General features: G+C 40.6%; 12 protein-coding genes and 1 non-coding gene across 14 annotated transcripts; 7 read left to right on the top strand and 6 right to left on the bottom strand.

Moving 5' to 3' along the window:
• The first annotated feature begins 2329 nt into the window (after positions 1-2329).
• LOC115736881 (glycine-rich cell wall structural protein 1.0-like) lies at positions 2330-3322 on the top strand. Its single transcript, XM_030668748.2, has one exon. The coding sequence runs from the start codon at positions 2375-2377 to the stop codon at positions 3119-3121; it is 747 nt and encodes a 248-aa protein (XP_030524608.1). The 5' UTR covers positions 2330-2374; the 3' UTR covers positions 3122-3322.
• A 3013-nt stretch (positions 3323-6335) lies between these two features.
• On the top strand, positions 6336-7313 carry LOC115736883 (glycine-rich cell wall structural protein 1.8-like). The gene has a single exon (XM_030668753.2). The coding sequence runs from the start codon at positions 6359-6361 to the stop codon at positions 7115-7117; it is 759 nt and encodes a 252-aa protein (XP_030524613.1). The 5' UTR covers positions 6336-6358; the 3' UTR covers positions 7118-7313.
• A 405-nt stretch (positions 7314-7718) lies between these two features.
• LOC115736875 (ubiquitin carboxyl-terminal hydrolase 20) lies at positions 7719-11683 on the bottom strand. The gene is made up of 8 exons (XM_030668742.2): positions 11131-11683; positions 10870-10990; positions 10664-10774; positions 10111-10277; positions 9668-10006; positions 9239-9361; positions 8356-8953; positions 7719-8255 (listed from the first exon to the last, which is right to left on the bottom strand). Exons 1-8 carry the CDS (start codon positions 11494-11496, stop codon positions 7960-7962), a joined length of 2121 nt encoding a protein of 706 aa, XP_030524602.1. The 5' UTR covers positions 11497-11683; the 3' UTR covers positions 7719-7959.
• Positions 11684-13516: 1833 nt separating this feature from the next.
• Positions 13517-18343, top strand: LOC115736877 (probable ADP-ribosylation factor GTPase-activating protein AGD8). The gene is made up of 7 exons (XM_030668744.2): positions 13517-13734; positions 13968-14086; positions 15299-15728; positions 15854-16117; positions 16499-16624; positions 17549-17647; positions 18032-18343. The coding sequence occupies exons 1-7, from the start codon at positions 13666-13668 to the stop codon at positions 18137-18139; spliced, it is 1215 nt and encodes a 404-aa protein (XP_030524604.1). The 5' UTR covers positions 13517-13665; the 3' UTR covers positions 18140-18343.
• A 4766-nt stretch (positions 18344-23109) lies between these two features.
• On the top strand, positions 23110-23874 carry LOC115736885 (abscisic acid receptor PYR1-like). Its single transcript, XM_030668755.2, has one exon. The coding sequence runs from the start codon at positions 23167-23169 to the stop codon at positions 23788-23790; it is 624 nt and encodes a 207-aa protein (XP_030524615.1). The 5' UTR covers positions 23110-23166; the 3' UTR covers positions 23791-23874.
• A 6906-nt stretch (positions 23875-30780) lies between these two features.
• LOC115736878 (protein HAIKU1-like) lies at positions 30781-33028 on the bottom strand. The gene has a single exon (XM_030668746.2). The coding sequence runs from the start codon at positions 32209-32211 to the stop codon at positions 31246-31248; it is 966 nt and encodes a 321-aa protein (XP_030524606.1). The 5' UTR covers positions 32212-33028; the 3' UTR covers positions 30781-31245.
• Positions 33029-35531: 2503 nt separating this feature from the next.
• Positions 35532-35616, bottom strand: TRNAM-CAU. The gene is given in 2 exon segments: positions 35532-35567; positions 35579-35616. It is a non-coding gene; the product is annotated as a tRNA-Met (tRNA).
• Positions 35617-38389: 2773 nt separating this feature from the next.
• LOC115736876 (transcription factor MYC2-like) lies at positions 38390-40787 on the bottom strand. 2 transcript variants are annotated; one of them, XM_048285037.1, is made up of 2 exons: positions 39090-40787; positions 38390-39056 (listed from the first exon to the last, which is right to left on the bottom strand). In XM_048285037.1, the coding sequence occupies exons 1-2, from the start codon at positions 40650-40652 to the stop codon at positions 38820-38822; spliced, it is 1800 nt and encodes a 599-aa protein (XP_048140994.1). In that variant the 5' UTR covers positions 40653-40787; the 3' UTR covers positions 38390-38819. The 2 variants fall into 2 exon arrangements, with proteins under 2 accessions (XP_048140994.1, XP_030524603.1); XM_030668743.2 differs by having other exon boundaries at positions 38390-40787.
• Positions 40788-48672: 7885 nt separating this feature from the next.
• On the bottom strand, positions 48673-50765 carry LOC115737044. The gene is made up of 7 exons (XM_048285355.1): positions 50597-50765; positions 50387-50473; positions 50077-50274; positions 49698-49862; positions 49553-49606; positions 49291-49434; positions 48673-49125 (listed from the first exon to the last, which is right to left on the bottom strand). Exons 1-7 carry the CDS (start codon positions 50741-50743, stop codon positions 48739-48741), a joined length of 1182 nt encoding a protein of 393 aa, XP_048141312.1. The 5' UTR covers positions 50744-50765; the 3' UTR covers positions 48673-48738.
• A 3375-nt stretch (positions 50766-54140) lies between these two features.
• On the top strand, positions 54141-100218 carry LOC115737045. The gene is made up of 7 exons (XM_030668998.1): positions 54141-54317; positions 54578-54855; positions 98449-98539; positions 99148-99312; positions 99408-99461; positions 99581-99724; positions 99826-100218. Exons 1-7 carry the CDS (start codon positions 54141-54143, stop codon positions 100216-100218), a joined length of 1302 nt encoding a protein of 433 aa, XP_030524858.1.
• A 14614-nt stretch (positions 100219-114832) lies between these two features.
• LOC125316634 lies at positions 114833-116656 on the top strand. Its single transcript, XM_048285468.1, has 3 exons — positions 114833-114925; positions 116058-116264; positions 116366-116656. The coding sequence occupies exons 1-3, from the start codon at positions 114833-114835 to the stop codon at positions 116654-116656; spliced, it is 591 nt and encodes a 196-aa protein (XP_048141425.1).
• A 10317-nt stretch (positions 116657-126973) lies between these two features.
• LOC115736963 lies at positions 126974-130159 on the top strand. Its single transcript, XM_030668879.2, has 9 exons — positions 126974-127474; positions 127954-128105; positions 128326-128421; positions 128544-128606; positions 128892-128960; positions 129038-129140; positions 129228-129299; positions 129664-129752; positions 129845-130159. The coding sequence occupies exons 1-9, from the start codon at positions 127141-127143 to the stop codon at positions 129986-129988; spliced, it is 1122 nt and encodes a 373-aa protein (XP_030524739.1). The 5' UTR covers positions 126974-127140; the 3' UTR covers positions 129989-130159.
• Positions 130160-130281: 122 nt separating this feature from the next.
• LOC115736961 (acetylornithine deacetylase) lies at positions 130282-134187 on the bottom strand. The gene is made up of 10 exons (XM_030668878.2): positions 133747-134187; positions 132692-132936; positions 132344-132452; positions 131722-131860; positions 131587-131644; positions 131485-131502; positions 131232-131354; positions 130965-131118; positions 130818-130851; positions 130282-130638 (listed from the first exon to the last, which is right to left on the bottom strand). Exons 1-10 carry the CDS (start codon positions 134077-134079, stop codon positions 130535-130537), a joined length of 1317 nt encoding a protein of 438 aa, XP_030524738.1. The 5' UTR covers positions 134080-134187; the 3' UTR covers positions 130282-130534.
• Between the last annotated feature and the right edge of the window lie 8521 nt (positions 134188-142708).

Raw genomic sequence — 142708 nt, 5'->3', positions numbered from 1 at the left:
GAGTCGGGTGATTACAGAAAGAACCAAAGAAAGAGCGATGAAGTTAAATTGGAGCTGGTATAGAGATTCCATGCCGTTATTCAATCTTTCGTTCTATTGGGGTTATCCCACATCGGTTATGGAAGGACCTACTCAACACTTTCTCATCAAAGATTGAGAAACGGGTAATTTGCATGATTGCTTTTTAACTCTTCTCCTTCTTTATTGGATCTTGCTAAGGTTTCTGATTAATGGCGATGGAGTAGTAGGCATTGGTGCTTAGCAAGCTTATCTGTTCTCAAGTTGTAAGACAGAACTCGAACAAGAACTTGTTGTAATTGAACTTAGAATGGACATATCTACACTGGACATTACAGGATGTGAGCATGCATATTTGAGCAAGGAGATTTGATACATGAGTTAAAATAATGGCTATATAACCTCTCTTGGGCGGCTCATGAACCGTCGGCTCAAAACTTTTTTAGAGGAGCTAGATTTGACAAGATATGTTAACGAGCTCTACATTGAGGCTCTCTCCTGATAATCTTTCCTGAAGGCAATGGATTTCCACTGAGGGTCACATTCTGGTGTGACTTGCACTTTTCTTTTTCCGTAATGTAGCCGGCATAAGATATGTCTTGTCAACTTGTGGAATTATGCATGAGAACTGGTTGAAAGAGATCATGTTGTAATGGGTGTTTTCTTCTTTGCTTTGCCTAAGTTAGGTGAAAAGAAGCTGCTGCATGCGTGCACTGTTGCTGTGGAGAATCACATCATTTTGCAACTGCTTATGTATGCTATGCCCCTGTATCAGCTAAAGTTGTCAGATAAATGCTTGGTTGGATGGCACATTCGTACTTGAGAGAACACTAATCGATTGTACCACCTGGAAGGCTGACCTACTAGCCACATTGTAGGGTTTAAACTCATTGCCTTGATGAATCAAAGCTCACCTTTCCTGGTTCCTATCTTTCCATTGTTTTGATTAATTTTTCAGTATCATCGATTAGTTTGATTTTAGCAGATATTGTTCCCTCAATCACAATAGCGTTGCAGACACAGTGGATCAACATCAAACTGGATCATCAAGCCATGCAATTATTCATTGATAAACTGAAAAAATTTTCATTACACTGGTTTATTTTTCAGTATGGTCCATTATTCTGATGTAATCAAACAACATTTCCCCCAAACACAATAGGTTTCAACCGAATGGTGGATGCAATTTTTGCATCATTTCCTATGGATAGGTTAATGCCATTTGACTGCTATTGATCTCGTTGTATTTCTGGAAACAAGTTACTGGGAAGCAGCAAAAACTGCCGAATCTCAAATCATTGCACTGGTCTAATATGAAACTGGTAATCATTCATTTGATGGATGAGACTAAAAGAGACAGATCTTGTGCTACAATAACATGCAAAGGACTCTTCCATGAAAACCATGTTATCATTTCAGCGATCCTGATATCTGAGCAGGTTGAGAGCACATATTCACATATTTAAGCTCTCCAGTAGTTAGTGCTCCAAAATCAATGTGGTCCACTACAGAAACCACAAATCCTCTGCAGTAATAATCATTTAATCAATTTTTCTTTCATGCAAGTATCCATTGCGTGATTCGAAAAAAACATTAAGCAGACTACTTGATGGACTGCTGACATTACTAAAGAACCGGCCACAATAGCAAGTATATGTGGGATTCATGTCTTCTTCCACATGATCAGTTTAGTGTGATGATCGCAATTCATCTTAAGAGAACAAAGTTAACGAGCAAGGTTTAAAACTTCCTTCCAGAATCATTAACAAATGAACTTGTTAAGAGAGCACATGATGCATTATGGAACCTCAGACAGAAGATTCAATCATACTAGAAGTGCTCAGCAAGTCTTCAGCATTAGCTGATTGTGTCATTGCACTCCAACAACCTTTGAAAAGATAAGATACTCTAATACATGCATGCATTGTGTTCTGTTCTCAGCCACTGGTGTGAAAAGGGATTATTCCTTGTCAGATATCCATCCCATCTAAGGCTGGTTCATAAATCTTTATGAAGGATAAGGTAATTTAACACTTGCTCACCCCATAGATTTGGATGGACAGCACAATGCACGTACAACATGGTATGTATTATAACGATCCGATGTGGGAGACAGCTAAAACACACTAAGCATTAGTTCTTCTACTAGCAGAGTGTGCAAAGAGTGAAATGATGCTTGAGTCTTTGTCTCTGTATTGGGCCACCCGTTGCTCTGTGGGGCTTCTCTTTTCCATGTGCTTCAACCACTCCTTTACACAGGGAAAACGCGCTTTTGGACCCCATCGATATGCTTATATATACCTCCCTTGTTCTTGCATTTCGAACTCAAGGTTGTGGGATTTCAACACACATTCCCATGGCTTCCCACAAATTCTATTGCATTGCCTTGTTTGTGCTTGTGTCTGGTTTGGGCATATGTTCTGCTAGAAGAGCTCTTCTTACTCTTCCTGAGACCGTGGGACATGTTCCTGTTGCTGTTGGTTATGGTGGTGGAGGTGGAGCCGGGGGAGGCAGCGGTTCTGGAGCTGTAGGTGGTGTGACGGGATATGCGAGCGGTGGTGGAAGTGGAGAGGGTGGCGGTGCAGGCTATGGAGGAGCTGCTGGAGGACATGGCGGCGGTGGCGGTAGTGGCGGTGGAGCTGCTTACGGCGCAGGAGGTGCACATGCCGCGGGATATGGAAGTGGGGGTGGTGAAGGAGGTGGTGCCGGATATGGTGCAGGTGGTTATGCTGGAGGAGGCGGCGGAGGTAGTGGTGGTGGAGGAGGTGGTGGATCTGGAGCCGGAGGTGCTGGTTATGGAGGCGGAGAAGGAGGTGGTGCTGGTGGCGGCTATGGTGCTGGAGGAGCGGGCGCTGGTGGAGGAGGAGGGGGTGGAGGGAGTGGAGGAGGAGGGGGAGGAGGTTATGCTGGGGGAGCATCCGGTAGTGGATATGGCAGTGGAGGAGGAGCTGGTGGGGGGGCCGGTGCTGGTGGACATGCCGGGGGTGGCGGTAGCGGCTCTGGCGGAGGCGGTGGAGGGGCCTCTGGTGGCGGGGGAGCAGCCTATGGCGGTGGTGCTGGTAGCGGGGAAGGTGGTGGCCACGGCGGTGGCTACATTCCTTGAGGATGCTTTCCCAAGGTCATTGAAAGCTAAGACGGAAGCCTTTTCTTGCCATATAAGTAACAGCAAAAATAAGATTAATTCGGCTAAGAAGAGGCTGGTGAAGTTATTAATGTATTGTATCGAGGCAAGATGTATGTGCTAATCATGAATGTGTATTTCATTTCGTGTTTAAGTTGGATGAAGAACTTAAATTTCTTTTTACCAGCTCTCCACACTTTGTCTTTTTCTCTTACACAACAAGCTACTCCAAGAGGCTTCAATTCAAGAATGATCATGGCCTCTATGCAGCATTTGCATACCTGAGACCTTTGCGCGGCATAGTAAGTTGATAGAATGATATTCAAATTGTAATCTTGCCAGTTGGGGACGAACTTAGTCTTCTCTTCTGCCATCAATCCGAACCTCGATGAAGAATTGCGAATCACAAGCCTAAGTAACTGCGCGGCACTTGCTTTGAGGCGATGCCCGCAATTTAGCACCTGAAACTGCTTTCAGCAGGACAAACAAGGGCACGAGCTCTGCCGGCCAGCGGTACCACTGTAGGATCCACACGATAGATGCAGTCGATCAAATTCAGCATCTAATGCTTTTTTTATTCTGACCATCATGAACTAAGTAACTCTTCGCGCTATCCAACGGAAGAAAAGGGACATTCAAGTTCCTTTTCGCAGTTTGAAAATTGAACTACTTTGGTTTTCCAATGCAGCAGTTAGCATATACATGAGATGTCATATAGAGCAACCTACTGTCTCCATAACAAAACAGAACATAGAATCAAGTTGCCGAGAACAATGAGAGAAGATGGTCCGTGCCCACTTGGCATCCACCTAAAAGTCCAGCAGAGTGCTCTCAGACAAAATTCCTGAACCCAAGCCATTAACGAGTCCGAGCTGCAACGGAGTGCACATGACCAGACCTGGGGCGAGAGCTCGGAGGGCTAGACCTGTTACATGGATGCTCTGTTGCTGGGGGTTTTGCCACTGCTTATGTATGCTATGCCCGTACACCTGCTAAAGTTGTTTCAAGACACATGCCTGTGTCACGGGCCGACAGATCTCGACTGCGGAATTAGCCCGTGCGGCGCTTAGCAAGCCACGCCGAGCCAGCCTTCCCCCATATAGTTGTTCCATAGAATATTTAGGTGAATAACTTTCCCGTATTGGATCATACCACACCCAGCTTAGCTCGGGCATCCTTTATATGGAGCGATAGTAGACTACATTAGGCATTACAACTGGTTTCGGCCTGCCATGGCCTCATCAGGAGAGTGGCATTAGCTCCCAACCAGTTTGTACACGGGAGGTCAATCCCGCCTTCAGAGCTCCTAAGGGTATACTCTATCTAACCTAAAACTCCTAGTACAAACCCGTCCTGACACTGATCCTAGAGACCCGGTTGTCTCTTCCACTCTATAACGCTCGCTCCCATGATGATACCCCAAGCTCCACCTACAAAGGGGACCCGAGAACGGGAGAACTTGCCCCCCTGGGACACGGAACACCCGGCCCGTGTCACCTGGTTGGATGGCAGAATCATGTTTGAGAACACTAATTGATTGCTGCACATGGAAGGCTGACCTAATTGCCACATTGGAGGGTTGAAACTCATTGCCTTGATCAATCAAAGGTTGCTGTTCCATTTTTCTGATTTATTTCTCGGTATCATCCATAAGTTTTGACTTAATCAACCGTTTTTGCCCAAATCACAATAGCACTACAGGAATAGCGAATTGACTTCATATTGGATTCAATCCAGCCATGCAATTTGCATCCTTTTCATATAACATTGATATACATACTACGGTCGCCAACTTTTCAGTATGCTGGTTTATTTTTCAATCAAACAACTTTTTCCCTAAACAGAATGGAATTGAAGGAATGATGGATGCATTTCTGCATCTTTTCATATACATAGGTTTATGCCATTTGACTTCTGTTGATCTCATTGTATTTTGCGAAACATTTACTGAGAAGCAGCCAGAATGCCGAATCTCAAATCATTGCACTGATCTAATACGAAACAAGCGATTATTCATGTAATTAAATGAACTATAGAGACAGATCTTGTGCTCCAATAACAAGAAAAGGACTCTCAAGAGAAAACCATGTTCTGATTATCAGCTATCCTGATATCTGAGTCGGTTTGCGATCAGCACAGAATTCATATATTCATCCTCTACATTAGTAAGTTCACAAAATCAATGAGGACCACTTCAGAATCCACAAATTCTGTGCATAAATAATCATTAAAACCATAAGTATCCATCATGTGATGCATCAAACATTAAGCTGGCAACTTGCTGTACTGCCGACATTACGGAAGAGCCGATCACACGACATGCGAGATTTATGAGTTCTTCTATGTGATCAGTGTAGGTCTGATGATTGCAACTCAGCTTAAGAGAACAAAGTTAACAAGCAAGGTTTAAAACTTCCTTCCAGAGTCATTAACCAATGAAGCTTTTGAAACATAAACTTTCTCATGATTCATTCAAATTTGGTTTTAGTACAGAAGAAAGATGTATGAATAGACCTTACCAAAAAAAAAAAGAAAAAAGATGTATGAATAGTTTGAAAGACTATTGCTCAGGGCAGTGCGATAACCCTCGGTCATCATCTCCTCCTGAAGTTCATGTGTGAACTCGTTAAGAGAGCAGATAATGAATGCAATATGAAACCACATACAGTAGATTGAATCATGCAAGAAGTGCTCAGCATTCAACAAGTCCTCAGTATTAGTTGATTGTGTCATTGCACTCCACCAACCTCTGTACATATACAATCTCTGATACCCGCAAGCATTATTGTCGTGTGTTCTCAGCCACAGGTGTGAAAAGGGCTTATTCCGTGTCATATATCCATCCCTTCTAAGGCTGGTTCATAAATCTTTATGAAGGATAAAGTAATTGAACACTTGCTTGCACCATAGATTTGGATGGACAAAAAACAATGCATGTACATCATGGTATGTATTATGACAATCTGATGTGGGAGACAGCAAAAACACACCGAGCATTCGGTCTTCTACTAGCAGAGTGTGCAAAGAGTGAAATGATGCTTGAGTCTTTGTCTCTGTATTGGGCCACCCGTTGCTCTGTGGGGCTTCTCTTTTCCATGTGCTTCAACCACTCTCTTGCACAGGGAAAACGCACTTTTGGACCCCATCGACATGCTTATATATACCTCCCTTGTTCCTGCATTTCGAACTCAAGGCTGTGGGATTTCAACACACATTCCCATGGCTACCAAAAAATTCTTTTGCGTTGCCTTGTTTGTGCTGGTGTCTGGTTTGGGCATATGTTCTGCCAGAAGAGCTCTTCTTACTCTTCCTGAGACTGTGGGACATGTTCCTCTTGTTGTTGGTTATGGTGGCGGAGGTGGAGCCCGGAAAGGCGGGGGTTATGGAGCTGCAGGTGGTGTGACGGGATATGCGAGCGGTGGTGGTAGTGGGCAGGGTGGTGGCGCAGGCTATGGAGGGGCTGCTGGAGGACATGGTGGTGGTGGCGGCGGCGGCGGCGGTAGCGGCGGAGGAGCTGCTTACGGTGCAGGAGGCTCGCATGCCGCAGGATATGGAAGTGGGGGTGGCAAAGGAGGTGGTGCCGGATATGGTGCAGGTGGTTATGCTGGAGGAGGTGGCGGTGGAAGTGGCGGAGGAGGAGGTGGTGGATCTGGCGCCGGAGGAGCTGGTTATGGAGGAGGAGAAGGAGGTGGTGCCGGCGGCGGCTATGGTGCTGGAGGAGCGGGCGCTGGAGGATATGGAGGGGGTGGAGGGAGTGGAGGAGGAGGGGGAGCGGGTTATGCTGGGGGAGCATCCGGTAGTGGATATGGCAGCGGAGGAGGAGCTGGTGGGGGAGCTGCCGCTGGTGGACACGCCGGGGGCGGTGGCAGTGGCTCTGGTGGAGGCGGTGGAGGGGCCTACGGTGGCGGTGGAGCAGCTTATGGCGGTGGTGCTGGTAGTGGGGAAGGTGGCGGCCATGGCGGTGGCTACATTCCTTGAGGATGTTTTCATTAGGTACCGCATGCCAAGAGGGAAGGCCTTTTCTTGCCAAATAAATAACAAAAATAAGATCAATTTGGTGACGAAGATGAATGGTCAATTTATTAATCTGTTGCAGGCAAGATACATTTGCTAATCACGGATATGTAATCTCATTTCGTGTTTACGATGAATGAAGAACTTATATTTCGTTTTATTAGCTCCCCCGGCTTTCCCTTTTTCTTTTGCTTGTACAAGGAGCGACTCCAACAGTCATGCAGAATTCGCATACCTGGTACTTTTGCGCGGGAAACGAAACCAAGACTATCCAAAAAAACCAAAAGCCAAAGAATGATATTCGAATTGCAATTCTGTCTGGTGGGGACAAGCTTAAAACTCGTTTTTGGTCAACCTCAACAAAAAAAATCCCGAATAGCGGGACTACATAAGCGCCCAGCACTTGCATCGCGCGATGTCTATAATAAATTGCTTTCGGCATGACGAACAAGGGCACGAGTTTTGTCCGCCAGCAGTACCACTCTACTAGGATCCACACGATCAATGCGGTCTATCAAATTCAGCATCTAAAGATTTTGTCATTCTCAGAGTCACGCACTAAGAACTCTATGATATCCAACTAAAGAAAAGGAACAGGCAAGTTATTGGCAGTTTGAAACTTGAACTACTTTGATTTTCCAATGCAGCAGTTAGCATATACATAAGATGCCATATAGAGCAACCTACTGTCTCCATAACAAAACAGAACATAGAGCAAAAGAATAATAAGAAAAGTAGGTCCTTGCCCACTTGCCATCACCTTAAAAGTCAGAGATCTCTCACACAAAATTCCTCAACCGAAGCTATCAACGAGTTCGAGCTGCAACGGAGTGCACATGACTAGACCTGGGGCCAGCACTCGGAGGGCTAGTCCTTTTACATGGAGATGCTCTCATTCTACTTCTGTCAATCTTCTTTTTCGAAACACCAGGACTTCGCGGACCAAGCACAGCATGGTAAAATCTAAGACCCCTTGAAGAAGGCATGTTCCTTATGTACCGAATAGCTTCCCTTCGCTTTGGATCGTCCAAAGCTTTACTCAATTGTTGTTTACAAGCCGACCGATTTGGTTTCAGAAGATGCGAGTGTCCATCACTTGCTCCTGAAAACAACGAATCCATCAGATGATAGTGTGCTGCAGTTTATTGAAGCAAATTATTCTTTATCTGCTGTAGTTTGTTGAAATATCAGCCATCCCTTACCTGACGATTTCCTGGCATAAGTATCTGGAGATGCGGGGCTGGGAGATGGAGAATGCAAGGGCGTCAGAGGACAAAAACCATCATTGTTCACCAAACCCTGACTTTCAGGCTCACATACTTTCCCACCTGAGGGGGTTGTGGATTCTCCCCTACCACTAAATGAAGTTTCACTGTGACAATTACGCTCATCAGAACTCAAAGGAGCATCAAATATGACTACATCATCTCCGAAGTCATTAACCACCTCACTTTTTCCCGAGTTGTGATGGAACGACGGAAAAGTGGCTACTACAGCACCTGTAACTTCGCCAAGGCCATTATTCCCAGAACCATTTGCAGGATACGAGGGGGCATCTTCGTCAGAAACACGAGAAGGTTCACAAAATACAGGCTTGTCAGTATCAGCCGTGCCAGGGGATGAGGTGCAAGGTACATCCACATTATCCAACACCGATGTGGGTGATGCATCAGACAAGTCTGGATTTAAATGTGGTTTCTGTGCCTCCATCAAACTAGAAAACCAAGGCGTGCCCTGCTTTGTGTAGAATAGAAGGTAGGCGTCCTGAGCTAAAACAAGATCCTCCTGGACCTTCTGGACCTACAAAAGATTTTAACTATGCATGACCTTTTTGTATTTAATCGATTAAGGAAGCGTACAACTCTCTCCTATCAGTGAGAAACAAAAGTCAATTTTGACCAAAGTAAAGGTACACATGCTTTTTTGTCCCTTGCTGGTTTATAGTGAATGCGGCAGATGTTGGGGAGATTGATTTGCAAAGTTCACACTTCCACTACTTAAGCCAAAAAAAAAAAAAAAAAAAATTACGGATATAAGAAGCAAATGTTTGCTAAACTAAAATTAAGGAAGAGCATGATGAAGTACCTCGGCGTCATCAAACCTATGCCATGTCCCTGGAGAAGACCTAACAAAGCTAAAATAATGCCCAGAAGTGGGTGAAATTCCAATATGCACCACAATAGCATAGAGTTGATACTTGAAGTCCACCTATTGCAGAGAAAGATGGTAAGCAAGAGAATAGAAGGTTTATAAGTGGAAGTTGGAAAGCCTTATCATAGCATAACAAATGTTTATCAGAAAACGCCCAAAATAAAGTCGTGCACATGAATGTATCATCCATCAGCATATCTCGACGATCAGGTGAGAGCAACACAAAAGGCCACGAGCATAAGACGTCGCCTCAGATAAAGTCCAAAATACCAGAACTCGTTAGTGGAAAAGGACTAAGTAGAACTGACAACCAAAAGCCTAGCTAACAAAATTTGTCAGCATGAATAATCAACCAATACTCACATTATGATCCTGACTGCCACCAGTGTAAGGCTGCAAGTCAAGCTCTAAAGGAAAATCCACGTGCTTATCTATCTTCTCAACATTGAAACCATCACTCTTGAAGCGCTTCAGATGGAGGACAGCTACTGAAGGTTCCTCATCCAGCAGAAGCTGCTTCTCCATCGACACTTCTTGATTGCAGTTTGAGCATCTGAACTTTGTCTCGGGATCTTCAATCTTCTCTACATTAGTGAAAGATTCTAGAGCAGCTGAAAGGTTGTCCACATGTTCAATCTCCAGACTCAGGTCAATAAGGGGCTCGCAAGTGTAGGAGCAGTGTCCACAACTGCAACATTGTAGCTGTAGTAGACAGAGTATTGTACAGAGTCACCAACCAAACTATAACAAGACTGCATTCGGGAGAGAAGAAAAAGCGACAATAAAGAGAAAATTCTTGTCCATACTTTGCTTATGAGACGGCCGCCAAAAACCTGATCCACAATATTGCTTCTTGTAGACATTTCATCCCCTGTTTTTGAATCTAAACAACACCTTTCGAGTCTATCCAACAAGGCCTGTTGGAATTCATGAGCATCCTCCTGTTGATACCTCTGAAAATCAGAAGATATATCTAGTGTTCTCAAGTGAAGAATCACAGTAACAAGATTTATTAATGCTAAGCTTTCCACTGTGGAAAGCGGTAGCTGTCCTTGACTCAATTTCAGCTTCACAGTGACAAAATATGCTAAACACTAGGGATACAAAGAGTTTTTACAATCTTCTTTTATAGAAAAGAATCGACGAGATCAAATTTGAATGTTGAGATTACTGAGAGCCATGCAAAAAGCAGTCCACTCGTTTAAATATTCAATTGCTCTGGTCACATATCCTTCCAACTGAGATTTTTTACTCTTTGTACTCCTAACATTACTCAAAACCTCAATTCCATATTAGCAGCAATATCTAAAGTAGAAATATCACGAAAGCAGCATCCACACAGTGGGAGGGAAAGGATACTGTTCAGATTGTGGACTAATTGGAATGGAGAGATTATCCTGCCAGAAGTAGATATACAAAGTTCAATGTGGCCGCGCAGAACGCACAGAACGCAGAAGCCCTCTTTGCCTCCTGAAAATTCCAAAACTGCAATCACTCGATGGCTGCTCATACAAATTACAAATTCACTACACTGAACAGTAAACCAAGTAGACCATAAAACTTACGATCGCACGGATTGGCATGGTCAAAGCCGCGAATCGCTTGGACAAGAGGAACGGTATGAGTGAGACACTGCAGTACCGCATTCAAAAAGCATGTGAACCCCAAATTATTAAGTCCCGCACCCTGCAGCAACTCCGCCACAAAGAAACCAAATCGCAGCATTAAACTCACAAACTCCAGAACGAGCCCCATAAATCCTGATAAACTCTTACTAAAAAATCACAGGAAAAAAAAGTTTCTACGAATGAATTTGAACAACGTACAACTCCTGAAGGCGCGATCTCACGGACGGGGGGCGGCGGGAGAAGCAGGGCGTCGCAGATCAGGCGCCTCCGCGGACACCACGGCGACCACCGACTCAGCTCCCGCTCCCGCTCCCGTCGCCTATAGCAGTCGTGCCGGTCCTCCTCTGGCGAAACCTCCTCCTCCTCTTCGAAAGCGTACGGGCTCCAGCCGCGGTCGTCGGCCTCCATCTCGTCCGGCGATTCGCCGTCGCTGCTCAGCGCCGGAGGAGGAGGCTCGCGACCGAGCGGACACGGCGGCGAGACCCCGCCGAGGATCCGGCGGGGGAGGAGGGAACCGGAGGGAACGAGGCGGCCTAGGGTTTCGGGAGAGTGGAACTCCCTCATCGGACCGGCGGAGGGGGGCTAACAAAAACTTCTCAGCAGGCGAGAGCTCGAGGTCGATCGGCGATTTCGCCGGATGGAGATTTCTGGAGGATTCCGGGGGTTTCGAGGAAGAAGAGGAAGAAGAAGGAGAGGGAAGAGCAGAGTTTTTTGAGGGTTTCAAAAAGGGAGGGAAAACGAAGCCGCCATTATTTCCTTTTCACTGCTCCAAAAAAAAAAAAAAAAAAGAGGCAGATTAAAACTGAATGGCGTGTGAGGGAAGCAATCAATTTGGGGACTTTGCTGTCCGCGGTGCGCGTCTATTATTGTCTAATTTTTCATTTTTATTTTTTTTCGAATTGGGTAATTCGACGAGAACGGAAAGTCAAACAAACGATGTGAGTTCCCTCTTCTCAACCGTTCTTTCCCTTTTTTTCATCTATTTCCTTTCTCGATTTTGAGTAGCGTCCAAGCATCGATCGTCAAGTCATGGCACCGTCGACGGACCAAATATGATTAGCATTCGAGACATAATTGAAACGAGATTAACAAGGTTGGGAGCACGTCGTACGGCAGCGATCGAGTTAGGGCTAAATCCGAATTAGGAAGAAAATGGCTCGGTTCTCCTCCGAGTCATTAAACAGTGAGAAAGTAAAGTCGGTACGTACCAAAAATTCCGTAACCACCGCATACCGATTACAAGAACTATCCAATTCATACTATTGGTATTTCGTGCGAGAAACGACCCACGAATTTGACTCGGGGCTGGACCAAAGTTCCCGAATCGCGGCTAATAAAATACGTTTGTTTAACGAAAGATAAATTATCCGGAAGATATTTTCTTAAAAACGATCGTCATGCGTCACTTACAAAAATAAATGGACGAAAGTTATTTTCATCACCTTAAAAAAATGCATAGACATAAATTATCACGGACGATAGAAACAATGCTTTTCAAAAGATATTAGCGATTATTTTATTTTCAAATTATTCATTTTTTCCATAGCGGTCGGATTTTTTATTTTTTTATTTTTTGGTTGTCCACGAGACCAGAAGGTCTTAGGGGACACTGCAAAGACATTTGAGCCCCAAAGCCTTGGCCGGAGACAGCCCATCATCTGCCCACGCGGTCCGAGAAATCAAAGCCCAAGCGTCACGTGTGGGCTCGGGTTTGGACGTAGCGGGCTCGTGAAGACCGTCCAATGTTAGGTCCACGAGATTCACCCCGTCCCTTCTCCGGTTCCTCTTGTAATAAAAATTTCATGATATGGCAAGTTAATAATGGAATCAAAACATCTAATTCGTCCCCCAAAAATAAAAATAAATAAATAAATAAAAGGACATGGTAGCGCTATTGACAGTCCGGCACTCGGTGGATACCACATCGACCCTATGCCAAAGTTCGTCAACGTCTTTTCTTGCATTTTGATACGGTCCGAGGAAATGGATAATAAAACAACAATCTTTCATGAAACTTGTCGATATTTCCTTTTGTCGAGTCATGATAATTATAAAATGACACTTCTAACGAATTGGTCACTTTCGAAAGGCGTTTCGAAGGAGAGTTCGCACACGAGTCTCCGATGGAATTCTCGCTGATCCCGTTCATTGATCACGCCTGCCTTCCCCATTTTGCTCCTCAAGTTTTTTGCCATGTTCTTTCTGTCTTTCCGCACGTGCACGCGAGCCTGTCCTCGTGTTAGTGTGTTATTCCAAAACAAAGTGAGTCAGGGGAGTTGAAATAAGCAGTAAGAAAAAAACAAAAAGAGGTAGTAATTAGGATCGACGGTCGGAAAATGGCTTAATAATCTTGACCGCCCATCAGCATCAGTTAACGGCCGTGACCAACCGCGACGTCGCAACCAATCCTAGCTCCCATCAGACAACCCCAGAGCACCAAATTCCAAAATTCCCAAAACTACCCTTGAGCAGCGAGGGCATTCCCGTCACTTCCACCCCAGCTATAACTTTATTTATTTGTTTATTTTTGGGCCGCAACCCAGAAAAAAATAATTTAATCGTTTGGCGATTTCTCAAACATTCGTAAAATCGTCCTCTCTTCAAAATTCGGATTCCCTCGAGGAGGCGAGCGAGCCATCGATCGAACTCGGAAGCAGGAAATCTCTCCGTCGTCGAATCTTCCTCGGGGGAATTTGTTCGCACCTCCTTTCTCTCTGCTAGATTTCGCCGCTCATGGCGTCCGATGGTTTCACCGACAAGAACGCTGTTTTCCGGAAACTGAAAGCGAAATCGGAGAACAAGGTTTGCCTCCTTCCCCCTTCGTCCCTTTGCTTCCCGTTTCCTTCTTTTCACGCTTCCTTCCTTTCCTCTGCGTGTTCTGCTAGCTTGTTGCCTGTGATCTGGTTCAGATCTAGCGATCTTGTTCCGGGATCTCGAGGTTCAGATCGAACGATTTTTGCTCCCCTTTTTTTTTTTTTGGGCGGACCTCAAATTTTTCCCTTTTTTTGTTTTTCCTTCTTTTGGGTTTCTGTCAGATGTGTTTCGATTGTAATGCGAAGAATCCGACTTGGGCTTCGGTGACGTATGGGATCTTCCTCTGCATCGATTGCTCCGCGGTTCACCGTAGCCTCGGCGTGCACATCAGCTTCGTCAGGTGTATTTTCTGATGGCAAATCCGCATTTTCCGCGATTCTGCTCTTGATCAGCTGGTCATACTATCTGACTCTGTGGATGGGCGTGGTTTATTGGGCTTTGGACGGCCTTTTTATGTTGTACGTTGTTCGGATTGGCATTGGTATAATGTGAACATGATGGGTCAGTAGGAAAGTGCAGCTAATTTTCTGTTTGGTTTTCCATTTTTTGAACCATTAGGTGCTAATTTCGATTCGCGTAACGGTTGAGGTTAGAAAGAGTTAGCCTGCTGAGGTGAAGTCTAGTAATAATGCTGCTGAACTCTTAAGCACATTGCATTCCTTAATGAATGGCTACCTTGCGCTCAGCCAAGCTTCGTGTAGGTGATATTAGTGGATCATGTCACCTGTAAGAATAAGGATCGTTAGGTCAGTTCTAGGATGTGAAATTTTCAGCCCTAGTACTCTTTCGGCGCATGTTTATATCCTTGCACTGTTTACTAGAGCTAGCACTTGCCACTTGGTTTTATGTTCTTTGGAGGTCTATGCTGAACCTGTTGTCACATAATTTTATAAAACGTACCTGTTGCTCCGAAAACTTTCCGTCCTTTCCCTTGTGTATTCAGAAAATTGAAGCGCTTGCAATGTTTTCTTCCACTGTTGAAGCAATAAGATAGTATACACTTTACGACAGGGTAATATGTCCAACAAGCAATGGATTAGATATGTACACATGTAAAATAATTGAATGTCAACAACTGTGCAAGTTTGCCATGCAAATTACAGTCGCAATGTTAAAACTGAGGCAGGAATACGGGGAGATCGAGAAATGCACTAATTTCAAGGTTATGGAGTGAAAGTGTAGGACAGAGATGGAGACTACTATTATGCTGTATTTTATCAAATTTGCTTGTTCTATACATTTATCTAAATGGATACAAAGCTAATATTGAATAGAACAAACTAAAACCGGTGAATTTGATTAAGCGCTTTGTTTAGTGTCATGTCTCGATTTATTTGTGCTCTCCTCCTGCCTCCTAATTTTGTATGTAACCTTTAGTTGTACTTTTATATGTACCTTTAGTTAGTTCTTTAGTTTTTTTAGTCCTCTCTTTCCTTCTTACATAATTCTTCCTTTGCAATTAGACCCTACAAACTCGTGTTGTTCATTCTGTCGTGGTTATAGAAATTTCGACTAGGGACACTGAAAGCTTATGTTGTTTTCTCAATTGAAGGTCCACAAATTTAGACTCGTGGACTCCTGAGCAATTGAAAATGATGAGCTTTGGGGGGAATAACCGTGCTCATGTATTTTTCAAGCAACATGGATGGACTGATGGAGGCAAAATTGAGGCCAAATATACATCAAGAGCTGCTGATTTATACAGGCAACTCCTTTCAAAAGAAGTAGCCAAAAGTGTGGCAGAGGATGCAGGTTTGCCATCATCTCCCGTTGCTTCTCAGTCTACCCAAGCATCTAATGGACTTCCTGATGTTAAGATCAGTGAAGCCCCAAAAGAAAGCTCTTTGGGTAGGCAAGAAGTGCCTGAAGTCTCTGCTTCCCCTAGGACTTCTCATACCATTATAACTACTGTAAAGAAGCCGCTTGGTGCCAAAAAGCCAGGAAAGACTGGTGGCCTTGGTGCTCGAAAGCTTACAACAAAGGTACCCGCCTTCCTTGTTTGAAATCGAGATTAGGTGCTCATCTCAGAAGCAAGTTGAAAACAATGTCCATTGATGTTTTTGTATGCCTTTCCCTTGACTTTGGAGTTCTCACCTCACACATGCAGCCAAGTGAAAATTTATATGAGCAAAAGCCTGAAGAGCCAGTTGTCCCAGCAGTTTCTACTCCTGCTAGCAGCACTTCAGTGGCTAGTCCTTCTTTTGGATCCCGATTTGAGTATGTAGAAAATGTCCAATCATCCGATTTGACTTCTGGTGGCACGCATGTGATTGGTCATGTAGCTCCACCAAAGTCGTCAAACTTCTTTGCTGAATTTGGAATGGACAGTGGTTTTCCCAAGAAAGCGAGCTCTAACTCTTCAAAGTCTCAGGTAGTACAAGTAATTGGTGCTGTTTAAGTTAAGCTGCTTATATGTCATACCAGACATGAAAAGCTGATTGAATAGTCTGCCCAAGGTTCTTATGGGGAACAATAGTAGGTCAAATATGTACTAGCTTTTCCATGCTTGAAGATGAGTGTTGATGGACTTGCTCTTATTCATTTCCTTTTGTTTCCTTACTTTGTTTTTCCATTTAGCTTTTGACAAAGAAAAAAACAGCTGCGTTGATAAGTTCTCATGAATGCTGGTTTAGTTACTTATTAATGGCTGCTGGTGACGCTTTTATTTAGTTATACAATTATGCTATTTTCAGCTTCAACCAACTCTTGTTATCAAGATGTTGATGTTATTTCCGGTTACTGCTATTTTCAGGTCCAGGAATCTGATGAAGCAAGGAAGAAATTCTCAAATGCAAAGTCAATTTCGTCAGCCCAATTTTTTGGTGATCAGAATTCGGCTAGTGACCTCAATGCCCAAGTTTCCTTGCACAAGTTCTCCGTATGTGCCCTTTATTTAGAAATGACCAGCCTTAACTTTGCTTTATAATCTGAAGCATTTTTCCCCCTTTGAGTGAATGGGCCTATTTCCCTTTTTGGCTGTTTCCAGAATATTCCCTTGACATGTATCGTAGATAACGGAAACAGAAACAAGGATTTTGGTGATTGCTATTGCGATTAGAAACTAATACTCATGACTTTGCGACTATTGTGGACACTGTTCTTATGGCCAATGATACAGGGAAGGTTTCATCACTTCCTGTTTGAGGATTTTGGGGAGCCTTTTTGGTCTTTTTTGTGTGTGTTGACTGGAGTAATAGTTTACTAATGTGTTGTCTGATGCTGGAATATTTAGCTTGTCCTGACTTCTTCCCTAATCTGGTTGTGGCTTTTCTCCCATGAATTTCCCCTCCTTGGGGTTGTTTTACCTTTCTCCACTGTTGCCTTAGTTGTGATAGAGAGTTTAGGGAGGCATAATGGCTTACATTTGTGCGAACTAGTGTTGGCAGGATCATATGGGCTTTTGAAGTACCTTGAGAGTGCACTTTATCGTGCTCTTAAGGAATTTTTTATGGACTACATCTGACCTGTTCATGGCTGTTTCTGCAAAAAAAAAAAAAAAAATGATCTTGTGATGGTTTGCAAAGTTCATGTTAGTGTTGGGACAAATTAGAATGGCACGCTCTTCTTCTGATGACAGCCTTTAGTCTTAAGGATAATCTTGGGAGACATCACACCTTCATTGTTTATGTTCTCTTAGTGGTAACCATCTGAAGAAGCTAACTTTACTGAATGCCAAATTGATGACAGTGTTTTTCATCCCCTGCATTTTGGACTTATATAAACGTGACTTCTCTGGACCTTAGTGCTGGGTCTCCGTTGTTCAGTTATTGACGTGATATGTTCTTTTTGTTTGTTGTTGCAGAGTTCATCTGCCATCTCCAGTGCTGATCTTTTTGGCGACAGTTCAGATTCTGCTTTGGACGTTTCTGCAAGTGACCTTATCAACAGGCTCTCTTTTCAGGTAGTGTTCTACCATGCTGCAGAATTTATCGCTTAATTGTGGTTCTGATTTTGGGCAGATTTTTGAGGAATAAATACTATGATCCTAATTGCCAGGTATAGATTTGCAACTTGGATGTGGCTTCATATGGCCTGGCACTTGCTAGCTATTGGGCCAAGACCGTATAATATTCTAGATAAAGTCCCATACTTCAAATTATGAACAATATTATGTTTCCATTCCATCTCACTCTATTTTCTTTTGCTTCTCCTGTTCTATGACTATTTCCTTTTCTCTTGCTCGACTTTATCCGAGTTTCCATTCGTTACCAGTTTCTGGTTTCTCTTTATGGCTAAACCAGGTGGTCTGTACTGAGTTCCGTTTTTCGCCTTCTCATTTTCACAGGCTCAGCAGGATATCTCTTCCCTTAAGAACATCGCGGGAGAGACCGGAAAGAAGCTAAGTTCGTTCGCGTCCGCCTTCATAAACGATCTCCAAGACAGAGTCCTCTAATGTGCAGGTCCTCTTTACTTGCGGAAGAAGCGGAGTCCGTCTCGTTATCGTCCGACTATGTAATGGATGTGAAGGAGAGCTCTTAAGAAATTCTTTTCAGAAGACAAATAAAGAATTTACTTTTGATCTAAAGACAGTTTGAGAGAGTATTTTGTAGCACAGGTATTGCTTTAAAGAATGATATGCGTCACCTTTTTGTCAGTTGCCCAACTGAGCATTTCGTTGAGCCCTCTTATACTATTTGTGCATTGGCTCGATACCAAGTTTCTGATAAAGCATTTGCCGATAGGTAGCGATTTGCTCGTTGCTTTGTGTGTAGAGAAGTGATGGTTTTTGGTGGGCTTGTTTGTCTACAAGGTCAGAACTGACATATTTGGATTCCTATCTAATCTTATTAGACGGTCCGAATAGTGAGCGAATTGCTTCGGCCCTTGTCTCGTCCAAGCTAAATCATGAAGGAGAAGAGGAAAGAGACAAATGTCTTTGTGTGAATGTGGCAACGAGACCTCATTACTCTTTTCTTTGCACAATTTTAGAAGGGTGGTCTACGGACCTGGGCATTTCACATCATGGCTGTGTTTCATTCGGCTTTTGAAATGGGTTTTGGGGAAATGAAAAGGTCTTTAACCTAAAGGCTTTGTGGAAATGTAAATAGCGTTTATAAATTTTTTTATTATAAAAAATTCCTTTGACAAGTAACTTTGGGTTAAATAATGTTTGATAAAAAAAAATTGCAAAGAGCTTTGGTTGCTATATTTCGTTTTTTTTTTAAAATTAATCAAACCTTTCGCCGAAGCTGGCGAAGAGCTCTAGTTGTTGGCGAGCCAAATCTAGCATTGGCGGTCATTGGTTGAGGTCATACACCTAGGTCGCGTTGACCTCGTTGGTCCTTCGCCGGCCAGATCTGGCCTCATTGGTCGACGGGCTAACCGTCCTCGCTCAAGAATGAACAATAGTTCTAGGATTTTACTTTTTAAAAGGGGCAAAATTAGATTTTTAGTAAGGTTTTGAGGGAAAAACATGCAACTGATTATTTTTATTAATTGGGGCCTTCATCATTTCTAAATTATTGAAAGCTCAATATTGGTCCCCCACCAACATTGCCCTCAGCCTTCCCAAGGCTAGCTTTCACCTTAAAGTCTCCTGGGAATAGCTGCCAAATGCTCTAAATTTTTTCTAAAGGGCTTTCAAAATGCTGAACGAAATGCATTACCTTGCTAATGGCATGGGACGGGGCTCATGATACTCCTAGAGAACATTAGTTGAGTGTCCTAAATCAACCAGAAGAGAAGATTACCCGAGTCGGTGTTTATCACGTTTTCCATCCTTTATTTGAGCGAAATGATCGTTTAAGGAAAGCACCAAAAAAAATATTTCACTTTTGAGCAAATGATTAGTTTGTGTAGCTTTGTTATTGGAAACATTATTCGCACACCTCTAAGCAGAACCGGACATTGATAATACCATATCGTCCCTCCTTGTAAACTCATTTTAGCACATTGCTTAAGATTTATAAATAACTTTGCGTTTTCAATTAGTTCAGAGTGCTTCAGGCGAAGTATGACAACTTGGGGGGGCTCGTGGATTTTGTGGGAAGAAAATGACATTTTCTGTTAAAAAACAGAAGGATCAGAGGATAATTGTTGTGAAAAACGACATTTTCATAGGCATGCTAGTTGGGCTGTTTTGGAATTTCTGTACCAAACATCTTTTTCCCCGTCCATCCTTTCAATCGAAGCCCAAATCTTCATGACAGTGTCATCAGGTCCCTCGAATGCATAATTTTCTGCCACGTGGACTTCGGACGTTTTTGCTATTAAAAAGGAAAAAAAATGCACCTTAGATTGTCGAGCCCACTAAGAAGCACCATGCAGTTACGCACTACGGCACTTGAAATTTCAGCGATACAACATGTGTACCGTACTAGATTCCGTTGTCTTGTCGTAACATGGCGGCGCCACCTTTTAAGGGTTCGCGTTCATTTATTTTACGAAAAATAAATAATTTTAAAATTATTTTCTTGAAAATGATCTCTGACATTACTTGAAATAAAGAGTGCATAAAAAATGCTCTCGTTATCAACCATAATTTATAATTAAATATTTTCGTGGACGATAAAAATTCTTTTTGTCAATTAATTTTTGTAAGCGGTCCAAGTGGCCGTTTTCTGAAAATTTCATATCATTCACTTCTCGGGAAACAAACGGAGCCTCGGAATGCGTTCGTTTCGTTGGAAAACATTTTCCTAAAAGCCATCGTTTGTATTATTTACAAAAATAAATGAGCGAAAAGTAATTCCATCGCCCATGAAAATATTTAGTCGAGAATGAAAACTCTTTTTATTAGCTAATTATTTCAAGCGATACGAGCGATTGTTTATAGAAAAATGATTTGTAAATCATTCATTAAGAAGGTTTAGTCACGACACGGAAGGGCTCTTAAGGGCACATTACATTTGACATGTCCGTGAATTTACCTGAAGAAATAACATCAATGTTAGTCCTATTATCTTTGGCCTCATTTCGTCTTATTCCATTGACGCATAGGAGCACTTGTTAAACAAATTTTTTATTAAAAAAATCTCCACTTTATAAATGCACTTTGTGATTATGTGTGCTTCATTGAAATTTTGAAAATCGAACTGAACTGCTGAATATCTTCGTTATCGAATTAGATATTCATTAATCAAGAAAAACAAATTATCAAAAAATTCTAAACCTTTTAAACTTTTATCAATTCGATCATAAATTTTTTCATATTTTGCCAATTCAGTCCTATTGGCTGAAAATCGCTGTCGTGGACGCCAGCCATCCTATGTGACATTGCCGATACCGACGTTGACAAATTTTACTAATATTTAACAATATTTTAATATCTTTTGAATAGTTTATTTTTTTTTTCCTTTTTCCTTTTTTCCTTGCTTTTTTTCCCTCTAGAGTCGGGGGGAGGGCCACCCATGCCCTTCGCTAGTGCGGACGGTCCTCTCTCGATGTCGGAGGGAAGAAACCAAGGAAAAAAAAAAAGATAAATAAATAAATAAATAAATATTATTTAAAAATTATCTACGTTAGCACTGTCATCCACATCGGTTATTTTCAGCCAATAAGACTGAATTAGCAATACATGAACCAATAAACTTAAAAGGTTTAGGAATGAATTCGCAAAAATGTATGAGGTTTTGTGACTTTTTTTGACAATTTTTCCCATCAATCAAAGCTGGCGCTTGAAGAACGTCGGTAGAGATCGAATAATTTTAAGGGAAGCTAGACGCATTGGATCGCATTAGGTCGATGTGCCTTGAATTTAAGATGTCATCCAACATTAAAATGTTCAGCTCACCGGGACTTGAATTCTTCTGTTTTCAGCATCAAAGTTTTTAGCGAACTTCTATGTTGTCGTTCTTAGAATTTAGCCATGTTTGCCTTTTATAAAAAAAAGGAAGTTTGGAGTAGATTTATTCGATTTATTTATGTTGTCCAACGTCGACGTGGAAAACAGCGGGGGGGTTTTGCAGTATTAATATTTTGACCTTGTCTACGGTTTAAATTTATTCACAAGACGAAATGTATTTGGATTACACGCATGGCTAAATTCTAAGAACGACAACATAGAAGTCCGCCAAAAACTTTGATGCTGAAAACAGAAGAATTCAAGTCCCGAGTGAGCTGAACATTTTAATGTTGGATGACATCTTAAATTCAAGGCATATGGACCTAACGCGATCTAATACATCTAGCTTCCCTTAAAATTATTCGGTCTCTACCGACGTTCTTCAAGCGCCAGCTTTGATTGACGGGGAAAATTGTCATAAAAAGATCGATGTGAAAGGAGATCTGCCACAAGTCTGAAAATCCCCGCTAATTTCCTTAGAACTGTCAATATCAGGGCCAATGAGAGGTTCATTATGAGAACTCGCGTCTTAACCAACACCCTATGGAACAATAATCACCTTTCGATGTTGATAATCTCGAAAAAATCAGTAACGATTTTCGACCGGGTGGGGCAAATGTTACCAGGGATTTGTTTTAGATAAAAGGAAGTTAAAGGGCAGAATTCGGATCGAACATGAAGTTGGGGATTTTTTTTATAGAGAATTTTAGGCTTATTTGCCAGCTTAACAAGAAATTAAAATAACAGCTTTAGAATCCACTTCAGAATGATGTGTCAAGATGTGCCACGACACGACCCACCACATGTACACTTCACCATGTTGACATTTTTCAGCAACCCCCCAACACTCCCCCCAAACGAAAAATAAAATAAAATAAATTTCTTCTAATATTATTACAAACAAACACCTAAACAAACAAATAAATAAAAGAGTTAATACCATGAAAAATCGCAAACTAGTATACCTGTGATAAATTTACCTCAAATTATTTTTTTGACCATCAAATATCATAAATTAGTACACTTGTGACAAATTTATCCCAATATCTAATAGTTAAATTGTTAAGTTGGATATCATGTGGCAATTTGCGGGTGTACCATTTTGTGATTTTTACCCTCTGTTTGTCACATGTTTTATCAATTTGGGATTTTTTGTGATATTAATCCAATTTAACGGATGGTAAATTTGTCACGTATGTACTAGTCTGTGATTTTTCTTGATAAAAAAGATTAGTTTATGGTAAATTTATTACAAAAGTACCAGTTTATGATTTTTGGTAGTAAAAAAAAAAAAAGCTTGGGGCAAATTTGTCACACGCGTATTGGTTTGAAATTTTTCATGGTAAAAAAAAATTAATTTACAGTAAATTTGTCACAGATGTACCAGTTTGGATTTTCCATGATATAAATCATAATGAAAATTTCTTCTAATATTTTTACAAACCAGCATCTCAAATAAATCAATAAATTAAAGAACCAGCAATATGAAAAAAAATGATTTAATATATTAGCGAAAGCCAAAGCCAAATAAAAACAAAACCCTTCCTCTCTCATTCCCCAGTTCCACCCTCTGCTCTCTTCCCGTACAGAATACAAAAGTCTCTCTCTTCTCTCTCTCTCTCTCTACAGGCTCTTCAATGGAGGAGGAGAAAGGCGAAGGCGAGACATCTCAAGAAACGCAAGAACACACCACGACCCACCACCTGAAGGTCCCCGCCGGGTTGACCCAGGACGAGTTCGCCGAGCTAGCCCCGTTCGTCGACGAGTTCCACACCTACACGCTCCGCCCGGGCCAGTGCTCCTCCCTCCTGGGCCAGCGCATCCACGCCCCACGCGCCACCGTCTGGTCCATCGTCCGCCGCTTCGACAGGCCCCAGGTCTACAAGCACTTCATCAAGAGCTGCTCCGTCCCCGAGGGCTTCGCGCTCGCCGTCGGCTCGACGCGCGACGTCAGCGTCATATCGGGCCTGCCGGCGGAGACCAGCACGGAGAGGCTGGACGTGCTCGACGACGAGCGCCAGGTCGCGGGGTTCAGCATCATCGGCGGCGAGCACAGGCTGAGGAACTACCGCTCGGTGACGACGGTGCACGAGGCGGGGAGGACGGGGGAGATCTGGACGGCGGTGTTGGAGTCTTACGTGGTGGACGTGCCGGAAGGGAACACCGAGGAGGACACGCGCCTCTTCGCCGACACCGTCGTGAAGCTGAATCTGCAGAAGCTGGCGTCCGTCGCCGAAGGGATGGCTCGTGGCCGGCGGTGACGCGGCCGACGACTCAGGCATACTTTTTTAAAAAGATCCCCACGATAGTTCCTCCTCTTTTCTTCCCGTGATTTTTCTTCTTTTCTTGAAAAAAGGATTCACGAGATGCGAAACTCTTTTCTTTTGCTTTTTTGACCTCTCTCCCTACACGCACATGTGAGTGAGATTGAGACGGAGCTGATTTAGTGAGGGTCAGGTCGCATTTGGGGGCGTTGAGGCAAGAGAAATTTGTGAGAGAAATCAAGATCAAGTCAAAAGCGTAATGCAGATTTGGTTTAGATTAGTCAAAGTGATGCAATGTGTACAGAAATGTTATATTCTTGTTGCCTGTTTCTGTAAATTCTTTTCGCTGTGGAAACAAATTGAAGCTCTCAAGAATCAAGATCGTCTGGACTAAAGGTCCTATCTTTTTTGTTTTCTAAACCTTTTCTGCTATGGGGGTGGTAGTGGTTTCTTGTTCTTGTTGTTGCGGTTAGTGCGAGCAATTTCCAAACGGATGGTTTAACTGCTATAATGTGGGGTTATTCCATCATGGGTAGGTTCAGAGATTTGTAGTTAGACATGCATGTGAACGGTTCCATCTGGTTTCAATCTTTCCTCCCTCTCTTTTCACTTGTGAAGTGGGCTAGAAGTCTAGAACCAGTACCCAGAAGAGGGCACCATTAATGGCTTTCTCCCTTCTGTTGAGTAGAATTTGGTCGATCCTTGCGTTGGCATTGACATTGAAGGTGCGCTCAATTACCAGCTTATATCTCCATCCCCCCCCCCGAGAATGGTGGGGACACAGGTCGAACAGAGATGGAAAATGGGTGTGAAGGGCTGAAAGTTGGACAGCTGAATTCGTTCAAGTTGGAGCCAGAAGAATCTGTGGGTACAAACTGGACAGCGTACCATCAGTATTTGTTCTTTCTTTAACCTCTTGTGGGGTCTGTCTGTCACACAGAGAGAGAGAGAGAGAGAGAGAGAGAGAGAGGGGAAGCAGTGTTGGTAGTGAGGAATTTCTAGGGAAGGCTGAAAAGGCAAGAAAAATGCTCAGAAAAGGAGGCGCGCCTGCGTTTCTGGTAAGTCCCTTCCCCCTTCCCCCTTCCCGCGTCTTCTTCCATTCAGAGGAATCATCATAGGTTGATGGAAAAAAGGAGGCAAGAGGCTTTGATTTCTCTTGGAGAGAGATTAGAATCACTGAACTAACATGATCGTGCGTTCACGATGAGTACGGTCGGGGGGTCGATGCTATGATCTGATGCTTCGGTTGGTGGCTGGTGGGGTCTCTTTACGATTTGGATCCTTAACATCTCTGATCATCAGTTGATTCATGCATGGGTTTGAAAATTAATGAAGCAAATCCAAATTTCATCCTCAGTAGTTGTTGGCTTGATGCGGGGGGACATCGACTTGAGCTTTGCAGAGTTTAGCTTGGGGACACATCCAAAACAAGAACGAGCAAGAGCCGTTTTTTTTTCCCTTTTTCCTTGCTTGCTTGAATTGAGGCGGAAGCAAAGCTAAATGCTTTTTCGATGCCAGACAAATGTCAGATAGCTGGCGGTGATGGGGCACACATTAACTGCATATGGCAAGTTGGGGGGCGCGGGGGTGGAGAAGAGATCTGTGTCACGACTAGTAAGATCTGGGGTCCGCATGTGAATCAAGAAACGTTATCCAAAGTTTGCTGAAAAGACTTTTTAAAGATGTTATATCCCAGATTGTCAAACTTCCTTTCATGTCTTTTTGCTCCTGCCGATGCTGATGCTGACCCACAATCCCACATTACCCCTTCTTTTTGTCTACATGGAGACAAAACGCATGACCATCTTCTCGCATCTCAATTTCTGTGTTCTTGTTGAAGGTGTGATACATACTTTTCATGATCTCAATGAGAGTCGCGCAAGGAGCAGCAACTCTAGGCTGCCGGAGGATTTTCGTAATTTGGATCCGTACTTTATTGATAGTTTGAGTTTCAGCTTATGAATAGCTACCGAGTGATCTAAAATTTTCTCGACTATTGAAGTTTATGATATCTTTCTCTTGTTTTTTACTCTCTATTTAGCAAAAAATTATTGTGTCTAATCCTAACAGATCCTCCAAGTTTGCGCCGTGGTGCCTCTTTCCATTGACCTGGTTTGCCCCGGCTCGATAAGCAACTACACGTAAGGTTTTGTTCCATCGGAGCGCCTACTTCATGGAGCTTACCTTTTCTTATCAACAGTAGGAAATGGTCATCCACTTTTCACTGCCATGAATCTCTTCCCACGTACATGCGGGGCCTCAAGTTGCAGGATCGAAATGTCTGAACGTAGCTTCTTCAGCCGTTGATGCCAGCTCCCCATTTCTTGTGGTGGAAGAGATGCTTTGCTCTTGGACAAGAAAAGGTCAGTAGGCATTGTCTGGCAAGTTCAGAATCTTATTCATCACTTTGATTGGATGGTGAGAACTGGTGAGGTGGTTTGGGCGGGGGGGGGGCCATTCCAGGCACTCTCTCGTGGTCCAACTCCTTCCTCCTGTGGATTGCCACAGCAAGTCAAGTGCTTTTAGAAGATCCACTCGTCTGCACGCAAAGCAGCAATCACACTCAACAGAAGGGGAAAATGCACAAGTTAACCGCATCGTCCGCCCTTCGAGCAAAATCGAACTAATTCATTGGACGGGGATCGATCATGATGCGTGCGAAAAAGATGTATAGTTTTTCTATTGCTTTCCAAATATTCATCCATTTCAAAACTCGACTTTGTACATCGGAATGAGTTTGAATGCGTACGTCGCAGACAATCGGTCGTAGAGCTTTCGTGGCGATTCATTTTAGTTCTCGTGGCGATTCACTTCAGAGAGGAGCATTTGAATAGTGAAGGCCGCGTCAAAGACTATCGGAAGAGCACTTAACCCCATGATAAGGAAAGTCTCGAGCGAAAGCGACCTTCGTTTCTTTCCTTTTTTCTCCTCTATGGTAGGCCAAATGGCTTATTCAAAGCGAGTTTTTCCCCGCAAGTTGCCAACTTGTTGTTCATACAATAAAAGGGGTGGGGGGAAGCAAATGAAAAGGAAAGGAAGAAGCTACAAAAGCCAGCTTTTTTTATTGGTGGGTTTTTCAAGATTCCTTGTCCTTAATTGCAATTTTTTTTTCTCTCAGTTCTTTAGCCAGCGATTGGTCCTTTTTGGAGGGCAAAAGAGTTGGAGCCCACGAGAGAAAGAAAGGGTCTTGGATTAGCCAATGAGGTTGGGGAGTATTGCGGGGGAATTTAAGGTGGGGGCAGTTAATGAGAATTAGAGATTTGCTTGTTTTGATTGGGGCTGTTTTGTCTTTGTGGGTGCCACTCTCAAAAATCTCTCTTTCAAATTTGCGCGAAAGCACATTTGAGGTAGTGACGATCAATTTCTAGAATTGATGTTGAAGATTGATATTTGAGTTCATGGGAAAAATCCCCTTCCATAATAAGATCTTGCCATGGGAAAGGGTGAGCTGAGAAGAGATCAGTTAAGGATCTAAATAGGGTTCGGTGTCTTTTTTTTTTTTAGCATTCTTTTAGGTTTTGCTATTTATCCGATACTCGATACTCCCGACAATTCGCGCATTTGAAGTCATTTGAAACCTCGTCGGGTTTTGGCAAAAATTACGGTATTTCCAAAAACTTGATGGAAAAGTCGATGATGGTTTTTCGCTTAAACAAAACAAGGATAAAACCTTGAATCGAGAATCAAGTCATGACTGGAAAGAGTAGAGCTCAACGGTGTAAATCGGGAGAAACACCAAAAAAGCCTTAAACCTATTGCAACCGTGCCGATTCAGTCATAAACCTTTCTTTTTCTTGTCGAGTTAGTTCTATACCTTTTGCAATTGTACCAATTTAGTATATTTGAAAAATTTTGGCCGGTTGCCATTGACGTGTACCTACTATTTTAATATTTTTTTTGAATCTATTTATTTTCTTTTGATTTTTTTTTATTTTCTTGGTTTTTTCTTCCCTTTCCCCTTCCCCTTCGCCGTTCCACCTCCAAGTCGATCGTCGGACCTTGACGACCGGCCGCAGGTCGATCGGCAAGGCTCTCACCATAGCCAGGCGAGGCTAAGCCTCGCCAAGCCGTAGTTGACGAGGCGAGACTCGGCCTTGCCATCGCCGGATGTACCGAATTGGCACAATTGCAAAAGGTTTAGGATTGAATCGGCAAAAAAAAAAAAAAAAAAGCTTAGGACTAAATCGGCACAATTGCAATAGGTTTAGGACTTTTTGGTAATTTTCCCGTATAAATCTGAATTCCTTTTTGGGTAGAAGTGAGAATTTAAACCGGGTTGGATCTTAGCATATATGGGACGATATTAGTTTAGTTATCAAACATAACAAATGAATGCATTGTTGGGAAATGGATATCTCAATTGCATAAGAGATGACATGGTTTTGCTTAAGAAAAATTAAATCTCGCTTTCCCTCTTCAAGCATTTTTTAAAGTTAAAATGAACTTAAACTTAATAGTCTGCTCGTTATAAATGATATCATTGCAAAAAAAAAAAATAGCGGCAATTAGGACAAGCGTGCCTATTAATAACATGAAACAGACGAAAAACAAAAAAAATTATAACATGCCATGGTCATAACCATATCCAGGATTAATATACTACTTTTCTCAGCTTAACTATCGAGAAAATTCTTAAGAATAACGTAATATACTTCAATCCGAAAATTGTATCTGAAAAAGAATTTACGGTTTTTTGCGACGAGATGCTGGGATAATGTTAGTAATGTTGTAGTGAAAACCAACGCAAATCATGCATTTTGAACGATTGAAAAAGTATGTCATGTTTACAATTTAGGGTCCGTATGGTAACGTTTTTGTTCTTGGGAACATATTTGGAATAGAAATATTTTTTTGTGTTTCTGTTCCCGGCTACGATTTTCGGGAACGAAAACGCGTTTGGCAAGTACAAAAAAAAAACACTTTTTTCATCAAAAGGAAGGATCTACAACCGACGGCGGCGGCGGCCACTTCAACTCCTCACCGACGATGGTGAGCAATGATGGCTTGTACAAGCTCCTCCTCAAGTTGTTTCTAAAAAGTGTTCCAAAACCCAGAAACAAGATTTTGTTGTTTCTCATTTTTGTTCCAAAAGTATTTTTATTTCTCAAAAGTGTTCCCCGGAACACTTTTGGAACAATTTTTTACCATACGCGTTTCCGTTTCCAAAGTGTTACGGGAATACTTTGGGAGTAAAAACACTTTTTTTGGAATGTTACCATACGGACCCTTAATAAATTGCAGAAATGGTACTCAAAAAATCAAACAAAATATGGCAAGTTCAAAAAAAGAGAGAAAATATGGAAACAAGTCAAAATCAACAAGAAAAAAGTGTTCTTTTACCCATTTAAAGAGAACAAATGTTCACATGACAAGTTACTAAAAGCGGTATATTTTATAGACACGGTAAGACGCATAGAAGAGAGAAAATATTTATGGTTCCCTTACATTTCGAGGTGAGCAAACTTGAGAGTATAATCCCTCCGAAGCCCCCAATCTCAAAAAAAAAAAAAAAAAAAAAAAAAAAAGGATACAAAATCCTGGTGAAAAGTATCATTAGTAGAAGTATCCTCTTGTGCTAAGGTCAAACTGCGTTCTTCTTCCTGGAGCGAAATCTGACGCCACCCGGATTTCATATCTTTCGGTTCTGCGATGCCTGAAGATTTACAGGACTCAACGCATGCTTCGTCAGGTTTAAGAACCCGAATTAATAGGACGTGCCGATCTTTGCGAAAATGAGAACATTCTGAGCCACAGCATGTCGGCTTAGTTTAAGGAACATTAATCAACAGATAGTCCCTAGACACATCTTAACTTCCCCTGCCTTCCGTCCAAAGCCTGGAAGCCTAATCACATGAATGAATGATCAAAACCACCTGGCCGTAAGTGTCAATGACCAGCGCAAATGATGGCCCTCAGGCACTCAGCCTAGTCCACCAGTAAACACCGCAACGAACTCTTCACAAGACTCAGACCCAAAAGTTTATAGGACTACTTGGGCGACTCGTCAAAACATATGTGAATCCATATTATCTACGCTGGGAGTGCAAGCTAGTCGCATGCCCTACGCGATGTTTATCAGTATAAGCATACAGATACCAAAACTTAAACTGCATCTCAACATGTTAGAGCCAGCTAACTCGGTACATTTACATAAATGTCGACATGATGCACCGCCAAGGCCTCACACTCAGATAGCAGAGGCACTCATTTTGCCAAAGATCCAGGAGCAGAAGACACACTTTGTAGACAAGAAATTTGACATAATCACATCGATCCCAGATATTGAGTAATATCTTCATCTGCTTAAACATGTTGGCAGTACTACAACAGAAGCTTGGACATGGTTAGCCAATGTAGCATATACACATTAAACGCAAAACGGCGAAATGTAATGGCCAATGCATAGTGTCAAATGAGAATGAACTTTACATCCTCAACGTCAATCAAACACAAGGAAAGAAGTTCCACTTGACGGATACCCAGATTTCAGTTCAATTTGATCCAGTCAGGGCTCTAAGAAGCTCGAGTGACCAAAGCGGCGAATAACAGGTAAAACTAGAACTACTCCAATTGGAGACCGAAAATTGCTAGTTCCTCACCCTTGAGTCTATCCTTTCTTCAACAACACAATTTAGAGATACCTTTTTCAATGCTCGCGTAACTCATTTCTTCGCCGATAAGAACACAGAAGCAAGGCATTGGCCTAAGGGTGGTTATCCCTGATCAAGAACCGAGAGGTTTCAGATCCAACATCTACATTGCACCTCCCCCTACTTGCAGTTACCGCAAGATGAAAACTAAAGAATTGTTCCTCCACGTTCTCTTATTTCATTTTGTGAATATATGAAGATAGAACCATAGGAAGCTAGAAAATAGAAAGATGACATGAAATGGAACCCGGGAATCATAATTATCATGAAGGGGATTATAAGAACAACACGGCAATGAAAATTCAAGGTATGGACCAATCAAAAGAAGAGCAGATCCCATGGAAACAAAGACTATATCAGTATTATTACAATAAACTGGAATTCTTCTCAGTACAGGACCTAATTCCTACCTCCATTTCAATCGAAGTCAGACTCTTTCATGCTACACATTGCCAAATTGCCATTTGCATGATGTAATCTCCTATATCACCTAAAGCGAACTAGTCCACCAGCTAAATTAAACTTTTGCAGCTGTTAATATATCCAAGTCACCGGGAATAAAGAAAAAGCTACAAAATGGGTGTCGATACAGGCAAAAGTGAAGAAAATGAACATAAACAAAAAGGACTTCAAATTACACAGAACCTCTTACATGACAATCATACATAAAGTTTTCACAGTGGAAGCTTCCACAAGCAGATGAATCCACAGTATATGTGGCGAAAGCACCGGATCCATCACTGCAAAGACCTTCAGTGGAGAACTTGCAGCCCGCAATTTTGCTCAAAAACAAGAAAAACTATTACATCCTCCACCTTGGGCTTGGGATTGCAAAGAAACCTGAAGGAGACAGCGGAAATGCAAGCCCAGGTGAAGGTGGTGGCTGAGGAGCTGGGCCCAAAATCCCTGTCTGAGTGGCCGGTGAAAACGAAAAGTTGGGCGTCAAAGGGGGAGGAAACTGGAACCCAGGCGAAAGCAAAGGATAAGGCGATCTTGGAGACAACAAATTAAAGTAACTGGTTGGCGATGGTAGGAGGAATTGAGAAGTCGGAGAGGGCAAAAGTGCGGGACCATTCATCTGAGGAGAAGGAAAATTGGTCATAGGTGGCATTGGACCATTCATTCTTGGCGCAGGAAGATGAGGATTGTGAAGCAAACCAGATTGTGGTGGATGATTCTGAACTTGGCCTGGAGCTTGATGCGGAAAATGAGGTGGAGCTTGGGTTGGACTAGGATCCAACATTGAAGTCTGTAAGTATCGCATGTATGCAGAGATAGGAGAATCGGTTGTGTTCTGCATAAATGGGTCCCGAGGTTCCATAGGCGGCAAAGGTGTTGGCGACGGCTGACCATATTGAGGAGGCCGAACGAAGCTGCTGTTGTAGGGAACTGGAGGCGGAGCCACAGGAACTGCAGCAGGAGGGGGAATATGGGGCCTGTTCATAGGCCCCAAGGGGGGCGGGCGAATCTTCTGCAGCCGCATGCTCGGTGTTTTTGGGGGATTGTTGGGAGGTCTAGGCAAGGGATCTTGCGAAGGGGAACCCGTCAATTGCTGAACAATGCTGCGGAAATCATTCTTGCTGATGTTGTAAACTTGAGGCTGCGGCTGTTGCCTGGCGGCATTATTTGGGTTGTTATTCGTGGAGGTGGTGGTGTTACTGTTACTGTTGTTGGGGAAGTTTGGCTGGTGTAATGGGCTCTTCTTTATGTTCTTGCCCATCTTGTTCACACCCAAAGGATCATTCTGCCTGTTCCTAGAGCTGTCCATTTTCGAGATCCCAAAATTGTAATCACCAGAAGCCACACACGCTCGTCAATCGCTCATCAACCTCCCGTTCCCGGGATGTTTAACCATTCATAAGCCACAACAAACAGGGCTATAACTCCAAAGAGCTAGCATTTTCACTGGGTATTCAATGATCAGATTGATTCAGCTTCGCATCTTCAAATATCCCCAATATCGGAAGCACCCACGAAGAAACCAAAAAGCCTCCAAATACCTTTCCCCCAATCAACAAGCAAAGATTCGAACTTGAGCTCCAGACAGCACTAGTCTAACAACCCGAGCATAACATCCAAATCTCTACCCCACAAAAACAGAAAGCTAAGAGCAGCTGAATCGTAGGAACGCGACCAAGATTCTAACCTCGGCGGCAGCAAGAATCTGACCAACTCCAAAGACCCACTTGCTTCCGAACCTGGAAGTGAAGATCGAAAGCGGTCACTCGGGTCTTCGATTGGCAAAAAGAATATCTTCTCAGACCGCTCGGGTCTGTGTCTAGAGTAGTCAGAAGCAGGGAAGAGGAGAATACGGGAAACCCTAGAGACGGGAGAGAGGGGGAGGGGATGAGAGAGAGAGTCAACAACGAAATGAATGAATGATAATTTTAGGTGCGCGAAAGAGATAGGAACAACGGCGTGAGAGCGGGACGGTGACGTGGTGCGCCTGTGGGGTCGAAGACTCGAAGCTCCATTCGCAGCTTACGGCGAAGCTACGCATGAGCGAGAAACGAGAGGGTTCGTATTCTTCTCTTCACTCCCCTCCTCGGTCAAAACATACGGAATCATCGCCGCTGTTTCCATCTTTCTCCCATTTTCGGATTCTTGACCAAAAAATTTATCTTTCGGTCGGATTCTTACCCCAAAACTCACTGTCTGCTCTGCTCTGTAATAATGGAGTTCCCCGAGTCAACGCATGACGGGGCCTGTGGACCCGAGGAATGACAATTTGGAACCCCAAAACCCTAATTTTCGCTTCAGAGATTTTCCCACGTTCTCGCTCGGGATACATCGAAGCAATAATAGCATAAATGATCTATAAATGATCGATAAATTCTTCATATAATCATTTTTATAAAATTAAATTATGATATTGAATATCGGACCAAAATTTAGGAATCATATTGAGCAGATTGAAAAAGTTCAAGGACGACGTTACACATTAGACCAAAATTTATGAACCATTCATATCATTTTCCCCATCAATTACCGATGAATGTTTACTTTGATCTCGCTCTCTCTCTAAATAATGAAAGTCATTCTTGATGTAAATGCTCACAATTCCTCGTAAATGTTGTTTTAAGTGTTGGAATCACGCGACTTTGATCCATAAGTTCGATTAGTGCCAACATCTTTCGTGAACTCCATTCATCATGTTTGTAAGTCCACATGGAGGTTACGAATCCAAGAGGAAAACTATGGGGAGATACCTTTTGTTATCTCCCCCTGATCCCGCACCTGGTGTCTGCATTCGATAACAAAGGCGAAATGCACGGAGGTCGATATATCCTACACAAAGATTCAAATGGAAAAGGCATATCCATTTTGACTTGCTTTCGCATAACGTCGCTTTTTTAGGCACGATGCCGCGATCTCGCGAGTCCCACATCGCATGAGAGAGGCTTCGCCGAGCGCATCGCACCTCAACATTCAGCCTCGGATAGTTACCACCGCCTCGAAAAGATCCGGTCAAGAGTGAAAACGAGTTCGGAAAACTTTGGCAAAAAGTTCCAAGTGAAGCCAACAAAGATAAGTAGTCGACATTGTTTATGAGGCTCATTAAAAAGAAAACGTGGCTTTCCAAAGGGAATTTATCGCAAGATGGTCGGATTAGCCAAAAGAAAAAATTAACTTTTATAGACAGTTCAAAGTTAGGCACGCTGGCGTCATCATGACTCTGTGATTCTAAAGTTTTGAATTTCCTCATTATAAGATAAGATCTAGATCAAGGCCTTCCCCTACCTAAAAAACCCATTTGTTTATTTATTTATTTATTTTTAATTTCTCCCCCTAATTTCCCTTCACATGCTGGAGAGATAAACAAGCCAAAGCCAAACTGCTTCTAATCAATTTTGGACCCAAAGCATTCTACCATATTTTATTTTTGGATTAATATCATGAAAAACTCCGAACCCGCACGCCTGTGATAAATTTATCCCAAACTATTTTTTCGACTATCAAAAACCCCGAACCGGTGCACCGGGGACGGATTTACCCTAAACTAATCTTTTTTTATCACGAAAAATCGCAAACTTGTATGCTCGGGATAAATTTACCCTTCGATAAATTTGGTTAATACCACGAAAAATCTCAAATTGATATACCCGTGACGAACAGAGAGTAAAAATCATAAACCGGCACACCCGTAAACCGCCACGTGCCATTTAACTTTGCAATTTGATGGCTAAATTTAATAAAAACCAAAGGATGGTAAATTTGTAACGGATGTACTAGTTTGAGGTAAATTTGTCACAAGTGTATCGGTTTAGGATTTTTTATAGTAAAAAAAAAAAATAATTTGGGAAAAATTTATCACAACAAGCGTGTCAGTTTAGGGCTTTTCCGTGTGATATTAATCCTTTCTGTTTTTGGGGAGGTCAAATGTTGACATTTCTAAAGTCTCTCGGGGGAGGAAACACCATCTTGCCTTGCAAGACACTTCCATACTCGCACGACTTTGACCACTTCTTGCATCGTTGTCTTTCGCTGGGTATATTCAAGAAGAAAGGCAGGGGGGCAAGCTCTATCGTCCACAAGATCGATGCCCGAAAGCGACTGAATAAAAAAACCTCGTCAAGAGCGGAAAAGAAGTGCAGACTGCAGCGTTAATTGAACTAGTAATGCGGGGTTCATCCCGGCAGCTCTTTTGCTTCGAACACGCAACCTTGTACACAAGGCGGATCGGGTACGTAAAAACCCTAATCTGTTGTCGGTCAAAGGGGATGAAAATGGTCGCCGCCTCGCTCCGTTTTGGTAGCTCGACATCGTTGTCAGTTGGCTCTTAATGGGTTATGCGGTACAGTTGCTTAGACACCCTTTTGCAGTAAAGTCAACAAAGCTGGGTTTTTGAAGCCATTTGGTATGAATAACTAGGCTTAAAATAAAGAGCTTTCGTATAGGAGGGAATGTGAGGTGAAGATTCATTCAGACATACGTATATATGACTAGCACTTCGTAATAGTAAACAAGAACATACATGTTATGCTAGTTAGGTAAACAAACGTACAGACATCGTTAGCTGCATTTAGATTTTGTCATAGAGAAACCAAAATTTGAAACTCTCTTAAGTGAAGGAGAAAATGGATGTAGTGGGGTGAGAGAGGCTCGAACTCTCGACCTCAGGATAACTCAGAAGCTATGAGACCTACGCGCTAGCCAACTGCGCCACCACCCCACGTGGCAAGCAGTTCCTACACAAAAATATAACAATGAAAACATGTCCCCTACTGACCATTTCCTGCTTCCTCTGGACTACGTGACGTGAAACTCGGGGATGTTCCTTGTCAGCTAAGGATGAAAAATATTTATCTGGAAATTGAGGGGACACAGGGTATGTGGGCACTGGCATGTTAAAATAAGGAACGTATTTAGGCCGCTCACCGGATTACCGAAAAAGCGCTAGAGGCCCCCGTCGGGAGCTTCTGCTATCTACTTGGCTGCCCTGTGCTTCGAACATTGCTTGGTAACCGGCTTGCCGGCCAAGTACCCTATGATTACGTTCGCTCAGTCATTAAAGGCTTCTTTCTCGGACTTGTGTGGCGATCCTCGTATTTAGTAGTTTAGCATATGAAGCTAATGGAGGAGTTCATATAGGCGTGCAGAAAAATATCGAGTGACTCCTAGCCCGATGTGGCAAGCATTCTACGATTCGCATCTACTTAAATATTAACACCTATCTTCAAATTATATAAATAAAAAAAAAACACCGATGGAGAATTCTTTTGTCGAGAAGCCGAGACGGGGAAAGGTTTCGCCGGTCAGCGGCTGCCACCGGCCAGACATGGTCAGCTCCATCTTCCCTGACCTCAATCTGCAATTTTTTTCTTTTCCCACTTGATTCAACATCAGCGGACACGTGTCAAATTACGAGTGGCCATGAAGAAAAATGGTCGCCACATCAACAGCTGAAGTGGCGTTATGGAACCATACAACAATTTCTATAGAGGCGCGCGTGATTTGCAGCATCACGAATGGTGAGTTTGGCCTGCATCTTCAATGTTGATGACCGGTCAACTTTTCATCTTCAAATTCAACAGAACTAATCATGCCTAACACGGTAGCGCTCCTCTCTCTTCATGTTTGTCCAATTAAAATTCGAAATTGGCTTTTGTATTCATAGCGGATATTCTGATAGGTTCTTACAATTGACGTATATTCGAAAAAATCTTCCATATTTTTTTTTTCTACATTTTTTTAATGTGAGTAGCTCGATAAATCTCTTGTCATTTTTCTTTCGTTTTGTGCATATTACGCCCCTAAAAACTGTGAGTTTTTTCAATTGAGAAAATCTCTGTGAGATTGGCTGTCCAAACGATGGAACGTGTTTCAACTAGACACGTCAAAAACATCACTAAAAAGAGCAAGGATGCAACCAAAATGGAAAGAGGAAGAAGAAGAAGAAGAGCTAAAACATGAGATTTATGGATTTTATATAGTCAAATGAGCCACATATCAATTCAAATGCGCGGTCTCGTCTCGCCTCTTGCCGTCCCTCCTCTGCTCCAAGTCCTCGAAGCTCCAATCCCTCCTCATCCCCCAGCTCCGGACTAGCCTCGGCTCCCCCTCGGGCCCCACTCCTCGGCTCCCGCCGAAAGCCACAGGCCCGGAGCTGTGAATCCGACGGTGCCTTCCCTTCGCGCTAGTCTTGGCCCCGACGATCAGAGGCCCGCTCCTGAAGTGCTCATAAGGTGGCGGGGCCAAAGGGCCGGACCAGCTCCTCTCGACCGCCATGCAAGATAGCTTATCTTCTCCGGCACATCGGTAATCGAGGTCCGAGTTTGTCCGCTGCCCGCCACGGCAGGTAAGGCAATTGAGGCTCATGGGTCGTGACGGCGGCTTGGGAAAGTCTATGCTATGAAAGTGGGTGTTTTGATCGGAGAGAAACGAGACTTTCCTCACGCAAAAAAGAGTGAAGCCATTACCGGAGAGACAGAGAAATGGGGAGGGATCTTTAAGAATTACAAAGGGTTCGATGGAGAAAGATCAAGGGAGAAGGGGGCGGTTACTTTGTGGATGATGATTCTCCGTTGTTATTGTTGTTGTTGTTTTTGCTGTTTTGCATTGATTCTCATCCATTTCGATCCCTAGAAATGAGCTGAACCACTGAAGTTTAGGGTGGCAAACAACTCAACCCTCAATTTGGCAATTTCAGATTCGTGCCCAACTCCTCTTCTTTTTGGCCATCAACTCCTATTAAAGCAGCTCATAATGTTCCAAAATCACCATAGCTTTGCCAAGTATCATTAACATAATACAAAAAATCCACCCGTGCTCCTCCGATACTGTATGATTCCAATAATTGTTTTTTTTTCCGGCTTTGTAGGACACGGAGCAATAATGCCATGGAATCTGTACTCCATAGCGCAGGTCAAAAATCAACCTTTTCGTCTGGAGGTTTCGGACCAGAACACTGGATTTGGACACCTGTAGTGGCAATCTTTACTTCAATGCATCCACCAGAAAAGCACAGGTAGTTCTTTTGTTTTGATCACTCTCTTGTCCTGGCTAGGAAAAGGTGCAGAAAAAGGGAAATCGACAAGCGGGTATTACGTGGGCATTGGCCTTGACAAGGCTAGTGATTCAGCAGTGAAGAGAGTGACAGAAAGCCAAGTTAATAAGAATCCTATGCACCGTAATGTTTGATGATGCTCCCTAATACTAAGTGTATATGCTCGTGTAAGTCACCATGCCAGAGCCCAAAGAATTATGCAGATGCTCATGTTCTCTCGTTCCATGAAAGCCGATCCCAATTATCATCCACCAAATAGAATCTACAGGATCAATATGGTTAAGCTCCAAATGACCAAAAAATAAGTATATGCTCATTACTTGCACATCTCTGCAACCGAGATACAGACAACCCAACATCATGCGAGGAGACATGAAGAGCTCAACAGAATTATCACAATGCAGGAGGTTGCACTATGAGCGATCTTAAATCTCTGAACTTTGACAGGAAGACAATAATAAATATACGGTGCCACACTTGCCCATTGATTACAGGATGCTTGGTGTACAAGGGACATGATCTCGGTTGAACCCAACAAACAGCAGAACAAGCCAACAAAGGATTGAGGAAACAGCCCAGAAGTTTCAGTTTCGGAACATCTATTTACATCGAAGACCGGCAGGACATCCAATGTGAAAAAAAAAAAAAAAAATTGCTATATGCTAGAACTAGGCTATTTACTACAACTTGCAATCTAGGAGTTCAATCTACCAGAAGCAACAACACAACTAAACAAAGCCCATTGACCAAAGAGTTCGCACCACCCGGAACCTGACAATATTGCGCAGGTTCTCGCTTTCAATGGAGAAACTTCAATTCCATTGTCTAGTCGATGCCAACTCGCACGGAACGAAATCCTTCAAACTTTCTCAGATTTGGGCAAATAGAGCCACCTTGAGCTGCTCCTGAGTGTAGAACTGACTCCCCATCTTAACTGTGGCTTGCTGGATCATGATGAACTCGTTCACCACAGAAACACTAGCATGCTGCAACTCCAAGTCCAATTTTTGAAGAGCCACCATCAACCTTGCTGCAGGATGATCCTTCCGGCTGCTCTCCACTCGAATCACCGCATCCCAACCCATGATCTTCACATCAATTACCATCCCATTGGACCTACTTCCTGTAGGTTTTGCCACCTTACGATCTTGCTTCAAAGAGATACATTCTTTATTTGATGATTGCTTCTTTAGCTCATCCAGCTGCTTCTGCAAATCCTCCTTATCGGACTCTGCAGCTTGTAGGTTCGCATTAAGCTCCTTGATATAGGACACCGCATCTCCGAGCAACGAAGCCTTGTCCATCTTCGATACATTCGGAACCACAGCCCTTAGGGCGTAAAACCTCTGATTAAGCTTCTCCCTCCTCTGCCTCTCTGCCTCCACGTGGTTCAAAGGCTCCTCCCTCCCGTTTGCAGGTTTTCTACCCCGCTTCCTCGGCCTCTTTTCAGGTTCTACGACTTTGCTGCTCTCAGGTTCCTTAACCACTGAGGCTTCAACATCCGAATGGTCCGAATCCCCCGTTCCACTGACCGATTTCAACATTCCTGAAGAAGGCACAATCACTCCAGAAGTGAAGGACATCATTTCCTCGTCATTGCTACCGCTTGAAGCAGACGACCTCTTCTTCTTTTTCTTCATAGTCTCCTCTGCAACCTCGACCTGTGAATGACCCGAAAACAACCTTCCACTCCCACTGTCTCCGAAATTCAGTACTTCAATAGATTCCGGCTTCAAAGGATGAGAATCTGCATTGCTTCTGCTACTCGAATTAATCGCGCACTCCGTAAAGTTCAACTCTTTCGTGAAAAAACCCTCATTTTGCTGCTGGGTTTGGCCGCTCTGCTGATCATTTCTGGTGCAGATCGCACTGGGGCTTTCGGTAAGACTGCTTGAACTGGGGTTCTCTATCTGAAATGTCATAGAGCGATCGTTAATCTCCATCGGGACAGGTGGATCGCAGATCCAAAGAGACGTCGGGTCATTCTCGCTGTTCAAATCCCTACTACCACAACCCATTTCCTGATCAGGGAGATTAAATAGCCCTCTAATTCCGTTAATCAGATCGGAGCTCTGGAAGATCAGCTCGGTGGAACCCAGTTCGACCACACCGTTCAACACGGGGACACACGCCATGGTCTGCAACCCAAAGACCTGCGCCTGCCGAGCCCTCTCGCACCCGCAATTCACCAATCTCTCGGCCCCCGAGATCCACAGAGGATTTGAGCCAAAGAAGACCCGACCCGGCAACCCCGCGCCGTTGGCAAACGACTGGGTCATGGAGAGCAAGAAGAACCACTCGGTGTCGGTCACTTCCTCCTCAATCGCATCATCGGCGATCGCGGACCCGGAAATCAGCGAATTGAGGTCGCGGAGGACCCTCTTACGGTGCTCCTGCTCGGCCGGAAAGCAAGCGGTGGTCTTGCTTTTGGTTTTGGTATCGCCCTTGTAATACCCATCGCCCCAACCGAGAACAGGGTTGGAATAGTCGCCAGAGGTCTGCCAGAAGATGGTGTAGGTCCACGCCGCCGCCGCCCCCCACTCCCTCCCGCGAGCCCCCTCGATCAGGGCCTGGAGCCGCCGCTGCAGCGACTCCTGATTGAGCAACGCCGGCGGAGGAGGAGTGACCGGCGGCGGGGGAGTCGGCCAGAAGGCGGAGAGATCGGCCGCGGAGGCGTTGTCGTAGTCCGTCCACAGACTCATCGAACAAAACGAATCAAAAGGCTGCTCCTTTTCTTTCCAAGTGCTGGTGAGGCGGACAGATTTCGGGGGGTTCCAGATGTTTTGCTCCGGAGAGCTGAATTGTAGTTGAGGAGTGAACTAGTGGAGCTCCTGGAAATGGTTGTCGCGTTAAAAAGGCGAGCGAACGGGCGAGTCAGAAAGGGCGAGTGAGCGAGTGGGGAGTGGGACAGGGAGGGCGACTGGGGTCCATCGCCGGCGCTTCTTCGAAGGCTCGTCGAGCGAGTCAGTGACGGCTTGAGCGGCTAGAGCCGGCTCCAAATCCTTCGATGCTCAGCCCCAAGAGACTAGCAGCTGAATGGCTTGGCGGATGGGGCTCGGAGAATTAGGAACTCGGCTCGTCCCTAGTGGGACGCGCACGGCTCGGCCGAGTGGGGCCCCGGGGGGACGCGTGCCCAATCTCGGGTTTCGTTGACCGTTTTCTCTTGACCGGCTCCGGGTTTCCTTCCCTCTGCGAAGAAGCAGCCGCGAACGAGAACCCGAGAAACGAACAGGCCTGGACGGGCCGGGCCGGACCGGAACAAGAAAGCCCGTCGAATTTTTCCCCATCGCAATCTATCGGTAAAACACATTGTGCTCGGTACATTTGGTAGTCAATGGGTATGATTGCTTATTAAGTTGATCAAAGTCCAACTCGAAGCAGTAGCTCATGTTGGTTTCCGCCGAGGACGGCGGAAGTTTCGTAGAATGGATAAGAGGTGGTTACTTCCCTATCTATCTGAACAAAATCCGGACGTCGACACTGTGGTATCTAGCAATATCACATAGTGGGGGATGAATAGGTGATTCTAAACAATTTTAAAATTTAATGCGGAATTTAAACAAATTTAAACTCAGACTGAGTAAGTTTAACAACAAGACGTGCAGAAATCTAAACGCAATAAAGAGAGCTTAGAGAAAGAGAGAAATGCATGCAAAGTTTATAGTGGTTTGGCTTTAGCAAGCCTAAGTTCAGTCCACTCTCTCATGATAACAACCGATTGATTGGATTCTATTGTATGAATCATTGAAAGGTAACAAGAGATGTCACACTAAATCACTCTAACAAAACCTCTCAAGGATAGAACTTATAGCCTTCGAAAACAAGTATATGAATCCGAATAACTCAAACATTTTAAAATTATAAGTTGTGATCTCTTTTTCACTGGTCACCATGGATCTCCCTTTTATACTCCTTTACCCCCAAATTGGTCGTTGGATTTTTATACTCCTTTACCCCCAAACTAGTCGTTGGACAGGTCTTCAAAGTATCGTTCAATTGCTGATTTGACACCATCAATCTTCGGGATATCTCGTTCTTGGAAGGTAATATTCAACTCAAGATATTCTTCTAATTTGATTTGAGAATAATTTTGTTAATCAAATATTACAGACTTCCATAAATAACTCGGTCGAACTGGAAACCCGTCAAACGCGGGTCTTGAGAATCTAGCCAAAAGAAATTGCATAATCCGAATATAATTGAGAAGCGACCTTTAGAAAAAGAAACTCTTTGAATCCGAACAAACTAGAATAATGATTCTGAGCTTTAGTAAAGTCCTTGTCGACGTGTCATAAAAGCGTTCTCAAGATTAAGTTTTCGGATGCAACATCTTCCTCCATCTAAATAAAAGACTTTAACTATCTCAGAAGCAACTATGTGACGACTATACCTTGAGTCCGAATGCCAGGTTTGGAACAATATAAGCTATTATTCATGTGTTCATTCTTGCAATAAATAGTTTATTGGCACTAACCAGATTCTTTCCAATGAAAGATAGTTTTGTCATAATCAAAATATTCAGAGGAAGGTTTTCTCAACAATACGTTATGGCACCCGTTGCAATAACCGTGACCCTTTAAGAGCAATACTTTAGTCAATGGATAATCCGACTATGCTCCGATTTGCATGTTGGGTATACAACACTGTAGGAGTGGAGTTTTTAATGGGGATGAGCATGTTTAAACCGACCGTCCAATGTGAGAATAATCGGGAAATGGTATCGCCAAAAAGTCGTTGAGAGACCAAAAAATAAAAGACGTTAGACATTTGCCACATTTTTCATCAAAATTGACTTCTTATTACTTAAAATCCTCTTACCTACCCGCCAACCGACCACGACGATCATGCTAACATGCTCTAGAGGACTTGTCTCAATCCATATATGGTGTGACATGAACTAGTCAGGAGCAATAGTTAGATTGTAGACGGTCATTCTTTTATCGGCCCCATATTTAATGTTTTCTACCTCATTGTCGTTTAAACAAATTACCTGCACGTGATCGCGTATACTTCAAAGAAGATAAAGAGAGAAAAACCTTATATTGCCAACTTTCGTCACTCGTCGAATATTGTTATATAATAGTTCCACCATTCTAATGTCTTCGTGTATTTATGTATGTTTAGGTATAGGGGTAGATCGTCTCGTTAAAAAAGGAAAATTCATACTGTAAAAAAAATACATACTGTAAAAAAAAAAAAAAAAATCTACATGTCTGCAGGTAGGCATACAAAATATCTTATTTGGAAGAAATCTAAATTATGGATCTCATTAAACCCATCATTTTCAATTAGCTATTAAGGGTCCGTATGGTAACGGTCCGGAAAAAATTTCCAAAGTGTTCTTGGAACACTTTGGGAACAGCAATGCGTATTGTAAAAAAGTGTTCTCAAAATGTTTCGGGAACACTTTTGAGAAAAAGAAATGCTTTTGGAGCAAAAACAAGAAACAAGAAAAACTTGTTTTCGTGTTTCCAGAACACTTTTTAGAAACACATTTGGAACATTTTTTAGAAACAATTGGGAACAATTTTATTTTTGAACGCACTTTTTTCTCTTTTATTCTTGCATGATGTTGACACTTGATTTTTGATAATTTTATTTTAAAAAATTAATTAAAAATATGAAAAATTCATAAAATTACAAAATCAACCTCGAAAGCTTTGACCTAGCCTTAGCAACCAATTTTGAATTTTTTTTTTGTAATATTTGACATTTTGCAGATTTATTCTAATTATAAAAATAGCCGAAAATAAGGAAAAATAGTATTTGTGGTCAGAAAAATGTGAAAAAATAGTCCATATTCTTATTTTAATTCCCTTTTCATTTTGGTATGTTAAGTTTAAAAAAATTCAGTTTGGGACCACATGCCTCTTTATTGAGCATAATCCTAAATTGTCTAAAAAATTTCATTTTAAATCATTTTAGCCAAAATTTTTACTTTTAGAGTCATGACATGAGATTTTGATACCTTGCATCTCATTTCAGTCCTTATGTTTGGAAAAATTGCACAATTGGACTAAAAGGACCTAAATGCACAAATATTTTTCATTTTAGTCCCCGCTTTCACTCAAAATGCAATTAATATTTTTCTAGGGTCCCCGTTTAAAGGTAATCATATTTTTAACTACTTGGGAACATTTACGTGTAACTCATAATTGTAATTTTTCCTATCTATAGAAGATATATTTGATGTTCTTGTTGTCTAATTCCAATTTATCTTCTCGTTCAGTTTTTTTTTTTTTTTTTATAGTTGATCTTGTCCATATCATCATTTGATAAATCGTGCATAAATTACTTATACATATATTGGTCCAATTTGATTTAGTAAATTGAACAAATGCGATTTTAATTTGATTTAGTAAGTTAAAAAGATAAAGGCATTTACCCACCGGCTGGTGGCCGCGTTGGTTTGCGCTCGGTTCCTTTCACGAGAGGTCCTGGGTTCAAAATTTCGTGGTGCCAGTGTCACTAGTCGTGCTTCACCGCTGGTTTGAGCACAAGCTCGCCGGCCGCGCGGACAGCTCGGTTATAAAAAAAAAAAAGATAAAGGCATTTTAAATTTAATATATATAGTCCCCTTAATTAAATGAAAAAAAATTAAGAACAATTTTTTTTGCAGTTACCAAACACATTTCTTTTCTTCTTCTTTTTTGTTCCAGAATAGAAATTTTATGCAGTTACTAAACGTGTTTCTGTTCTTTTTTTATTACGGGAACATATTTTTTTTTGTAGTTACCAAATGTGTTTTTGTTCCCAAAAATCATTTCCGGGAACAGAAACAGAAAAAAATGTTTCTGTTCTAAAAGTTGTTCCGGGAACGGAAACGTTACCATATGCAGCCTAAGTCTCCGCCAAACTAATATAAAATGAACTCGATCACAATAGTACCACGATAAATTTATATATGTCTTGTCGATCACAAAAATATCAACTGAATGCATATAATTATTGACAAAGATCCCCAATGGAAGATCTATATTTTTAATTGATCATAAACTTGGAGACCGAACGCACCAGCAATTTATTTCAGAATGGCTAAACCTTAACCATGAAATCAGGAGTAGATGTCAACAACCTCGATATATGGTTTTGAAAAAGGGCTTCTTTTCTTTAGAACATGATAAAACAACATATCAACATGGCTATGTTGGCATGCCCACCGTTGCCGGCGGCCCCGGCGAGGAAGTTGCAGCCGCCAAGATTTGGCCTCGCCCAGCCACGGCGAGGGTTCGCAGGCCCTCCTTGCCCAAGGGCCGGTGACCTCCGTCGGTGGCCGGCTCAAACCCCAAAAAAAAAAAAAAAAGTAAAGAAAGGCTGAATTTTTTTCTAAAATATTAAAATATTATTTAAAATTTGCCACGTCGGCAATCGGCCGGCTAGCCAAATGGATTGAATTGGCACCAATGTAAAAAGTTTAGGACTGAATTGACACAAAAAAAGATTTAATACTGAATTGACACAATTGCAATATGTTTAGGACTTTTTTGGTAATTCTCCCTTGAATAAAGGCATGCTTGCCATTTGTCCATGATATTCCTTCATTCTATACTTGCCATTGACCCGTGGAATAGAAATAGGTAAACTCAATCTCTTATTATTATGTGTTAAATAATACGTTGGGATGGACAGAGTTAGTCACAATATAAATTTATTAAAATTTTGGGTGATGTTGAGAGCCCATCTCACTGTTTCGTAATTGTTTTTATTTTTATCAATCTAAAATTAAGGTTTCGTTTGTTTTGCGAAAATTGAATGATTGAAAACATATTTTCCTAAAAACAATCACCGGTATCTCTTAAAATAATTATACAATGAAAAATGCTGTCATTATCTACAACAATTCACGCGTAAGCTCATTTTAGTGAGCGAGATAAGCGATCATTTTTAGATTTTTTTTTTCGAATTGTTCTTTTTCCGTGAAACAAACGAAGCCTAAAACTCATTATATAGGAAAAGAATGACATTGGAATGGGTAGAACTCAGAGGAGAAGAGCGCCTAAAACTCACCATCTTCAATTCCATTAAGAAAAAAAGCTACAAAATTCATATAAGCAGTACCCCCGCAAATGTCTTGACGGGAGGCTTGTTCAGAATCTTCAACTGTGGCTCTATCTCCGATTCATTTTCCGAAATGCTTGTTGCTTCGCCCCCAAGAACCATGAACACCACACAAAACGAGATGCACCAGCAACAGTTTCATCAGAGCCATTGCTGGTTTTGACACACTTTTTTAAGATATGAAAGATAGGTATAAGGAAAAAAAAAATGAGAGATCAATGCCTATTTAATGAGGTTCAGCACTAATGTCCACCGTCCAATCTCATGGTTTTAATCTCGACCGTCAATTTCATTTTGCGTAATTTTTATGATCTTAACCAGCAGCCTTGCCAATAGGCATGTGGCTCTGCTGGTAAACATATTGGGGTGTGGAGACGCTAGTATCATAGGTGAGAGGTTCGACTCCCGCGCTATGCAAAGAGACAAACTAAAAGTCAGAGAGAGGAGAGTTAGAGACAAGAATAAAAAGAACCCGACGGCCTTTTGTTTGGGACAAAAAGGGGGTGTTTCATGTTGCATTGTGCGTTAAATTGTTTATTTTTCTTCCCTTCTAATAGTAGAGTTCGGAATCAGATTTACATCGACTACTACTAGTTCTTGCGCAATTGTTGCTATTTATTCAATCTATTGTCTCTAAAATCATATTTAGGTTGAGCTTTCATAGTGAATTTATAAATATAGCTGTATTGATGACAATCATGGAATTTTAAGCACATACTCAAAAGTAGAAAAATGGTTAGGAAAAAGTTTACGACCGTCAAAGGAGCAGCTTTGCTTATTAGCTCAGAGCAGGTTTTCCTTGTAAAGCCACTGAAGTCTACAATCACCTCCCGGGCCTCCATAACTGAGCGAGAACAAGGCGATCGTAAACCAGTTCATAAACGTGAGATCTGGCGACCCACTCGAACGCCTTGAACGAAAGAGGAAAGATGCAAACTTCTACCGGAAGGAATGTAGTACGGCCGCCTGAAGTATCCGCCATGGTTGAGACCATCGGTTTTGTTGGGAAATTTAGCGAATGGGATAAACAATGGAATTAGACTCTCAAACGTGATAGCACTCTCTTTAGGGAGTTATTTGTCCCATGACGTTGCTAATGATTACTGGCAAAGATCCTCTAGAATACAACAAAGTCTCAAATGAGAATATTACATAGCAATTCTAATGCTTTTCCAAGAACTCTTTTGAAACACAATCAGAAAAGAAGACCGCATCTCTTTATGAAAGAAATAAAAATATGAAATTGAAGAAGCGAAGTTATGAAGATGAACAGTATAGTTGAATATATAATGAGAAAAGAACACGACTTTTCGCGTCCGAAAAGTAGTTAATTCTCATACAACTCGTCGTGTCCGAAAACATTTTATTCAATCACACCTTTTCATTTCCCCAAAAACAGTTTATTATGAGAGATTGCAGCTTTTCGAAGTTTTAAAACCGCTAACTCGCACGGACGCAACTCTTTATGTCCGAAACTATCAAGCCCGAAGAGTTGCAACCATTGGGCGTAATTAATCGATTAAAATTCGAAATTAATATTAAAAATAACTGTAACTCCTAAGTGAACAGCCGCACGATTTTGCTAGGATATTACAGTTAATTTTATTAAATTTAATTGATTAATGCCGATAATTACCTGCGATCGCGCAAGGGTACTAATGGCACCTAATAATCGCGCACCTGCAAGTTAGTGTAGTGAGGTTTAGCCCACTTGCCCATTGCGTTATTTGAAAGATTATAACAGCATTCTAATTAATAAAGTGACTTGCGCTCTTTCTTCCATCCGATGTGGAATTGAAAGAAACGGCCCTTTTGTTTATTTTGCAAACAAACTTCAACGGGTTTCGTGTGGTGTTCGTGGTTCTTACTTCTTAGGCCGTCTGAAGATGCAAACTTATGTTGAAAGAAGCAGAGGCTAATGAACCTTTCTCCACGGCCATTGATTCATCGGTCCCAAAATCCTAAATTAATTGAAAGTACAAAGAATATTAGATATTCACATTCCTATTTCTTTTTTTGAGTTATTAATTTTATTTTAATTTAAAAACAATATTCCCAAATATTTTCTTTGGCTGGAGAATCATATACACTACTATCTTTTCTTTGGTGGAATAATATCCACTTACTTCGATTTGTGAGATTTCCCTTTCAAATTAGTGCTTCTTGGCCCTTTCTAAATACTTAAACATGGGAAGGTAACAAAAAAAATTTGAAATCGGTGAATCCCGTCTCCCTGTTTCCTCCATAAAAAAACTGTGACAGCACCATTCGGTCTGGTCTGATTTCCAGGCGATCCAATTATTAGACCGGGTGCTTTTTTTTTTGGCGATTTGTCGTTAATTTTTTTTTCGTTAACCACATATTCAACGGGCCATCTCTCGTTAATTACATTGCGTTGTCACTAAACCTGAAAGTCATACTAAGCATCCCAAGCATCTTAGATTTGAGTTTTGATTTACATTTCGGAATTTTTTCCAAAAAAAAAAATATGGGTTGGTCCGGTGGGATTCCCCTTTGGAACCGGAAACCGAATTGACTGTAACGGGGAACCGGACCGGAGCCCCCGAGAATCGGATCAAATTGGCCAGTTTAGTTCGGTTAAGGTGATTTCCGATTCAATAGGTTCGTTATGCTCGGCCCTAGAAAATAGTTCAAAAAGCAATTTGGAATTACAGAAGGTGCTCAAGCTTTGCTTTATTAAGCTGCTCAAAACTACTTCTTCCCTGGAAATCATTGGGCTCTACAGTAACCTCCCTGGCCTCCATAGCCAAGTGTGTACCCCATTTTCCGTACATTGCCATGGTTCGTCAAGCCATAAACGTTGGACTTATCGACGTATTCTCGGATTTTCTTGGAAGGTTGAAGGCGGGCGCTAAATCTGTAAAGCCAGTACATATTCCTGAAGTACGCCGCATGTGTGTAATCGGAGTCGCTGTCGGGAAATCGACCACTTCCCATCGGAGGACAGTATCCATCACTTCCCTCCATGCCGATTCCTCCCCAAGCCGCATGCAGCGAGCCATTGCGTAGATAGGCGAACAGTTCCTTCGGCCAATAACCCACTTTAACCGGAGGATCATCGTTCACGATCAACCACCAGTTCGCGGTATACAAGTCCTGGCCGGAAACAAAGTATCTCATTAACAAGCTTCATTGCGCATGTTAGAAAGGTCCGACATTTACCCGATTCGATCTTTCTGCCAGAAAATACGATGTGGACATCTTTATTTAAGGCTGAGAATGCTGATATGCCTTGGATGAGCTTTGATGAATCAAGCTTACCTGTTCAACTCGAAGCAGCAGCTCGTATTGCTTCCCGCCGATGACGGAAGTATCGTAGAATGGATAATTGGTTGTTACTTCCCTATCGATCTGAACAAAACCTGGGCATAGCACGTTATAGCACCCATTGTGATGACCATCACCCTACAGGAACAATGCTTTAGTCAACGGATGATCCGACTTTGCTCCGGTTTGCATACAAAAATTGGAGGAACGGAGTTTTCAATGGGGAAACCAATTAACAAAGCATGTCCAAACTAACCGTCCAGTATGTGAATAATCGGGAAATTCTATCGCCATTTAATTGTTGATTGACCTAGCAAATAAAACACGTTAGACAAATTCTCGCTTTCTCTTTTCATAATCGTAATTTGACTTCCTAAAACTTAAAAAAAGCTATCACTTGCTTGCCAACTGGCTGCGATCATGCTAATATGCTCTATAGGACCTGTCTCAAGCCATATATTGTGTGAGCTGAACTGGTCAGGAGCAACAGTTAGATTGTAGACGGTCATCCTCGCACCAGCTCCATATTTGATGTTTTCTACCTGATTGTCTCTTAAAGAAACCACCTGTGCGTGATCGTACATACTTTAAAGCAGATGGTGTGAGAAAAATCTTATAATTCTTACTTTCATCCCTAGTTGAATGTTGTCAATGGTTCCATGATTCAATAGGCATACATAATATCTTATTTGAATGAAATCCAATCGGATTTCAATATTTCTCATTATTGATTCTTGTACACACTAGAGACGGAGAGAGAGAGAGAGAGAGAGAGAGTACATGTTGATTGTAATTAGTCTGTCCCCTAGTAGATATAGATGGCATTTTAGGAATGGATCTTGCCCTTATCAAATCTTCCTTGGTCACTCGAGGGATGGGAACTGTTCCGACGGGGCAAGGTTCTCTCAAGCCGAAATTTACGGATTTTGCATTCGGGGGAGGTGTATCCTTTTCAAAAGGAGGCAAATTGGGTTCTAGCTGCACAAAAATCATGAAAATCAAGGAAAACATGAGAGACCCAAATTTCATGTTTAGACTATTCCCCTAGTTTGGTTGATTGCTGGGGGGAAAAATTGATAAACATCTTTACCTGAATTTTATGATCTTTGAGTAAAGGATGATCGAATGCCGGTTGCTTGTGAATGGGCACACAATCGATGGTTTCTCCGTCTTTAGTCTTCGTAGAAGTATCGAACATGGTCAAACCATTTGTCAAGCAAACATTAGTACTTGCTGAGAAAAATACTTGCAGAAATTGTTGTTAAAAATAGAAGAAGCTGTGAATTTGTAGAAGCAGTACCACAAATGTCTTGACGGCAGGCTTATTCAAAATCTTTAGTTGTGCCTCTATCTCCGAATCATCATTGGAAATGCTTGTTGCTTTGCCCCAATAACCATAAACGCTGCACAAAATGAGATGCGCCAGCAACAGTTTCACCAGAGCCATTGCTGTGTCCCGAAGCTCTCCTTCGAGATGCGAAGATAGGTATAAGAAAATATGAGAGAGAAGTGCCTATATAACGAGGTCTAGCGCCTCTTAAGCGGCCGATATCCCCCGTTGGATCCGGTGGTTTTCGATCTCGGTCGTTGATTCCATTTTTACATGAATGATTTTACCATTTTAAGAGGCGAAGATATTATCTGCTCTTAAAGGAATACAGAAGCAACAAGCTGCACAACCACCCTTTTTTTTGGTCCTTCCTCTTTTTGTGTTTGACTAAAGCGGCAAATGAGTAGTTATTTATTGCACATGTGAATGGCAGGTCATTGTGTAATTAATGAAAAATTTCAAATAAAAACTTAAAAGTACTCTCATTTTTTCGAACAAGGGCCGGAAGTGGCCATGTTAGTCTTAACTAAGGTCTTGAAGTGGCCATGACAATTTCAAATAAGGGCTTAATACCGGGGGGCTAAATATTTCGACTGATTAAGGACATTTCGTCCAAAGACAATTTCGATTCTAGTTTTTATTTATTTTTATTTTTTTATTCTTTGCCGCGAGCTCCTTGCGGCTGGGCGAGGGCCTACAAGCCCTCGTTAGATCAGGCGAGGCCAGCCTCGTCGAGGGCTCGCCTATGGTCGGCGAGGGTGGACCTCGAACAGATCGGGGTGAGGGCAACCCTCATCCAGCCCTCTTCGAGCATCCTCCGACCGACGTTTGCCATCTCACATGTTTTAAAACCAATTACAAGCAACTCTAAAATCTTTTTGGTAATCCTATAAAATGCTAAGAATGTTGGTTCAATATCCTTATCTTATGACATTTAGCTGTCATGTCACTTTGTTTACTAATTTCCATTTAAAGTTATCGAAGCTTTTAAACAACGGGGAACTTATTTCCCTTGCCTGTTTATCCAAGAAAAAATAGCTAATGATCATGCCCCATCAATTAGTTTAGACTGCATCTGTTTATCCAAGAAAAAACGCAAATAAGTAGTATTTTATATAGGTGTTATCTTTCTTGGCCAAATATATATATATATATATATATATATATATATATCTATATCTATATAGATAGGTGTTATCCAAGTTTCTCTTTTGCTTTGAAGCAATAACGGATCCACAATAAAGTTCAACTACCTTTATGAATAATCATATAATTTTCACTGAATAATATGCATGTTTGCCATCTGTAAAAAAAAAATACAAGCTTGTCATTATTTTGACTCTATTTGTCCATAATATTACTTCATTCTATAACTGTCATTGACCCGTGGAAAAGAAATTGATAAACTCAATCTCTTATTATTGTATATTAAAAAGTACGTTGAGATGGGATGGGCAGAGTCAGTTATAATCTAAAAATTATGCAATAATTTGTAATTTTGAGTAATGTGGAGAGTTAGATTTCACTATTTCATAAAGTATTTTAATTTAATTAACTTAGTTTATTAGGCTTAATCTACTCAATAGTTTCATTTTTAGGACCCAAAGAACCTCATAAAAGCGGTGAATACGGGTAGTGAAGCTAGACCGGAAAAATAATGGGAGAAGAACATTACAAGTGCCAATAAGTTGTGTACGACACTCATTTTAGTGCCAAAACTTTCAAAACCATCACTTAAGTGCAAAAAAAAAAAAAAAAGGATCACTAAAGTGCCAAAATCGAAAAAAAAAAATGATCACTTAAGTGCCAAACAAATTGGAGAAATTCCGATCAAATAAAATATGTGGCTTTTACATTTAAATTTATTACATGATGTAGCATATTCTGGCCAAGTGGACTTTCATGTTGACTTTTAAGATAAAAAATTAATAGAAAAATTAAATTAAATAAAAAATAAGCTGAAATCTTTGAAAAAAAAAAAGGGATGGGATGGTTTCATTCAAGCTGTGAGGGTGGGGGTTGGCCGGCGGGGGTCGCTGACCCCCGTTGCCTGAACGAAACCTTTCTTTATTTTAATTTTTAGCTTATTTTTATCTATTTAATTTTTTAAATATTTTAGATAATTTTTAAATTAAAGTCCACGTGTATTTCTTGCAAGCCATGTAAACTCATATATGAATTAAAAAAAAAGCCACGTAGGATTCCCGGCAAGTAAATCAGAGTTGACACTTAACTGATCGTTTTAAAAAAAACTGACACTTAATTGATCGTTTTGAAAGTTTTGATATTAAAGTGAGTGCGAGTGCCATATACAACTTATGACACTTGTAATATACTTCTCCCGAAAAATAATCACACCACAAAAAGGCGAAAATTTGATGGGCTAATCCTGCTAGCACGCACCAAATTAAAGAACAATCAATCGATCAATCCTTCAGTGTCGCGTTTAAAGATAGTCTCTTTTTCAACATATTAACACATTATTGAACTTGTTAGGTTAAAACTCATTATGGAGGAAAAGAATCGACATCGGCATGGGTAGAACTCAGAAGAGAAGCGCTTCAAACTCATTATTATGCGACGTGAAATCCCATTAAGAAAAAACGCTGCAAAAATTCATATAAGCAGTAGCAGAAATGTCTTGACGGGAGGCTTGTTCAAAATCTTCAATTGTGCCTCTATCTCCGAATCATCTTCGGAAATGCTTGTTGCTTCGCCCTGAGAACCATGAACACCATGTAAAAGGAAAAATTATCAAAAAAGTCCTAAATTTATTGCAATTATGTCAACCACAGTTTCATTAGTGCCATTGCTGATTTCTACACACTCAGAGATAAGAAAGATGAAGGTATTAGGAAAAACAATGAGAGATCAATGCCTAATTAATGAGGTTTCGCACCAGTATCCACAGTCCGATCTTATGGTTTTAATCTCCATCGTCAGTTTCATGGCGGTCTCAAAATATAGTCTTCAAGTCGCAACCGACTGTGGTGAACTTGTTCTACGTGCTGGATATGGGGAAAAATTCAGATTGGGAAAACCTCAGATAATTGCTCGAGGACTCATCGTACATGAAAGAGTCATAGCAGCCTCGACCGGTCGAAACGTTGATGTGCGACTTACTTTCATTGACATAAATTGATAGAATATTTAAATATTAAATCATGCATTCATCTAAAAGTTTAAACTTTTAGAATAAGTGACAGTGGTCTCACTAAATTTAATATGACATCAGAACAGGAGATCCCGAAGACCGGACTAATCTTGAGTTGTGACGTCAACCCACCCCTTCCAGGTTCCACTTATGGTGGAGTTCAACATGATCTTCCGATCCAAGTCGAACGGGTTAAGCATCATTTTTGAATTAAACTCCATATTGTGATCTTCCCGAAATCAATTTAAATCAATTCTACTTTTAATCAGGACCGGATAACGGGGAATTGGTGGCTGATACTTGGTGACCCTCCAACTCAGATAGGCTACTGGACAAAGGAGCTGTTTTTAAATCTGCGAGATGGTGCGCAAAATATTTCTTGGGGAGGAGTCGGCGCTGCCGGAAGTAATGGAATTTGTCCTCCGATGGGTGGTGGGTCAGAAGCCTGATGGGGATTTGGCACACGCAACATACGTCCGACAACTGGAATGGATTAGTGGACATGATGTACGCTTTCATCCTTCGGAAGAAGTGTCGGTAGGTGTGGATAAATCGTACGTCTATGATTTGAAAAACTATCGTGTTTCGTTGGGACAAGCCTTTGGCTATTGGTGTAGTTATGGTGGTCCTGGAGGTTATTGTAGTTTTCCATGACAAGTTGCATTGGACTATTCATTAAGTAAAACTCTAAGTTTATAATTCTATGTCGTTATCGCTAGTTATTTGTTTCCCCTTTTAGTTCCGTGGATCGAGGTTGCAAATAGGCATAGTCGAAGTCGACGGCTGGTGTGATGCAGGAAGATCGGAGTCTCGTCGAAAGAGAGCTGGCGCTCCCCGTGGCGGATTTGATCCCAAGGCATCGGGCTGCGGTAGCTGCAGCCGCCGTCGCTGATGCTATCGACGAACCTGGTCATGACGAGCTGGAACTTAACCGCAAGGAGCCGCCCGAACACCCCTCCTCTCCTCGCCCACTGCAGCACCAGGTGGGGCGCTTGGATGTGGACCTCCAAGGAAGCAAGGAAATGGAATCATTGCAATCGGGGCTGGGATTCGAGGGAACCATTCAAAGACAGAAGTGGAGAACCGAGGAGCGAGGACGCATCCGGAGGGAAAGGAGGAAGAGGGGGAAAAATAAAAATAAGCATAAAAATCGAAAATTGAATCTTACCAAAGTCGATTTTTTGGTTCTGTTCATATTCAGTTCTGGGCGAGTTTGGTTCAGTTCAAGCTTACATCTCAACGGTTCAGTGAAAAATCGAGCCGAACTAAACCATTGATACCCTTCGTTGCAAAATGCTTAAGGACCAAACCCAAACTGGTGTCTCTGTATCCGTATTAATCCTGGAGATTGAGGTTGCAATTATTGTAGGACCTGACTTGATCCATGAGGGCCAAGCTCCTAAAAGGAATACTTTGAGTAACAACACGATGGAGGCCACTTAAGGGTTAGTGATGACTTATTGATCACTCAACAAGTCCTTGCCCAATCAATGTGGGACTTGAGATGTGACAAACTCCCCATTTAAAGAACTCTCTTGACCGAGTCCCCTCGCTTCGACAATCACTCACTGTCCTAATTGGATTGGTTATGGCCCTCGAACAACACATTTGAAATATGGGTTCTTGCCCTCATGGGATTGGTTATTGGTCCATTCACTAACAAGAGATTTGCTAGAGGGATTCTTAGGGTTTTTTTCCAATTTAATTTTTTTAAATCAAATATTTACGAAAATATTTTTTAAAAATAAATATTTACCGATTTGGGTCTCGCTCGGCGGTTGGGGTGCCGAGCGAGACCCGCTCGGCAGCCGGGCCGCCGAGCAAGGGCTGCTCGGCAGGTGGGCTGCCGAGCTAGGGCGGTGGTGGGCCCCCCGCCGGGCCGCTCAGCGAGTTGAACTGCCGAGCGGACAGGTGGGGGGCCCCGGGCCGGCTCGCCAGGCCCAGCTGCCCGAGCGGGGTGCCCGCCCCCCCCCCCACGTGTCGCCCCCCCTTCCCCTCTCTTCCGTGCTGCCCCCTCCCCTCTCCTCTGTGTCGCTGTCCCCGTTTTCCGTGTGGCGGTCTCCTCGCGTGAGTTTGTGCCGCGAAAGAGTAGGGGCTCTCCTCTCCCCCGCATTTTGCGTCTTGCGGCGTCGGGCGCTACAATACGCAAAATACTCCAGATTTTCTGCTGCTCTTCTCTTCACTTCTTTAAATTCTCTCTTCCTCTCCTTCTCTCATTTCTTCTCTTTTTGGAAACGCTTTGTCGCTCTCCCTCTCTTTCAAACGTTTTTCGTCCGTCTCAAAACATTCTCTCATTTCTTCCCTCTTTCAAACTGTCTCTCTCTTAGACGCTCTTACTGTCCCGCAAACGCTCTTCCTTAGACACATTTCTTTATAGTTAAGTATGAATTTTTATTTATATGTTGTTAGTACTACATTTTTATATTAATATTTAAATTAATTCGGTACTTTTTCTTGACAGTTTGAGCTCCTCATTCGGTGCGTGCGCTCTCTCGATAATTTGAGGTAAATTTCTTTTTTATTATTTTTTACAGTTTCGTAAGTGTAGATTTATTTATGTGATTGTTATTTATATCTGAATCATGTATGTTACATATAGGTTATTAGTAAATTTTTTTAAATTGTTGTGAATGTAAATTTTGTTTTAAAAGTTTAAAATAAATTTTTAGGAAAATAACTTAAAAAAAGGGTTATCGGATAGCCAATACGAGAAGTGTGGACCGCATTTGACCCGATTAAAAAAAAATCAACGAGATTAGGGCGAATTTTTTTATTTACCCTATGTCGAAGTATGCTATCGTGTTCTCCTTCATGATTTTTTGTAGCGCTCTATTTAAAAAAAAAAATAATAGGTAGAGCCGTACTTGGAGACAGGGAAAATAAAAAAGTTTCGCCTAATGTGGTTAAATTTTTTTTGGACTCATTTTCACAATTATGTCCATATTCATTTTTAGGTTATCAGATGACCCGAGAATTGCATTCCGAATTTGACCCAGTGCAAAAAAATAATTTTTTAAAATAATTTGAAAATTCGGAAAAAGAAAATAAAAAAATTAAAAATTGACAAAAAAACATAGAAAAGAAAACAATAGGAAAAAATCATTGACAATTTGAAGAATTCAATGCTGCAATGGTCACAATGAAATGCCATGGAATATTATGGATATTTGGCCCCCGATTTTAAAAAAAATAAGAATTTTGCGGGTTTCTTTCCAATTTAATTTTTGTAAAAAAAGTATTTAGTAAATCAATTTATAAAAAAAATATTTACAAATTTGGGCCTCATTCGGCCGTGGAAGAGTAAATGGCCACAATCAATTTTTTTTAAAAATAATTTAGTATATACTTTTTTTAAAAAATAAATTAGGAAAAAACCCCAATTTTGCCATTCTGGGAAAATCTCTCCCAAAAAAATGAATAAAATTTAGAGAAATCCTGAAAAAGAGTAAATGGCCACAATCTACTGGTGATGGACTATTATTGATATTCGGCTCCCGATTTAAAAGAAAATAACAATTTTGGCATTTTGGGAAAATATGTCCCAAAAAAATAGGTAAAATTTCGAGAAATCCCGAAAAATAGTAAATGGCAAAATCAACTGGCCATGGAATATTATGGATATTTGGCCCCGATTTTAAAAAAAAATAAGAATTTTGCAGGTTTTTTTCCAAATTAATTTTTTTTAAAAAGTATTTACTAAATTAATTTATAAAAAAAATATTTACAAATTTGGGCCTCGCTCGGCCGTGGAAGAGTAAATGGCCACAATCAAATTTTTTTAAAAATAATTTAGTAAATACTTTTTTTAAAAAATAAATTAGGAAAAAATCTCAATTTTGCAATTCGGGAAAATCTCTCCCAAAAAAATGAATAAAATTTCGAGAAATCCTGAAAAAGAGTAAATGGCCACAATCTACTGGTCATGGACTATTATTGATATTCGGCCCCCGATTTAAAAGAAAATAACAATTTTGGCATTTTGGGAAAATATGTCTCAAAAAAATAGGTAAAATTTCGAGAAATCCCGAAAAATAGTAAATGGCAAAATCAATCGGCCATGGACTATTATTGATGTTGGGCTGCCGATTTTAATAAAATAACAATTTTTCTCTTATGGGAAAATTTCTCCAAAAAAAAAAAGGGTAAAATATCGAGAAATCCTGAAAAATAGTAAACGGCTACAATTAACTAGGCAAATCCTTATTTCGGTAATTTGACTGTTCGTGCTTTTGAAAATGAAGATTTTTCCCTTTTTGACAAATTGGCTCTGAATTTTTTTTATATTTCCCCATGCAAATCATTAGGAATATATGATACATTTATTTCATTTCATTTGATATATTAATTGTTATAATATTAATTTGTTAATGAGCTCGGGACAATGTTTACTGAATTGTATGTGCGAAATAATTTGTAATTTTTTTATTTAGCGGAATGTCATCTTCATTAGTTGCGATTGTATACTGGGGAGGTAGAATAGTGCAAACAGAATATGGACATGATTACGAAGGCGGACAATCTATTATGTTCGAGTTTGCAAACATATCAACATTTGATGAGTTACGTGCTACGATAGAGAGCGCGTTGAATATAACACCCAACCAGTATATTCATAAGCTGATATATAGATTCCCGATTTTAACATCGAATTGTGTCATATACGACATCACGGAGGTGCGTGATGATGGTACCGTTAGGATGATCAAGCAATTTGCACTTGAGACTGGTGCTACGGGGTTTTTACAGTTTTATGCAACTATAGCTGAAAACCAAGTGATAAATGATTCAGGTGAGGAAGGTTGTAATATCGATAAAGATGAAGTTGGCGTGCATAATCGGTACTTGGACCCTTATCATAATGATGATAATGATGGAGATGATAATGATGATAATGATGGAGATGATAACGATGAAGAAGATGATGAATGGATAGACAGTGATGACAATGATGAGGAAGATATCGAAGGTGACAATATGGAGGCTTACTACAACACCCATTGTAGTAATCCCATATTGCCGTTGGTACATCCGCCGCCATATTCGGAGATCGACTTTGATATGATGCAAGTCGATATAAGAGCCAAGCCGGGACGTATGTTATTTGATCCATCAAAAGAATTTGATGTTGGCATGTTATTTCCATCACGGGACGCGTTACGGTTGGCTGCGAAAGAGTACTCTCTGATAAGAAATCGAGCTTTCGCAGCGATGTCACAAATAAGTCCCAATATGTGATAAGGTGCGGTAATTTGAATGGACCATGTGATTGGAGGCTCCGCGCGTCTAATAAAGCGGGTACCCTATTTTGGAAAATAGTTAAGTACAATGGGCCACACACATGTAGTCATCCTCAAATGTCACGGGATCATCGACAACTTGATCGAGAGATACATATGCAGCCGGATAAAAGCAATGGTTACCGCCCAACCGGATATCGAATCAAGGCACTCATGGCGGAGATTCAAGACAAGCTGCATTTCGAACCTACTTATCGTAAAACCCGGGCAGCTAAACAAATGGCGATTGCCGAAGCTTTTGGAGGATGGGATGAGTCGTACGGTATGTTGAGAAAGTTCATGACCGAAATGATGGTAAGGAATCCAGGTTCTTATTTTGTGATCGATGATCACATGAACGTAGATCAAAGCTGTACCGTTTTCAACCGGATGTTTTGGACTTTCAAGCAAACGATTGAAGGCTTCGCAAGTTGTCGGCTCGTGATATTTGTTGATGGTACTCATTTGTACGGGAAATACCGAGGAACACTCCTTGTAGCGGCCTCACTTGATGGCGACAACCATATATTCTCGTTGGCATTTGCTGTAGTCGATCGGGAAGATATTGATAATTGGAGTTGGTTTATGACTTTGTTGCGGACATATGTTACTAGTAGGGATAATATTTGTGTAATATCAGACAGACATATGGGGATTAAAAGAGCAATGGAGACAGCAGAGTGGCGTCCTCCATATGGCTACCACAGATATTGCGTTCGTCATCTTGTAAGCAACTATAACAGACAATTCAAAAATGCCGAAGGCAAAGCCCTTATTGAAGCGGCAGGTGAATTTTGAAATTTTAAAATTTGATGAAAATACGTATTGACAATATTTGAGAAGGAAATACTAATTATTATTGTAATATACAGCTTACGCGAATCAACAACGAAAGTTCGTGAGTATCATGAACGAAATTAGGGGTATGGATGCACGCACACCTGCATGGTGTGACCCGATTCCAAGGGACAAATGGACGAAGGCTTATGATGAAGGGAGAAGATATGGAGCGATGACAACAAATTTAGTTGAATCGATCAATGGCATGCTTTGAAGGGTTATCATGGTCTCGCCAATAAAAGCTATGGTGGAGAAGATATTCTATCGGTTGGTCCACTATTTTGATACAAGAAGAACAAAGTACGGGATGCAGAAGGACCAACAACATGTATTTACACATTTTGCTGGTCAAACACTCGGGGAAAACAGTCAACGTGCAAATAGGCACGAAGTTACATGTTTCAACTCTGATGGAGGGATTTTCGAAGTTAAAACTGGACGTGACGGATCAAGAGGATCAGGGGGCCATAAACAGATAGTGCGCCTAGACCTGCGAACGTGCACATGTGGAAAATTTCAAGAGATTAAAATTCCATGTTCCCACGTAATTGCAGCATGTCAAGCATATGGAATTGATTACGAGCTATACGTAGATGAGTGCTACACGCTGGATAAAACTCTTCGATGCTATCGGTATATGTTTTATCCGTTGGGGCATGTTGAGTACTGGTCCGAACCCGACGCACCGCCATTAGTACCGGACCCGAGACGCATTAGGAATAAAGGAAGGCCCCGTGCATCACGTATACGTAATGAGATGGACTGGAGGACACCGAGTTGTAGCAATTCCCGCATCCATTGCTCGATATGTGGGAAATCGGGGCATAATAGGAGTACTTGTACACACAGGTCGTGTTAACACGCGGGCCCGCCCATCGAGTTGAGAATCTCCGTGACTATCCTAACATTTTATATTATGAACTTATGAAAGTGCGTATTTTAAGCCTGATGCATGGTTACGCGGGCTAGATGTTTGAGAGGATGTGTTATGAGCCTGAAGCGTTGATACGCGGGCCCGAAAATGGACTACTTGATGTTGATACCACGTGTGATCGAATTGCGGTAATGCCCGAAGTCCAAAGTACCATAGTATAGAAGTTTGATCTGCGGGATTAAGAGAGTGTGTGTCGTCGAGTTTTGAATTGATTTCATATTGATTTGGGTTGTTTGTGTGTGCTTTGGGTTATATATCTTGGTTTGATTAGCTCGGAGGTACTATACCCTAGGGTCGGCTTAGATCCACCTTACTGGGATTTTTATCTCACCCCTTCGTGGGACCCACTTTTCAGACCACCGACCCCGAAGATGCCGCCGCCGCTTTTTGGGATACCGAGACGGATCGATCGCATAGTGACAAAATATGTATTAGGTGATGGTAGGGTGTACTATAGGAACCTTAGCACCGTGTGGATAGACGTAGGAGGTGGAGCTTGGGAAGAGTCTACCTTTTTGGCCTGGACTAAGGGAGCAGAAGAAGGAATGGGTGGACCCCTTCAAATTTACGGCGTGCCCCTACGACGAGGACGAGCAAGGAGACCCCATGGAGTTGGACCCTCCGAGTGCTTGCCTTGGAATGGAGAAGTCGAGAACCCGGACACCGAATCGATGGAGGAGGAGGACGCCGAAGAACCAATGGAGTCGACCCGGGAGCCGATAGAGGAGGCCCAAGCGGTAGAGGTTGTAGATGGCGATGCGAGTCGGAGGAGCCCACCGAGTCCGAGCGAGGCATTGATGGACGAGTTCAACGAGCCACCGGATTCGAGTCGAGCCCGAGCCCGAGCCCGAGATGGAGCACGAGTCGACCCCGAAGAAGCTGAAGAGTGAGACGCATTTACGGATTACGACCCGCTAGGCGATGAGGACTTATCCGAGAATAGTGGCCCGACCTCGTTGTGTAGCTATATTATCTACCTTTTTATGCCCTCGTAGGATTGCGTTCGTATTTGGACACGTCTGTGGGATTTCTTTTGGTAGTTTTTTGTTGTAAGCTTCGAACCTCGTCTTCGTGTATCCCTTTTCGTTGAACTCGTTGTGTAATTTGGTTTTCAGTTATGTGATGTTTGTTTTTATGATATCCTGGATCATCTTGCTTCGTTGCATTTGAGTTTTGTTTAGGCGTCCGCATGTGCATTTCATTTCGCAATTTCGAATTTTTATATATTAATTTATTGTGATGTTATAATATCACGGTTGCACGATATTTATTCATTGCTTCTGTTCCATATGTACATTAGATATGTCAATTTAATGATGGAGATAATATGACAATTGTAGATATGGCACAAAGGACTCATATTCAGCCGGGACCTCGGGATGATTCACTACTTACACGACAGGCCCGACATAGATCAGAGACCGTATGGAACGCTCGGGTAATTGAGAAATTTAGTAGTTCATTTGCCATTCGTAACCCCAATATCAAAATTGATACTAACAGTTCATATCACATTTCACGAAGCAGATGAAAATGCACTCCTTAGATGTCGGCGATCCATGTTGCACGTAGATGAACTTGATGAACGCATACTCCCGTACCTTCAAGCTTCGGGATTTTATGGAGTTTATATGATGGGGTATTTTCAGTTATATTGGCATTTGATTACTGCGTTGGTCGAGCGGTGGAGACCCGAGACCCACACCTTCCATATGCCGGAAGGTGAATGTACGATTACGCTTGAGGATATAGCGGTGATCACGGGGCTGCCCATAGATGGACGTGCGATTCGGCCGTACCGATTTTAACCGGGGCACTCTCTGTGATGATCTACTTGGTGCTCGCCCGCCTAATTTGCGTGGGACGCAGATAAACTTAAGTTGGCTGAGTGAACACTTTGATGATCTCCCTCCGGATGCCGATGACGTTATGATAGTACAACATGCTAGGGCGTTCATTCTCCGTTTAATTGGAGGATGCATTTTTTCGGATAAATCGGGGGGCACGAGCTAGTTTACTATTTCTTCCACTTGTTGGCGGACCTCAACAACCCTACGCAAGTGCGGTTGGGGTTCAGCAGCGCTTGCATGGTTATATCGGGAGCTATGTAGTGCAACCAATCCATCAAAACATCAAATTGGAGGTGCCCTACATGTATTGCAGATTTGGGCATGCGAGCGCTTCGGATGTGTCGCCCCATCCTTGGCGGATCGTGATCCTTTAGAAGATGCACCTCTCGGTAGTCGGTAAGTGATCTATTATTTTTTTAGTTCATCAGTCATTAATTTTTTCCAAGGCGTATAATATATGAAAATCTCATATTTTTTTTTTTATGCAGCTGGAGTCAAGGCCTACCGACAACGGAGGTCTCTACACATACGTTGCCACATTTACGCTATCAACTTGATAGAATGGGATCAGAAGACGTAAGTAATGATAGCAACCAACAAGTTTAATATAATTTTAGCTTATAAATTGATTATTGATTTAATTTAATATGTTTTATTACCATACCAGATTATTTGGGAGCCATACCCCAATGACATTCGGGAGGCTCTACCATATTACTGCCGGCGGGGACAAGATAGTTGGAGGGCTCGTGTCCCACTCATCTCATTCTGGATAGTTGAGTGGTATTATCCAGATCGGGTACTTCGTCGATTCGGTATGCAGCAGCCAATACCGCCGTCGTCCGCGTGATCATACCGCGTTGCATGATATTGAATTAAGGCCGGTTGGCAAGGATTGGGTAGGTAAACATAGACGGTGCATTGATATGTGGGACCGTCGTGTCGATTACATTGTCAATGGTGATCCCGCAACGGAGGCACTTCACTATCATTCAGGATATATGGAGTGGTACCGTAGACATACCCGGAGGTGGATTTCTATTCCGGGGGCCGCAATGGGTGTAACGGTTCGTGCAAATGCTTTCAATTTGATTCGTTAATTATTTTTTAGTAACGTGATCTATTATCATTTCATAACTTTTGATATCATTATCGGGGTGATGGCGTTGAACAAATTTTGCATATCATACATAATGTCAACCCATCTCGTCAATCTGGGGCAGTGTGGGGAATATAGCTAGGGCAATGCTATACGTTCGTAATGAGGAAAGACGGCTAACAATGATGCCACCGCCCCAACCAGCAACTACAGAAGCACCCGTTGGACCGCGGGATGATGACCCTCCCGAGACTGTTCAGCCAATGCGGAGGGCTACTCGAGATCATCCAGGTGGTCATGTCGTCCCCTATCCCTTGGAGTATCATACGACGATTTCACTCCGGGGTTCACTCCGGGGTTTGGCCGATCGATTTCACTCCGGGGTTCACTCCAGGGATTTCGCCGATCGATTTCACTCCGGGGTTCTCACGGTTTGCGAGGCCCATCTCACGGGGATCCGATTTTCAATATCCCGACAATACACCGCTGCAGACTCCAGCTACTTCTGCCGAGCCTTATGGATCCGATTTCTCTCCTTTTTCTCAATACCCTCATACGGTAGGATATGTACCATCCGGACGGGGCATATTTGCAGAAGATATGCCTTCGTCATCCACACATCCTAGTCATCCGGATTCTCGTCCTCGACGTCCGTACAATACTAGACTTCCCGAACAACGGAGACGACCTACTTGCGGAACAGGAGGTCATAGAGGAGGACAACATCATTAGTATATGTAATTACGGTTGACGATTGTTATATATTATGAAAATCTCATTTTTTTCATATATCTTACCAATTTTATTTTATGAATACTTTCAATTAATTACATAATTACAATATTGTTTATTAATTATATATCTTAATAAATTTTAACATTAATTACAACATATTTTTTTTATATATCTTACCAACTTTTTTTCATTTCGTATTTTTTTAATTATTGATACTTATATTAAGTATTGAGATTTTCATAATTTCTAAAAATCCAAAATTACAAAGCTGCAATTAAAAAATCCCCAAAATACTAAAAAAATAGAAAAACCCATCTAGACAATCCCCAATCGCAAAAATCCATCGTTCATCACCGCCAACGGCAATGTATATTGATTAAGACGCCGTTTCCCTTGAGTCGACCGAATTTGAGCCCGATCTGATATCATCGACCCTATTCGCCGGTTGTTGACACATCACCATTTGACCTTCCGGTTGGATTTATGTCTGTCCAATATATGAATATATTATGAAAATCTCATTTTTTTTTTTCATATATCTTACCAATTTCATTTTATGAATATTTTAAATTAATTACATAATTACAAGAAAAACGGCGTTTTTTTAGGAAAAAGCCGGGCTTTTCTTTTTGTGTGGGAAAAAGGCTGTTTTCCTTGTCAATTTTGCATTTTTCTCCCATCGGTGCTACTTCTTGATATCAAATGAACCCTCTTTTCCCTCTTTCCTCTTCTTTCAATCTTTTTAGCTGATTGAATTGCATAATTACAATATTATTTATATGAATATTTTACCAATTTTATATTATGAATATTTTCAATTAATTTCATATATTGTTAAATATGTCTTGAATTTTATGTACCCGGTCCGGTTTATCACCCGACTCGACATATTTTTGTGCGGCCCATAAAGTGGAGGAAAAATTGAGATTTACTTCATCATGCGGAGAATTGGGCCGATAGGCTCAACTCGGAGCAAGCGAACAAATCTCCTTTGCGGTGCGAACATATTTGCGTGCGGGTTCGGGGCAACGCCCCCGAGAAATTCTTTTTTGTGCCCTATTTTTTATACTGCAGGTAGAGTTTCTTTTCGTTTGCTATTGAAGATTTTCCTTATGTGAGAGACGAGTGAGCCGTGTACTTTTGTTCGATCGAAAATCGACTTCTGTAATCTATACTCTCCTTGATCATAGTGCAATTTCGTTTTGCCTCATCCGTGGACGTAGATCACCTTAATCGAACGACATAAATCCTTGTGTTCCGTGTTCGTTTTCGCATTTATTTTTTCAACATATATCTTACCAATTTTTTTTATGAATATTTTCAATTAATTACATAATTACAACATTATTTATGAATTATAGATCTTAACAATTTTTTCTATTAATTATTACTAATATAACATGTTAAAAAAATACGATATAAACTAAATATTATAAATATAAATAATTAAAACACTTAAAAAAGGAAAAAAAAAAACAAAAAAAGCCAGCAGGGGCGGGGCCCGCCGCAGCCGCTCGGCAAACTGGCCGCTGAGCGGGCAGGCCGGGCCCACTCCCGGCCGCTCGGCAGCCCGGCTGCCGAAAGCAGATTTGCTCTCGGCGGCCCGGCTGCCGAGCGAGTCTCGCTCGGCAAACCCACCGCCGAGCGAGACCCAAATCGGTAAATATTTATTTTTAAAAAATATTTTCGTAAATATTTAATTTAAAAAAATTAAATTGAAAAAAAACCCGGATTCTTACTCTGATCCCATTTGAAACGAGTGGGTTTATCGATAAGAATACTTTGAATGACTACATAAGGTAATGTTCGATAAGCATAAATTCAACTATCTGTATGGGCAAGTTGGGAAAAACGATATTTTTTTTGATGTGATGATTGTGAATGGAATGAAAAAAGAAAAAAAATGGATATCTCTCACATTTTGGGTTGTTTAAATTCGAATTATTTCATTTCGACAAAAAAAAATTGAATTCTTTCATGATCCATTTTTCAAATTTATTTTAGTGTTAAATAACAAAAAATAACCCCGAACCTAACCACCGAGCATGAACGCAAATACCGGGGCAGCTGATGAGGGCCAAGCTCAGCTTTGGTCCACCACTTGGGGAGCAATTTGATCTTTCTTTCGAAACTTTAACATTTGTTAGATTGATTAGAGATCCATAATCCCCAATCGACAAAAGGTTGAGACTAAGTTTTGATTGTCCTTGGATCAAAGTGGTCTCCCAATGAAAATATGGATACTAATCTCATTTCCCAAAAACTTTGGAGCAGCATGACAACATCTTTTCCTTCACTTCATCCCATCACAAATTATGAACTTTTAGATCCGCAGCAAACATGATTGACATCAAATTTTGTGTTCAAATTCGTCTTGTCTGTCTTTTCTAAAAAATAAAATATAACCTTCCCATCCCCAAACTTGATAGTGTCGACATCTAAATTTCTGTCCAAAAATTGTTTTTACATTCTTAAAAAAGAACTTTGAAATTTGTTTCCTTCCAAAAATATTTCATGTATTAAATGTGGCGTTCTCACATTTTAGATTACTTGGGCATTTAATACAGTTTCAAAATTGGGATTAGATCCCTTGGAATCTATTTTCGTGAAAAAAAAAAAACTAATTGCACTTGCATTTGCAAAGTTTGACTTTAAGTGTCATTTACCTTTAAGGAAACCTTCTGTGAGCTCTATGAAAAGATTGACAGCTATTAACACCTAAATTTTAGCTCAAAATTTACTTATTCATTGCATGAAAGAAAAAAAGAAGGCATTAAACCTAACCCTAGAAATTTAGGCATTATTAACATTTTTTGTTTGATATGTCGCATTGAGTAAATTTCATCGACCCGATCATGGATTGTACTTGAGTTGGCCGGCATGCAAAACAATCTTGAATATAGGCCATATACTCAATTGAAATGTCAAGATTAGGCGCGCGTGTGATCCGGCTCTTTCCAATGATCTTGGCCACATCCCTTTGGTCGGCCTAGCAAGGAAAGGAAGGGAGTTTCCATCAATAAAAAATAGTAACAATTTTTGGAATCCTCAAGAATCATTGCACATATTAGGCGTCACCATTATTTGGGCTCCGTTTGTTTCTTGAAAAAGGAATGATTTGAAAAATATTTTCCTGAAAATGATTGCTTGTATCACTTGAAATAATTAGCCAATTTAATGTATTATTAGTATCGATAACAATTTATGTCTAAACATTTTCGTAGAAAACGAAAATATTTTCATTCATTCATTTTTTTAGATATAAACGATAATTTTTAAGAAAATATTTTCCATATCATTCATCTCTCGCGAAAAAAATTGAAAATTGTCCAAAAAGTCCTAAACCTATTGCGCTTTTGCTAATTGGGTCCATTTGATCAATTTGGCTGAATGAATGCTGTCATCTTATGTGGCATAGTTGATGCGGATTTGAATTTTTTTAATAATATCGTTTTTCAAACTATTAATTTATGTCTTTGTTCTTTATTCTTTTCTTCTCTTGTTTTTACTTTTTTTTTTCCCTTTTTCCCTCTGCCAAGCATCACGGTGGCTCGTCAACAACCGGCGGAGGTCACCGGCCTTAGGCCAGGGTAGCCTTCATCCGCCTCGGGTGAGGGACTTTGAGTTTATTTTAAGAAAGGAGCATTAAGAGACCAAAAGTCATCACACACAACCTGAGTAAACCTTGAAATCAGTGATAGGGTAGGTTTCATATTCTAGGATATGCATGGTAGGTTTCGGGTCCAAAAATAAGGAACCTATTTTGATAGGTAGGTTATAAGTTCCAGGTGAAACTTGTTCGAAACCTGAAACTGCTCACTCTTAGTTCTATTAACAACGAAAACTTAGAATGTTAATCGTGTAAGATATAACAAAAAGAAAGAAAGAAAGATAGACTTATTTAGAATCCTTCAAAGAGAGGGTCTTTAGAAGACACAATTAAGAAGAAAAAGAAGATATTCTAAAAGGTTCCATATAATAGAAGCAAGGCTAATGCCTATATTTATAGAATTATATATCAGTTTGAGAAAAAAAATTGATTTCCAACTTCTTCCGAACTTTGTACAAAATTTCAGTCAATTTAGGAAGGAAACTTCATGGCAGAAATTCGAAGACCAGTGGAAAACATGCATTTTCAAGTGGAAAAAATGGCAACCATGCCTCTTTTCACGGCAAACTTTTTAGTCTTGCTCTTGACTTTTGCCCAAAACGGTCATAACGCACGACTCTTAGTCTTTAGTGCCCTTTTTCTTCTTTCTTTTTTGCTGTGCATCCCTTTTATTTCTCGTGATCGAGACAAAAAAAACTATAACCTCATTATTAGGCCTGTGGCTTGGTCCAATTCTGTCCCTCCTGCTATCTAAGAAGCCCACTAGGAGTTACACCATGCTCAAACCTTCTCGTTTGGCAATCATTCGCCGCACTCATTGGATCGAGGCCTACTCCATCCACAAACCATGCATCTACTAAAGGAGTTCTTACTCTTATATCATCTGTGACGAGCCGATTCGTTCCACGTGAGTCAATCTCCCAATAAGAATTCACTTAATAACTGTACATGTAGTGATCATTCCAGATTGGGTGTCGACTTATGAATCACTTAACGGGGCCACTAGCAATTGATATAGGACTACGGGATGTCGCACTTACTGGGGGCAACGTTCACTAAGCATAAGTTCTACTACATGTAGGGGCAAGTGAGTGACACTGATTATTTTTGCTGATGGGAAGATTGCGAATGGAATGATAAGAAAGAAAATTGGATACCTCTCACAGTTTGTGTTGCGCGGAATCAAGCGATCGAATGATAAAATAGATAGAACAAGAAAAGTGTTGAATATGTCTCAAGTTTAAAATTGTTATTGGCACCACAAGACAAAATATGGGGACCACGTTTGATCATTACTCAAGATTTTGGTCTGATAGGAAAGAAAGAAGAGCACATGGCTTCTTGAGTAATGGAAGATCAAGATTTGAAAAAGGAAAGAGTGACCCACACATTATTCTTTCCTTTACTCCTCCTCCTCATTGTCGTTCATAAAAAGAAGAAAAAGGTAGGGTTTTGCTTTCCTCCCTTTTTCTTGAACCTACTGAAGCCATATAAAGAGAAAGAAAAGGGGGAGGACCTATAGTGAGAGTGAGCCGCACAAAGAAGAGAAGACCAAGTAGAGAAAAGCCGCGCGAGAAAGAAAGCAAGAGACGTTCTAGTTTCTTGGCCGTGCGCGAGCTGTTGCTTGGGCTTGAACACGCGGACGGATTTGTGCTTCGTGAGTTTTATTTTGTTATATCCAATTAAGTTGTTTATTTGTAAACACGAAGGGTTTGGGTATAATCTAGGTGCGGGAAACACGAGCGTATTGAGCGATTGTAATTCCGATTCTCCGATTATAGTGGATTGTTCTTGCTGGCTCTCCCGTGGATGTAGGTACCGATATTCGGACCGAACCACGTAATTCCTGGTGTCATTTATCGTTCCTCGTTATTTCTCGTGGCTTTTCGCATTGATTTATTTGCAAGATCTGGGTTAGCTTCCGCACGTTATATTACGACAATTGGTATCAGAGCACCAAGTTCGGATATTCTAGATTGTGATTTGGGGCTTTTGCTTGTCTGATTATTATCTGGATATCCTGTGATTGCAATTATGTCCGGAGTGAAAGCTGAAATTGAGAAGTTTAACGGGAGGAACAACTTTGGGTTATGGAGTCTCAAGATGGAGGCGATATTGACAACTCAAGGTTTAGCAGAAGCATTGGAGGGCAAGGCCGAGTTGCCCGAAACGATGACAGATGCTGAAAAGGATGTGGTAATGAGGAAAGCTAGAAGTTTAATCCCGTTGAATTTATCGGATGAAGTGTTAATAGAGGTTGGTGAGGAGAAGGATACCGCAACATTGTGGGCAAAACTTCAGGCACTCTATATAACGAAGGGTTTGAACAATCGCTTATACATGTTGAAGAGGATGTTCCGGTTCGGATATACCGAAGGTACGTCTATCAGAACCCATCTAGATGAATTTAATAAACTCATGATGGATTTGAAGAATGTCGGTAAGACACTTGATGATGAAGAGCGGGGCATGATGTTGTTAGCTTCCCTACCAGAGTCATGGGAGCACTTTACCGATTCATCATTGCAGGGGCGTACTACGATTACCTCGGAAGAGGTAAAGTCCGCCTTATTTTCTAAAGAGTGGCAGAGAAAGTTGCGAGATGACAGTCTAGCGCAGGATGTAGCGCGAGGACTAGTGATTCGGGGTAGAGAGCAACAACGAGGGTCCAAGAGAGCGAGAGGTAAAAGCAGATCTAAGTCACGCCATAGGAAGTCCAAGGGACGCGTGAAGTGCTTTGAGTGTCACGAAGAAGGGCACATCGGGAGAGATTGTCCTAAGTTGAGAAACAGAGGTGATAAGCAGAAAGCCACAACCAGTGTGGCGAATGTTGCTGAAGAGAGCACTAGTGATGCGAGGGCTGTTTTGTGTGTGATCGCAAGTTCATCGGGAGATGAATGGGTGCTAGATTCGGGGTGTTCTTATCATATGACGCCTCATAAGAACTGGTTTACTACTTACCGGACTGCAGATGGTGGTAGAGTTCTGTTGGGGAATAACGCAGCCTGCAAGGTTGTGGGCATAGGGACAGTTCGGATTCGGATGCATGATGGTGTGGTGCGCACATTGACGGACGTGAGGCATGTACCGGAGCTCAAGAAGAACCTCATTTCTCCGGGGACACTCGATGATATCGGGTGTAAGTACACCGCTGAAGGTGGAGTGCTGAAGATCTCTCGAGGTGCTATGACAATGATGAAAGGGAAGAAAGTGAGTTCTCTCTATGTTGACGCCTAAATTTTGATTAATCTATTTTTTGCATAAAAATTATAAAAAATCATCTCACATATTTATTTTTAGTGTACATTGCATTGGCATATAATCGGGCAAGCAAAACACTTAATTTAGCATGCGTCTAGACTAGGCACGGGATGGAAAAATACACCGAGAAGATTTGAAACTTCAAGGACTCGTATTGCAAATACTTAAAATTTCAGGGATCGTATTGCAAATACTTGGAACTTCGGGGACTGTATTGCAAATACCAAAAGAAGATGAAGAAGGGAAGATGATGAAGGGAAGATAATGAAAAGAAGATGAAGAAGGGAAGATGATGAAGGGAAGATAATGAAGGGAAGATGAAAATGGAAGGTGAAGAAATGAAGATGAAGAAGGGAAGATGAAAATGGAAGGTGAAGAAATGAAGATGAAGAAGAGAAGATGAAGATGGAAGGTGAAGAAATGAAGGTGAAGAATGAAGGATGAAGAACTTTGCCTATAAAAGAGAGAGCTCTTGAGAAGAGTTTTAGAAGGGGGAAGTGGAAGAGAATTGAGAGAGAGAGTAGAGGAGAATTTTTGTGATAGAGAGCTCTTGGTGGAAGAGAATTGAGAGAGTTTTGAGAGAGTTTTTTGAGAGGAATTTTTAGAGAGGAAAAAGAGAGTTCTTGAGAAAAATCAGAAGAGAAAATTCGAGAGTGAAGAAAAGAGTTTTAGTCGAGCATCATCTTCGACGAGTCCCGACACATATTTCGCCTCTCGCCACCCAACAACGCCATTGCTTGCCATTTTCGACGACAGCCGCGTTCTTCCAGCTCCGAGATCTTGAAGGGAACTATAACGTGTATGTGAGTAAGATTTTGTGTAATAAAAGGTAATCCTTTCCATCTCGATCTACAAAAATGTAATCGTTTGGTTTGAACATTTGTTTGTTTATTTTAGACATGCCACGTGTTCCAAATTTTAGCATTATTACATGTTAATTTATTTTTATAAATACTCGTGACTGGCTGCGTTTTCTTTCTTTCTAAATCACCCATGGTGTATATCGTACAAAGTTCAATGTTTTACATCCCCATAAAAAAGAAGAAAAAACCAAAAAAATTGCATCTTTGAATTTCAAGTAAAATCCATCAAAATTGCCAAATCAAATATTTTTCATGAAAATGGTACCGAAAGGGCGTTAGAGTAATCTAGCGTAACCAAATCCCCCGAATTCAAAATCTCGGGTTCGCGGAAATAAGATAGTTTTCTCCCGCTATTTTATTTAGGTTTCTAATCAACCTACCGAAAATGATTAGTGGCGACTCCAAATTCAAATCACATTGCATGTTAATTATTTGAACCTTAAGTTGCGATTTGGTATGGACTTGGGAGAGTCCGAGTTAGGTTAGTTAATTAATTAACCTGATAATCCATTAGCCCGAAAATTAACTTGTTTATTTTTCTAGGTCGCGACAACTTGGCGACTCAGCTGGGGACCCAAAGAGGACTTAGGCCAGATAATTTCATGAAAAAGAAATCACTTGATTTGGTAAACTTTGATTGAATTCTCATTCTTAGGTGTTAAATGTTTTTGCAGATTGGGAGTTATAAGGGGAGAAGTGATCGGCTAACCCTTTGTTTTGCAGGCTTGGTGAATTGGAATTGTGATTTAACTTTTGAATCATTGAAGCGGTGTTTGCCTTTAATTGTTGTGCATGATTTATCGTATTTGCACTACACCGCACATAACCCGTGACCGGACCCGGGTCACACTAATAGTTTTAAGATGGTATTTAGATGGTTCTTTAACCTTGGTGGTAAGGTTTCGCTAAAGGTTATCCCATCTCGGATCCCGAAATTTTTTTCAAAAAATGGCTCAAGGGTCGTTCTCATACACGTGAGGCTACGATGCATGAGAATTGCCCTTGTCGACCGAACCAAGCCGAAGTGATTGGACTCGACTAGTCATGACTATTGTACGCGAGGTTGCGACTAGTCATGATAACTGTGCGCGAGGCTGCGACATGTCGTTTCGTTCATCATTTCACTTTGCAAAAGCCTTTTGGATAGATAGAATAAGATTTAAACTCACGATTCATGCGCATGTCTTTGTGATTGACATTTTCTTCGTATGAGAGGTAATTTCTTGTCTCTTGTACCATGTTATCTCATTTTTATTTTGGGCCAGTCCATGATTTAGATTGATTGTTTAGAAGTTTCATTGTCTTATTTCCAATTTCGCACTTTGCTTCCGTAGCTTTTACAATTTCATCGGTTGTCCTCAATTCTGATTTGGCTTATTCCTGTTGTGCGATTTTTACTAAATTCTACGATCGAGCTTTGAGTAAGTGCCAAACACGAAAGTTGTAGACCTATGTTTCAACTAATATCTTGCAAAATTTCAGAATTAAATTCATAATTTAAGATGGCCCTTCGTTTTTTCAACAACATGCGGTTATAACAGTTTTCTGAACGTGATTTTTTTGGAAAGACACATTAAACTGATTTGATCCGTGCATTTCTAGTCTGATTGGCCAACATAAAAGTTGTTCATCACCTTCTCAACTATAAGCTCGTAAAATTTGGACATGTTTTGATCAACGTGCGAATTAATACGAATTTTTTCGTAAAAGCGGACAAACTGAAAATTACATGTTTCAGTCCTTTGGTCATAATCACTTTGTTCGTTTGAGTCTAGAGGGATGTCATGGGCCGGCTCGCTATTCTTGCTCCCCGTACTCATTTTGGGTTTGTTACTGCGTACAGGTAATTTATCACGGATCCTCTACACATTACTCGATCGGTCGCAAAGAGGATGGCCGACATCAACGCTATCGTCGGTGCTGCCCTAGACGAGAAACTTGGCTCCTTGATCGAGCGCTTTGAAGGGATGATGTCCCGAAAGATGGAAGAAATTATGGCCGCCTTCACCGCCAAACTTCAATCATCCGCCGCCATCCCGCCGCTTCCTGCTCTAGTTCCTCCTACGGACAACTTCGGTAAAGCCCCGGAAGCTACTCCCTATCCGACAATGCCGGTAGAGGATGTGATCATCACAGGCGTGAACTCGAGCCCGCCGCCCGTAGTCCCAATCCCTCAAGCCAACCCCGTGGCCCCCGGGTTGAATGGTGATACGGTCAAACTGTTGGCCCAAATGGAACAGAGGATCCGAGAGGTTGAGGGGACTCACAACATACCCCAGATTGACCTGTCTGTCTTTTCAAAGGTCACGGTGCCGGAGAAGTTCAAGATGCCCGGCTTCGAGAAGTATGATGGGACTTTCAACCCGGTTCAGCATGTCCGGAGTTGTCACAAATGTCAGATTCATGGTGACAAGATTAATGTCCCTCCGAACGAGTTGCATCGGTTATCCGAACCATGGCCGTTTTCTATGTGGGGCATTGATGTTATCGGCCCTATCAATCCTAAAGCATCCAATGGGCATCGATTCATCTTGGTAGCAATTGACTATTTCTCTAAATGGATCGAAGCCGCATCTTATTTAGCGGTCACAGCACGAAATATCGTGAATTTTATCCGCCGGGATATCATTGCTCGATACGGTTCACCTGAAGCTATAATCACCGACAATGGCTCGAACTTAAACAACAAGCTAATGGACGAATTGTTCAAGATCAAGCATCCGAACTCTTCCCTATATCGTCCTCAGATGAATGGAGCAATAGAAGCCGCCAATAAGAACATCAAGAAAATCTTAGCGAAGACGGCTGAAAATTATCGCGATTGGCATGAGAGGTTGCCATTTGCACTTATGGCGTATCGGACCTCGATCCGGACATCTACTGGGGCAACCCCGTATTCTCTTGTATATGGAATAGAGGCTGTTCTACCAGTTGAAGTGGAAATTCCTTCCTTACGTATACTGTCTCAAGCTATCTTGACGGAAGCTGAATGGATCCAGCAGAGGGCGAGCCAATTGAATCCGATCGTTGAAAAGAGACTTAAGGTTATATGTCATGGCCAGTGTTATCAACAGAGGGTTGCTAATTCATTCAACAAAAAAGTTCGGCCTCGATATTTTCAGATCAATAACCTGGTCTTGCGAAAATTGTTGCCAATGGTCCCACTCCCGGAAGGGAAGTTCGCTCCAAACTATGGTGGTCCATATATAGTAAAGAAGGTGCTCCCTGGTGGTGCTTTAATTCTAGCCGAGATGGATGGTCGTGTCTTTACCAATCCAGTCAATTCTGATGCTGTAAAAAAATATTATACTTGATTTACTCTCATGTTTTCATAATCGAGTTATAATATTAAGACAGATTCGCGAGTTGTTCACATTCGGGCATTCGTTTGTTGAGAGATTATTTCAAATGGGGGTTTCTCCGGCCCAATTGAATTGATCATCGGGAGCGTGAGATTTACATATCCACAAAGTAAAGGGGTTATCTTGCAAAAAAATATGACGACCAAGATAAAATCACAAAGATATGGAAGAAGGAATAATGCGAAAGCGAAATGCAAATCGGTAAAAACTTGCATTTATTCCATCCATCGGGAAACCTTACAAACAGATCATCGGGGTGGGAACGTAAAGCCAAACCGAGCCCTAATGAGCATCACAAAGGAGTTTAACTGACTCTCCATACAGTTGATGCTCCGCCTACACTGATCGCTTCGAGAATCGAGATCCGCCAGCTTAAAGAGGTGGAGCTCACATTTCTCTTTAAGCTTGGCCACCCCGTCCTCGTGATACTCGGCAGCAGATTCCAAGTCATGGATCGACATTCTCCCGCGGGCTATATCCAGGGTCAGATCGTCCAGCCTTTCTTCCAACCATGAGCATTGAAATTTCAAAACAATATCGAGCGGATCGCGCTCGAAGATGGTCCGGGACATGGCCAAGCGTTCCACCAAGTTCCCCCTCTCACGAATCAAGCGGTGAGACTTGATCATTACCGTAGTCAAGGGCCTTCTTATAATTGTCGGCTACAAGATCGGCCAACATCAAGTTATCCGACCGACCCCGATAGCGTGCCCTCACAAGATAGGCCAAAGTAACATCTTGATAAGCATGATTGTAAGCCTCCAGGAAGTTAGTAAAGAGGGTAGGGAAGATCCTATATTCCTCTTCTAACTTGGTACCTTGAATAGAAACGGTGTCCATATCCGTAAACATGAGACGGATTTCGGTTTCGACCTCCGGATGGTTGGCTATATAAGAGTAGCCCTGGCCTAAGAGATTATAAAGTTTATCCCATTTGGCCAAAACTTCAGCCGAGAAGATGCGTGCGGGGAGGGAGGCCATTGTTGCTGAAGTTGCTGAAAAAGAGTGGATGCGAAAGAGTGCTTAGAAGGTTGGAGATGAGGATATGGAAGCGATAATCGTCTCGGCGTTAAATCCTAATTTAAAGGGCAGAAAAAGTCATAGCAATAATTATTGTGGGGGCCGAGTTAATTATCCGGGTAAAACTACAGACGTTTCGTCCGTGAATCACGGATCTACCATCTCGAGGCTCACGAAATTCGAAAAGTTGCGAAATGACTTAAAGGTTCCGCCATATTAAAAGAGGGACAAGCATACTGCAGAAAAGATTTGAGGGTCCCACCATGTTAGAAGGAAATGAAGAAGACAGAGCGGGAAACACGAAATCTTGGGAGAAGCACTGGCTTAGTGGTTTTCATCCACGTTAAAAGGGAGGCTCTGGAACATGCATGTTTACTCAGAAGAATTTGGAGAGAGTAAGCATACAGCGGAGAGTAGAGTGAACAAAAGGCGAGAAGAAGTATTTCAATCCAACATGTTTGGAGGCTACCAAGCACTTACTGGAGGCAACCAACCTAGACATCCCCGAGAATGAACTCGCTGAATTTCGAGGCCGGATCCAGCCAGAAGCCGTAAAACCCAACTCCCTTGGCGGTGAAGTTCAAGATCTCGATAACAAGAATAACAACAATAGCGGCAGCAGCACCGTAGTCAACCCCGTAAAAGAAAACATCAAATCAAAGAGCTCGAAGCTGCCTTTAAGGAGTGCCCTTACGTGAACGGGAAACGAAAAAATGAGTTGAGCCGGAAGCTAGGAATGGAGCCCTTGAAGGTCGGGTTTTGGTTTCAAAACAAGCGGGCCCGAGTGAAGGTTCGAAGTGAAAGTCATGAACTTGCGTCTCTAAAGGAAGAAAATGAAGAGCTTCGAGCGAGAGATCAAGAGGTATAGGGATGCTCTTAACATCGCTATTTGCCATGTCTCGCAGCAACCCCATCACCTTTGGTGGCATGTTCCTTGATGAGCCACATCCGAGCATTGAAAATGCTCATTTATCGATTCATCCTCCCGAGCAAGTTCTCGCACAATCGGATTTCGTTGGGGATACATCCCGGAATGTCGGCCTTGCGGAGGCGGAACCGATGCCCTTCGAGGGAAGTGACATGCATCACTACAATTGGAGTTTCCCTGATGTCACAATCGGCCAATTCAATACTGATGAAACTCCGAATCAGTAGCCTACATGAAGCTTGAGTTTTTATTATGGACTTTCAAAATATCACTCTTTTGAGCATTACTAGCTAGCCCTTCCGAATTCTCAAGAGAAGTAGCGACATGCGTGAATGAATGTACTGTTTGTTACAAAGTCCCCATGTGAGACATTCTTCCTTTTACGCCTAGAGTTAATCAAGGGGCAAAGAACAATACTATCCGCAAATATCGTCATGCTTAAATGCGTGAATTCTTTGTCAGATTTGACTGAACGCCGAAAGAAAAAGCATTAAAAGCCTTCACATAGGTAGATGCAAAAAGATTTGAGGAGGGAAATAACCGCCTCGTTCGTAGGAGAAAGCGGAAAGATTTGAAGAGGGAAATAAGCGCCTCGCTCGTAGGAAGGAGCGAAAAGATTTGAGGAGGGAAGTAACTGCCTCGTTTGTAGAGAAAGTGAAAAGATTTGAGGGCTCCTCCATATCAGAAAAGGAAGAAGATGATAGATGGAGTGAGAGATGAGAGTTATTACGAAACGGATCCAAGGCACTAAGATCGAAAAGGAGAGAAAAAGCTGTCCTCTTTCGTAAAGAAAGCGAAAACCTGTCTGCAAGACTAATAAAAAAAAGAGAGAGGAAGTTTATAAAGAACTTGAAGTCTCCATACACCTAGCGACCTTCAGAATCCGTCACGAAAGGCCATCATCGCTTTTGTGATTTTCGGGCAATTTGTTTTGCAAGTCCGAGAACATCTAAAGCTCGGTCTCGGGTCGAAACAGCCATTTTTGATCTACATATGGAAGGTTTTAAAAGAAAAACACGTTCATTCCAGGCGGAAGTATGGGAACCTTCCTATCCTGAAGATCTGCGAGTCATGGTCATTGATGGCAACCCCGTTTCCCTCTCAATCCTCGTTGCTATGCTGAGAAGTTGCATGTACGGGGTTTTTGCTTATGCGAAGGCAACGGATGCCTTAGAAGTGCTGAGGCAGTACAAAGAAGAGTTTGACATCGTCGTCACAGCCGTGGTAGGGATTAATATGGACGGTTTCAGTCTCTTAAAGATCATTGATTCCGAGTTAGACATACGGGTCATCGTAGTATCGGCAAGTAATGATCGCCAGTTCATAACGAGGGCCACATTGCATGGTGCTCGAGACGTCCTACAGAAGCCGGTCTGCGTTCGAATGCTCCAAAACATTTGGCAGCATGCTGTAAGGAAGCAATTACTCGAACAAAAAAACTACGACCAAGCTGATGACGACGATTTTGTCCAAAAGAAAAGGCCCCTTTGGTCCGCCAAGCTTCATTCTATATTCATTGAGGCGGTTCGACAGCTAGGAATCAATTCAGCACTACCAATGGCTGTACACAGAATAATGAATATAGACGGACTCACCATGCAAAGTGTCACGAATCACCTTCAAAGGGTTAGAGATAAGCTGAGGAAGCACGATGCAGGTTGGGACCAACACGACAGGACCAAAGTTGATTGGAAGATCAATACCGGGAAAATCTACCGAGCAAAAGGTACTCGGCCACTTCCCAATCAAGAATACATGTCATACCAACCTTCCGCTGGTGGTTCTAGCAGCGGACCAGTTGATCATCCCTACAAGTTTCCGAGCAACGGCGGAAGCTCAAGCTCAAGGGGTCAGATCGCTCACGGTGAAAACAAAGTGGGAAACCCGTCGCTAGTGTTAGCAAGTAACACTACCCAATTCGAGTATCAATCAGAAGATTACTTTGATGATGAGCTCACCACATTGATCAGCCGGTTCGGAGTGGAAGGACCTCCCGAGTTGTGATCCGAAGCAAGTGATTATGGATCCTTGAACAACGATCGTTGGTGTATGATCCAAGACAAAATCGATCGATCATTGGAATGGCCAGCAAGAGAGGTGGAACCAATCTTGCATGAATACTCCTTTAATTCCATGTATAGTTCCCCTGCGTGGGATATTTTTTTTACTTTCTAGCAGTCTAGAATTTGCCTAGAGTTAAAGGGCGAATTTTCTCTTCTCTTGTCAAATGTGTAAGTTCCTTACTAAGCTAGGCCTGTAGCAAATCAATTTGTGGACGACGCCCCTGAACATCCGTAAAGAGAGATTCCGAATAGCCTTACTTAGGAGAATACGAGTAAAAGACCAAGCGGGCTCAAAGATGGGTAACTCCGTATCGTCCCAATTGGCTCTCGGTCATTCCAAACTCTAAATTATGCTTATTTCATTCTCGACAGGAGATTGCCAACTGTTTTGAGAACAATATAGCAAAAAGCGAACCAACCGTGGACGCCAACATCACCACAGCCTAGTGGTTGGGGGAATGACAATGGTCCGAGGCGTCCCAGGTTCGATCCCGGGATTTGGCATCAATGTACAAAGATTAATAAAAACCTTTTTGCTTCGCAGTTCAATGCCGATTGAAACTCAGCCCAGATGGTTACAAGACCGGAGAGATAACATCCCGGACATACAATCCAATCCAGATGAGTTGATCCTTTCAATTCAAAGTTCACAAGAAATTCGTACAAGGGTAAAGCGGTATCGTTTCAACTCGTTTAGAACATGAGAACGTACATTGATGCTTTCCCTTTTGATTTTTACAGGGGTCACCGCCTTTCCAAATAGAGAAGCATCCATTCTCCCCGAAAAATTAATGAAATAAGAAATTCCCGGAGCCTTTGACAATCTCATGTCTCGAACCAGATAATGAAGTTTTGCAACTCATTTGCATGAGCAGGGGCAACTCCCAATCCACGCCCCTAAGAAGTTTCTTATGTGCTTGCGAATTCTGTCCACCAAGATAAAAAGTTGCTGCATTTTATATGCTCAAAAACACTCATACATTGCAAAGTTTGCGCATGACTGTTCCTCATGTTTAATTTACCAACTCTGAATAAGGAATATGAACTACATAAGATACATCGAATGTATGGAATGGGGCGGGGCGGGATGATGAAAGGCAATCCTTTCCCAAACACGTCCAATTTTTTCAGGCGAGATGAACGGTGGCAAAATTCCGCATTCCCCGAGGTAAAGAGTTTTCTCGCGAAAGGTACGATAGCCGAAATGACAGAGGCATTCAGTTCTCTATCCCAAACACTACAGGTGATCCATTGATTACCCCTTTTGAGCGGTGGTTTCATTTCTTTACCCCTGTCAAGAACCACCCCACATCGGGGTCCAGACGATTTAATTCTAGCAAGAACACGAGGTAAATGGTTAGAAATTTTCTTGCTCGGACTAACATTAATCTTCGGGTGTTTCTTTGCATTTATACTCGAATTTTAATTCAAGTGCCTTAGGATGATGAAGAGCATTCACTTCTCTATCCTATACACTTCATTCTTTGCATAGCCCACTTGAGCCTGCAAATTCATTTCTTAAACCCCCGTTGGTGATCATTTGCTCATTCCAAAGGCGAAGATAGCATTTTCCCAAGGATTAGAATTGGAGATGGTCGAGTCAACAGAGAATTCCCGAATGATCATTATGCTTGTTGTAATTCCTGGTTCAAAGTCATGGGATTGTAAAAAAAGGAGAGGCAAACTCGGCTTAAAGGAGAAGGGCCCGCTCTCAAAAAAAAAAAAAAAAAAAAAAAAACAAAAAAAAAGCAAAATAAAGAGATGTCGAAGGGCTCTCAAAGAAAAAGGAAAAGAAATCTTTTCTCGAAAAAAAGAAGAAAAAAGAAAAATGAGAGTCGGGAGTAAGAAAAGCAAAGGTCGATCTCATATGAAAATTTCAAGCATAGGAAAAGCAAAGTGCCTACCAAAAGTAAGGCCAATGCACATTCATTTGTAAAGTACTTCTGAATTTTGAATGTACATTTTTGCATGTTAAGTTGTAAATTCCATGTACATGTTTGCATTGTGTCTCTTGCAAATCCTTGACGGACACTTGTTATGAAGAAGACTCCCCAAGAAATCGGTTTGTAAAGTGCAATTTTCAGTAGAAAACTACCATCCCTCATTCAATGATGGTATTCTTTCCGAAAACATTTCCAGAAGACCAAGATCGGTGACTAGTCGACGATGATCACCAACGTCAAGCCCCTTCTCATTTAATTTCTGAGCCAAAACGAGCCTTTTCGTTCCTCGGTCCCCAATCCTAGCCTACGTTATAACCCTCCAAAGTCTCTTCCGATTAGGGCACTTGAGTTAACGTAGAGTTAAATGATTTTAAGCATCACTCGAAGAGGTTCGAGCAAGATTATTTCTCTCTCATTTTTGCGGGGTTCTTGACTTGTAAACCCGGAGCAGATAACGAAGAAATTCATTTCAAGCAATTTTTAACTCAACTAGAGTCCCCTTTGTAAACCTTTGACCTAGCCCTCATTACGGTCCTAATCAAGACCTCCAGATCGGCTCGGTCGTATCAATTGCGAGATTACTTGGATCCTTATCGAATGCGATGATGGAAAGATTGAGTGATTTCTCTTGAATCCTACGAGACATGATAAATAGCTTTTCTCGAGAGTGAGAGAAAGCCCTTTCGGACCGAAGTCCCCCATTCAGCTCACATTCGAGGTATACGTAATGTGAGAACCTCCCTGGACAAAATTGGTAATGCAAACTTGACAGAATGGTTATGCATGAACCATAGTATGAGTGATTGCATTATACTCATTGTTGAATATGTTTGTGTGTGTTACCTCCGACATTCTATGATAGGTAATACATTCCCGATGTTCGAGTTCCCTCCCAAGGTCTCGAAATTCATCCAAGGATTATTGAATGAGCAAGTTTTGCTGGCAAATGCCTACCAAGTACGATACGAGCAATCTGCTTCGTTCCTTGATTAATCGTTTGGAGAACCCGGGTAAGTTTTCTGAACCCCTTTTCAAATTAACAACTCTTCTGATGATAGTTGTTATGATTCAATTAAGGCAATATGCCCCTTTTGTACTTATCGATTCCATTCGATGGTACTCCTATCAAATATTGTTCAATTCGGGCAATATGCCCCTTTTGTACTTATCGATTCCATTCGGTGGTACTCCTCTCAAATATTGTTCAAATCGGGCAATATGCCTCTCCTGTCAGGTCGTGTAGACATATGCACTGGCGATCTTGACATCTTATCAAATCATAATGACGTAACTCTTATGATTTTGTTTCCTCTTCTGTCAGGTCGTGAAGACATATGCACTGGCGATCTTGACATCTTATCAAATCATAATGACGTAGCTCTTATGATTTCGGTCTCGATATGCACCGGTGATCTTGACCTTTAGTCGGCTCATAATGACATAGCTCTTATGATTTTCGGCTCCTTTATCAAATCATGAAGACATAAGCACCCATGGTTTTGATCCAAACCAAATCATAACGACGTAGCTCTTATGATTTTGGTTCCCCTTTATCGAATCGTGAAGACATATGCACTGGCGATTTCGACATTTAATCAACTCACAACGACGTAGCTCTTGTGAACTTGATTTCGCTTCTTTCGACTCACAACGACGTAGCTCTTGTGATCTCAAACGACACACATATCTTGCGCTGTCTTGCATTAGGGAGAAGTCTCTGATAACGAATAGGCCAAATACCTTAAAATCCTTGCATCCGCAAAAAGAAGCTTGGAAATTAAGTGAACCATTAGCTTACGAGAAATTTGGTAAAACAGGTATTCTTGTATGCGATCCATGTGCAGGTTTCTTTAACAAAAAAAAGAGGAGGAGAAGTTTTAGCACATGTTATTTACAGTCTTGCATATCATGCATCACTTCATTACATAAAAAATAGGATTAAAACTCCCGCCAAAAAGTTCATCCATAATTTGCACTGTCAAAATTTAGGATTCAATTTTGTCTTTGAGCGGAACCTCTAGGAGCCTCCACTCAAAGAGGGGCAGCTGTTGACGCCTAAATTTTGATTAATCTATTTTTTGCATAAAAATTATAAAAAATCATCTCACATATTTATTTTTAGTGTACATTGCATTGGCATATAATCGGGCAAGCGAACACTTAATTTAGCATGCGTCTAGACTAGGCACGGGATGGAAAAATACACCGAGAAGATTTGAAACTTCAAGGACTGTATTGCAAATACTTAAAATTTCGGGGACTGTATTGCAAATACTTGGAACTTCGGGGACCGTATGTGCAAATACCAAAAGAAGATGAAGAAGGGAAGATGATGAAGGGAAGATAATGAAAAGAAGATGAAGAAGGGAAGATGATGAAGGGAAGATAATGAAGGGAAGATGAAAATGGAAGGTGAAGAAATGAAGATGAAGAAGGGAAGATGAAAATGGAAGGTGAAGAAATGAAGATGAAGAAGAGAAGATGAAGATGGAAGGTGAAGAAATGAAGGTGAAGAATGAAGGATGAAGAACTTTGCCTATAAAAGAGAGAGCTCTTGAGAAGAGTTTTAGAAGGGGGAAGTGGAAGAGAATTGAGAGAGAGAGTAGAGGAGAATTTTTGTGATAGAGAGCTCTTGGTGGAAGAGAATTGAGAGAGTTTTGAGAGAGTTTTTTGAGAGGAATTTTTAGAGAGGAAAAAGAGAGTTCTTGAGAAAAATCAGAAGAGAAAATTCGAGAGTGAAGAAAAGAGTTTTAGTCGAGCATCATCTTCGACGAGTCCCGACACATATTTCGCCTCTCGCCACCCAACAACGCCATTGCTTGCCATTTTCGACGACAGCCGCGTTCTTCCAGGCTCCGAGATCTTGAAGGGAACTATAACGTGTATGTGAGTAAGATTTTGTGTAATAAAAGGTAATCCTTTCCATCTCGATCTACAAAAATGTAATCGTTTGGTTTGAACATTTGTTTGTTTATTTTAGACATGCCACGTGTTCCAAATTTTAGCATTATTACATGTTAATTTATTTTTATAAATACTCGTGACTGGCTGCGTTTTCTTTCTTTCTAAATCACCCATGGTGTATATCGTACAAAGTTCAATGTTTTACATCCCCATAAAAAAGAAGAAAAAACCAAAAAAATTGCATCTTTGAATTTCAAGTAAAATCCATCAAAATTGCCAAATCAAATATTTTTCATGAAAATGGTACCGAAAGGGCGTTAGAGTAATCTAGCGTAACCAAATCCCCGAATTCAAAATCTCTGGTTCGCGGAAATAAGATAGTTTTCTCCCGCTATTTTATTTAGGTTTCTAATCAACCTACCGAAAATGATTAGTGGCGACTCCAAATTCAAATCACATTGCATGTTAATTATTTGAACCTTAAGTTGCGATTTGGTATGGACTTGGGAGAGTCCGAGTTAGGTTAGTTAATTAATTAACCTGATAATCCATTAGCCCGAAAATTAACTTGTTTATTTTTCTAGGTCGCGACACTCTATCATCTACTGGGAGAGACCGTGACGGGAGCTGCTGCAGTTTCATCGGGTGAGTCAGATTCTGATCTAACTCGTTTATGGCATATGCGTCTAGGGCACATGAGTGAGGCGGGTATGACGTTGCTGAGTGATAGAGGGTTGTTAAAGGGTCAGAAGACAAGTAAGTTAGACTTATGTGAGCACTGTATCTTTGGGAAGCAGCGCAGGATTAAGTTTGCTACGGGTATTCATTCGACCAAGCAACCGGTAGAATATATTCATTCGGATGTCCGGGGCCCGTCTCCTGTTCCTTCGAAAGGAGGTGCTCGTTATATGCTGACATTTATCGACGACTATTCCAGGAAAGTATGGGTATACTTTCCGAAGCACAAATCTGATGTGTTTGATCGGTTCAAGAAATTTAAGGCATTGATTGAGAAGCGATCGGATAAACAGATCAAGTGTTTGAGAACCGATAACGGCATGGAGTTCCGTGGTAAAGATTTTACTGAGTTCTGCGAGAGAGAAGGGATTGTGAGACACCGCACAAGACCTGGGACACCACAGCAGAATGGCGTGGCGAAACGGAAGAACAGAACTTTACTTGAGCGGGCTCGGAGCATGCTTTCGCATCTTTGGAATAGGCAAGGAATTTTGGGCCGAAGCGGTGAACATGGCATGTTACCCGATTAATCGATCTCCATCATCTGCTATCGAGTGGAAGACTCCGGAGGAAGTATGGTTGGGGAAACCTGTTGATTACTCCGGATTACGAATATTCGGATGTCCTGCGTATGCTCATGCGAGTGATGGTAAGCTTGAGCCGAGGTCGAAGAAGTGCATATTTCCGGGTTATGCACATGGGGTGAAAGGCTACCGGCTGTGGTGCACCGATCCCGGATCACCCGGTTTTCTAATCAGCAGAGATGTGATTTTCGACGAGACCGAAATGCTTCGACGGAGGAGTTACGAGACACAACCAGCGGAGCGGACAGATCATGGTGTTAGTAGTGAGGTGGAGCTTCAGGTGGAGACTCGGAGACCTCGGAGGTAACGAGATGTTCGGGGCTGCAGATGTAGCCGCAATTCCCGAAATCGGTGATAATGAACAACCAATACAGCTGCAGCGTAGTATAGCCGCAGACAGACAGAGAAGGCAAATTAAACCACCGGTACGTTATGCTTATACAGACTTTGCTTATGCTTTGACCGTAGGTGACGAGGTGGAGACAGATGAACCTTCGTCTTACTGCGAGGCGATGGCTAGTTCCGAGTCGTCGCAGTGGCTAGGGGCTATGAGCGAAGAGATGGAATCACTCCATCGAAATCAGACATGGGAGTTAGTTAAAGTATCCAAGAGCCAGAAGATTGTCGGAAGTAAATGGGTCTACAAACGGAAAGAGGGCATTCCTAGTGTCGAGGCAAAGAGATATAAGGCGAGACTTGTTGCGAAGGGGTATACCCAGCGAGAAGGCATTGACTACAGTGAGGTGTTTTCTCCTGTGGTAAGGCATACTTCTATTCGTGTTTTACTTGCCTTTGTTGCTGCACAGGATCTCGAGTTGGAGCGGCTTGATGTGAAAACGGCGTTTCTTCACGGTGAGTTGGAGGAGCAGATTTACATGAGGCAGCTAGAGGGATTTGCTATTCCGGGTAAGGAAGATCATGTTTGCTTATTAAAGAAATCTTTGTATGGGCTGAAACAATCTCCTAGACAGTGGTATAAGCGGTTTGACGCTTTCATGGCTAGTCGGGACTATTCAAAGAGTCGGATGGATAGTTGTGTTTATTTCGGGAGATTGGAGGACGGGTCTTTGATATATCTGCTATTATATGTTGATGATATGTTGATAGCAGCGAAAAATATGTCCGATATTGATGTGCTGAAGAGGCGATTGAGTACCGAGTTTGAGATGAAAGATTTAGGTGCTGCGAAGAAAATATTGGGTATGGAGATTTTGCGTGACAGGACTGCAGGATTATTACGTCTGTCTCAAAAGAAATATATTGAGAAAATTGTTGCACGTTTTAATATGCGATCGGCGAAGTCTGTGAGTACGCCATTAGCAAAGCACTTTAAACTTTCAGTTAAGTTATCGCCGCAACCTGAGGAGGAAGAGGAACATATGTCTCGTGTTCCTTATTCTAGTGCCGTGGGTAGTATTATGTATGCTATGGTATGCACTAGGCCCGATATTTCACAAGTGTCGGTGTGGTTAGTCGTTATATGAAGCGTCCGGGTAAAACTCATTGGGAAGGCATGAAATGGATCCTCAGATATTTGAAGGGGACATCAGACGTTGGTATAGTATACCGGAGGGACGATAATGGCAGTGAGACCACTGGTTTTGTGGATTCCGATCATGCAGGTGACTTGGATGAGTGCGGGTCTTTAGCCGGGTACGTGTTTACGCTTGCAGGTGGTGCGGTTAGTTGGAAGGCGTCCTTACGGGATCACGTGGCCTTGTCGTCAACCGAGGCAGAGTACATGGCACCGACCTTTGTAGCGAAAGAGGCGATATGGTTGCAAGGTTTGCTCATGGACTTTGGGTTAGAACAGAAAAGTGTTGATATACACTGTGATAACCAAGGTGCGATTTATCCGGCATATAATCCGGTTTATCACGAGCGAACGAAGCATATCAATATCAGGTACCACTTCATCCGAGATGTCTTAGCGAAGGGTAAGGTTGTTGTGAAAAAGATTGCTACAGCAGAGAACCCCGCGGACATGATGACTAAGCCTGTTCCTTTAGCGAAGCTCAAGCTCCGCTTGAGCACTATTGGCGTCTGTAGAGAGTGAGCGCCCGTGGGGGCGTTGGGAGAGCAGCATGGATGATGAGCATTATTAACTTGGTTTCAAACATCGAGCCAAGGTGGAGAATTGTTGAATATGTCTCGAGTTTAAAATTGTTATTGGCACCACAAGACAAAATATGGGGACCACGTTTGATCATTACTCAAGATTTTGGTCTGATAGGAAAGAAAGAAGAGCACATGGCTTCTTGAGTAATGGAAGATCAAGATTTGAAAAAGGAAAGAGTGACCCACACATTATTCTTTCCTTTACTCCTCCTCCTCATTGTCGTTCATAAAAAGAAGAAAAAGGTAGGGTTTTGCTTTCCTCCCTTTTTCTTGAACCTACGAAGCCATATAAAGAGAAAGAAAAGGGGGAGGACCTATAGTGAGAGTGAGCCGCACAAAGAAGAGAAGACCAAGTAGAGAAAAGCCGCGCGAGAAAGAAAGCAAGAGACGTTCTAGTTTCTTGGCCGTGCGCGAGCTGTTGCTTGGGCTTGAACACGCGGACGGATTTGTGCTTCGTGAGTTTTATTTTGTTATATCCAATTAAGTTGTTTATTTGTAAACACGAAGGGTTTGGGTATAATCTAGGTGCGGGAAACACGAGCGTATTGAGCGATTGTAATTCCGATTCTCCGATTATAGTGGATTGTTCTTGCTGGCTCTCCCGTGGATGTAGGTACCGATATTCGGACCGAACCACGTAATTCCTGGTGTCATTTATCGTTCCTCGTTATTTCTCGTGGCTTTTCGCATTGATTTATTTGCAAGATCCGGGTTAGCTTCCGCACTTACTCGGGGCAACGTTCACTAAGCATAAGTTCTACTACATGTAGGGGCAAGTGAGTGACACTGATTATTTTTGCTGATGGGAAGATTGCGAATGGAATGATAAGAAAGAAAATTGGATACCTCTCACGGTTTGTGTTGCGCGGAATCAAGCGATCGAATGATAAAATAGATAGAACAAGAAAAGAAATCGGACACCGGATGTACGTGGTTCGATCGTAGATACCTACGTCCACGGGGAGAGCGACAACGAATTTCACTATAGATCAAGCGATACACGGAGATTACGGACCAAACTCGAGTAATTCAAACACTCTTAGTGTTTCCCAAGCCCCAATTACATCTAAGAACACACATGGTGTTTAGCCTCAATTTCTTGCTAATTAATCTTTCAATATTGTAAAGGAATTACATATATATTCTTACCACAAGAATTTCTCAGCTAGAACACATAGACATGAAATTTCCGAAGAAAACAATTGTCTCGCATAGAGTTGATCTTGCGACAAAATTTCTTCAAGTTGGATGCAATGTCAACGAAACTCATGAGGACTCCTCTGTACTTCTTTGGATAACAAGCACTCGCACAAAAGCGGCGCTTCGGTCTTCTTTTTTTAAGAATCATCCCCTATATATATATAAGTCCCATTAAAAGTTAGCATCTCTTATTTCCTCTTTTATTTATTTTCTTTGACCAAGTCAAAGTCCACGTCCAAATTAGCTCAGAAATTTCAAACAAACTTTATCCAATCTTGATCACACCTTCAAAATAATATCCGTTATCTTCAAGATAACTTTCACAATCAAGATAAATTTTCGCTTCGGGCTTAAACTCAAGACAAATTTTAACAATTTCCACCTTGGTTCGACAATTGAGCCAATATCACAATCGCTTCGCTAAAATTTCCAAACTTCATTTGCTACTCTCCCAACAGCCCCAAAGGCTCAACCGCCACAGATATTTTTCAAGTTCAAGCTGCGCTTGAACTTCGCCATAACCGAAGACCTCATCAGAACACCAACTCCATATGCACATTTAACTCCTCTACAAGAACTTTCCGATACGAGCACCTTTACCACAAATAAAGCAAAATCGTCATTGTATCTATATCTATCGGGAGACCGAATACGTACCATGTCAATATCAGCGATTACAGCAACCATTGGCTCTACATGCTCCACCTCACTACAAGCACCATCCGTGTCGATTACTACGCTAGTACTCGCTACCTTAGAAGTTTCTGGTTGCAACTCCATCTTAAGCTGAACACCATTCGGATCTGTTTGAACACCGCCACAAACACTCCTAGCCCGAAGTATCGAAGACTCGTCAAAGGTAACTTTTCTACAAAGAACGTGTGAATTTATATTCAACCACCACAACCGATAACCTCACCACCTCGTGCATAGTCATGGAATATGCACATTGCCCTCACATCGAGCTTACCATCACTTACTCGATAATAACACAGGCAACCAAACATTCTAAAAGTAGAATAATCAGCAACGTTACCCGACCACACTTCTTCGGGAGTCCGATATCCGACGCAGTCGATCGAGATCTATTCATCGGGTAGCTCGTCATACCAAGCACATCTGCTAGAATTCTTCTAGCCATACCAGCACTAGAGATTATTTTACGGGTTGTCTCTAGTAATATTTTGCTCATCAATTCCGCAAACTGTTGTGGTCTACCGGCACTAGTGTGGTGTTTCACTATGCCTTTTGTCATGCATAATTTATTTACCAGCTTCAAGTAGGATTTCATGCTATTGTCGGTTCGCACATGCTTGATCAAGTTACCGATCTCCGTTTCCATCAAAGCTCTCGACCGCGTATTCCCGACAACAGCATCAAACTTGTGCACCGGCACGAACACCTATGTCTTCCTTGAGCAGTCATTAGACTCTCGAACGGATGCCGACGTCTCCGGAGCGAAACCTCTCAATGTCTTACCTTGAAATTCATATAGGCCACCATGCTTGATTCCTTTCATTATCACCAGAGCACCTCGAACAACCTTCAGAACTCCACCTTGTGAAGAATACATGCATCCAAATGAATCTAGGGCACCAAAGGAAATTAAGTTCTTTTTCAATTTTGGAATGTGTCTTACTCCGGTCAATGTCCTCACAATACCATCATGCATCCTGGTTTTAACATCACCAACACTCACAACATCGCATTCGGCGTTGTTCCCCAAGCGCACTTTACTACTATCCGTGCACCGATAAGTAGTAAACCAATACTTGTTTGGTGTAGTATGAAAAGAACAACTGGAATCCATAATCCATCCGCCAAATGACGAATTCTCGGTGACCGACAATACCCTATCAACACCATCAGAATTATCAGCTACAGCTGCAACATCATCGGTAGATTCAACTCTAATTCCCTTACCCGTTTTGTTTTTCAGCTTTAAGCAATTCCTTCTAAGATACCCCCTCTTGCCGCAATTCTAACAGACATCACCACTAGTCCTAAACCGATTGCGTCTATTCGAGTTCATACTATTTCTACTACCACGAGTATCGGTTCTTTCTCTATTTTCACCTACTAAAGTAGTAAATACATATTATCCAGATTCTCTTCTACGTATGTCCTCACTTAAAATCAAATCTTGAATACCATCAAACGTCAAACTTGTTGATATAGAGCAATTACTAACAGCAGTAACAATAGTATTCCAGCTATCAAACAATGAGGATAATAGAATTAAAGCACATACCTCATCTTCAAAGTCAATATCAACTGAACTCAATTGACTAATGATCACATTGAATTCATTAATATGATTAGCAAAATATGCACTTTCGCTCATCTTCAAATTAAACAGACGTCGTATCAAATAGACCTTGTTGATCGCAGAGGGCTTCTCGTACATATCCGACGGGGCTTTCATCAAACCCGCAGTGGTCTTCTCTTTGACAATATTAAATGCGACGTTACGAGCCAACGTCGGTCGAATAACACCCAGCGCTCGTCTATCCAGCAATTCCCAATCGGCTTGCTTCATCGTTTCCGGTTTCTCCCCAAACAAGGGTAAGTGCGGCTTCATCTGATATAGATAATACTTAATCTGCATCTTCCGGAAACCAAAGTCCTTCCCCTCAAATTTGTTGATTTTCACTTTTACTTCTTCCGTTGTCATCGATTCGCTTCAACTCGACAAGCCTGGCTCTGATACCAATTGTTGCACGGAACCAAGCGATCGAACGATAAAATAGACAGAACAAGAAAATAAATCAGACACCGGATGTATGTGGTTCGATCGTAGAGACCTACGTCCACGGGAAGAGCAGCAACGAATTTCACTATAGATCAAGCGATACACGGAGATTACAGACCAAACTCGAGTAACTCAAACACTCTCGGTGTTTCCCAAGCCCCAATTACATCCAAGAACATACACAATATTTAGCCTCAATTCCTCGCGAATTAATCTTTCAATATTGTAAAGGAATTACATATATATTCTTACCACAAGAATTTCTCGGGTAGAACACATAGTCATGAAATTTCCGAAGAAAACAATTGTCTCGCACAAAGTTGATCTTGCGGAAAAATTTCTTCAAGTTGGATGCAATGTCAACGAAACTCACGAGGACTCCTCTGTACTTCTTTGGATAGCAAGCGATCGCACGTAAGCGGCACTTCTGTCTTCTTTTTTAAGAATCATCCCTTGAATTTTATATATATAAGCGATTAAAAAAAAGTTTTTTTTCTCTTTTGCAGAGAGTCCCACTAAAAGTTGGCATCTCTTATTTCCTCTTTTATTTATTTTCTTTGACCAAGTCAAAGTCCACATCCGAATTAGCTCAGAAATTTCAAACAAACTTTATCCAATATTGATCGCACCTTCAAAATAATATCCGTTATCTTTAAGATAACTTTCACAATCAAGATAAATTTTTGCTTCGGGCTTAAACTCGAGACATATTCTAACAGTTTGGGTGTCCAATTCGAATCCTTTCATGAGCATTACTGTGAACTTGCTCGAGTGTTAGTTACAATAGGATAAACCCAGGCCCTAACCGCTTAGCATGCAAGCAAATAGCTAGACACTTGAAGAAGGCCAAAGGTCACCTTTGGTCCACCGCTTAGAGCGCTATTGGATCTTTCTTTTGAAACATTTAACATTCATCTTTTCGTTCACCTTATCCCTCCCGTCAACGCATAATCCACAATGAACATGATTGACATTGTCGATGTGTCGCTGCCCTCACCTAGATTGCCTTGATCTAGGCACGGTTTGCACTTATTGGTCCGTAAGGGTCGTAGTTCCCTCGAACGGACCGGGCTAGGGTCGCTAGTCGTCATTGGGCCCTTAACGACCCTATCCTCTTGGAAGGAAAATAAGAAAAAAAAAGTACAAGTGAAAGAAAGATAAAAAAGAAAATAAGAGAAATTTAGAATATTTTTAAATAAAAAAATCATCAATATCAGTGCCAATCATTGGCTAATGTTCATGTCGGTGATTTCAGGCTAAAATTGACTAGAAGGATTACATTGGTAAATCGTTAAAATGTTAAGGACTAAATTGACAAAATTTAAAAATTTAGGACTAAATTGACCATCGTACAATATGTTTTAGAACTTTTTGAACACTTGACGTAAGTGTCATACTACATTAGATTTGTTGTACTTGTAATAAACGCTTTTAAAGAAGCTATGAATTTCAAGTGAACATTTTGTAGAAGTCTTGTCACTCAAGTGATAAAAAAAAAGTTATGACACTCAAGTGAATATTTTGTAGGCTATGGCATTCAAGTGATTGAAAAAGAACTATGGTACTTAAGTGAGCATCGCATAGAGGTGTTAAACGGGTGGATCGAGTCGGGTTTGGGTCGGGTCGAATATGGTCCGACCCATATTGACCCATTTAACTCGTTTTGATCCATTTTCATGCAGAATAAATTTTATGACACATGCCCGACCTAATCCATACCCGACCCATATTATTTAAGTACTTATATATTTAACCAAATCATAAAATATTTATTTCGTAAAATTAAAAAATATAAAAACCATTTCGCCAACCATCCCTTCAGTGGCCCGCTACTACCTATCGCCTCCATTGCGGCCCACCAGCCAGCCGCCATCACCCGCCGCCGTGCTACCCCCCAAATCAATCGCAGCGGGGGAAATTCTTGGAATGGTGATTGCTAAGAATTCCAAGTTTGTTGTTCTTGTGTGGACGAATTCTACATGTATAATCCATCTTTCGACTTCCCTCCCATAGACACAAGAGATGTTGCTTACTTTTGATAGTGCGTGGTTCATGCGGGGTACATGCATCCTCCGATCTTTCAACTCTTTTGTTTGCTTATAATTATCGGTCAAGATGTGGGATGGGGTCGTGAATGACGAAGCGTGGAGCACATGTGGTGAAGAATAACATGATAGTGGCATCAAGGCATCAATGGCTTGAGCGATGAACCCCTTCCACTCCATGATGCTGTTCTCTTGTTTTAGTTGCGTGGATGACTTGTCCAAGCGGCGACGGTCGGGTAGGCTGCGGTGGTGGGAGGTAGTGGCGGCGGTGGGCGATGGCGAGGGTGGGTGGGCGGGCGGGCGGGTCACAATGGCGGTGGGTGAGTGGCAGCGGTAGGCGGGTGGGCGGGCGGTGGGGGGCAGCGGGCAATGACTGCGGGCGGGCGGTGGGCGGAGATTTACATGTGAATAAAAGTGGTCTTGCGAGGTTACAGGTCACAGCTTGAAAATGGATTGAGTTAAAACCCTTGTTTGAATGGGCTTTGTAAACCTCAACCCATATTTGACCCATTTTTTAAATTTGTTGAACCCATATTTGACCCAAATGAATAAAAATGGGTTAAAATGTGGGTCAAAGACCCATATTGACACCTCTAGTATTGCATAAAAGCTATGCCACTTGTAATAGATTTTTTTTTTCAAGGTAGTTCTGCTAGCCATAATAGAAAAAATGGATAAAGAAAAGTTTTATGATTCAATTGCACTTTTTAAAAGTTTTAGAACTTAATTGTACATTTTTAAAAGTTTTAGGACTCAATTGCCATTTTATGACAAGTTTTAGGATTTCTAATGCACTCATCCCTTCTAATTGCTCTTCGTACACGTTTTAACTCCAAAGATACGAGTGGCACTTACTGGTCTAGTCATTCTTTGATGCTTCAAATAATTTCCAGTACTCCCTAGAAACTGTAATCGTAGTCATTTTCTTGCACATTTAGCAAGTTGGTTAGCTGCATTCTCGGTGAAAAGCTGTTTTGCATACCGAACCTTGAGCATACGCGATCCAACTTATTTCACTTGGGAAGAACTGATGAATGTGGATCTGGCAGTTGCATGCCTTGTGTAGGTTAAAAGAATTTTTTTTACACAATAATTATATTGTGCTTTCATTCAATATTTTGCATTTGGTACGTGTTTCATTTTGTATAATGTAAGTGAAAGAGTGGGTGCAAATATCTTTTTCCTTTGAATCAGAACAAACCACAAAAAGATTGTGGTTTGTGGTTGCGCAAGGATTACTTGTAACGTTTGTTGTTCGAAGAAGTGATTTGATTTTATTTGTTGCTTTGAAATAGAAATGCAATAAAAGGTACATGAGAGAATATATAGATGACACGACATTTTAAATCGTGAGATGTGAAAAGCACGGATATGGTCCATACTTGATACATGAAATGACATCTCGATGGTTGCAACGTGCGGACGATGTGCGGGGGTGGTGCACGCGATGTGTGAGCAACAACGAGAAGGTGACCTATAGTGTCTCTTAAACTCTGTTTTGGAATAGCCCAAATTTGCCATTCAAAGATTATGAAGCAAGAGACCAAATACTTGCAAGGAGAATTACCAAAAAAGTCTTAAACTTGTTGCTATTCGGCCAATTCAATTTTAAAATTTTTTTTTGTCAATTCAGTCCTAAACCTTTGAAATTTGTGCCAATTCGGTCAATCTGGCCAATTTTAGCAGGAAATCGCTAACGTGATAATTTCTGATAACATTTTATAATTTTGTCAAATTTTTCTATTTTCTTTTTCATCCTAACTTCTTCTTCCTCTAGCTAGTCGTTGAAGTCTGTTGACTTGCCGGTCTCGAGCGAAGCTCACCCTCATTGGCCACTAGCAAGGGAGAGCCTCGCCCGGCGACGACGAGGTCGAGCCTCGCTAGGTTTGGCCAAGCTTCGTTTGAGGTCGTTGAGTTGCCGAACCTTGCCTTTGGCCATTGCCGGACCTCAGCGACCATAAGGAAGAAGAAGACAGGGAAGAGAAAAAAAAGAAATAAAAAATAAAAGAACCAATATTTTTGAATATTGTTAAAAATTGCCACGCTGGCATCGGTAGCGCCATGTCAAGAATTCCAGCCAAAATTGGCCATATGGGCTGAATTGATATAAATGCAAAAGGTTAGAACTAAATCGAGACAATTGTAATAGTTTTAGGACTAAATTGGCAAAAAAGAAAAAAAAAGAAAGAAAAAGAAGTAAAAAGAAGATGAGGGTCGTATACAAAGAAAAACCTTCGTACGGAAAAGACTCTGGAGATAAAACTAACACAAAAACGAAAACATGTTGGAGAGAGAGTGTGTATTGAGTGGTGGAGTATGAGAATAAAATTCAATGTAACAGTAGTTATTTATGGGCCCAAACCCAAACTATCAATAAAATATAGGCCCAGGCTTAACTGGATATATTGACGAGCTTGGACTTGGGCTCCTCTTGGTGATCTCCCAGGTGAAAGTCATCGAGCTTCTATTGTGCGCTCCCCATTAAATTGGTATCAGAGCTTTAGGGTTTTTCAATCTTTTGGTTATGGCTTCTAGGCCAACAATGAAATTTGATATTGAAAAGTATGATCGAAGTGGCGGTTTCAACCTATGACAGGTTCATATGTTATCTATTCTTACACAGCAGGGTTTGAAGAAAACTTTGTTTAGCAAACAGAAGAAACCGAAAATCACGTCAGATAAAACGTGGGAAGAATTGAATTAAAAAGCTCTGTTCACTATCCAGTTGTGCCTCATGAATGAAGTTTTGTAGGAGGTACTACATTAGAAAATAGCTGCAGGTTTATGGATGAAATTGGAGAGTATTTTTCTGACAAAATCTCTTACTAATCAATTGAGGCTCAAGTGACGACTCTTCACTTTTCATATGGCTGAAGGTGCTTCTCTTAAATCTCATATTTCTGAGTTCAAGGCTATTATATCTGAATTAAGAAGTACTGATGTTAAGATTTAAGATGAGGATCAAGTTCTTTTGCTGTTAGTTTCACTACTTCCCTTTTACAAGAATTTTAGAGATACCATGATTGTTAGTAGAGAAACTATTGATGTTGAAGATGTCAATATCAGTTTGCTAAATAAGTAAAAACTTGATACATGATTAACTTTTGAAGGTGGTAGTAATCATGGAGCTGGTTTAGTTGCTCGGGGAAGGTCTGTTGAGAGAAATAATAGCAGTGGGAATAGGTCAAAATTGAAGTGTAGGTATATGACTTGCAACTATTGTAAGTTTAAGGGGCATATTACGATAAATTGTCCGAAACTAAAAGCAAAGTAGCAAAGAGAAAATAATCTAAATCAACAAAATCAAGAGAATGCTAATCGTCCAAATAATCACAACTACTAGAATAGACAAAATCAGGGAAACGAAAATTTGGCTGAAGCCGGTGTTGCTAAAGAAGAAAACGAAGATTGGCTATTGGTTACGGAGGATACAGACAAATTCTATGATAGTTAGATTCTTGATTCAGTCTGTTCATACCATATTTGTCCTAATCATGATTGGTTCTCTAAGTACAAAGAATATAATTGTGGAGTTATTCTAATGGGCAATAAAGCTAAATGCAAAATAGTTGGGATTGTGACTATTAATATTAAGATGCATGACGACATGATTAGAACCTTAGATAATGTCACACATGTTTCTGATTTGAAGAAGAACCTTATCTCTTTGGGTACATGTGATGCTAACGGTTGTAGATTTACCGCTGAATATGGAATTATGAAAATTGTGAGAGGTTCACTTTTGTTGATGAAAGGGCCAAAAATTGGCACTATGTATCGGTTGCAAGGCACTACGATTCTTGGTTTAGCTGCAATCTCATGTGGTAAATAAATCGAAGTCGTAAATTTATAGTAACTCAAGCAAAAGTTTATCCATCCCTAAGGCCTTGTTGTTATACAAAAGAATGAATAATTTTAAAAATATTTTTTTAAAGATTATTTTTTGTATCACCTAAAAAAATTAGTGAACGAAAAATATTTTATCGTTCATGAAAATATTTAGACATAAATTATTGTCAATAGTGAAATACTTTTTATTGATTAATTATTTCAAGTGATGTAAGTAATTACTTTTTAGAAAATAATTTTTAAATTATTTATTTTCCGTGAAATAGACACACCCTAAATAACAACATTAAAATAGGCCGAAAATGGAAAAGTTACTCACTGAGTTTGAACTTGCTCCATCTGGGATGTAACCTGTGAATACTCACCAAAAGTTTCTATTTCCCTAAATGTCATGATTATAGCATGTCAAAATGGAAAAAAAAGGTACTTGCTAAGTTTGAACGTGCCCCATCTGGAATTTAAACTTGAAATTGAATCTCATAGGGATCCAGCAAAATCCTATCCTTCCCTAAATGTCATGATTACAGCTGGCCCAAAATGAAAAATAATACTAGCTGAGTTTGGACCTGCTCCATCCGGGATCTAAGCTCTGTCTATAAGACTCTAGTCCTCCTTACAAGTTGCAGCAACTTTCTGGAATCGCCATGGCTTTGAAACAGGTAGCGTTGGGGTTGGTTTTGTTTTCGATTTACAGGTGTAGAGGTATAAATACATTCGAAGATGATGACCTCAAATTGGAAGAGCAACTCAAGCTTCTAAACAAGCCGCCGGTTGCGACATTCCTGGTAATGTGATAGAGACCCGGGGCAACGTTTCATCTTTCTAAACCATATCCCGGTAACAATGCTTAACTTGCTTTTTTGTTGTTGTTGTTGTTGTTGTTGTTGTCTTGCATGGAGACTGAGGAAGGAGACACTATTGATTGTGTCGATATCAACAAACAACCGGCGCTGGATAATCCTTTACTTAAGAATCATAAAGTTCAAGTACACATTTTTCGACATTTCGTTCGTAATTTACTTGCAGGATTGATTGTTGAATGATGTGCATAATGAAACTTTTGTTATGTGCTAACTAGGGACTCTCCTAATATGTATTTTGGTTTAATAGAGAAAACCCAATTTGCCTCTTGGGTCCTCCAAAACTTCCTCTAGGACGAAGTATGTGCAATTTCGATCAAGAAAACCTTGTCCGATTGGAACAGTTCCCATCCAACGAATCAACAAAGAAGATTTGATAAGGACAAGGTCCCTTCCTAAGATGCCTTATGCTAATACGGTCGGAAATGAAGATGTTCCTTCGGGACCTTCCCGGATACATGTACTCTCTCTCTCTCTCTCTCTCTCTCTCTCTCTCAAAGACATATGATTGATCTAATATGTGTATTTTTCAGCGAGCAACCATACGACACGATCGTCCTGAAATAAGAAAGTATGGTACTAGCGCATATATCTCCGTCTACAATTTAACTGTAGCTCGAGATCAGTATAGTGCTCATAATATATGGATTTCGACTGGACCTCTTGATCGATTCAGCATGATTGCAGCCGGTTGGCAGGTGAATATGTTTTCTTGTATGTGAATCAAACATGAAGGAGGATTTCAACTTTTTATTTTAGTATTTTTAATTAAATTTATATGTTGTTGTATTAGGTCCATCCGGTTGTGGGTGGCGATTATCTTCCTCGACTGTTTACATATTGGACGGTATTCCTTAATACTTTTTTACAAACTTCAATAAATTCGTAGACCAAATTTCTGTTTTTTCACTTATATAGGTAGCATTATCTTGATTTACCTTAAAACAAGAGCATCGTTGGTAACAGGGAAATAGTTGGCGCGATGGTTGCTACAACACATTCTGCCAAGGTTTTGTACAAGTGGATAGAATAATAACTCCCAATTATCCAATTAAACCAGTTTCTACCCATGGTGGACCCATATATGAACTCAAAGTTGAAGTCTCCCAGGTGACTTATCACTTGTGATCAAGAGACTCGACTTATCTGAATAAATGAGAACTGGACGTGTGTGCTTATGGTTGCTTCCGTTCTTGTCGATGTCGTCGCAGGACTTATACACCGGGAGCTGGTGGCTCCGCATTTGTGATCGGAATGTGGGCTATTGGCCGAAGGAGCTGTTTGTGAACTTGCAGGACGGCACGCTCACCACGGCGTGGGGAGGAGTCGCGCAAGAAAGCGCGGAAGGGTATTGCCCGCCCATGGGCAATGGGGTGTTGCCGGATGTGGATTACCGGAAAGCAGCTTATTTCAGAGATGTCCGGTGGATGAATGCACGTGGAGAGAGTTTTCCTCCTCGTGAAGCGATGCCAGTGGAGGTGGACGCGGCACCCAGTTGTTATGGTCTGCTAGATCTGAAACTTAGGCCGGATCCATGGGGTTATTACTTCTCCTACGGAGGTCCAGGAGGATACTGTAGAGGGTATTCTTTTTTGCGCGTGTAAATAGACCTTCCCAGGGGTGAAATACCCAAAGACAAAATAAGCAGTCAAAGCCATTGAATCGATCAGTTAACTTTTTCTACGAAACTAGATGCAATGCACGTAATGTAAACTTAGATCTAAATGCAACTAATTCAACACGACGTGAGGAATTCTATCTATGTGACCTAATTCTAGTGACAATTAACGTGAGCTATCATAACATGGCATGCGATTTAACTATATGGACCTAACATGTGATCGCTAAATGACATGGCAAATATGACATTGAATCGAATGACATAGCATGGATAATGACATGGCAAAGACAATGCAATGAAGATGGCGGTAAAGCGAAATTGGATCTCGTTGGACTGGTGTAACAGCTGGAAGGACCAAAGTTGCTGGACATCGCCGCTGGGGATAGCAAGGAAGCAGCGTTGGCTGAGGCAACAACAGCAACACAGGAAATAGAAAGAAGAAAGAATAATCCATTGGCGTTTTCTGTGTGGAAGACGTGAGCGAAAGCTGAAAAAGAAAGAAGAAAACAACAATAATGGTAATGGTGGCAAGCAAATATTTGATATTGATGAAGAATTGGCCTTGCCTTCCTGGTTCTCTCAAGATCGTGTAATGCCTCTTCCCTATCATGTCTCTCTCTCTCTCTCTCTCTCTCTCTCTCTCTCTCGGCCTATTGAAGCAGAAATCGTTACATATTTCCATTAAGCTTAAAGGGTTATTCATATAGCCAATACTACATTTTACAAGATTTACTGGCATGAAAAGAAATACATAAAATAGAAAACTTTCCCACTTCCAAAGATCTAATTCCAAATCTTCCAAAATCAGTAGCGCAATATTCAGTTGTTAATATCCAAAGATATGATTTCAAATCTTCCAAAATTGATAGCACAATATTCTGTTGATATTCCAAAAGGTTCCATATAATAGAAGCAAGGCTAATGCCCATATTTATAGAATTATATATCAGGTTGAGAAAAAAAAAAAGTGATTTCCAACTTCTTCCAAACTCTGTACAAATTTCAGTCGATTTAGGAAGGAAACTTCATGCCAGAAATTCGAAGACAAGTAGAAAACATGCATTTTCAAGTGGAAAAAATGGCAACCATGCCTCTTTTATCGGCAAGCTTTAGTCTTGCTCTAGACTTTTACCCAAAACGGTCATAACGCACGACTCTTAGTCTTTGGGGCCTTTTTTCTTCTTCCTTTTTTTGCTGTGCATCCCTTTTAATTCTCCGGATCGAGACTAAAAATACTATAACTATTTGACTACATTCATGGGGTCAAGGCCCAAAAGGAGAATTGATGTTCTTGTCAATGTCGGCTTGTACCACCCAGCAACATTCCACCCTTATTAGGCCTGTGGTTCGGTCCAATTCTTTCCCCTTTGCTATCTAAGAAGCCCACTAGGAGTCACACCATGCTCAAACCTTCTAGCCTGGCAATTACTCTCCGCACCAATTGGATCGAGGCCTAATCCATCCACAAATCATGCATCTACTAAGGAGTTCTTACTCTTATATCATCTGTGATAGGCCGATTCGTTTCACGTGAGCCTAATCCCCCAATAAGAGTACGCTTAATAGTTGTACATGTAGTGATCATTTGAGGTTGGGTGTCGACTTGTGAATCACTTAATGGGGCCACTATCAATTGATATAGGACTATGGGATGTCACACTTACTAGGGGCAACGTCTTTTTTTTTTTTTTTTTTGGTCGGACTAGGGGCAACGTTCACTAAGCATAAGTTCTACTACATGTAGGGGCAAGTGAGTAACACTGATTATTTTTGCTGATGGGAAGATTGAGAACAGAATGATAAGAAAGAAAATTGGATATCTCTCACGGTTTGGGTGTCCAATTCGAATCCTTTCATGAGCATTACTGCGAACTTTCTCGAGTGTTAATTGCAAAAGAGTAACCCTGACCCCTAACCACTAAGCATGAAAGCAAATGGCTAGACAGCTGAAGAGGGCCAAAGGTCACCTTTGGTCCACCACTTGGAGTGCTGTTTGATCTTTCTTTTGAAACATTTGACAATTATCTTTTCGTTCTCCTTATCCCTCCTGTCAACACATAATTCACAACGAACATGATTGACATTTTCGATGTGTCACGGTCCCCGCTTGGATTGCCCTGATCTAGGCAAGGGTTGTGCTTATTGGTCGGCAAGCGTCGCAATGCCCTCAACTAGACCGGACAAGGGTCGCCGATCATCACCAGGGCCTCAGAAAATAAGAAAAAAAAAAAAAAAAAAACAAGTGAAAGAAAGGTAAAAAAGAAAATAAGCGAAATTCAGAAGATTTTTAAATAAAAAAAATCATCAATGTCGGTGCCGATCATTGGCTAACGTTCATGTTAGCAATTTTCAGGCTAAAATTGACTGGAAGGACTACATTCATAAATCATCAAAATAGTAAGGACTAAATTGATAAAATTAAAAAATTTAGAACTGAATTGGCTGTCGTACAACATGTTTTAGAACTTTTTGAGCACTTAACATAAGTGTCATATTGCGTTAGATTTGTAGTACTTGTGATAAACGCTTTTAAAGGAGCTATGAATTTCAAGTGAACGTTTTGTAGAAGTCTTGTCACTCAAGTGATAAAAAAAGTTATGACACTCAAATGAATATTTTGTGGGCCATTGCATTCAAGTGATTGAAAAATAATTATGACACTTAAGTGAGTGTTGCATAAAAGTTATGCCACTTGTAATAGTATTTTTTCGAGATTAGTTCTGCTAACCATAACAGCAAAAATGGCTAAAGAAAATTTTTAGGACTCAATTGTATTTTTAAAAAAATTTATAACTTAATTGTACTTTTTAAAAGTTTTAGAACTCAATTGCCCTTTTGTGACAAGTTTTAGGACTTCAAATGCAATTGTCCCTTCTAATTGCTCTTTGTACATGTTTTAACTCCAAAGATAGAAATAGGGGCGAGCATGGTTCCAGGATAGAATCGGGACCGGGAGAACCGGACCACCGATTCCTAGTCCGTTTCCAGGTTCCAATGAGTCAAGGTCCGGTTCCCAGTTCTATTTTTCTACGAGCTGCGGTTTTGATTTCGGTTCCCGGTTCCCTATGGAACCGAACCAGAATCGGAGAAAGTTCAGTGCTAGAAGCTTTATTTTCAGGTAGGGATTTTGAAAGGAAATGAACATGAAGCAGTTTTTATGATATGCTTGAAGATGAATTGCAGAGGAATTTCTAGACCAGGGTGATCAGCTCAAGCAGAAAATGGGAGCTAACAGGTCCAAATGACAATTGACCATCTGAGCACCATGGAAAGACTTTAAAGGAACCATACATTAATTGATAACCAACTTAGAAATTTGGGTCATTCAAAATTAGGTTTCGGTTCATGCGTTGTTAAGTCATACTTTGTATGAAATTTGCATACGGAGTCAGCCTCCTCATTTGCAGACGAGCCACACTTCTGTTTAAAGAATTACTCGGTCATTCATTTTCTCTCTCACTAGGAGACATCCTTATCTACCTAACATAACAAACCCTAACAATGGCCATGCTATGGAGGATTGATCAATAGACACAAGTCCCTATGACACTCATAAGAAACAACAATATTTGGGATCGAAGGGAGAGGAAGAGCGGCGCTCGTTATCGCAACCTTAGGGAAAATACATCTCAACCCAATATTTTTCCGCTCTTACGAAACAGAACACTGATAGAAAGTCTTGAAGTCTTCATAGTGAGAGACAAAAATGGGAGAAGTTGGAACGTATGGCTTCACAAACCAAGTAAATGAATAACTAGAAAACCAGATTTAATCTCATTTTTGTTGTGGCGCTCACTCTCATTTTATTTAGTTAAATATGAAAAAAAAATAATAGAGAACAAATTGAAATTGACGGGTTCTCGGGTACCCTGAAACCATACCCTGGATCCTGTGACAGAGTAGGTTCTAGGTTCCATAGTATACATAGTGTTGGAACTTTGATCTCCAAATCCCATAAGAAGGTGAATGGAAAGTGAGGGATGAAGTAAATCCCATATTGGAAAGAAGAGGAGTTGAGAGGTGGTTTTAAATATATGAATCTCATATATGGGTTTGGGCTCCAAGGGGCACTCCACTTTTGTGGAAGGGAGAAAACCTAGGCTTTGCTAGGTTGATCCACACGCGCGCACCGCCGCCCGTCGGCTTGGCTTGGCTCGGGCCCGGGCTGCCTGGTTCCTATTCTTTTAGGAGCCCATCGGTTTTATTTTATTTTTCATCCAAACAGACATGTTTGTCTGGAAATTTTTTTGGAAATTATTTCTTTGAACAAACATGTTCGTTTGGAAGATATCTGTTTGGGTTCGTAACTCTTCATTCTTAACCGCTTCACTGCCTATAAATACAAACATTGATTGCCACGAATTAATTCAATTTTTTTCGCTTTTGGGATTTCTGTCATTTTGTCATTCTTTCTCATCGTTATCATTTTGTGTGGTTATTCCGCAAAGTTGAGTTTGAAGGTTTCCTATTGGAGTGGTACCGCTTCATAGGAAAGGCAATCTGTTCTATCCCGAGAGGCAATTGTCCAATGACTTTGGATACCAATGGAGGGGACAAATTGTCTTAAGGACACAATATGAATTCGTTGGGCAAGATTATCTATCCGCATTCGGATTACTTACTTGCATTCAATTTCTGATTTGTCTATCAACTCTTTTGTGTGCATACATACACATAGGTTCAAAAAATCTGAAGACATTTTTGGTTCGTATTGTTGCTTTTCGTTGTAAATTTTCTGTTTTCGTAACATAAATGACTACAACATCGGTGACACCTATTGCTTCAGTATCGACTCATGGAGAGAAGCCAGAAAGGTTCAACGGGGCTGATTTCAAAAGATGGCAATAGAAAATGTTGTTCTATCTTACAACATTGAATCTAGCAAGGTTCCTCATAGAGGATGCTCCTAAGTAGGATGAAGGAGAGGCATACAAGGAAAAGTTTGCTGCAGTAGATGCGTGGAAGTATCCCGACTTCTTGTGTCGCAACTACATCCTTAATGGTAGGGATAATTCCCTCTACAACGTTTATAGTTCACTAAAAATGGCTAAGGAATTATGGGAAAGTCTGGACAAGAAGTACAAAACAGAAGATGCTGGGATGAAGAAATTTATCGTCGACAAATTTCTGGACTTCAAGTGATCATGCATGACATTCATGCTGAAGGTATAATTGTAAGTGCATCATTTCAAGTGGCTGCTTTCATTGAAAAGTTACCACCGCCTTGGAAAGATTTCAAAAATTATCTCAAACATAAGAGAAATGAGTTATCACTTGAAGAATTAATTGTGCGGTTGATGATAGAGGAAGATAATAAGCTTTCTGAGAAGAAAGTTGACAGCAAACCGGAGGACTTAAGGGCCAAAATTGTTGAAGAAGGATCAAAATCCAACAAGAAGAGGAAAAGGAATGGAGAGGGATCTATCCAAGGCCAGAAAAAGTTCAAAGGCATTTGCTATAATTGTGAAAAGTCCGGACATCGTGCCAAAGACTGCAGAGCCAAGAAAAGGAAGAAGACTCAGGCAAATATGGTGGAAGAGATTTTCTAGTGGTGTTGATGATATCAAACTTACTGCTATGATATCCGAGTGCAATATAGTGGGAAACCCCAAAGAATGGTGGGTTGACACTAGAGCAACTCGTCACATTTGCGCCAACAAATTGTTGTTCTCATCTTACACACCTGTAGGGGGTAATGAAAAACTCTACGTGGATAATTCATCAACCTCTAAGGTTGAAGGTGTTGGAAAGGTTGCTCTGAAGATGATTTTTGGGAAAATAGTGGCACTAACCAATATGCTACATGTGCCGGACATACGCAAGAACTTAGTATCCGGATCTCTCCTAAGTAAGAATGTCTTCAAGTTGGTATTTGTATCTGATAAGTTTGTACTCTCCAAAAATGATATGTATGTAGGAAAGGGCTATCTCGGCGATGGTTTTTTCAAATTACATGTAATGATTGTTGCAAACAAGGATGATATTAATAATAATAAAGTTGAGTCTCCCGATTTATGGCATGCTAGATTATGACACGTTAATTATAAGTCAATAAATAAATTAATGAACATGGAGTTATTGCCAAAATTTGACTATCCAAATGAAAAATGCCAAATGTGTGTTGAGTCTAAATTTTTTAAGCCTCCATTTCATTCCGTAGATAATAGAAATACAAAGCCTTTAGATCTAATACACACGGTATATGTGATATGAAAAGGATACCATCTAGGGGTGATACGAAGTATTTTATTACATTTATAGATGACTGTACAAGATATTATTATGTTTACTTGCTTAGTAATAAATATGAGGTTGTGATTGCATTTAAAATTTCTAAGTCTGAAGTTGAAACTCAATTAAATACGAAAATAAAAATGATAAGAAGTAATAGAGGAGGTGAAAATGAATTTCCTTTTGAGGAAATTTGTTCTGAATTCAGTATCATTCACTAAATCATCCCTCTTTATGCGCCACGATCTAATGGAGTGGCGAAAAGGAAAAATCAATCTTTAAAGGAAATAATTAATGCATTGTTGAATAGTTCCGATTTACGACAAAATATGTGCGAGGAAGTTGTTTTGACGGCCAATAATATCTTAAACAGAGTATCCTATAAAAAGACACAACAAATTCCCTACGAAAAGTGGAAAGGAAGAAAGGTTAATTTGAAATACCTTAAAGTGTGGAAGTGTTTAGCTAAGGTTGCAGTTCCTAAACCTAAAAAGGTTAAGATAGGACCAAAAATCATTGATTGTGTTTTTATTGGTTATGCTTTTAATAGTAATGCATATCGATTTCTTGTTCATAAGTCCGAGGTCCCATATATACATGTTAATACGATCATTGAATCAAGGGATGCTTCGTTCTTTGAAATTTTATTTCCGTATAACATGAGATATGAGCCAAATGATAATAATAAGAAGAAGCCTCGGAATACTACATCTAGAAGCGATCCTATAGAGGATGAACGTAGATGTAGTAAAAGACATATGACTTCTACATCATTTGGACCCGATTTCTAACATATTTGTTAGAAAATGAGCCTCCGACCTATAGGGAGGCCGTAATATTCCTAGAAGCCCTGTTATGAAAAGAAGCTATCAATAGTGAAATTGAATCCATCTTATCAAACCATACTTGAGAATTGGTTGACCTCCCTCATGATAATAAACCACTACAATGTAAGTGGATTTTCAAGACTAAAATGAAAGCAGATAGTACTATTAATAAATATAAGGCTAGGCTTGTAGTAAAAGGCTACAAGCAATGATAAGGTCTTGATTATTTTGATACCTATTCACCTATTCACCTATTACAAGAATTACATCTATAAAGATGCTAATTATCATAGCAGCGTTGTATAGGCTTGAAATTCATCAAATGGATGTAAAAACGACATTCTTAAATAAGGATTTAGAAGAAGAAATATATTTGGAACAACACGCATGGTTCATTGCTCCAGGACAAGAGAAGAAAGTATGTCAACTTATCAAGTCTCTCTATGGCTTGAACAAGCACCAAAACAATGGCATGCCAAATTCGATCAAGTTGTGTTATCGAATTTTTTTAAAATTAATGAGTGTGATAAATGTGTATATGTTAAGAACACTCATAATGGCTTTGTCATTTTGTGCTTGTAAGTAGATGATATGCTCATAATGAGTAGCAATAGTGAGATTGTCAAGGCAACTAATCGCATGCTCACAAGTAAATTTGATATGAAAGACATGGGGGTCGCAGATGTTATTTTGAGAATTAAAATCCATAAAACATCTGAAGGATTAACACTATCACAATCTCACTACATTGCAAAGATTCTTGGAAAGTGCAAAAATCTAGACATTGTACTAGTAAAAACCCCAATATATGTTAATTTACATCTTTCAAAGAATACTAGTGAAAGTTAGGCTCACGGTTTAATGTATGTCATGACCGCACAAGGTCTAACATAGCTTATGCTGTAAGCAAGTTAAGTCGATTTACAATTAGTCCAAATGAAAATCATTAGAGAGCTCTGAAACATGTATTGGGCTATTTGAAGCATACTCAAAATTATGCTTTACATTACATAGAGTATCCAGCGGTGCTTGAAGGATACAGTGATGCAAATTGGATAACTAGCACAAGAGACACAAAATCCACAAGTGGATATGTGTTTACACTTGGTGGGGGAGTAGTCTTTGGGAAATCATCCAAACAAACCTGCGTTGCGAGGTCTACTATGGAAGCTGAATTTATTGCTTTGGATAAGGTTGGTGAAGAAGTAGAGTGGCTTCGAAATTTCTTAGAGGACATTCCTAATTGGCCTAAACCAGTGCCAACCGTGTGTATTCATTGTGATAGTCTTGCAGCAATAGGCGGGGTAAGGAACGTCATGTATAATGGTAAGTCTCGACATATATGTCGAAGACACAATTCTGTAAGACAACTACTCTCTAGTGGAATTATCACGATTGACTTTGTGAAGTTAAAAGATAATGTTGTGGATCCACTAATAAAAAGCCTAACTAGAGAGATGGTTGTAAAAACATCAAGGGGAACGAGTTTAAGGCATATAAACTAAGTCATCATAGCAAAAACCCTACCTAGTTGACTGGAAATCCCAAGGTCTACGTTCAAAAGTACAACGAAGTTAAGCTAGCGATATAAAGTACTGTCAATTCTCATCCATTCCTATATTAATACAATACTAACATGTAGAGGTTAAGCATAAGCTTTTAATAATTCTAAATCGGGTATTTGGTATACCATACATTCAGAATATCACCTATGTGAGTGTGAAGTGAGGGCCACTTCTATGAGAATTTGAAAGGCCGAATTCTCTAAAGCACTCATGAAACCAGGTGGTGTTCATGGCCAAAACGAACACAACAATGAGAACCAACTCTGTTCGAGAGATAGTTGTGTGATTTCTGTTGTCTAGGTTTACACCAAAGGTCGATAGTTCAAGGACATCAAGTCTACTGATTGATCGAGTAAGTCCGATAGGTCTCATTAGGGAAAGTTCAAAGTCTCAAACTACTTATCCGGATGCAATAGTCTCTCATTGAATAATTGCACACTGCATCCCATGCATTCATGAAGAGTCATGATAACTAAACTTCTCATTCATGTGGGGAATTGTTGGGACTTTGGTTTCCAAATCCCATAAGAAGGTGAATGAGAAGTGAGGGATGGCGCAAATCCCTCATTGGAAAGTAGAGGAGTTGAGATGTTGGTTTAAATATAGGAATCTCACATATGGATTTGGGCCTCAATGGGCACCCTACTTTTGTGGAAAGGAGAAGACCTAGGCTTTGCTAGGTTGACCCACAAGCCCGGCCGCTGCCGCCACCGCCCACCGGCCGGCCGGCCGGGCTCGGGCTCGGGCCTGGGCGGGTTGCCTGGTTCCTATTTTTTTTGGAGTCCATCGGTTTTATTTATTTATTTCCATCCGAATAGACATGTTTGTCTAGAAATTCTTTTGGAATTTTTTTCTTTGAACAAATATGTTCATTTGGAAGATATATGTTCGGGTTCGTGACTCTTCATTCTTAACTGCTTCATTGCCTATAAATACAAACATTGATCGTCCCGAATTACTACAATTTTTTTCGCTTTCGGCATTTCTATCATTTTGTCATTTTTTCTCATCGTCATCATTTTGTGCGATTATTTTGCAAAGTTGAGTTTGAAGGTTTCCTATTGGAGTAGTACTGCTTCAAAAGAAAGGCAATCCGTTCTATCCTGGGAGGCAATTGTCCAAGGACTTTGGGTACCAGTGGAGGGGACAAATTGTCTTAAGGACACAACGTGAATTTGTTGGGCTCGGATTATCTATCTGCATATGAATTACTCACCTACATTCAATTTTTGGTTTGTCTATCAACTCTCTTATGCATATACATACACATAGGTTCAAACACGGGGTGGAATTCATGTTCCAAAAAATGAGGAACCTACCCGAAACCTTGAACTGCTCACCCCTAGATACAAATGGCACTTACTAGTCTAGTCATTCTTTCATGCTTCAAATAATTTCCGGTACTCCCTAGAATCTGTAATCGTAGTCATTTTCTTGTACATTTAGCAAGTTGGTAAGCTGCATTCTCGGTTATCAAGCTCTCATTTAAATTACTTACCGAGTTTTGTTTTAATCACCAACTTTTCTTGTATGTGAACTTTTATTGACAATCTTACGTTCGTAAAAGATAAGATGACAAATTTTTTTTTTGTCAAAGATAACAAAAGTTGGTAATTTTACCAAAAATTACGTAGACATAGGTAACTAATTCTGGTGAGAGTTAATAACCCAAGTAACACAATTCAACAAAATTGATGATCTCTCTAATTAAGTCTTTTAATTTTTTAAAAGTAATTGGTAAATTGAACCGGACAGGAAGCAAGTACTACAAAAAAGCATGGATTTAGCCACGAAAAATTTGCGATGGAAAAAATTAGTCGCTAATTTCCGACGAAAATAGCGACAAAATGAGGATTTGTTGCTATTTGCGACGAAATTAGCGAGGAAAAAAGTCGTCACTAATTAGCGACTAATATAGCAATGAAAAAAATTCGTTGCTAATTTGCGACGAAAATGCCCACGAAAAATATTTCATCGTTAATTTGCGACGAAAATAGCCACGAAAAATATTTCATCACTAATTTCCGACGAAAAAAGGCCACAAAAAAATTAGTCGCAAATTAGCGACGAAAATGGCATGAAAAGATTATTCATGGCTATAGCCTTTGCGACGAAAATAGGCTTTGTCGCCAATTAGCGACGAAAAGGCCACGTTTCGTCGCTAATTAGCGACAAACTTTTATTTTCGTCGTAAAATTAGAACTATGAATAAAAATAACAAAGAAAATATTAAAATTAGCGACAAATTATTATTTTCGTCGCTACGAAATGTATTATTCGTTGCTAATATGACAGAAATAAAAATAAAAAAAAAGAAAATATTCAATTTAGCGACGAATTACCTTTTTCGTCGCTAATACGATAAAAATAAAAATAAAAATAAAAATAAAAAAATAATTAGCCACGAGCAATGTTTTTTGTTGCTAATTAGCGATGAAAACCATATTTCCTTGCAACTTTGTTGCTATCATTTCGCGACGAAAACCTATTTCGTCACCAATTAGCAACGAACCACGTTTTTCGTCGCAAATTCTCTTCTTAAAACTTAGCGACAAAAATTGTCGTTCGTCGCTAATTAGCGACGAACATTGATTTTGTCGCAAAATTAGCACTATGAATAAAAATAAGAGAGAAAATATTAAAATTAGCGACGAATCACATTTTTGGTCGCTAATTTTATAGAAATATAAATAAAAAAGAAAATATTCAATTTAGTGATGAATTATCTTTGTCGTCGCTAATTTAGTGACGAAATTCGTTTTTCGTCGCTAATATGATATAAATAAAAATAAAAGTAAAAAATAAAATATTAAAATTAGCGACGAATTAGATTTTTCATTGCTAATTTAGCGACAAACAATTTTGTTCGTCGCAAAATTAGCACAATCAATAAAAATAAAAAAGAAAATATTTCAATTTAGCGACGGACTAATTTTTTCGTTGCTAATTTAGCAACGAATCACGTTTTTTGTCGTTAATATGACATAAATAAAAATAAAAAAGAAAATATTAATATTAGCGACGAATTAGTTTTTTCGTCACTACATTAGTGACGAATTGTTTTTTTTGCCGCTAATTTAGCGCTTCGTTCATCAACACCCCCAACCCCAAAAAGAAAGCCCCGCACGGATTGCCAGCGTGTCACCACCATTGGAACGTCACCATCTTATCTACCGCTCTTATAAATGCTCCTGTCATCGTCGCTTTCGCACATCTCCACTCAACGAGAAACCCAGAAAGCTTCGTTGTGGTTGTCTTCAGATTGTGCCATCTTCGGAACCAGGAATGGAGGCCAGGGGCACTGGAGGAAGGAGGAGAGAGAGAGAGGAAGAAGGCGGTTTCCAAGTCCATCAAAACCGACCTCCAGTTCCCCGTCGGCCGCATCGCCCATTTCCTCAAGAAGGGCCGCTACGCCCAGTGCACCAGCACCGGAGCTCCGATATACCTCATCGCCATCCTCGAGTACTTGGCCACCATTTGAAGCTCTGAAGAAACCATGGGGCCGAAGGATTCGAGTGAAATTTGAAAACAAGATTGGTTTATTTTCAATTCAAACCCAACTCACTCTTGGCAATCTACAGGAGGTGATCCTATGTGCGAAAGTCGGTGGCAACATTATAGAGAGGCCATAAGATTATCACGTGCGATGCACGAGATTCGTTTGTAGTTATGCAAATGGTATTTTGTTTATGGGTCGGTTCAATCCGTAATTTTTTTTCTACTGTATATGACTAGATGAACTAACCAAAACCAAGTGTCAAAATATTTGACCAATGATCATTAGTTTATCTGTTGTGTTATACTTAAACATTTATCTTTTATTAAGTTTAGAATTTTTTTTAAAAAAAATGAATAGAATGGAAGTATCTTAACAAGCGAAGGTTGAAACTATGATGAACTTTTTTATTTCTTCTCATGTGTTTGCTATGTCGATGCTAAACTTTCAAATTCGTAATTGGCAATGACTTTTGCAACGAATTCGGGCAAATTAGCAACGAATTTTGCCATTGTTCGTGGCAAATTAACGACGACTAATATTTTCGTGGCTAAATTTGATTCATCTCTAATTAACGACGGAAAAAATTCGTCGGAAAGTTCATCTAAAAGTAAATCAAATTTAGCAACGAAATCAAAATTTCGTCGCTAATTTTACCATGAAAAATTTGGCAAAATTAGTCGCTAATTGGGTTTTACGACGAATTTTGCCACGAAAAAAAATTCGTGGCTAATCCGGCGTAGCAAAATTTAGCTACAAAACATTGTGTTTTGGTCACTAAATTTACCGACGAACAGAAAGTTCGTCACTAAATTCGTCGCTAAATTTAACGACGAAATTTATTTTCGTGGTAAAACTTGTGGCAATTAGCGACGAGTAAGTTTTGTCGCTACTTTGCCACGGAGGGTAATTCGCCGCAAAATTCTTGGCTAATTAGCGATGAAACTTATTCGTCGCTAATTAGCCACGGATAAGTATTCGTCGCAAAATTCGTCGCTAATTAGCAACGAACTTTAGTTTTTCGTCGCTAAATTTTGCGACGCCGAGTTAGCGACAAATATTTTTCCGTCGCTAAGTGTCGTCGCAAATCAGTTTAGCTATGAATTTTGGTCAAATTTTCGTGGCAAAATCCGTGGTTAAATCCTTGTTTTTTTTGTAGTAAAGGCCAATAAAATTTGGTAATTCAATAGAAAATTAAAAAAACAAAAAAATTTGAAGTTGTTAAGCAACTCAAATGAGAGTGATGAATCAAAAGTAGTTGTAACCTAATAGGAGAAAAGTTGATAAGTCACATAAACAAAGCTTGGTAAATTCATAGAAGAAACACTTGTAAGTGATGATAAACAATCATTCGTAAATGATAGCAAAAATTGAAAAATAACTCGAATGAGAGCTAGTAATCCAAAATTAGTTGATAGTTTAATTTGTAAAAAATTGGTAACTCACTCCAATGAGGGTTTATAAAATCATATAAACTTCAATAAGCTTTAGGTGTTTGCAAGAACGGCAAATCAAATTTGGTAAAAGACAAGAAAAGTTAGTCATTTCTAAAATGATTAGTAAGTTATCAACAAGTTTCTGTGCAATTAGGTGACTGGCATTTTTTTATCATCTATTTTTTTTTACTATTATGAGCGCTTTTAGGAATCAGAAAAAACCTTTTTTTTCCTTAAGGGAATTGAAGAGTATCTAGATGGAAATTAGAGCTAATTGAAATTAATTATGGACGTGTCTTTGATGATTTTTCATGGTTCTATAAATCCCAATCGGTCAGCTGAGTTGGCCAAGACAACTCTTGCATTAGTGTTGGAATCATAGTTCTGTTTTTCTTTTCTTTTACTTTGTTTAAACTTTGAAAGAAAATTAGGCCGAAGAGGAAAAGTAGATAATGGTTTTGGGAGGAGTCTAATGTGGTAAATAAATCAGAGTTGTAAATTGTAATCTTACAGTAACTCAAGCAAAAGTTTATCCTTCCTAACGCTCCGTTTGTTATTCAGAAGAACGAATAATATAGGATATGTTTTTAAAATTTTTTTTTGTATCACCTACAAAAATTAATGAAAGAAAAATATTTTTATCGTTTACAAAAATATTTAAAAAATACTGCGATTACTTTGTACAACATAGATTTTAAATTATTCATTTTCTGTGAAATACACGCACCCTAAGTAACACCATTAAAATAGGTCGAAAATGGAAAAGTTACATGCTGAGTTTGAACGTGCTCCATCTGGGATGTAAGCTGTGAATGGAATCTTATAATAACTTACCAAAACCTTTTATTTCCCTAAATGTAATGGTTACAGCATGCCCAAAATGAAAAAAAAAAAGGCACTTCCTAAGTTTAAACCTGCTCCATCTGGAATCTAAACTTGACATTCCTGGTAACGTGATAGAGACCCGGTGCAACGTTTCGTCTTTCTAAGCCATATCCCAGTAATAATGTTTAGTCTACTTTTTTTGTTTTTGTTTTCTGGCATGGAGACTGAGGAAGGAGACACTATTGATTGTGTCGATATCGACAAACAACCGGCGCTGGATCATCATTTATTTAAGAATCATAAAGTTCAAGTAAACATTTTTCGACATTTCGTTCATAATTGACTTGCAGGATTGATTGTTGAATGATGTGCATAAATGAAACTTTTTGTTATGTGCTAACTACAGACTCTCCTAATATGTATATTGGTTTAATAGAGAAAACCCAATTTGCCTCTTGGGTCCTCCAAAACTTCCTCTAGGATGAAGTATGTGCAGAAAACCCAATTTGCCTCTTGGCTCCTCCAAAACTTCCTCTAGGACAAAGTACGTGCAATTTTGATCAAGAGAACCTTGTCCGATTGGAACAGTTCCCATCCAACGAATCAAAAAGGAAGATTTGATAAGGACAAGGACCCTTCCTAAGATGCCTTATGCTAATATGGGCGGAAATGAAGATGTTCCTTCGGAACCTTCCGGGCTACATGTACTCTCTCTCTCTCTCAAAGACATATATCATTGATATAATATGTGTATTTTTCAGCGAGCAACCATACGACACGATCGTCATGATATCAGAAAGTATGGTGCTAGCCCATATATCTCCGTCTACAATTTAACCGTAGCTCGAGATTAGTATAGTGCACATAATATATGGATTTCGACTGGACCTCTTGATCGACTCAGCATGGTTGTAGCCGGTTGGCAGGTAATTGTATTTTATTGTACGCAGATCAAGTTTGAAGGAGGATTTCAACCCTTTTTTTTTTTTTTAAAGTTCCATGGAAACCCTTATGTGCTCTTTAAATTATGATGTACAATCGAAAAAGATCAAAATTACCTGTTGATACTCGCTATGTAGTTCCATAAATCTTTCATATTCTGAATGTAACTTTCGATCTTTTTTTTTCCAATTCTACAACAACAATTTAATGTTCACTTGTGTGAATGATCTGAGTTTGAAAACACTATCCTTTTCCTTTTAACACAATTAAATTTAAATGTAGCGACTTATGGTTAGTAATTTTACTTGAAATTATATGTTGTTGTATTAGGTCAGTCCGGATGTGGGTGGCGATCATCTTACTCGACTATTTACGTATTGGACGGTATTTCTTCGTACTTTTTACAAACTTCAATAAATTTGTAGATCAAGTTTCTTTTTTCACTTGTTTAGGTAGCATTATCCTGATTTATCTTAGAACTAGAGCATTATTGGTAACAGGGAAATAGTTGGCGCGATGGTTGCTGCTACACATTCTGCCAAGGTTTTGTACAAGTGGATAGAATAATAACTCCCAATTATCCAATTAAACCAGTTTCTACCCATGGTGGACCCATATATGAACTCAAAGTCGAAGTCTCCCAGGTGATTTCAGTTCTCCTACATGATCAACAGACTCGACTTATCTCAATAAACGAGAACCTGGAGGTGTGTGCTTATGATTGCTACAGCGGGAGCTGGTGGTCCGCTTTCATGACCCGCCGATCAACGGGGGCTATTAGCCGAAGGAGCTGTTCGTGAACTTGCAGGACAGCACGTTCACCGCGGCATGGGGAGGGATCGCTCAAGAAAGCGCGGACGGGTATTGCCCGCCCATGGGCAGCGGGGTGTTGCCGGATGCGGATTACCGGAAAGCAGCTTATTTCAGAGATGTCCGGTGGATGAATGCACGTGGAGAGATTTTTCCTCCTCGTGAAGTGATGCCCGTGGTGGTGGACGTGACACCCAGTTGTTATGGTCCGCTGGATCTGCATCTTAGGCCGGATCCATGGGGTTATTATTTCTCCTATGGAGGCCCAGGAGGATACTGCAGAGCATGAGGGCATTCTCTGTTTCGGGTGTAAATAGACTGTCAAAGTTGTTGCGACCTTCGCAGGGATGAAATACCCGAGGGAAAAATAACAACTCGAACGCATTCGATCGATCAGTTAACTTTTTCGGTTTTCTGCCAGTTATCTTAAAATGAAGAGGAAACTATATGCAATGCACATAATATAAACTTAGGTTTAAATGCAACTAATTCAACATGACGGGAAGAATTCTATCTATGTGACCTAATTCTAATGACAATTAACATGAACTATCATAAAATGGCGTGCAACTTAACTATGTGGTCCTTACATGTGATCACTAAATGGCACGGCAAATACGACATGGAATTGAATGACGTAGCATGAATAATAACATGGCAAAGAGAATGCAATGATGTGGCAGGTGACATGAATGATGCAATCAAATATACCTCATTATTTTTTGGATCCTAAACCATTAGATATTAGCTAAACACGAGATCTTATCTAGAAACTATCCTAATCAATCATGCAATGCAATCTTTTTTTCCCTTTTTTTTTTTTTGGTCTTCATAAAACAAGAGAATTAAGCAATAAGATAAACACGAAATTAGGAGTAAGCGGTTCCGGGTTCCGTACAAGTTTCACCTAGAACCCGAAACCTACTTATCGAAACAGTTTCCTAATTTTTTGAAACCTGAAACCTAGAACCTACCCTACATATCTATCTCATCACAAGCTCTAGGGTCGGTTTCGATGTACCGAGAACCTGTCAATTTCTCTTTGTTTTTTTTTTTTCCCATTTTTAGTTGAGCAAAATGAGAGTGAACGAACGACAAAAAGGAAAGTTTCTCATCTGTTAATAGCAACAATCCATAAAAGATGAACACGTAAAATAAATTAAACAATAACAAGTTCAAAACACGTGACATAAAGCCTAAATTATAGAACTGCAGTCAATCATCAATCTTCCATGAAAAATTGCTCCAAATTCTAACCATCCGAAATCAAAGGAAACAATCCAACATAGTTAATCACTAATAATAATTTTGAATTAAAATTGCAATTAACTAAATTAAATAATTATTAAAAAGTCTCACCACATATATTCATTTCACTTCAACTCGATGACAATCTCCTCATCAAGTGGGTTCATATCTAAAAAAAGAACAGATTAAATAAAACAAGGAAAAAAAATATATACAAAGGAATTTACTCTATTTTTTCGGGGGAAAATCACTAAGGAAACCTCTTGATTTAGTTAAATGATTACAACGGCGTGGCTTACATTTCTTTGCTTAGAGTTGTCCCACCTAGAAAATAGGGACAAAGGCTATTTTTTATTTTGGCTCAATGAAAAGAATCTTGTAATGGCATTGCGGTGTTATGTCGAATTTAAATGGGATTTTTTTTTCTTTTCCTAAAATGAAAAGGTTAACTCGTTTTCTATAAGAATCAAAAGAAAGGCATGGAACCCATCGATTTCTCCTGTGCACACGATGCACCTGTGCTGACTCAAAAACATTGAATTATGTTTGTTGTGTCACATTAAGTGAGGTACTAAGTTGCTTTGATTCTTATGTTGATGAGAGATACGTAGCCCGCCCTAACTTCATTCATCCTCCAGGTTATCAACACGGGCATCTTGTTTCAGGAATCAATGATTTCTATGTTCCGGTTCCGGTTCGGTTCCACTGGGAACCAAGAACCGGTGGTTCCTAGCCGGACCATAGCTCATTACAACCTAGATTCTATCCTAAAAAATCATGCTCACCCTTATATCAAATCACCGAATATATCCATTCAACTCAAAATTGGAAACGAATAAAGCGGCCACTCAATCTTAATGCTTAAAGATCAAATTGCCGATTTTCGTGCAATCCATAACCCTGTCTTAATCCAAATTGAATTATTGATCTTGTGCTGATGCGGGAGCATTGGGCCTTGTCAACAAGTTCATGTTGAAGATGTCGAAGTTTAAGAGAATGACTTATGCATACAGAGATTTCGTCTTGACAACGAGTAGAAGTTTCAGTTCTGCGCTAGCTCAAGAGAATGGTCATAACACTCTCCATATAGATTTGATTTGCCTGATTCTAGTGTCAAAAGTTCAAGAACTCTTGGCTCTATGACTTTCATGGTTTGATTTTTTTGAGATAAGCACTGAAAGGCGTGTTGATCATCAAAGAAGACAACGAATGAATTGAGAGTCAAAGTTCTAGTCTCTAGGTGTTTGATGTACTTTCTAGTTCCTAGGTCTTTATTGTATTTTCTAATTCCTATGTCTTTAATATTTTGGTAGTTCTCATACGTCTTTAGTGTTCGGTGAGTCTCCATGGTCATTTAGTCCCTAGGTCCTTTATTGTTGTCTATTTCCTATGTCCGAGTCCCTCCAAAAATAGAGGCAAATTCTCAAATGTAAAAAAGATGATTTTGATGTGTGAAAACATATGAGATTTGCCTCTATGTAAGCAAATTTCTTTGAAGAATGGCTAACTCCAGCATCTGTATCTTTGGAGGTTGGATTACTCCTTAGTGGTTGGCCAAAAAAGCATTTGTATCATCGGTTGGTGATATTCTGTAGGCCTTGGTGGTGAGCTTCTTCTATTCCGAAGTCTTGTATCCATGGCTAGTGATATTCAGGCCTTGATGGTAAACTTTATTAGTCCCGATCATGATCCTTGGTTATTGAAATTCTGTACGCCTTGGTTCCGATCGTAATTTATCTTGTATTTTTCGTTTACCCATTGACATCACGCAAAACGACATTCGTCCATCATGCACACGCATCATGCACACATTTTGGATTAGGAGATTTTCATAATTTGGATATGCCTAAAATATTAAGATAATCAAGTTAGATAGCAATAACATCAAATTAGGCAATAATATCTTGAATTGAAATTTGGACCATATACTTACCTAATTCAAAGATTTTGCTTCCAAATCATGGACAGTGGATCACGGGTGATAAGTTGAAGCTCATGGGACCGATGTTCGGCGACCGATGTTTCGTGATAAACGGCAGAGGAATGAGGAGGTTTGGCCAAGTGGAGTGGCAAGGGGATGGTGTGACGGCCTAAATTTTTGCGCAATTAGATTAACAAGCGGAATAATAATTATTAGACTTGGATTATGGCAATAGTGGAAGTGGGGATTATTAGTATTTTGAGCGGTTGGATATTTGAGATGATGATATAGTCGGGGCGCGTTATTTTTAGGCAGACCGTTGGTATTTGATTAAGTGATAGTTTTGGGTAAAACCAGTCCCGATGCAAAGTTGGTTCACAATTAAATCACAAAGCCTTAAGCAGTCCCTAAACCAACTGCCTCAAGCCCTCAATTTTCCTCTCCCCTCACCGTGGACAGCTCCCTCATCCTCTCTTCTACTTCATCTTCTTCTTTTCTTCTTCGGTGAATTCGCCCGAGCAACTCCTCTCACTCCCATGCTAATGTTGGCGACTCCCTAACTCGGCGACGGCTGTCTATGAGCTCCCCTAGCCGTGCTCAACCCCTCAAAGTTGATCATTCATCCCCTCTACCAGTTCTTCTTCGCACGCGACCCCCCAAGAAGAAAGTAATGGTTTGAGCCCATGATCCTACGGCAAGTAGATTACTAACCATGACTAGTAGATTGTCTATAGTCTTTGATTTGAGTGAAATGACTCGATATGAGCTGAGGTGGTACTGAATAAAGGTTGGTCTTGCTGGGCCGAGCAAACGGTCTTCCATGTCGAATTCTCTTAATAGATTGGCGCCTTACGGAGATGGGTAGTGAGCTTTCAAGGGCTGATCGTCGTGGTGGTCAACGAGGCAAGTGGAATTGTAGTTGTGGGTAATTGGGCGAAGTGGTCGGCCAAGAATCCCTATGGGTTATTTGGACAAATTTGTGTTACGTGTTGGTTTAATCGTCGAACCGTATACTTATGGTCATGAGAAGTCAAGAGTAAATGGCTAATCGCTTGGATCGTCGTTGGTACGACGCAAATTTATTGGTGGAGTCAAGGCTGGGTGGATAGTCGCAAAGCATGGGGGTTTAATGGAAGGTTTGCAAGGTTTTTCGGCTGAGTTAGCTTCTTGGGTTGGTGGTTATAAGACGTGGGCAATGAGATGTTGTATATTAATAGTGCTAAGTGCAATGGATGCTGAAACCGATTGTGATTAAGACTATGTAGGCGTTCGTCTAAAAGGTTTTGAAGTTCATGTGGAGCCCATTTAGTTTCCTTTTGTGGTTATTGAGTTACATTATGATTAAGTATTGCTATAACCTGAATCATATGTATTCCGATGTTGGTGCTTGTGATTTGTTGTTCGATTACGTGATTGAATAGATGATTTAGTCATTCAGGTTAGTATTTCCACTTGCTAAGCTTCGACTCATTCTTTAGTTGTTATCCTCTTTTCGGATGCCAGGTTTATGTGACTTCAGCTAATAGTAGTGGCGTTGGAGCACGAGGATGATGCTAGAGGATACTCGGGAGTACAGGTTATGCTTGTAATCTTCCCAGTTGCGGTCTTTTGACAAGCAACGATGTAACTAACTGGACACACACACACACACACACACACACACACACACACACACACACACACACACATATATATATATATATATGTAAATGAAATTAGTTGATTAGGGGTTCTTGTTATGTATGTGTGTATCTATATAGGTAGCGAACCCTACAAAAAGCTATATCCCTTTAGGGGTTGTGCTTGCCTCTATTTTCATGCATTTATATGGTTTTATATAGCCGCCTGATTGTTTTTAGTTTATTTAACTGGACATTTCTATTATGTACAATATCAAATTAAAATAAAGCGCGATTAACAAGTAGTGGTGGGACTACGAGGTCGCCACAGAGGGAGCTAGTGCTATGGCAATCATCGGATGTAGCAGGAAATTGGGGCTGGCACGGCAACAATAGCTTTGAGAATTTTCGTCAAGCTTGCTGGATTGCCGGGCTGTTTCGCTAGAGAAAGAAACCCGCAAGAAGTGACTGATAAACTTGCAAGAACTCTACGTAATCACTTGCCAGGAAACCTGCAAGAACAACACCGAGGATTCAAAGAATTCGTTGAGAGCTCGCCGGGGTCACCAAGTGTATTCGGTGAACTGGTGGTGAAGCTTGGATCTTGTTAACACTAAACTGGTGTAATCACCGGAAGGACCGAAGTTGATGGAAATCGCTACTGGGGACAACAAGGAGGCGGCTGGCTGAGGAAACAACAGCAGAACGGGAAATACAAAGAAGAAAGAAGAATCAATTGGCGTGTTTTATGTGCATGAATGAGTGAAACCTGAAAAAAGAAAGAAGAAAACAATAATGGTGGGATGCAAATATTTGATATATGATGAAGAATCGGCCTCCCCTTCTTAGTCCTCTCCTCAAGATCGTATGCTGCCCTCTTCCATATCAGCTCCCCTCTCTCTCTCGTGGTTGAACCTCATGTTCGTGTCTCCAGTCCTCCCTTACATAATGTTAAGTTTAGGGTTTTCTTTTTTTTAATTCTAAATTTTAAGTAGTGGTGTCAAACGGGTGGGTCGGGTCGGGTTTAGATCGGGTTGAATATGGTCCGACTTATATTGATTCATTTAACACATTTTAATCCATTTTCGTATAGTACAAAGCTAATGATGCATACCGGACTCATATCTGACCTGACCCATAGCACTAAAACACTTTCATATTTAATCTAATTTAGAAAAAATTATGAATTATTAAAAAAATCATTATTAAAGCATTGTGAACAATTTTTATAATTACACAAATAAAAAAAAATTATGACACACTTAAGATAGCTGGCTAACCCATTTTTAATCCATTTATAACTAATTAAAGACCCATTAAATTATTAAGCGACCAATTTATGACCCACTTAAGTTTGTTAAGGAACCCATTTATGTCCCCGTACTATTAAATATGGGTTAGAATATGAGTTCTTGACCCATTTTGCCACATCTAATTTTAAGAGATATACAATATCTTCACAAAAAAGAATGTTTTTTTTCCTGTCAAATTGATAATATCATAACCATATTGCTCAATTATCTTCTAAATCCAAGATTTTTCAACTTGGGCATTTTCCAGTGAAAACTTCGGCTCTCATAAAGTTCGTGGCCTTGGCCGAAGTTTCTCTCACCGCAGGCTTTGTCAAACTAGATAAATTAAGCTCAGAACCACACATCCGCCCACCGGGAAAATTTAAATGCAATTATATGGCGTTAAAACTTTTAATGAAAATGCTCCTAGTATCCTTGTGCCAGCTAAATAATACTTTTGTTTATGGATCTGATCGATCCCTCATTTTATTATACACTAAAAGTCTAATCGAGGTCATCGACATTTGCGTGTCAACAAAAATGGACCGTATATCCATTTATGACCCATTTTTTATTTGCCGAGTTGCTATATTGGATTAGTAAATATTCAATAGATGGGTGGGTTTAGAACGGTTAAGTTAAAAAATATAGATGTCAAATGGGTTCACAACTTACTTAAACTCAACTCGTTTCTATGACTCTCATGTCGCTCTCTCCCTCTCTCTCCCCCACTTGATTTCGCGCTCACTCAATCCGTGCTCTCTCCTTAATCTGAATATGAATTTTTCCTAAATCGGATTAATAAATATGAAAGTGTTTTAACCACATAAGTCGGGTCGGATACGAGTTAATATATCAATTTTGTATGGAGCTGGGTCAATTTGAATAGGACCATTCTCGACTCGACCCACCTATTTGACAAGTCAACGAGTAAAAAGTAAATGGTGAAAAGTAAACGAAAGTAGCACATTGATAAGCGGACTGCATTTTGAAAGTGCATTGCCCATATTGTCTCATTTTGAAGACGTTTCAGAATGAGAACCTAGAAGTTGTATTGGTTCTTGTCTGGGGTTTTAAAGTATGATCGACCAAGATGGGGGATTCATTCGTAATCCTCTAAAAAGCATATTTTGGAAAACTACATTGACTCGAATAACCGCTCTTAAGCTCGATTTTACTTTACAAAGTTGGTCACTGCTCATCGATAATCAGCTTACTTGAGTTTGCCTAAACACGCCCTTGTGCGTGCGCTCGTGCACGAAATCAAACTTGGCAAGACATTATCATATCTGCATGGCCAATCTGATTTCACTAGTAACCATGAGTATCTAATATTAGAGCAAAATAATGGCTTCTTCTATTCTTTCCTTTTTCGAGATATCATACGATGTTATTTGAATTAGCAGCTTCAGTGGGAAGTAAATTTTCAACACATGATAAATAAAAAAAATACCTACGTAGATCCGTCAAATTGGTGAATCGGGTTGGATTTGATCAGTGGTCCAGCCCAAATTCATGCTTTTAATCCGTTTTGATCCATTTGCATCCATTGCAAATTTAGCGACTCGTACCCAACTCGAAATCCATTTTCAACAAATTTTCTCCTTAAATTGTGGCCTTTGAAGAGTGGGCGGCTCTACGGAACGGCTTGTCAAATTAGTGAGAGGGCTCGGGGGGTCGGGTTATAAACGGTGGCATGAAGGTGGTGGTATAAGTCCGGCCCAGCCCACACATAAATCATAAAATGGGTTCAGGCTTTGGTTTTTTTTTTTTTAGCCAATTGACTTTCATTTTGTCTCCATATTCCAATTTATAATTCTACATTAATTCTTAATCAACTGTACCATGGACAGATGTAATTAAGTGCTAGTTGTGAGTTTCATCATCATTTCATGGGCTATCAAATCTTTTGCCGGTTTGAATGTGCGAGGCACTTTCGTTTAATTAACTTGCTCAATGCCACGAATGAAGGTGATTGATTATCATGTAACCGAATGAAGATATATTTCGGTTAGAATATAGATAATTTAAATTATTTTACCCAAATATTCCCAAATTAATGACCCCTTCGCTTTTTGGGGAGCATCTTGAATAGGAGTAGCACTTCATGAAAAGCCAAACTTGGATATATGAAATTTGCATAGACCTACTAAGACCTATCTGTTTTATAACTTTTAATTTAAAATCCATTATGACTGGTACTTGTAAGTTTGAGGTGGTTCTGTTAAATAAGGGAAAATGACACAAATGATCATTGAACTTTGACCCAATGTGCAATATAATCCCTGAACTTCCAATTTGACCGATATGGTCCCCAAACTTAAGCCTAATGTGCAAATTGATTCCCGAACTTTCAATTTATTTAATGTGGTCTCTGAACTTTTTGAAACATCCATAAACTATAAGAAAATGTTCAAAGTCGTCCTTGAACTTGAATTAATGGGAGGATTACGTTGAACATCTTTCTATAATTGAGAGATTAAGTTAAACATGTTTTAAAAGTCCAGGGACCATATTGGTCAAATTAAAAGTTCAAAGACCACATTGCACATCGGGCTAAAGTTCATGGACCACATTGATCAAATTAAAAGTTCATGGACCACATTGCACATTAGATCAAAGCTCGGGGGTCATTTGTGTTATTATCCCTTTAAATAAATGTTGCGTTAGAATTTGGGTTTGTGACTTATTTTGATTGCCCTATATGTACGTCATAGAGAGTAACAACATCAAGGCAAGTAATCGGTAATTAACGGCGATCATGAATCAAGTTTGCCTAAATGCATTATCAACATCATTAGACTAATCTATATGATCGTAGATATTGATGAATGGTTTTGTTTCAGCCGAGAATATATTTAATTAGATTACCGTAGGGTACCAAATTGATGAGAAGCGATATTACCCATGCTGCCTTCTTGTTTTTCCTTTGAATTGGGCCCTTTATACAGGTGGTTATTGAAGCTTTGCTTCAAGGATAGGAATATTCATTTTGGCACTTGACCACCAGGTACAAGAACAAAATGAATAGGAATGACACAAATGGTTTATGAGCTTTAGCTCAATGTGTAATATGGTTTCTAAACTTTTAATTTAATTAATTTAGTCTCTGAATTTTAACCCAATGTGCAATGTAGCCTTTGGACTTTTAACTTGTTTAATATGGTCGCCGAACTTTAGAATATGTTCAAAGTTTTCCCTGAATTTGAATTAATGGGAAGATTATATTGAATATCTTTATATAATTCAAGGACTAAGTTGAACATGTTCTAAAAGTTAAAAGGCTATATTGGTCAAATTAAAAGTTTAATGGCCACATTGCACATTGAACAAAAATTCAGGGACCATTTATGTCATTATCCGAAATGTATAAAATGATGTTAGTGATTGTCTTATGAAGGAAGACTAAGGAAGGTGATACTATCGACCGATCGATAATGACGAATACTCAACATTGGATCATCAAATTTTGTTGACTAAGGAAGTTTTGATGAGATCCTGATCCAAACAGGCGAGGATATTCAAACTTCAAAGTCCAAGATCTTTAAAAGCGTATAGATTGACTTTTTTTGTAAAGAAAATGAGGCAAAACCCTTAAATAATTGTTGCATGATTGTAAAACACACACACACACAAAAGGAGTGTGATGATATGATTGACCTCTAATGAGCAATTTAATATGTTATACCCAAGTTGATGCAACAAGTACTTGCTACCTCGCGTGTTGTATGTATGTTTTTGTTGCAAGTCTATTTTAATTCATACGTTTGACACTACACATATATGCTGGTTACCTCCAAGCAGAATTGATCGGTTCAAGATCCAAAATAGAGAACCAAATGGATCAAAGATTAGTTTCTAAATTTTGTTCTCGAAAATCGAATTAGACTCCATGTGTGAGTCGGCTTGAAAACCAACTTGGTAAGGCCGGTATACATGTATCAAGCCTTCCAACGCTGGTTCCCTCCAAGAGGAAATCGAATGCATCAAAATCGATTTACAAATTTTATTCACGGGAATCAAATTAGTGTACATATGAACAGGTCTGAAATGAAACCTTAGACCAAAAAAAAAAAAAAAATACCGGTCTAAAACCGGCTTGGTAAGACCAGTTTGGCCTCGGTGCCCAGCCCAGCCCAGCCGTACCTACGCTGAACCAAAAAAGGAAAAACAAAATCAGACAACCCAAGTCGAAAAGGTTGCCAATTGTCACTTGTCGTGTGGATATTATTTTTCAAAAAAAATATAAAAACGTATGAAGCTTTCAAATTCCACGTGGGCAGCTGCTTCAAGCTCAGATTCTCCCCTCGTGTCAATACATCATTGGTCACACGGATATCCATGTCCTATCAAGTATCAATAATCACATATTCAATCCCAAAGCCCACAGATCAATCGAACCCCTCCAAAAAGAGAAAAACCACTTTGCGGGTCCCACAACATATCTCTCCGCTCTCTCCACCGTCCGTTTTTCTATTGCAGAATCCAACGGCCCAAAACCCCTCAACGACCCTTCTCTCTCCTCTCCCTCTCGCTCTCAAAAATCCGGACACCAAGAAAAACGAACGGACAATCCCACCTCAGAGAAGAGCCAGCGAGCGAGCGAGCGAGTTATGCACTCCGATTCGGAGCCCCGAAAAGACGGCCACGACCCGAAACGGAGGGCTTGACGAGCCGCGCGTAGCCGCCGGAGATGGAGCTGTCTCTTCCTTCTCTGTCCCCGAGCACTTCGGCAGCTTCGCTCGCGTCCTCCTCCAGCAGAGCTTCGAAGCTCTACGATCGTGGCGGGAGGAGGAGGCGGGCGAGCTTCAGCGAAGCCAGGCCTCAACCTCAGGTACGGTGCGTCAAGTCCTCCGCCGAGAGGACCAGTGACGGGATCGACGCGAACAGGGAGAGAGATGACGCAGGAGGAGGACATTTCGCGGGTCCTGCCATGGAGGTGACCACATTTGACCGCAGCTTCAGCGATTCGGAATTCCCAATTTGGGAGAAGATCGGTGCTGTTGTACGGCTCAGTTACGGAATCGGTCCGTTCAGTTGCTTCCCTTGTTATCCTTTTTCTCTGCAATTGTCTTTGTCCCTGTCACTCTTGTTTATCACATACCTTTTACCGTTAGCTAATTTGGTGCTCGATGATGAACCGTGAAGATTTGCAAGACTTGTAGTTGAGAAATTTGGGACTTGGGTCTTACTAGAAGTAGCCGAATCGTAGAAATCAGAAAGTCAACTCAGGTCGTGTCTCATTCGTGGAAAGGTGGTCTCCAGAGTTGGTGTCCAGTTGCCAAAACCTCTGGAGTGTTTTTCTCCCATTTCTGCACGGGGAATTTTGCAATTCTCTCTGTGCCCTCAACTTTTTGAACTACTTAAGGAAAGCATCTGTGTTCTGTATGAATGATTGGTTTTGTTTTTGCAAGGATGCTGAGTGAAGACTCAAAGGCGCTTTTTGATGATGGTTCTTGTCTTTTTCCTCCTTTCTTGATGTTCCCATGTGAATTTGCTGTCTCAGGTATATACGGCGCAATGGCGTTAGCCGGGCGGTTTATTTGCTCATTTACCGGGATAGATTGCATGGGAGGGTTCCATCCTTCACTGGACGTGATCCTCGAAGGGCTCGGATACGCTGCCCCTCCGATCATGGCTCTTCTGTTCATACTAGATGTACGTGCATCTGCTCTAGTGATGAATAGTATCAATTCATGTTTTAGATGAATTAGATTTTCTCGGTCGGGCCTTCTCTGCGGCCCCTATAGATTTCAGATTTTGTGCATGAGGTGGAACTATGGGAATTTCGAAGCTTTAGTTTTCATTGGCTAATGCTGGCTTTAGATGCATGCTTTGAGTTTGGGGACTTCTCTTCACAAGGTAATTGTTCTTCCAGGACGAGGTAGTGAAGTTGTCACCTCATGCTCGGGCTATAAGGGACGTGGAAGATGAAGAGCTCTGGAGCTTCTTTTATGGGATGTCGCCGTGGCAGGTAAAGTCATCTTGTCTTGTACCTGCTTTGTCTGGTGTTTTTTTTTCCTTCTTTCAAACTTGGTTAACTTTTGAAGTAAAGGAACTTTTTTAGTCTTATGCATCTTGAATTCTTGATTTTAGTTCATACTAATTGTTGCTGCGAGCTCAGTTGGGGAGGAGCTTTTCTACAGAGCTGCCATTCAGGTATGTTCATATGGGAAAACGTCATTTAGACTTACGGATTTAATTGGATGTTCTGTAGCTCTTTCTATCAATATATTTTGTATTGGAGTTTCTCGTTGTCTTGGACCTTCTGCTATGCAATATAAGATTAGTATTGATGAAACAGAGAGAACATGGTGAGTATTCTTCGACGAAGAAGAGGCGGCTGATTCTCTTATTGCAACCATGAAATCTTCATTGGTGTAATCCATGATATCCTTATCACATGCACGTATGTTGTCATCGAATTTCTGTTTCATGTTACAGGGAGCACTCGCCGATATGTTCTTTAGGGGCACAGATTTGGTCACCAACGCTAAAGGGATCGCTTCTCTGGTATGCATTTCGTCCTCAACTGTTTCCCATCTTTCTGCAGACAACACCGGAACTCATTTCCATCTCTTTTTATGCAGACTGGAGTGCTACCACCTTTTGTCCCTTTTGCCCAGGCATTTGCAGCGGTTATTACGGCTGCGCTAACAGGTTCTCTGTACTATGTGGCTGCCTCCCCAAAAGGTATGTATTAGTGTCTGAGTCCTAGCAAACTCGTCTTGCTTCTTTTGTTTGGTTGAAACGCTGACAAACATTCTTGTGCTTCTGTAGATCCCACATACGTAGTTGCTCCAGTTTTGCAATCTCGCTCGGGTCGTGATAATCTGAAGAAACTCTTTGCAGGTGCCTACTTATATATCATATCTTGGATGTACTTTGCTGTGTTTATTTCGATTACAAACATGCCCTTACCGGTGTATAATAGTATGATAGTCCAGAGACCGAAACATATTATGAAGTAGCAATAGACAACATGACTCCGTTGTGATATACTTGTCACACTATTCTGATAGGACCTCACCTTGCTTATAAACACTGATTACATCCTGATCTCTGTTCTTCTGTGGTTATTACTTATCTGTCGCAAATCAAGACATGACTGCTGTATTCTGATCTTCTGGGAAAGCAAAAGTTGTAACCTTTCCTAGATGGCTACTGACAGTCATTACCCAGCCTTCTTGTTGATTCATCTTTCATTATGTGACAGCCTGGTATGAAAGGAGGCAAATGAAGAAAATCTACTCTCCTCTTCTTGAAGGACTTCTAGCTCTCTACCTTGGGTTTGAGTGGATTCAGGTAACTTGCTGTTTGCTTACAGAACTACTTATTTCACATGCAACAGATGAGACTTAAAGACTTGAGTTTAAATCTTGATGCCCATATGACAGACAAACAACATCCTTGCACCCATGATAACACATGGGATTTATTCTGCGGTAATACTCGGACATGGCCTTTGGAAGATTCATGACCACCGGAGAAGACTACGCCAACGAATCCAGCAGCTTAGAGAGGGAAACAATTCGAAATGAACACCGAATCTGCATAAATGTAGCTCCGCGTGCAGGGAACTTGTACATTACATAGAGTTGACTATTGTCCAGTATAGCGGCAGATGTAATTTTAGTGGAATTACCTTATACATCAACAATATGTTAGAGAAATTCAAAGCCATACACATGATATCATAAGAGGCCTCTTTTTAGGAATTACTTTGGTAGGCTGCTGGTTGCCAGACACAATAGCATGCTTTAGTTTCAAGAGTGTGTTATGATCAGTGACTGCAATGATTGTCCCAACTGAAAGAAAAAAGTGAGAGATTGCAGGACACAATATTATGCGACATAATCTTATAATTCCCAAGTTCATTCTAGCGAAACTGATGGTGCATAAGCAATATAGGGAAGCAAAACCTTGTTCAACAGCTCTCCATATGGATTGACAAACTCTGTGTTCAAATTTACCTATCAAAAGAAAAGAAAAAAAAAAAACCTCTTGGGAATTTTTGTTGTTATTGGACTAAATTCTTGTAGGCAATAATCTGACGGTATGATCTTTTTACGTCTTCATGTCAAGAGTCAATCTTCTAATTGGCAGATGACGCTGACAAACACACGGTAGCCTTGGCTCATATCAGAAAAGAGGCAATACTCGTTCTTCGCATGGTATGTTGCCATTAGGCCTGTGTTGACAAGCAGAAGCAAATAATCAGCTCTTATGATAGACTATCATCTTGCCAAAGGGAAGTTAAGTAAACAACTCAAAAGAAAGTACCAGAAGGTCATATCTTAACTAGTATCAAGAATTTTGGCCAACAGAAAGCTAAAAATCTCAATTAATGCTGACTCATAAATATCATACCATATCCTGCAGTTTGAACGTCAAAGCCTTCATCCTACAACATGACAACATCTAGTTAAGAACTAAAAGGAGTACGAGAATTAATTTTTTTTTTGGTCCAAGAGTATGAGAATTTAATGGGACCATAAGAAGAGAAAAAGTAGTTACCTGCAGTTCCCTGATGAGAGGCAGGGTTCCGGTAATTGAGTAAGGCTTCACATGGCCCACAACCTCTTCGGTTGCTTTGCATAATACATGATAGCCATGTGAATTAAGATCACAAGCAACCCCAGAACTTGGCTCATTGAAACTTATACTAAGGCTGCAAAAGATGGAACCATCACACAAACTTTAAGCACGCACAAAAACTGTCAGAAGTACGGGAACACTGTGCTTGCGTGCATTAGAGAGAGAGAGAGAGAGAGAGAGAGAGACCTTCCCCTCAGATTCTCATCAGGTAAGACATACTTTGACACTGGACCCCGTGAATCTAATTTCTCTATGTTACCATTTATGTCATCGACATATTCCTGCAGCTTCTTCATAACATCTGTTACACTATATTGTATATCAGTCAGACTTCATCTACAAGTACCTTTGGTTGAGGTTACAAAAAAAAAAACATTCTAGAGACATAATGCTAGAGATTTTAAGGGGGAGATTAAGAACTTGAGTTACAGCAGCTTACTTGTAGAATGGTGTCAATCTGCAAACAGATATTGTACAAGGCCATTAAGCATAAAAACCATCAAGCATATGCATTAAAGAAGTTCTATGCTGCTTTCCAAACCTGACATCTCCAGAAATCGTGCACTCAGCTGGAATTTGATTGATTCCGCCCCCAGGATCTGCAGTGCAGGAAAATATGATTTAGCTGCAAATTCTAGTTTTACCGAAAATCGAAACTTGCACTGTTGTAACTTACAAGACCACTGGGTTGGTTTCATTGTTGACGGAGTAGCAAATCCATAGACCTGCTCCTTGGCATGTGGAGGAAAATCATTGTAAAACCTTGTCTGAATCTCTTTCAGTGCCTCCATGGCCAGCTCCAGAGGATTTATAGCCTGTAATTTCCGGAAGGACAAAAACACATCCATTTTTCAAGCTCTACTATCCAGCAATAATTTATCTACCAGAGAAACCTCTCTATCTCTTATTGTAGCCATTAGCTAGTGTCCTTTTCTTTGGAGTCATCATCCATACTGCTAAACATCCTGTTGGTTGAATCTACTAGTAATCCACTATGAGAAGAATAACAATTGAACCATCACATAGACTATAGTGCAGCAGTGAATTGTGTTGACCAAGTATCTTCTGGAAGAACAAGCACAGAAAGCAGAAGCTGCAGAGTGCAGAGTATAGTGTAAATCTCGTCTACCCAAAAAGTAGAACCTCAAAACTATGAACAATGTAAACCTCAAGCAAATTTTCATAAGGTCATTGGGACGAAACAGAAAATTCTTTTCCAGGGTCTCAATATAATGATCTATTCAACTAAGATAGGTCCAGAAATCCCCAGTTATATGCAGGGAATTTTAACTTCATACCTTATGTGCTAAACCACTGTGGAAAAGCTTTCCCGTAGCTTTCAGTTTCCAAGGAATCATACCACCAGTACCAATGCAAGGTTGTTTATCAGCAGTGTCAATCCAAAATCTGCAAAGAAGTCAAGGAACTGGCTCCAATTTCACAAATTTCAAATGAACATGAGCAATAATACCTTATGGCTCGCACGTATATCAGAACAGTCGGATAGATGATTCATAGATTGCTCATGCAAAAATTATCTTTCTTTTAGAGCTGTAAAGATTTCTCTGCAGACCTCGTACTGAATCCACACTTAGCAGAAATACTTACAAAGGTAAGGTCCAGTCAAATTGTGTGAGAATACTTACAAAGGGCCTTCCTTCAGCTTATCAAGCAATCCATCTTTCACGAGAGCATCCACACCCACGCCTGGAATGGAAGAATTTTCTTCGCTAGCAATGAAAACAGCAACTACGGTTGACTTCAGTTTGGGCTTAGTTTCCCCCAACCTCTTCATAAGTTCAGTTACCAGGGCAACGTGTCCCAAACAATCCGTCGTTCCACGACCACGGAGTTTATCCCCATCAATGCCCAATGAGAAAGGATCAAACTCCTGAACAGATGGTCATTAGTGCCATTATTAAGTTATAGAAAATCCACACACTTTCCATAATAAAAGAGCTGATGTCAATCACTCAAAAGCTACCAATCAGCTCATATACTACATGGGACCACTAATTTGCTCAAGTATGTTCTGCTTCAACCGAACCAACAAGCTCAAGAGTGCAAAGTAAAAGAAGCAATACTCTTACCAAAAACAACATAATAATAACAATAAGCAATACAAGCATTGTGTTTCCCAAAGGGAACCTGCTCTAACTAATTCATATGATTCCAAATGAAATCATTAGGAACGGCACACAATTCTAACAATCGTAAAGGAAAGGAAAGATCAGCTGGACAGAAGCAACTAACTAGTATAGTCCCCCCCCCCAAAAAAAAAAAAAAAAAGGAAGCAAACTACTAACAAGTACTTGCTCACAGACAGATAATGCGTAAAAATTCCAATTGCCAAGTACCAATGAATCTAAAACCTCGCCGTCAGTCCAATTCTGATCAAATCCCTCAGTACATTCTGCCAAAACCCAACAGTAACACTCAAAAACGACCTAAATTGTTCAATAGTCTAAAGACTCGAAACTTAAGCTCAATATCATACCGAGTCACCAGGATGGATTGGGCAGCACCCATGTCCATTTCAAAGAAAGATCGAATTTTGATCAAACCCCGGAAAGATATACGACCCAACCCAGTTCAAAGAACTTAAACAACGCATTGAATTGCTCAACTGCCAAAAACACAATTTCCCAAAAAAAAAAAAAAAAGGCCTAGAGATTTCTATGTAAAAATTCAGAATCATTACCCAGTCACTAGGATCAGCCGTGACAACATCCATATGCATCCCAACGAAGGACAAGATCTTCCCGGGCACAGTCCCCGGGTACTCCACGATGAGGTTGCCCCTGTTGGTGTGGTAGGTGACGTGGTTCACCACGAGGGGACCGCCGCCAGTGGAGGTGCTGAGGGGAAGGAGGGAGTCCAGGACGTGCTTGACGATCCTGTCCTCCTGGGGAATCAAATCGGGAGGGTTGTTCTGGACGTATCGGGCCTCTCCGATGAGCTTCGAGAGGAGGGTCGTAAACGATCCCCTGTCGAGATCGCCCAGCGTTGCCTTCACGTCGGAGGAAGAATCCATGATGGAGAGAGAGAGAGAGAGAGAGAGAAGACAGAGACACAGAGGTGGCGCCGAAGAAGCTGAAACCTTTGAGGATGGTATATGAAGGAGGAGGAGGAGGAGGAGGAAGCGTGAACGTGAAGTGATTCTCTTTTTTCCTACTATGACTTCGTATTTTCGGGAGAAGTACGCAATGATTTTTGTACGGCATTCATTTGAGTGTCTTAACTTTTAAAATATTTATTTAAATGTCATAACTTTCAAAAATCATTCACTTAAGTGCCATGCTGACGCGGCAATCGGAAAGTTGACATGCCTCATCGAAAAGCCGACCCGACATGCCGGAAAAGTTGCTATAGTACTCAAGTGAACAATAAGTTATGGCACTCAAGTGAATGTCGTACACAAGTTATGTTACTCATGTTATACTTATCCCTCGTATTTTCTATTCAAGAAGTGTTTCTTGTCAGCTGTTTCCTAGGCGTTAAGGAAATGTTTCGTGCAGATAAATGAACGATTTTGCTTGTAAAGTCATCTACCTTTCATATTCCATTCCGAAATGAAATGAATAATTTATTTTACGAACTAGCGTAGATCAAAGAACAAGTTATATATCGATATGATAAAATTCTCTCCAATCAAATTGTCGAATTTTACATTCCTAACATTCATGCAAAAGGAGCGAGAATATATTCAATTCGGCCACAAAAATAAAGAATCGATCCTAAAGATCACAAAGCATCGAATGAGTTGACATGGTGACCCTCGATTCAATACCTAATGATGCCCCCGACTCATTTGTTTTGCTGGATTCTTTTTGGGAGAGCCAATCTTCCCAATAGTGTAACTCATCTTTTCGACAATTGTTTTTTGCGAATGTTTTTTTTATTATGCATGACTTTTAGAGAAGAATGTCATGGAAAGAATGAAATTCCTCAAAAATAGGAGGAACCATGCTATTAGAGAGCTTCTTCAGTCATTTGTCCAGTTGCATTCAATTTAACAGGGTTAATCTTCCCAACAGTATAACTCATTTTTACGAAAAGTTTTTTTGGGGAAATTTGTATTGATTATGCATAAATTTTAGAGAGGAATGTCGTGGATAGAACGAAGTTTTTTGAAATTAGAAAGAACCATGCTATTCAATTTAACAAGGTTAATCTTCCCGACAGCATAACTCATCTTTACAAAAAGTTTTTTTGGGCAAACTTTGTATTGATTATGCATAAATTTTAGAGAGGAATGTCGTGGATAGAACAAAGTTTTTTGAAAATAGAAAGAACCATGCTATTAGAGCATTTCTCTAGTCATTTGTCATGTTAGAAAGGCAAAGTCAATCAGAGGGCCTATGGTACCCTAAAAGGGGCGGGGCTCAACCAAGAAAAAGAAACGATGATCCAATAGATTGGGCCAGCCCATAAAGCACATAGCCCAATCTCATCCGAAAAGGCCCGTATCCGAGTTCGACGAAGTTGGCCTTATGGAGATTATTTCTTACGAGGGGCAAAAGAAAGTTTCCATATCCCCCTCCTCCAGTAGTCTCAAATTCTCAAAGTTCCCCCAAGTATTGTCGTTTGTCTCAAACAGCCCCCTCGGAGTCGGTCGAAATGTATCGACCCATCCCAATAGCTTTTGGACGTCGGAAAAAATTAGACGGGGCCAAGTTACGTGCCTATTACTAAATGTGACAAAATAGGTCCAGAATCCATATTTTAGCACATGTTTGATAGTGTGGGTCATAAATGAGTTGACTTAATCTTTAAAAATAAGCTTAAGTGTATCATAAATGGGTCACTTAACAACTTAATAGGTCTTAAATGTACTTTAAATAAGTCATAAATTGGTTATCTTATTATCCTATGATGAGTCATAAGTTTGCCCAGACAGCCACGAGGCAAAGCTCGAGCAGCCATCACTTGTGGCCAATAACCCCGCATGGACTTAGAAAAAAGAAAATAAAATAAAAATCAAATTTGATATTATTTTTATTTTTAAAAATTATAAAAGTTGTCCACAATGTTTTAGCAATATAATTTTTTAATATTTATTAGAAATAAGTTTTCGCACATTAGATTTAATATTGAAGTGTTATAGCAATACAAGTCGGGTTGGGTATGACTCGGGTATGGATTAAATTGGGTATGGGTCAAGAAATTTGCATTGCGGGTCATAAATGTGTTATATAGGTCAATTTAGATCGGACAATTATAACTAGACTCAATCCACCCGTTTGACAAGTTTACCGACCACGTGCATTTGTCCGCACCGATTAGAGGGTCTGTTTGTCCATTCGCATTACCGTAAAATAAAATTGGCTAGTAACATTAAGAGAAATTGAGGAAATGAGAGAGAGAGAGAGAGAGAGAGAGAGAGAGAGAGAGAGAGAGAGAGAGAGAGAGAGAGAGGATGAAGTAGAGGGTGCCATTTGGGCCCGTGGGCCCGGAACCGACTTGTTGATGGGGCCCACGGTTCCAACCCGGAACCGGAACCGTGGGAACCGGCCCGGAACCGGTGGTTCCGAGCCGGTTCGGAACCGTGATTTTTAAAAAATAAAAGAAAAAAAAAGAAAAATGTGGGGCCCGGGGGCATAGAGCCGGCTCTCCGCCCCGAGCCCCCCTTCCCCCCCCTCTTTGGGCCGTTGCAAAAAAAAAAAGAATTAAAATTAATTCTTGCCTATAAATACATATGCTCCCCCTTTCATTTTTGTCACAAATTCTCCGAACAATCTCTCGAATTCTCTCCGAAATCCTCTCAAATCGCTCAAATTCTCCCAATTCTCTCAATCCCGACTCAATTCTCTCAATCGGATTTCCGATTAATTCTCTCAAAAATGGCAAGTGGAAGCGTAAATGCCGACAAGGGCAAGATGACTATGGGAGATTCCGAGTATCCCATTCCCGAATATGATCCTCGTGAGTATGCAAGTTGGGGAGACGACGACGATAATATCAACTATGTCTCGATTCCGAACGTCGAGCACATCCCAACACAAGAAAGTCTTCATCCTCCCACTAGTGTCGAAGAAGCGTCAACGGCAAATGAGCCGGAACGGAAGGGCCGAGATAATACATCCGACTTGTGGCTACACTTCGACAAGGTACGTGATGAAGACGAATGTAAGTATAATATAAAATGTAAATATTGTTCGCAAACATATAAATTTACGAAAGGAGACGGTTACGGAACATTCCGTCCGCATTTGACGAAAAAACATCCAACGCAAGCGGGGATCGACAATACACAACAACAAATTTCTAGGTACGCCACTTCTAATCCTCATCCTATATTTCGTTTCACCGAAGCACTTTATAAACAAACATTAGGTGAATATGTTGCCCTTGATCATGCTCCGTTTAATACTGGTGAAAATTTTAATATGAAATATTTGATAAATACTGCGTTGGTTCCCCAAGCGCCAACTATTCCAAAAAATACTCTTAAACGCGAAGTTTTTCATCTTTATAAAAAAGGAAAAAAATCTTTAGCAAATTTTTTTGCGGAATTCAATGGACGTGTGCATATAGGTAGCGATATTTGGAGTGATCCTTGGCAAATTCATTCTTATATGGGTGTCACATGTCATTGGATAGGTGACGATTGGAGGATTCAAAAAAGACTTATTGCATTCCGAGTTTTTGATGAAAGACATTCGGCTCATAATATTTATAGAATAATTAGGCAAGTTTTAGAAGAATATAATTTAATAAATAAAATTTTCAATTGGTTTTGATAATGCCGCCGCAAATACCGCTTCTATTCCCGAATTAGAAAATATTTGCAAACCCACTTTTGACGGACAATTTTTTCACATTAGATGTGCTTGTCATGTTTTAAATTTATGTGTACAAGATGGTTTACGAACTCTTGACACTTCTCTCGCCCCAATAAAGAGTGCAATTAAATTTTTATGGAGTCGTCCCCATTGTATGAAATCGTGGGGAAATTTTTGTAAACAAAATGGGAGAATGGCAAGAAGATTTCTAAAAGATATTCTGACTCGTTGGAATTCTACGTATGAGTTGCTTCGACAAACTTTTGAATATAAAGATTTATTATGTATGCTTATTTCACAAAATATTCCCGAAATTACTTTACTTCCTCAACATTGGGACGTTTGCAAGAAAATTTTAGATATTTTGAAAATTTTTAATGATGCTACTAATACTTTATCTGGTATTTATTATCCTACTACGCATTTATTTTTAATAGAATGTGTTAATATTGGTAGTGTTTTTTGTGAATATGAAAATGATACCGAATTAGGTCAAACTATTTTAGTAATGTGAGAAAAATGGTTGCATTATTATTTGCAAATTCCTGTTGTCTATTTAGTTGTTATTGTTTTTGATCCACGTATTAAATTAGACGGTTTACATGATTATTTGAATGTGTATTATCATGATTGTTTACATTTGGAAGATTCAATAGATATTTCAAATATACTAGGAGATGTTAAAGAATCTATAGTAGCATTATATGGAGAATTTTGTAGTAGATATGGCTTAAGTGATTCCGGATCTTTACAATCTACTGCCTCACGTAGCGAAGGTGGTAGTTCACTTAGTAGAGGGTATAATATGCTTAAGAGTAGGCAAAAAAAAAAAAAGAGGGCAACAGGTAGTATTTCCGAATTAGAAAAATATTTAACCACTCAATTTGAGTTTTGTGATGCAGAACATAGTACAGATTTCGAAATCCCGAATTGGTGGAAGAGTCACCAAATCGATTATCCAGTTCTCGCCCTCATCGCTCGTCGGATATTAGCAACCCATTCTTCAACGGTTGCGGTTGAACAAGCATTTAGTGTTTGAGGATTAATTTTGGACTCTCGTCGTTCAAGATTAAGCCCGGACTCTGTGGAAGCTCAGGCTTGTGTCGGCGATTGGACGAGGGCGAAATATCGATACCAAGAGTTAGATCGTGAGCACGAATTTTTTAGCGATGATGTTGGAGATACCACCGCCACGGGTACCACAACAGGTAGCGACGATTGACGATGAGGTAAGTTGGGGTTCTCAAAGGTAAAAGAACTACATGAGCTTTGATTCTTCTATCCCCAAGAAGATATGTAGGCTCTTAATGATAATTCATTAAGTTCAAGCCCATTCCTCCTCTCTCTCTTTTCCCCATATTTTATTACAATGTACAATTTAATTGTATTTTATAATTTATAATTTATTATGTTTATTTTATTATTTATTATTTTGAAAATTAAAATTAAAAAAAGAATCGGAATGAACCGCCGGTTCCGAAGCGGAACCGGAACCGGCCCGGGAATTGGATCGGAACCGCCGGTTCCGGTTCGGAACCGGAACCGGAACTTACACGGCCGGTTCCTCGAACCGAACCGGCGGTTCCACCGAACCGGTCGTGTCTAGGATGAAGGAGGAAGACATGATTGTCCACCTCCATCTTAGTTTTTAGGAAATCCAATATCAACCGCTAACCAACAATCTTTTGGTTGCTTAACCCATTGGATTTGGCGTGCCTAATTAGGATGAGATGTGGGGAAAATTTTCAGCTTAGGAACTGAAGATAGCCCATTAGCAATCCATCAACTGCACGCAAATTGCTCAAGATTAAGGCTTCTGTATATGCCAAAGACCCGGACTTAACCGGTTCATGATGGGCCTCCAAGTAGGTGAGGACTTACGCCCATGGTTATAGAAAATATTATCTTTTTGTGATACAAATTTGCTCCCAAGTCAAGTCTTATGGAATTTAATTTAGCTACAGGAGAAAAATTCTCAATATAATAGACTCCTTCTATCTGCAAATATCCCTTAGCAACCAACTGAGCTTTTATCATTCTATGTCTCCATTTGTAGACATATTCTTCTTGAACACCGACTTGCAACCAATTGCATTACGATCTATAGGTAGTTTCACCAAACTCCAAGTTTTGTTTTTATCAAGTGATGCATCTCATCTTTCATGGCTTTCTCCCATTGTTTGGCATCTTTCATACTTCTTGCTTTCTTTATAGTAATTGGATTATCGCCTCCGATAGTCAGAGCACAATTTTCATTGCTAGCAAATAAGATATACCTCTAGGTGGTCTTCTTAGCCGTGTGGACCTCCTCAAGACCAATTTAAGTGGAGCTTCAAACTCAATATCAGAATCTACTATATCATCCTCCACATTAGGCTCATCGCCTTTAGAATCTGAATTTTCGGTTTCAGCTTGTATGGGTTTTGTCTTTTTTTTTTTTTTTTTCAAACCAACATCTAACTTAACCGTCTGTCGTTCTTCAGGAGCCCGTGAATCAATCTAATTTATCATATATTCTGTAAACACCACATCCCAGCTATAGATAATACATTTAGTATCAAGATTCCACATCTTATTTCCTTTAATACCTTCCTTGTACCCAATGAAGATGCACTTCGCCAACTTGCTCTCAAGCATGTTCCTCTTTTTCGTTGGCACATGCACATGCCCTTTGCGGCCAAACACTCTAACAAGGGATATGTTTGGCTTCTTCCCGAACAATGCGCCAAACGGTGTCCGATCCTTCAAAGCTGTTGTGGGAGCCCTATTATTTAGATAGCACACAATAGTTACTGCTTCCACCCAAAATTCTGCTTCTAAGCCTATACCACTTACCATACTCATTGCCTTTTTCATGAGAAACCGATTAAGCCTCTTTGCTACCCCATTCCGCCGAGGTGAATAAAGCGTTGTTTTCTGCCATGTAATACCACTAGTCGCATAGAATTGATCAAATTTCGCTGAATAGAATTCTTCTTTGTTGTTTGTCCGCAAAACTTCAATCTTTCTATTAAACCGATTCTTTACCAAAGCTTTGAACTCAAGAAATTTTTCAAGTACATCATCTTTCTCCTACCAGAATTATATCCACACATATCTGGAAAAATTATTAGTAAAAGAAATATAATACATTGATTTTTCAAATGATGCCACGGATGTAGGATCGAAGATATCATTGTAGATTAAATCCAAAATCCCTTTCGCTCTCCCTCCTACTGATTTAAAAGATACCCCACTTTGTTTGCCATGTAGACAATGTTCACAAAATCCGAAACCCAAAGAACAACTTGGGATTCAATTCACCATCTTCTTTGAATTAAGGGTTAGAAACCCTTTCTCATCGATATGATTCAATCTCCTATGCCATATCATTGCAGATTCTTCTTCTACCTATTCCGTGATATAGCTCTCATCACTAATCATTGTGCTTCCCAGTAATTTTCACAGTTTTTCATCTCGTTCGTCTCTAGCAATCACCATAGATCTATAGTTTAGCTTACATGAATACTTATCGTTGGTGAAAGTAGTACCGACATCCGCCTTTTTTCCCATAAAAGTAATATTCCTAGCAAGAGCAGGAGTATGCATCACAAGCGAAAGATTTTTACTGTCCCATCTTTCATTGTTAGCTTCACCTTTCCGCTACTAACAATATCAAGCATCATATCATCTACCATTTGCACTGTACCTCCATAACATAGCTCATAACATCAGAACCAATCTCTATGAGGCGTCATGTAGAAAGACGCTCCAGTATCAATTATCCATGCACTATGGTCTACTTGAGAGTTGCAAACGAGATACATATCTCCTGTGCTGTTGTCATTGTCCTTTTTTGTACTAGATAATGGCACATCATCTAGCTTCTCTGAACCTACACTTTTTCTTTTGCAATCTTTCTTTAAGTACCCAGCTTTTTACACTTCCAACACATTATTTATAATCGATCTCGGCTTTTGGATCTTATTCTAGACTTGTTCTTGACATTTAATCTAGATTTGAATCGTTAATCGTTCCTTCCTCTTATGAAAAAGAGCCTCATTCATTGCATTATCATAACCCGCTCCTCTCATCTCCTCATATAACAACGCAGATACAACGTTCTCAAAGGATAACACACTAACACTAGTGCCAATCGAAACAATTATATGTTCTCATGAATTCGGAAATGAATACAACAAAGTACATGTTTTATCTTCTTCATCCAAATTAACATCAATACATGCAAGCTGCCCATAGATAGCATTAAACTTGTTTAAGTGTGTTGAAAAGGAATCACCTTTACTCATACAAAGGTTGTACGATCGTTTCCGCAGAAACAACTTGCTCACGAGTAACTTGCTATGATAAAGGCTTCCCGGCTTCTTCTAGAGATTCTTCGCCGTATTCTTAGGGTTCACGTTCATCGGGACATTATCAGCAAGACATAGCCAGATTAGGCTTCACGCCTTACGATCAATACTAATCTACACCTTTAATTGATTTGATGCAGATGCAATCTCCTACTCCTTCGCCTTCTCCTTGATATTCACCTTAGGTTTATCTTCTTCGATCACGTGCCACAAATCTCTATCCACGAGCAGAGCCTCCATCTTCAACTTTCATACTCGAAACCCTTTCCTCCGAAGTTCTCTACTTCAATTCACGATTGATCGCCCAACATCTTCCCAAGATTCGATTTTCCAGATCTCTCTTCACCAAGAAAATCCTAACCTCAAACCTTGTCCGATACCGGATGATAGGATTCGATGCACAATTAAATTGAAATAAAGCTTAGCGAGAATGAGAAATCGAGACATAAGATTTTTATCTTGATCCACCCTTAAACTAAAGCTACGCCCATTAGAAAATTTCACTATAATTAGCATCTAGCACCTC

This window comes from Rhodamnia argentea, chromosome 9 (assembly GCF_020921035.1).
Source record: "Rhodamnia argentea isolate NSW1041297 chromosome 9, ASM2092103v1, whole genome shotgun sequence".
Lineage (NCBI taxonomy): Eukaryota > Viridiplantae > Streptophyta > Magnoliopsida > Myrtales > Myrtaceae > Rhodamnia > Rhodamnia argentea.
The sequence above is the reverse complement of the archived record's forward strand: the minus strand, read 5'-3'. Positions and strand labels throughout refer to the sequence as shown.

Bases quoted from the DNA above. Each gene is read 5' to 3' on its own strand.
- LOC115736881 (XM_030668748.2), top strand. From the start codon at position 2,375: ATGGCTTCCCACAAATTCTATTGCATTGCCTTGTTTGTGCTTGTGTCT.
- LOC115736883 (XM_030668753.2), top strand. From the start codon at position 6,359: ATGGCTACCAAAAAATTCTTTTGCGTTGCCTTGTTTGTGCTGGTGTCT.
- LOC115736875 (XM_030668742.2), bottom strand. From the start codon at position 11,496: ATGAGGGAGTTCCACTCTCCCGAAACCCTAGGCCGCCTCGTTCCCTCC. The intron at 10,991-11,130 runs GTACGTTGTTCA...GAGTTGCTGCAG, and splicing joins AGATCGCGCCTTCAGGAGTT to GGTGCGGGACTTAATAATTT. The intron at 8,256-8,355 runs GTAAGGGATGGC...CGTTGTTTTCAG, and splicing joins TTATGCCAGGAAATCGTCAG to GAGCAAGTGATGGACACTCG.
- LOC115736877 (XM_030668744.2), top strand. From the start codon at position 13,666: ATGGCGTCCGATGGTTTCACCGACAAGAACGCTGTTTTCCGGAAACTG. The intron at 14,087-15,298 runs GTGTATTTTCTG...TCTCAATTGAAG, and splicing joins GTGCACATCAGCTTCGTCAG to GTCCACAAATTTAGACTCGT. The intron at 17,648-18,031 runs GTAGTGTTCTAC...TCATTTTCACAG, and splicing joins TCAACAGGCTCTCTTTTCAG to GCTCAGCAGGATATCTCTTC.
- LOC115736885 (XM_030668755.2), top strand. From the start codon at position 23,167: ATGGAGGAGGAGAAAGGCGAAGGCGAGACATCTCAAGAAACGCAAGAA.
- LOC115736878 (XM_030668746.2), bottom strand. From the start codon at position 32,211: ATGGACAGCTCTAGGAACAGGCAGAATGATCCTTTGGGTGTGAACAAG.
- LOC115736876 (XM_030668743.2), bottom strand. From the start codon at position 40,652: ATGAGTCTGTGGACGGACTACGACAACGCCTCCGCGGCCGATCTCTCC.
- LOC115737044 (XM_048285355.1), bottom strand. From the start codon at position 50,743: ATGGCTCTGGTGAAACTGTTGCTGGCGCATCTCATTTTGTGCAGCGTT. The intron at 50,275-50,386 runs GTAAAGATGTTT...ATTTTTGTGCAG, and splicing joins TCAAAGATCATAAAATTCAG to CTAGAACCCAATTTGCCTCC. The intron at 49,126-49,290 runs GTAAGCTTGATT...GTTTCCGGCCAG, and splicing joins TGCTGCTTCGAGTTGAACAG to GACTTGTATACCGCGAACTG.
- LOC115737045 (XM_030668998.1), top strand. From the start codon at position 54,141: ATGGTGCGCAAAATATTTCTTGGGGAGGAGTCGGCGCTGCCGGAAGTA. The intron at 98,540-99,147 runs GTAATGTGATAG...TGTATTTTTCAG, and splicing joins CGCCGGTTGCGACATTCCTG to CGAGCAACCATACGACACGA. The intron at 99,313-99,407 runs GTGAATATGTTT...TTGTTGTATTAG, and splicing joins TGATTGCAGCCGGTTGGCAG to GTCCATCCGGTTGTGGGTGG.
- LOC125316634 (XM_048285468.1), top strand. From the start codon at position 114,833: ATGGAGACTGAGGAAGGAGACACTATTGATTGTGTCGATATCGACAAA. The intron at 114,926-116,057 runs GTAAACATTTTT...TATTGGTAACAG, and splicing joins TTAAGAATCATAAAGTTCAA to GGAAATAGTTGGCGCGATGG. The intron at 116,265-116,365 runs GTGTGTGCTTAT...GTGAACTTGCAG, and splicing joins CAATAAACGAGAACCTGGAG to GACAGCACGTTCACCGCGGC.
- LOC115736963 (XM_030668879.2), top strand. From the start codon at position 127,141: ATGGAGCTGTCTCTTCCTTCTCTGTCCCCGAGCACTTCGGCAGCTTCG. The intron at 128,422-128,543 runs GTAAAGTCATCT...TCTTGATTTTAG, and splicing joins ATGGGATGTCGCCGTGGCAG to TTCATACTAATTGTTGCTGC. The intron at 129,753-129,844 runs GTAACTTGCTGT...CCCATATGACAG, and splicing joins TTGGGTTTGAGTGGATTCAG to ACAAACAACATCCTTGCACC.
- LOC115736961 (XM_030668878.2), bottom strand. From the start codon at position 134,079: ATGGATTCTTCCTCCGACGTGAAGGCAACGCTGGGCGATCTCGACAGG. The intron at 131,861-132,343 runs GTATGAAGTTAA...CGGAAATTACAG, and splicing joins ACAGTGGTTTAGCACATAAG to GCTATAAATCCTCTGGAGCT. The intron at 131,119-131,231 runs GTCTCTCTCTCT...CATCTTTTGCAG, and splicing joins GATGAGAATCTGAGGGGAAG to CCTTAGTATAAGTTTCAATG.